The 121,896-nt window shown below is 45.8% G+C and overlaps 5 protein-coding genes across 14 annotated transcripts in view; 3 read left to right on the plus strand and 2 right to left on the minus strand.

Moving 5' to 3' along the window:
* Positions 1–7,187, minus strand: part of LOC109869141 (rho guanine nucleotide exchange factor 25) — a 134,766-nt gene extending 127,579 nt beyond the window's left edge. The window contains exon 1 of one of the 2 annotated variants that reach the window (XM_031803851.1): positions 6,801–7,187. In XM_031803851.1, coding sequence (XP_031659711.1) covers positions 6,801–6,896 — 96 coding nt within the window. In that variant the 5' untranslated portion in view covers positions 6,897–7,187. The remainder of the gene's footprint in view (positions 1–6,800) is intronic. The other variant, XM_020459051.2, reaches the window with a different exon arrangement.
* Positions 7,188–16,585: 9,398 nt separating this feature from the next.
* Positions 16,586–24,921, plus strand: LOC109869672 (photoreceptor ankyrin repeat protein-like). Its single transcript, XM_020459941.2, has 6 exons — positions 16,586–16,875; positions 20,166–20,569; positions 20,953–21,082; positions 21,409–21,549; positions 22,838–23,017; positions 23,349–24,921. Exons 2-6 carry the CDS (start codon positions 20,312–20,314, stop codon positions 24,020–24,022), a joined length of 1,383 nt encoding a protein of 460 aa, XP_020315530.1. The 5' UTR covers positions 16,586–16,875; positions 20,166–20,311; the 3' UTR covers positions 24,023–24,921.
* Positions 24,922–27,277: 2,356 nt separating this feature from the next.
* Positions 27,278–45,547, plus strand: acvrl1 (activin A receptor like type 1). Of its 4 annotated transcripts, XM_031803657.1 has the most exons (12): positions 27,312–27,663; positions 27,779–28,027; positions 37,807–37,879; positions 38,773–38,802; positions 39,709–39,945; positions 40,358–40,554; positions 40,720–40,819; positions 41,086–41,232; positions 41,863–42,138; positions 42,494–42,691; positions 43,661–43,791; positions 44,236–45,547. In XM_031803657.1, exons 3-12 carry the CDS (start codon positions 37,810–37,812, stop codon positions 44,380–44,382), a joined length of 1,533 nt encoding a protein of 510 aa, XP_031659517.1. In that variant the 5' UTR covers positions 27,312–27,663; positions 27,779–28,027; positions 37,807–37,809; the 3' UTR covers positions 44,383–45,547. The 4 variants fall into 4 exon arrangements, with proteins under 4 accessions (XP_020314643.1, XP_020314644.1, XP_031659517.1 ...); XM_020459054.2 differs by having other exon boundaries at positions 27,278–28,027; XM_031803658.1 differs by lacking the exon at positions 38,773–38,802.
* Positions 45,548–47,386: 1,839 nt separating this feature from the next.
* On the plus strand, positions 47,387–76,488 carry LOC109869143 (activin receptor type-1B-like). 2 transcript variants are annotated; one of them, XM_031804427.1, is made up of 10 exons: positions 47,387–47,569; positions 68,512–68,751; positions 69,062–69,215; positions 69,348–69,460; positions 69,709–69,939; positions 70,136–70,303; positions 72,024–72,210; positions 72,392–72,516; positions 72,784–72,914; positions 73,163–76,488. In XM_031804427.1, exons 1-10 carry the CDS (start codon positions 47,509–47,511, stop codon positions 73,286–73,288), a joined length of 1,536 nt encoding a protein of 511 aa, XP_031660287.1. In that variant the 5' UTR covers positions 47,387–47,508; the 3' UTR covers positions 73,289–76,488. The 2 variants fall into 2 exon arrangements, with proteins under 2 accessions (XP_031660287.1, XP_031660288.1); XM_031804428.1 differs by having other exon boundaries at positions 72,054–72,210.
* On the minus strand, positions 76,194–120,389 carry kmt2d (lysine (K)-specific methyltransferase 2D). Of its 5 annotated transcripts, none has more exons than XM_031804426.1 (50): positions 119,744–120,389; positions 116,328–116,404; positions 115,828–115,939; positions 115,213–115,424; positions 114,857–114,972; positions 114,295–114,457; positions 113,955–114,126; positions 113,575–113,689; positions 113,089–113,267; positions 112,581–112,894; positions 111,513–112,378; positions 110,959–111,108; positions 110,621–110,737; positions 110,254–110,373; positions 109,978–110,082; positions 109,546–109,727; positions 109,018–109,182; positions 105,575–105,684; positions 105,418–105,465; positions 105,003–105,191; positions 104,437–104,619; positions 104,019–104,159; positions 103,582–103,712; positions 103,039–103,339; positions 102,659–102,832; positions 102,145–102,453; positions 99,555–99,679; positions 97,575–99,326; positions 97,242–97,409; positions 96,841–96,944; positions 94,969–96,653; positions 94,657–94,868; positions 94,436–94,502; positions 94,020–94,252; positions 90,276–93,419; positions 89,960–90,103; positions 89,516–89,680; positions 89,072–89,153; positions 88,746–88,827; positions 87,335–87,510; positions 87,039–87,163; positions 86,639–86,786; positions 86,277–86,413; positions 83,855–85,220; positions 83,460–83,596; positions 83,086–83,216; positions 80,231–80,537; positions 79,955–80,028; positions 79,767–79,875; positions 76,194–79,592 (listed from the first exon to the last, which is right to left on the minus strand). In XM_031804426.1, exons 2-50 carry the CDS (start codon positions 116,374–116,376, stop codon positions 79,500–79,502), a joined length of 15,489 nt encoding a protein of 5,162 aa, XP_031660286.1. In that variant the 5' UTR covers positions 116,377–116,404; positions 119,744–120,389; the 3' UTR covers positions 76,194–79,499. The 5 variants fall into 5 exon arrangements, with proteins under 5 accessions (XP_031660286.1, XP_020314637.1, XP_020314638.1 ...); XM_020459048.2 differs by having other exon boundaries at positions 86,654–86,786; positions 89,072–89,219; XM_020459049.2 differs by having other exon boundaries at positions 80,231–80,516; positions 89,072–89,219.
* Positions 120,390–121,896: the final 1,507 nt, after the last annotated feature.

The following is a 121,896-nucleotide window of genomic DNA, read 5'->3' on the forward strand; positions in this document are numbered from 1 at the left end:
GTAGATTTATAGGACTATAGTTCAACCCCTATTGTACACTTTTTCCACCTTCCAATATCTTATGGATTTAACTTGAATATGACAACTTTCAGGATGAATCAAACCACTGTATTTTGTATTCATCAATATTTCGTGTGTAAAGGCTCTCCAAACTGTTTTTTAATATATTTTATTCATTCTTACTTTTCTAACCCCAAAAATCGGATTACTTTTCAATCTACCAGTTGGTGCTGAAACGGAAACGAATATGCGTAGATGGCTTTCTGTCATTGATCCCTATATTCTGACCCCGTTCTCTCCATGTAATCTATTGAGTCTGTCAACAAACTTCTAATTAAAGGTACACCATATTTAAAGGGATGGGTTAAGATAAATGTACTGAATTACACTTATTCAGAGCGCGCGAAGTAGCCACACCTGCAGAGCGCGTTATGCGACTGAAAAGGGTACATCTGAATGCCGAATACTGAGAAGTGCATATAAAGGCATGTGTAAGAAGGGCTTAAATTCTTAAATAGGGATCGGGCTCATACAGTATAAACTTGGTACTGGTACCCCATGTATATAGCCAAGTTATTATTGCTCATTAAGTATTTCGTATTACTTTTATTATTACGTGTTATTATTTTTCTATTATTTCTCTATTTTATTTCTCTGCATTGTTTGGAAGTGCACATAAGAACGCATTTCACTGTTTACGAAGCATGTGACGAATAATATTTGATTTGATTTCTTGCAACGTCCCATAAAACGCATCTAGAACAGTAATATTGTACATTCTGAGAACATTCTAGCCACTTTCTAGATAAGTTCCGCTTGACATTAAGGGAATGTTCTGCTAACACTAACAACAAAACAAGCAAAAAAGGTTATAAGGATTTTGCTGGCATAGATAGAACGTTCCCCTAACTAACTGGACACTCAAACAGAAGAACATTACAACATTAGAACATTATGGGTAACATTACAAAAACGTTCTCTCTCCCTGGAATGGTTAGCTGGGTTAGTTGATTCTCAATGCTGGGAACTCTGAACTTCTAATGAGCTTCTGAGCTTTGAATCTTCTGTTTTTATTTATCGTGTCACGACTTCCGCCAAAGTTGGTGCCTCTCCTTGTTTGGGCGGCGTTCGGCGGTCGTCGCCACCGGCTTTCTAGCTGCCACCGATCTATGTTTCTTTTTCCATTTGTTTTGTCTTGATTGTACACACCTGGTTCCCATTACGTTATCATTTATTCCCTATTTAACCCTCTAGTTCCCACATGGTTTTGTGCGTGTTTGTTCTTTGTTTCGTGTTCAAGACTTCTGTGAGATGGTGTGTTTTCCCTTCGTAGAAATGTTGTTGTTTCTTTTTGAGTAAAGTACGTCTTTTACTCAGTTCTGTGTCCTGCGCATGACTCCGTCCTAACCGCTGCACATTGACACATGACAGAAACACGCACCCCGTATGGAGTCAGCACCCAGTCCTCTGTTACCAGTGGAGAAGCGCGTCCAGCAGCACGAGACGATGCTCCAAAATCTTGGCACAGCCATGGATAGCGTGCTGCACACCATGGAGCGATGGGAGAGAGGGAGTTTTCCCACACCCCCATCAACTTCACCCCAACCCACACCACTGTCCACCCCTCCGTCACCTGGACCCAGTGGGATTCTGCTCTCGCTCCCGAGGTCATATGATGGGACAGCTACCGGGTGCCAGGGGTTCCTACTCCAGTTGGAGCTCTACCTGGCGACCGTCCACCCGGCTCCCTCGGGATACCAGAGCGTGTCCGCCCTCATCTCCTGTTTGTCGGGGAAAGCACTTGATTGGGCCAACGCCGAATGGGGAATAGACGCAGCGTTGGTCCGCTATGAGGATTTCACCCTTGGCCTATCATGACCCCACTATTTCGTGGCAACAGAGGGCTCTCAAGGGATGGTCACGTCAGTGCTCAGGGAGGTGTATAGGTGTTTCCATAGGTGCAACTACAGTGGAGAGTCCAAACCAGGTCTCCACCATGCACATCCCCCAGAATATGCCGATTTGGCTCTCGCCTTCTGTAAAAAGAAGGAGACTCAATTACCACCCCATCGACGGGGGGATTGTGCGATAAATCTCCTGGTAGATGCAGCACTTCCCAGGAGTCACGTGTATCCCCTGTCACAGGAGGAGACGGCGGCTATGGAAACATATGTCTCCGAATCTCTGGGACAGGGATACATTCAGCCTTCCACTTCACCTGCCTCCTCGAGTTTCTTTTTTGTGAAGAAGAAGGATGGAGGTTTACGCTCGTGCATTGACTATAGAGGTATAAATCAGATCACGGTGAAGTGAAGTTACCCGCTGCCTCTCATAGCCAATGTGAGTCATTGCACGAGGTGCGCTTCTTCACCAAATTGGATCTCAGGAGCACTTACAACCTGGTGCGTATCCGGGAGGGGGATGAGTGGAAGACTGCATTTAGTACCACCTCTGGGCACTATGAGTACCTCGTCATGCTGTATGGGTTAATGAATGCTCCATCAGTCTTCCAATCCTTTGTAGATTAGATTTTCAGGGACCTGCACGGGCAGGGTGTAGTGGTGTATATAGACGACATTCTAATATACTCCGCTACACACGCCGAGCATGTGTCCCTGGTACGCAAGGTGCTTGGTCGACTGTTGGAGCATGACCTGTACATCAAGGCTGAGAAATGTCTGTTCTTCCAACAGTCCTTCTCCTTCCTAGGGCACCGCCTGTCCACGTCAGGGGTGGAGATGGAGAATGATCGCATTTCAGCCATGAGTAATTGGCCGACTCCAACCACGGTAAAGGATGTGCAGCGGTTCTTAGGGTTTGCCAACTACTACCCGAGGTTTATCCGGGGCTTTGGTCAGGTAGCATCTCCCATTACCTCCTTGCTGAAGGGGGGACTGGTGCGATTGCAGTGGTCAGCTGGGGCGGGCAGGGCTTTTGGTCACCTGAGGGCTCTGTTTACCTGGGCTCCCGTGTTGGCTCATCCTGATCCCTCCTTGGCATTCATAGTAGAGGTGGACGCGTCTGAGGCTGGGATAGGAGCTGTGCTGTCTCAGCGTTCGGGTACGCCACCAAAGCTCCGCCCCTATGCTTTATTTTTGAAGAAGCTCAGCCCGGCGGAGCGAAACTATGATGTGGGGGACCGGGAGCTGTTGGCTGTTTTCAGGGCTCTGAAGATGTGGAGCCATTGGCTTGAGGAGGCTAAACACCCTTTTCTCATTTGGACTGACCACCGCAATATGGAGTACATCTGGGCGGCGAGGAGAATGAACCCTCGCCAGGCAAGGTAGGCCACGTTTTTTGTTTTCACCCTATCCTACAGATCAGGTTCCCAGAATGCTAAGGCAGACGCATTGTCCCGGATGTATGACACAGAGGAGCGGTCCACGGATCCCACTCCCATGCTTCCGGCTTCGTGCCTGGTGGCACCGGTGGTGTGGGAGGTTGACGCGGACATTGAGCGGGCGCTACGTGCGGAGCCCACTCCCACCAAGTGTCCAGTTGGGCGTCTGTACGTTCCGTCTGATGTCCGTGATCGATTGATCTGTTGGGCCCACACGTCTCCTCTGGTCGTCCTGGTATCGGTCGGACAGTGTGGGAAGTACTGGTGGTCACTTTAGCTAAGGACGTGACGGTTTACGTTTCCTCCTGCTCGGTGTTTGCCCAGTGCAAGGAACCCTAGGCACCTGCCCAGAGGGAAATTACAACCCCTACCCGTTCCACAACGGCCGTGGTCACACCTATAGGTGGATTTCGTGATGAATCTTTCTCTGTCACAAGGAAACACCACGATTCTGGTCGTTGTGGATCAGTTTTCTAAGTCCTGCCTTTTCCTTCCTTTGCCCGGTCTCCCTATGGCCCTACTGTGGAGGCCCTGTTTACACACGTCTTCTGGCACTACGGAGTGCCTGAGGATATAGTGACTGATCGGGGTCCCCAGTTCACATCAAGGGTCTGGAGGGCATTCATGGAACTTCTGGGGGTCTCGGTCAGCCTGACCTCAGTGTCTGATCGGGGTCCCCAGTTCACATCGAGGGTCTGGAGGGCATTCATGGAACTTCTGGGGGTCCCGGTCAGCCTGACCTCAGGGTTTCACCCCCAGAGTAATGGGCTCTGCGATCCTATTGCCAGGACCGGCAGGGGGAGTGGGTGGCTTTCATCCCCAGGGCAGAGATGGCCCAAAACTCCCTCCGCCACTCCTCCACTACCCTGTCTCCCTTTCCAGTGTGTACTAGCATATCAGCCGGTCCTGGCACCGTGGCATCAGAGCCAGATTGAGGCACCTGCGGTGGATGAATGGTTTCGGCGCTCGGAGGAAACATGGAACGCTGCCCATGTGCGCCTGCAACGGGCCATCAGGCGACAGAAGGCGAGCGCCGACCTCCACTGCAGTGAGGACCCGGTGTAATGCACCGGGGGATCGGGTCTGGCTCTCAACCTGAAACCTGCCCCTTCGCCTGCCCAGCCGGAAGCTGGGTCCCCGATTTGTGGGGCCATTTAAAGTCCTGAGGAGACGAGGTATGTTATAGGTTACAGCTTCCCCCTGATTACTGTATTAACCCCTCATTCCATGTGTCTCTCCTCAGACCGGTGGTGGCTGGTCCTCTCCAGCAGTCTGAGGTGCGGGAGGTTCCTCCGCCCCCTCTGGACATCGAGGGGGTCCCGGGGTATACTGTACGAGCCATCATGGACTCAAGGCATCGGGCGAGGGGCCTTCAGTACCTCGTGGAGTGGGAGGGGTACGGTCCGGGGGAGAGATGCTGGGTGCCGGTGGAGGACATCCTGGACCCTTCCTTACTGCAGGAATTTCACCGTCTCTACCCGGATCGCCCTGCGCCTCGTCCTCTAGGTCGTCCCCGAGGCCGGTGTCGGCGCGCTACAGGAGCCGCGCATCAGGGGGGGGGGGGGGGGGGGGGGGGGGGGGTACTGTCACGACTTCCACCGAAGTTGGTGCCTCTCTTTGTTCGGGCGGCATTCGACGGTCGTCGTCACCGGCTTTCTAGCTGCCACCGTTTCTTTTTCCATTTGTTTTGTCTTGATTGTACACACCTGGTTCCCATTACGTTATCATTTATTCCCTATTTAACCCTCTAGTTCCCACATGGTTTTGTGCATGTTTGTTCTTTGTTTAGTGTTCGAGACTTCTGTGAGATGGTGTGTTTTCTCTTCGTGGAAATGTTGTTGTTTCTTTTCGAGTAAAGTACGTATTTTACTCAGTTCTGTGTCCTGCGCCTGACTCTGTCCTAACCGCTGCACATTGACACATGACATATCGTGTCTGATACTGCACTGTAACACACCGTTTTGATTTAATTTAGCATCTGACTGGCTTCCATGTAAAGGCCTACAGCAGTTGTGTGTTTATAAAACAGTCATGAGAGAGAGAGGGGAGAGAGGGGGAGGGAGGTAGAGTGGGAGAGAGAAATATAAAGGGGGAGAGGGAAGGAGGGAAAGAGGGAGGGGGAGAGAGAAGGAGCGAGAGAGGGAGGAAGGGAGGGTGAGACGGAGAGGCAGTGAGGGTAAGAGAGAGAGAGACAGAGAGAGAGAGGGAAGCCTTAGTTAGAATCTCATGAGTTTGTTTAAGGGGAGATGTCTTAATCAGTACTACTCCAATTCCTGTGGCTGAGACACATCCAAGATTCCTCCCAACCACTGAAGAGAGACAACCAGGCACACACACACACTCTCACGTATCCTACTTGCTCTCTCTACCTATTACTCTGTCTATCTATGTTAGTCTTCCTGTCTCTCTATCGCTCTTTCTCTCCCTGTCTCTCACTCTTGAACTCTCTCCCACCCTTTCTCTATCACTCCCTCCCTCTTGGTGTATTTCTCTGTCCCTTTCTGTCCTTATTGCCCGTCTGTTTGTGTGACTTGCCTTAAGCAAGAGTTATCCTTAAGAATCAAGCTATCAAAAAATGTGTTAAAGTCCAAATGTAGCTTGGTGTTCCTGTTGAGAATGTTATTGATGTCAATGACTGATCGGATTATAATGGGTTACACACACACACACACACACACACACACACACACACACACACACACACACACACACACACACACACACACACACACACACACACACACACACACACACACACACACACTCACACACTCACACACACACTCACACACACACTCTCTCTCATCTGTGGAACATGTTTGTTAACAGTCCATCTGAGGAGTGTCTGACCTATTGTCTTTAACAGATGAGGGTTAAGGGTCATGCCAATATGCGCACACACGTGCGTGCGCACATACACACATATTCACACACACAATCTCATCTGTGGAATGTGTTTGCATTGTAAACAGTCCATCTGATGTTGTCTGACCTAATCTCTATAACAGACGAGGGTTAAGGGTCATGCCATTAGAGTACTGGAAACTCTGGACACTTCAAAGACGCTAGTATTGCTAAAAATAAAGTCTGCACTATTGTCTCCATTCACACATATGAACAGGGGTTTCATGTTCCTGATATGAAATCAGTTAGGTCATTAACTTTACTGTCTTTGATTAACTTGTATGACCTATTTGGTCATTTTAATCTACAACAGAGATTTCCAAAACCATAAGAAACAAATAACCTGTTATAATTGCACTGGCCTACAACACACGTTTCTGGACTACAACACACGTTTCTGGACTACAACACACGTTTCTGGACTACAATCCATTTCTATTCTAGCTTATCTCTAGGACGCACCAAAGAAGTGCTGAATGTGAAGAGAATATCGCAACCCAATAAAACAACACCAATTAACAACACTGCCACCAACCAAACTTGATACGTCACTCACCCACTGTTGATTGGGCAATGCCAAGGAAGTCAGCATGTCAGCCATAGCACCCAGCATCTGGTCTGTCCGCCCCTGGTTCTTCTGAAGCGCCTTCATTCTTCCCTCAAAAACCTCTCCTTTTCTACTTTGCTCTCTCTCCTTCTTCCTTTCTCACTTTCTCCTCCTGTAGGTCCTCCCTCTGTTTGTTGTTGCCGTTCTTCCTTTCCTCAGTTCACCACGGTTTTTCCTCCTCCTCCTTTCCTCCACAGTCTGTCACTCCTCCTCTCCCTGTTTCTCTCCCCCTCCTCTCCACTGTTCCTTCTCTCTGTCTGTTCCCTCCTTCACCTCTCCTCCTACAAAGCACGGTGCCAGAGTTTAGAGCCGCTGCCTTGTCTCGTCCTGGCCTGGTCTGAGCCACAGGAACTCACACACACACACACACACACGCACACACGCACACACACACACACACACACACACACACACACACACACACACACACACACACACACACACACAGTACACACACACACACACACACACACACACAGTACACACACACACACACAGTACACACACACACAGTACACACACACACACACACAGTACACACACACACCCACAAACACAATAAACACACTCACTCACACACCACACACGCACCTACACACACTGAGCGTGAGTCAGAGTATCTCGCATACCCCTAAACAATTACATTTTGAATAGGAGAACATGTTGTTGTCTGGAGCGTGCCTGGCTGGAACACTCACACACGCACAAAACACACACGCTGCCTGGGACTAAGAGTGTGCCCAGGCTTGCTGGGATGAGCGCAGTCCTGTCCTCACACACACAAACACACATACACACAGGTGGTGGCTCAGAGTGTCTCTTCTTCAGGTCACCTAGTCCCCTCTATACAGGGTTCCCTCTGGATGAAAATACAATCCTTCCCTTTTTTCCCCCTCTATTCAGTAGATCCTTCACTCTCTCCCATTTCCTTTGCCAAATGGATCCCTTCCTCTTTTCCTCTCCCAAGTGGCTTTTTCCTCTGTTCAGTAGATCCCTCTCTCTTTTTCTCTGACTATCCCCCTCTCTTTTATTCTGTCCAGAAAATCTCTCTTTCCCCCTTCCTCCTCTGGTTAATTCAGTGGACAGGGAGTGTACTGTTAGGTCCACGCTGAGATGTGCTGCCCTGGGGCATTCTCTTTTTACCTTCTCTTCCCTTTTTCTTCTTCTCTTTTCTTCTTTTACCTCAACATTCTCCTGCCTTGTTGTCATTGGCTGTCCATGATCACCTCCCCATCCCCAAACCTATCTTCCCCCTTTCCGTCTGTCTCTCCCCTCTCATCATTGCCTTCCTCCACCCCACTTCCTAGAGTCCCCCACTTCCCCTAACTACTTCAATCCCTCGTTTCCTCGAGCTCTCTCCCCTCCCTCTCTTCTCTCAGTTTCTCTACTGCTCCTGACAGTCTAACTCTCTTCGTCCCTATGGCCCTCTCTCTCTCTCTCTTTATCTCTCCCCTTGTCTGAGGGTGTGACACATGGTTTGGGTGAACTATAAAGGGTCAGGACAGGCCCAAATAAGGACTGCAGCACACTGCCCCTCAGTGCAGGATGCCTCCATTTAGATTACGCAGTCACTGATTATACAGTAACAGTGGACTCACTCTGCAGATTGCACGCACACACGCGCGCACGCGCACGCACACGCGCACACACACACACACACACGCACACACACACACACTCAAGTACTTAGTCAACCCCAGATGTGTTCTCAGATAAGTGATTCACAGGCAGGGAGAAGCAGTAGCCTAGCGTTGTTGCTATTCTGCAGTGAGAGATTGGCCTGATAAGTGCTTGGTGATGGTGTATTTACGGTAGATTGAGACCCACCGGGTGTGATGGAAACGGCCTAGTTTCATGTTTTATTAGTGGTATGTGCAGGATACACACAGAACACACCGTCCAACAAAATGCTTACTTGCAGGTTCCTTCTGGACAATGCAACAACAACAAGCTCTTGTCCATGTGCCACAGAGCATTAGTACACATTCCTCTAGTCCTGCACACAGGGGCGTCATGCCCCTCAAACATCTGAGGGGGCACAAAATATGAGGATAGCGTCTTGGTAGATAGTTATGAGGTTGGGAGCTTCATAACATTATCAAGTGGTTAGTAGTATTACAGAGAAGATAAATTAATAATGTTATTTGACAAATCTGGCCCCTGTTCCCCCTATGGGCATGGTGCCTCTGCCTGCACTTGCATCTGGTTGTTGTCATCGCTTGTTGGGACCATAGCCTGTATCCACAAAAGCCCTGTTTATATCCTAGGTGCCGACGTGTCGTTTGTCTTGATCTTGTCCACGTTCTGAGTGTGCCCACATTTTTAGACAGGTGTACATGATTTAAAGACACATTTTGTGATCTGATTGAGATCAGATTTAGGTTAAAGGGGAAAGGTGTTAGGTTGAAGGGGAAATCCACCCCCAAAAAAACAATAGTCCAAAATGTTTTGCGTGTCAGCACTCAGCTTTTCAAGATATTGGACTTTCGAGAAGCAAAGTGTCACTGACCACACCATCAGCCTGGTAGACAAGGTGCTAGACTCCACCTTATATACGTTCAGGTTGGGTGCTGAATCCTCGTATATATAATCCACAGTACATAAATAGGACAGCACTCCGGTGAATAAATGTAAAGGTCCAGTTTTATTGTCGTACGAACATTGGGTATAAGCCCTTCTTCACCGTGCCATGGCAATGGCAATCAATGTCACAAAAAACGATACCACACACAGGTGGTCATAATTATAAATAATCAGTCAGTATTGGCCCAATCAAGAGATCCCAGCAGGGGAAGCTGTGGGGGAAACATGAAAACCAAATCAAAAATATAGAAAAGCACAATACAGATACATTATGACATCATTGCCTAAATGTTTGACCTACATGTTTAAAACCTACAGCAAAAACAAGTGAAATAACATTCCCCATTAAGGCCTGCTGGGGCAAGAGTGCCTAAACAGTCTATCCAATTCTGTGTCTCATCTATCACCTCCTGTGCCAGTCGGTGTTCAGATACTAATACTATAGCGCTTCAGGTACACACACACACACGAACGCACACATCCTAATAACTTGAAGGCTATCCAAATGTATGTCACACCACTGATTCTTCCCTCTTCTCATCTAGCCTGGAGTCAGGAAGTCACACGTTATTCCTTGCAGAACTCCAAACTCACACACACACACACACACATTCCGAGAACTCCAAACACTAGTTCCTCGCCCTTCCACTGCCAGAGCCTACTTGGCATGGACAAATATGGGGCTGATTTCTCTAACAGACTCATTCTTCACTGGTGATGCTGTAGAGCGATAGAACTTTGGGCTTTGCTCTTCAGAACGAGAGGAGGAATTATGAAGGTGGGGTGGAGGAGAAAGGAGAGACGTGGGTGACGAGGGGAGGAATGGGCGAGGAGGAAGAGGCTGTCAACCAGGCACATAGCTGAGAATAATCTAGCAGATCCCTGCAAGAGAGGAGTCTAGCAGAGTTAAGATCGGTGCTGGAAACTGCCAACAGTCTAATATTAGCCATGCACACAGCTGTCTTTAGAACCAGTACTGTGGCTAAACTTAGTTCTCCCATCCCAGGCCCCCTCTTTCTATCCCCAGACCCCTTCCTCTCTATCTCACCAACCTGGAATCAGGGGTAAACGTACCATAGTAAAAGTTAATCCGAGACACACCAATTAGCATGATATGGTACATTTCTTATAGTATGTATTAATTTGAGGATGTCCATCATTCATTTCGTATGATATGTTACGAATTACAATTTGCATAGTATGTTACAAATTGCAATTCGTACCATATGTTATGAATTTGCTAAGTGTATGATATGTTAACGAATTCCAATTTGTTGTTGCTAACTTTAGCTAGTTGGTTAAGGTCAGGGTTAAGGGAATGGTTAGCGAACATGCTAAGTCAAATCAAATTTATTTATATAGCCCTTCGTACATCAGCTGATATCTCAAAGTGCTGTACAGAAACCCAGCCTAAAACCCCAAACAGCAAGCAATGCAGGTGTAGAAGCACGGTGGCTAGGAAAAACTCCCTAGAAAGGCCAAAACCTAGGAAGAAACCTAGAGAGGAACCAGGCTATGTGGGGTGGCCAGTCCTCTTCTGGCTGTGCCGGGTGGAGATTATAACAGAACATGGCCAAGATGTTCAAATGTTCATAAATGACCAGCATGGTCGAATAATAATAAGGCAGAACAGTTGAAACTGGAGCAGCAGCACAGTCAGGTGGAAGTTGAAACTGGAGCAGCAGCATGGCCAGGTGGACTGGGGACAGCAAGGAGTCATCATGTCAGGTAAGTAGTTGCAAAGTAACTAAAAAGTAGTAAGTAGCTGCAAAGTTGCTAATTAGCTAAACTTGTTCTCTATGAGATTCAAACGGCCAGTCTTTTGGTTGCTAGACGTTTGCATTATATGCGAACCCATCCACCCTATTTAGATTTTGACTTAAGTAACCTTCTGTCTTATATAACCATACCAAACGTAACATATGATACAAAATGTTCCGTATTTACATTTACTATGGTACATCTAGTCTACACATTTATATTTTAGTCATTAGGCAGAGTCTCTTATCCAGAGCCACTTACAGTTGGTGCATTATCTTAAGATAGCTAGGTGAGACAACCCCATATCACAGGCAATAACGTAGCTATCAGTTGAGTCAGAGCTAGGGGGGTGGGTCAAGTGCTGGTTAAAAAAAAAAATTGGGGGGGTCGAGCTGAGGAGGAGTATCATTTAATTAAGACTTTTGAAGAGGTAGGGTTTCAGATGCTTTCGGAAGATGGGCAGGGACTCTGGCTTCATGGAGATGCTAGTTCCACCATTGGGATGCCAGGACAGAGAAGAACTTGGACTGGGCTGAGTGGGAGCTGCCCTCCCGTAGGGGTGGGAGGGCCAAGAGACCAGAGGTGGCAGAATGGAGTGCTCGGGCTGAGGTGTAATGTTTGAGCATAGCTTGAAGGTAGGGAGGGGCAGTTCCTCTTGCTGCTCCGTAGGTAAGCAGATATGGTCTTGTAGTGGATGCGAGCTTCGAACTGGAAGCCAGTGGAGTGTGCGGAGGAGCGGGGTGACATGAGAGAACTTGGGAAGGTTGAAAACCAGGCGGGTTGCAGCGGGCTGGATAAGTTGCAGGGGTTTGATGGCACAAGCGGGGAGCCCAGCCAACAGTGAGTTGCAGTAGTACAGATGGAAGAGGACAAGTGCCTGGATTAGGACCTGCACCTCTTCCTGTGTGAGGCAGAGCATGTAGAGCATGAACCTGCAGGAGCGAGTCACTGCTTTGATGTTTGCAGAGAACGACAGGGTGTTGTCCATGGTCACGCCAAGGTTCTTTGCACTGGGGAGTTGTCAACCGTGATGGCGAGGTCTATGAGACCAGGCTGGTCTCCCTCCTACTCTGTGAGTTTGGGCTCATTACTTCATCAAGGTCAAAAGACAGGCAAGTACAAAAACTCGGATTGCTGGATTCAGTACACCATAGAACCTGAAATCAACTTACACACTCACTCTGTCACTCTCACACACCGAGGCACTTCCCCATTTTGTAACCTCAATATTCATTAGGACTCTGGAAAGAATTTGCATCCAGACAAATGAATCAGCATGGAAGGGAACATCAGGAAATGTCTGGTTTGGAAGATGTTTATAAAAATGTCATCCATTGAAAAAATATAAATTGAATTCACATGTTCAACTGGATTTAATCTTCTTCATAGGACAACAAGTAAAATCTCCAATCTTTCAGTTAGTTTCCACTGTGAAAACGTAACACACTCATACCCAATGTCCGCCAGATGCATATGCATTTTGATTTGCCAGATGTCTAGCCCACATTTTCCGTACTTGACACACACGTACATCACTTTGCAACTAGCTAAAAGCTAGCTAGTTGGAGTCTGTGTGTGTACTTCCGTTTGTACCATAGTAAATGCATGCGGTACACATAACATACCGCAGCCTAGTGTGGCACCCCCAACGTAGCGTTGCGGACTGCTCCATTGACAATAAATGACTTCCTCCGTAACTCCAAAGAGTTTGATGCCTCTGGTGGACATGAGCTGTCACCAACTGTTGCGGCCATAGACTACATGGTTGGCGCATGTGGACTATGCTCTGCTGCCCCTGTCTGGTACTGGGTGGAGTTGCAGTCTCATCTTTTGTGATTCAACCTCCCCTTCTAAGAGGTGGAGAAAGGCATGTTGTTTTTCATGACATGGGTCTGTGTTCCCACAGACTGAGCTAGTCGTCTCTTCAACAGTCATTCCTTCTCTTCTCTGGGTTTGCACGAAATGGCGCCTCGTTCTTTATATAGTGCACTTCCCTATTCAGGCCCTGGTCAAAATTCATTCACTTCATAGGGAATAGGGTGCCATTTGCGATGGGATTCAGGTTTTGAATTTCCACTTAGGTGCAAAAGCCAGGCAGATTGCACTGAGGTTCGAGCTCAGATCACTGGATTCAAAGTCTGATAGTGAGGCTTGATGTCTCCTCCGCTCCGCTTCTACCCCCTCGCCCCCGCCCACCCCATCGTTCGCTCTCCCCCGCTCTCATTCCCCCGGTCTCTCTGACCCCTCTCCCTCCCTCCCTTCTCTCTTCTCTGGGGGATGTAGTGACTGACCCTGGGTTCTAAGCTGACATGTGGAATTGTTTGAAGAAGGTCATACCATGGATCATTTACGTATTTGATTTTGAATTTTTAGGACCCCTTTAAAATATTGAATTTGGACGTTACTACTATATCCCATAGAAACGCATTGAATAAGACATTCAGAAATGGCAAAAAAAGACAGTAAAATAACTCATAAGGAATAAGGTTTTGAAGTGTTTGTCCTATATATAGGAGATATAAGAAGGCTCAGGAAATGTGTTTATATATATATATATATATATATATATATATATATATACACTACCGGACAAAAGTCTACCATCAATTGACTCCAGGGGGGTTTAACCGCGGCATGTATCCTAACGGTTTTTGAGTGTTGGGCCAGTTACAGAAAGGTCACTGGTTGGATTCCCCGAGCCGACTAGTTGGAAATTCTGTTAACGTGGCACTAAACCCTAATTGCTACTGAACGTCACTCTCGATAAGAGCGTCTGCTAAATGACAAAAAATGTAAATGATATTTCTCTTCTTGTCTGTCACACCAGCCAGGTCCTACCAAGATTTGAACTCTGATCACTGGGTACAAAATCCAGAGTACTAACCGTGTGATCATGTGGCATCATGTGAATCTCTCTGAATCTCTTTGTGCCTTGAATGACTGGCTGAGATGTTGCAGCCTAGTATTCCAACACACCTCCTACTGTATAAATGCCTACCACTTCTTGTTCTATGGAGCTTGTAGTTTAGTGAATATTACAGCATTTTGTTGTCTTGAAAGTTCATTTCACTGGTACTGCAAAGTTGATCTGACAGAAACGCCTAAGGCAGCTTTTGATAAGCTATGAGACGTCTTCAATGGGCCTAGAGACATTTGATAGGATTGACAGAGATTGGAAGCCCTTAGTGTTTCCAGCAACAGCAACAGCAGTCTGTTGTCTAACGAACTCTTAATGCCAGGCAGGTGCTTCAATCGACGATATCTGACAGATTTTTGACGTTTGTTTTATGTGTATGGCTACAGTGGTTTTCACAAGGGCTCGCTATGATAGGCATAGTTATATAAATGTGGGTGTTCTTGCATTAGTGTTGTCAGTGAGAGGAGGGGCAGAGAGCTCAGAGAGCACAGGTACCTTTGGATGTGGATAATGTCCTTGCCTTAGGCTTGTTTTAAGAGGCTCAGCTCAACGGTACCCTTAAACTGTACACTCAGGGCTATTTTAGTGCTTCTAAGACATGGATGCTTTGAAACACATGTAGCACTGGCACTGGCACATACTGTTTACATACCGTTTTACCCATTATATATGTATATACTGTATTGTAGTCAATGCCATCCGATTCAAGTATTTCTGTACATATACTATTCTATCCTATCTATTCTTCAGATATACTATATATTCTGTCCACATACTGTCCATAATGTCTATACATCCCATCACATATATATATACTCAACAAAAATATAAACACAGCATGTAAAGTGTTGATCCCATGTTTCATGAGATGACATTTTTTTAAATCCCAGAAATGTTGCTTGGCACAAAAGTTTATTTCGCTCATATTTTGTGCACAAACGTGTTTATATCCCAGTTAGTGAGCATTTCTACTTTGCCAAGATAATCCATCCCCCTGACAGGTGTGGCATATAGAGAAGCTGATTAAACAGCATGATAATTACACAGGTGCACCTTGTGCTGGGGGACAATAAAAGGCTACTTTAAAATGTGCAGTTTTGTCACACAACACAATGCCACAGATGTCTCAAGTTTTGAGGGAGCGTGCGATTGGTATGTTGACAGCAGGAAAGTCTACCAGCGCTGTTGCCAGGTAACTGAATGTTCATTTCTCTACCTTAAGCTGCCTCCTACGTGGTCTGCGGTCGTCATAACCGCAGACCACGTGTAACCACGCCAACCCAGGGACCTCCACATCCTGGGGAAAACGAATTCTGATTGGCTGGGCCTGGCCCTCAATTTTTGATACTCCGGACTCTGACATTGCTCGCCCTAATTGTTCTATATTTCTTCATTTCATTATTTTACTTTTAGATTTGTGTGCATTGTTGTGTATTGTTAGATATTACTGCACTGTTGGAGCTAGGAACACAAGCATTTCACTATACCCTTAATAACATCGGCTAAACATGTGTATGCGACCAATGACATTTGATTAGATTTGATTCATTTTGAACTGTATTGGAGCTCTATTGTGCTTCTGCAAACAGCCAGTAAGGGGCAGACTTACTTAGTCAGTAAGCTCTCCGTTAGGCTGGTGCACACCTTGATGACAAATTGCATACTATTGGGACTGAAAACACATTTCTAAGCATCTTCTGTGTATCATTTCAAGTGATTGTAACCTATCGTCCATGTTACCTCATTTTATAGCAGACATCTTTCTGTGAACAATTATGTTGTGTGTGAATGTGGGTATGTGCTCCTCCCTCCCTCTATATGTGCGTGCGTATGTATGTGTGTGTGTGTGTGTGTGTGTGTGTGTGTGTGTGTGTGTGTGTGTGTGTGTGTGTGTGTGTGTGTGTGTGTGTGTGTGCGTGTGTGTGCGCGCACGCGTGCATGTGTGTGTCCTTTGCATGCCATTTTTGGAACAATTAACTGACTAGGCCCCTGGCTCGGAGTAACAGCAGGGTTAGTTTGTTGTCCCTTCAAATGGATTAGACCATTAGAGAGGCTAGCGCTAACAGAAGGAGAAAGATGGAGAATGGCAACGAAAGAGGGAGAAGAATAGGAGGGAGAGAGGGAGGGAGAGAGGGAGAAAGAGAGAGAGAAAGAAAGAGGAGAGACAAAGAGAGAGGGAGAGGGAGATGTAGAATAACTTTTAAAGACAGAGAAAGAGAGCAGACCAGGAAAAGAGATATGCAACATAAGGGTAAAAAACAGGGAGAAAGAAAAGAGAGCAGTCCCTCCTGCTCTGCTCCTTGCTAGCCTGTCAGGAGAACTGCTCCTCCTGCTGTTGTTCCTTGCCTTCTAATCCTCCTGTAAATCTCCTGTAATCGGGATGAGAGCTGAGAGCATGCTGCCTCCCGACTAAATTAGACCAGCAGCTTCAGGCTGCCTGTTGCCTGACTTAGCATTCAGTGTCTATGTAAAGACCTGGAAGGAGGATTGCATGGTGGTGGTGATCCATCGGACAGCCTAGGCTAAGTGGCCAAGCCAAGCAGAGCGAGGCACACCGTGTGATGAGGGAAGGAGGAGGTTAGAGGGGTCTATAACTGGAGAAGCACGAGTCTGATGTCACTGGGACTCCTCCAAGATCCCAGAGGAAGAGAGAAACAGAGGAGGAAGAGGGGATGCTAATGCAGTGTTGACCCAGGAAGAGAGAGAGAGGGAGTAAACAGAGGAACAAGAGGAGAATACCCTATTGGATAGAGACTTTTTATGGTGAGACATGGATGTGTCGTGGATGTGGGTTGGTTTATAACTATGTCAAAGGTCATGGTCCCACTAGTCTGTTTGTTGGGGAGTTTATCAGAGGCAACACTGGTTGTGGATTGTTGTTACCTTTATAACCTATTTTCTCCTTCCACAGTTTGTTGTTCAGATAAACAACAGATCATAGAACTTAATCAAATCATATTTTTCAGTGGAAGTTTTTGGAGAAAGAGAAAGAGAGAGAGAGAGGAAGGGGGCTTGTAGCGATACTGATCTTCATTCTTCTGAGAGGAACGACAGAACAGCAGAGGAATGAAAGCAAAGGCTTGTGGGATTAGAAGAGGTAGAGTGCTCCCCTCTGTGTTTTAACTAGATCCTACTGAAAGGAAGCTTTTAGACTAATGAGTAGACTAAGACCATGTATATTGTTAAAAGCCAACCGCTGCGGGGTAGGAAACAACAAAATACATCTGGTGTTCAGGGGAAATGAAAAGAGAGAGTAGCTTACAGAACAGACTTATAGCAAATGTGTGCTCAGCGATGGTCTTAAAACCTCTTAAGGATCTGACAATTTTTTCAATTTTTGCCTAAAATGACATACCCAAATCTAGCTGCCTGTAACTCAGGCCCTGAAGCAAGGATATGCATATTCTTGGTACCATTTGAAAGGAAACACTTTGTAGTTTGTGAAAATGTGAAAGGAATGTAGGAGAATATTACACAATAGATCTGGTAAAAGATAATACAAAGGAAAAAAAACAACAATCTTTTGTATTTTTTTGTACCATCATCTTTGAAATGCAAGAGATAGGCCATCGTGTTATTCCAGCCCATCTGCAATTTAGATTTTGGCCACTAGATGTCAACAGTGTATGTGTAAAGTTTTAGACTGATCAAATGAACAATTGCATTTATGCTCAAAATTTGTATCAAGACTGCCCAAATGTGCCTAATTGGTATATTAATAACTTTTCATGTTCAAAACTGTGCACTCTCCTCAAACAATAACATGGTATTATTTCACTGTGATAGCTACTGTAAATTGGAGAGTGCAGGTAGATTAACAATAATTTAAGTTTTCTGCCAATATCAGATATGTCTATGTCCTGGGAAATGTTTGTGTTACTTACAACCTCATGCTAATTGCATTAGCCTGCGTTAGCTCAACGTCAGGGGACTCACCGATCCTGAAGAAGTTAAAACCCCCAAGGATTTATTTAAACGGAACTAGATCTGATATCTATGTCCACTGATCTCAGTACAAGATCAATCATCAAGCACCAAGTCTCCCAGTAGGGTGTCCTGATATCTAGGCCTCAAGCCAGTTACCAAACATTATCTTCTCAATGGCGGTTCTAGCTTGTATGGCTCCCTGGACGAACCCCACAACAAACAAGAAGGGGGGGCCCCACAACAAACAAGAAGATGCACCATTCTGCACTAACTGTCATTCTTATTCAGATATTTGGAACAACACAAATAAATAATCATAACATTTACAACTATATAAATATACAAATATATACAAAAATACGACTCATGACTATCAAAAAGAAGTAACAAAGACAAATAGAACAAATTGAAATGTATAAATACACATTTAAAAATAATAAAATTATTACACTATTACCCTAGTGCTAACAAAAAAAAAACACAAATAAAACTAAATTTCACAAATCCTATATCACACAAATACACAAATAGAATAACACACTTAGAAAGTAGAGAACCAGATTATTACACTATTGCACTTCAAATAAGAAACACACAAACTAAATTTCACAACTAATTGCATTATTAATTGCATTAGTACGGTACAAAGTTAGAGGTACTCTGTTTGATAGATTCCCCACGCTCCCCCTACCTCGGGCTTCTAGTGGGGAGACCTGAGGTCAACCTACCCCGCCCCCCTCCCCATCTCGTACTTCTGAGTGGATGACCTTCTCAGGCAGTAGTCTGCCTAGCTCACAAACTAGAATCAGGGTGCCCACTCCGACAAAGTTAACTGACCCACAGTTCCACACGGTGACATGATACCATTGACGTGACATGCAAATGAGCAATAGAAAACCGATTGCGCAAATGTCACCATTCAGAATATATTTGTATATTGTTTTTCATTTTTCATTTATGCATTTATTTCTGTTTAATCTTTTTGTGCGGGCGGGCGGGCGCCCCATGCCGCCCCGGCAAGATGCCGCCCTGGGCGGCTGCCCATGTCGCCTGTGCCTAAATCCGCCGCTGCTGTCAGGTTGCACAGTGCAGAAGGACAAGAGGGCCGACAATTTCTGACTGCCGTAATGGCTCAGATTACATCACCTCCTGTCAGTCACACCTGGCTAGGTCCTCCTCAGGTTCTCCTCAGCCTGATTCACACCATAGGAACTAAGCGAGCCAGCCCTAGTCGAGCTGTACTGGCCTGGATACGTATCCCCCATAGTTGATGGAACCGTGCTGAGAAGGACAATGTGAAAAAGAAAATATCTGAACAAACGCAATTCAGATGAATCAGGCATTAAGGCTCACTTCAGGTAGGGGGTGAGTTGAGGCTCATCCACTTTAGAACCTCACATGGACTTGGACCAATCAATGGACCTGTCCATACACTCACACCATGCTGTCAATGGAAAACGTAAGAGTTACGACTGTGCTGTCTCAGGTCAATGAGAACCTTAAAAGGATGAAAGGGAGCAAGCTATTTAACGGATCAAGATTGATTGAAAGATATGGACGTGAGAGGGTCAACCAACTACAGTATGTAGGCTAATGATTAGAACATGTTTTGTTGTCACATTGGTCATTGATTGTAAGGTAAATACAGCCTTAATGGCTATTCTTCTACAATATATGTCTGCAGACACCAGCTAGACGGTTTATTTGAGTTGTTGTACTGTGAATCAGAGAGGTTTGAGAGACGCTGTATGAGCAGTTGAACAACACTCTGATCCAAAACAGATGATATGTTGGGGAGAGGGAAGACAAGCGTACTATAATAGGTTACGAACAGGACTTTTGCTTCATCACATAATTGAGCGAGCCAGTTGCTACATCACATAATTGAGTGAGCCAGTCGTTTCACAATGTGTAACTGAATTAGAGGTCTCTGTGTGATGCTCGAGTGTGACAGTGATATTGTGTGTGTGTGTGTGTGTGTGTGTGTGTGTGTGTGTGTGTGTGTGTGTGTGTGTGTGTGTGTGTGTGTGTGTGTGTGTGTTCGTGTGTGTGTGTGTGTGTGTGTGTGTGTGTGCTTGTCTGTGACCCTCCAGACAGTCATATTGTTTGTCTGTCCATTCCTCCAGAGATCCTCCAGGATGCGGTCATTATCAGCAGGGCAGAGGCAGGGTCCTTTCCACCTCCACAGGTTCTGATCCCATCCTTCTGGGGGCCGAGGAGGCCTCTTGATTGGGTGTGATCCCCTCGTCTTGGGGCTCCTGGAGGTCTAGCGATGGCTCATGCACTAAATGACCCGCAGCTGGGCGCCGGCCCATCCGAGGACTCGGAACTCTCTCAGAATGAGTCTGAAACGGCCAGCTTGGTGTCTGAGGACTCCATAATGCCAGACTATGAGATGAGGCGGGGTGGAGGAGGCACCACCTCTACACTGTACGAGGCCTGTAACAGGAACGAGGCGCAAACCCTACAGAGGGTCCTGGAGAGGGGGGTTACTAAGGAAGAAGTCATGGAGCTGGACATCAACGGCAGGGTAAGAATACACAAACAAACAGAAACACACACACACACCTTACTCGCCCACACGATCAATAGTAACATAAGAAGTGTAATAGAGAAGTGTAATACTTCTCTCTGGTGTTCCTTGCACTACCCACCACTATCATCGAAACCATATTGGCCCCAGATATTGTAAATTAGAGCAGAGTTTCTCAACCTTTGGTCCTTGGGTCTCTAGCATGATGTGGACCGGTCCCTGAGAGGGTTAGCTGACACTAAGTCAGTTACTCGACTGTTGGTTTTAATGTAAGTGGTCCCACAAGGAGGATGACCAAAAGTATGCCGGTTGCTGGTGCATGAAAGCATACACCTAGATAATGACCACATGTCTTTGTTTCTGCTTTGTCCCCATGTCAGAATGGCCTGATGTTGGCTGTCTCCAGAGGCTACGTGGACATCGTCTACGGTCTACACACGTGTCCACTGATAGACATCAACCACCAGGACAACGAAGGCAGCACGGCAGTGATGATCGCTGCCCAGGCCGGTAAGCACCGCGATATTATGATGGCTAGCTTGGGTGAGCAAGAGTTGGCATGATTATATCATATCATTTCAACCTCTAACATGGCCTATGATTGAGTGGTCAAAAGTACTGCAATCAGGGAAGTATCTGGAAAATAAATCACTTTACCGTTGTCGCAGTGCATTCTGCTGAAGCATAAATGTTGGTTGTACTGGAAATGTTTGTTAAAAGTGTATAATAACATACAAGATCAAGTAAATCTGTGGAGTATCAAGATCCCCGGAGTTTATTTTCTATGTGGTTGTACTGTAACAACAACGTTCCTAATAACCCCCCCCCCCCCCCAGGCTACATATCCATCCTCAACTTCATCCTGAACTACTACCCTAAGGTAGACCTGGAGGTGAGGGACATCAGAGGCTTCACTGCCCTCATCAAGGCAGCCATACAAGGCAGGGAGGACTGTGTGTCTTCCCTCATAATGGCCGGTAAGTGGCTGGAGTCAGTCAAATCAAGAAATTGGAGTTCTTTGAGTTCAGGGTGGGAAAGTCTTCTAAGGGCTATTTTCGTGGGTTTTCCTTTTCCAAGTGGCATAAATCCTCACTGGCAATTTGCGAACATATCTTTTGTCTTGTTCTCGAAACAGTAAATGCACAGGTACTAGGGTGAAATGGGTTGTCAATTTGTCAACGTAGAAACAGAATGACTGTTCTTTTATTCATTATGTTTCTATGGTTATCGTGAAGAAAGAAAAAGCAAGAGCCTGGTCAGAAGTAGTGCACTATATAGGGAATGGGGTGCCATTTCAGACACAGACCAAGTGTATGGTTATGACAGATTTTGATGACACAGACCTAGCTGAGTTAAGGGACAAATCTAAGGATTTCTAAGGATTTTCCTTTCGGATCTTCTTATCTGATCTGGGACTAGCAGTTTTGGGTTACAGACTGGATTAGCTAGCCCTGTGTGGATTTACCAGGACTGATATAGGCGCGACTCTGGAAATATTCCACTCAGTCACACCTGTTACACGTTCCTAAGCCAAAGACAGGTCAAAATGATGTTACCCTATTTACGTAGTGTTCTCCATAAGGAGCGGCGGGTTGGGAGTATTCCTGTGTTAATGTATTACACCGACATGCCTTATAATGTGTTGAATGAATAGTTGAGGACAAGCCTCTGAAAATAGACACTGCTAATAATGACTCCAATGACACATCTAAGAGCTAATTAACCAATTAACCCTAATGGAAACCTTAGGTTCTCCTGCCTCAAAACTGTAGATGCATTCATTTATTCAAGGCCATCATCATGCTGTCTCGTAATTAGTCAAGGCAAACAAATGGTAACAATTTTCATAGTGTGTTTTTTTATTTTTTATCTCCTGTTCTGTATCTCCCTGCACCATTTTGTGTTCCCTTAATGGCCACTTGGTGGGGCAATTATGCTGACTTTGAATACAAGTTACCTTCTGAAAATCTGATCATGCCCAGTTTCCCTCAAGGTTGTATGCATCTACATTTCCCTCCTCTCTGTCTCTCTCTCTCTCTACATTCCCCTCCTCCCTGTCTCTCTCTCTCTCTACATTCCCCTCCTCCCTGTCTCTCTCTCTACATTTCCCTCCTCCCTGTCTCTCTCGCTCTACATTTCCCTCCTCCCTGTCTCTCTCTACATTTCCCTCCTCCCTGTCTCTCTCTCTCTCTACATTTCCCTCCTCCCTGTCTCTCTCTCTCTCTACATTCCCCTCCTCCCTGTCTCTCCCTGACCACTTACCAGGTGCTGATATCAACGTAGTGGACGATGTCAAAGGGAAAAGCATAACAGACTGGGCCCTGAAGACAAGTCGCTTCGAGGTCCTGCAGCGTCTCCGTCGCCTCCAGGCGTGTCCCATCGCCGAACAGTTCTGCGATAGCTACGTGATGGAGTGGCCCGAGCTGAAGGAGCTGGTGGCTAAAGGTTTGAGAGACGAGAACCTGAAGGGTTGCTGGTTCAAATCCCTGCTCCAACTGGGAAAAATATATCGGGGAGGGATGCAAGCCTAAATAGGCTACATCACCTGTTGTTGTGCCTTTGAGCATAACACTTAACCCCTAAACTGCTTCAGGGGTGCTGCTGCATTGCAGCGGACACATGTGTGGAGGCTGTGTGTGTGTCTTGGGTGGGTAGGTATAAAGGAAAAAGACACATTTCAGTGTCTCTGTACTAATGGGATGAAAGCGTCTGCTAAATGGCATGTATTCTTATATTGACAATAAAGTAATCTTCTTCTGTCTCCTATCTTCTAAAGCCATGGCCCCCAAGAACCTGACCCAGCGACTGAAGGACAGCTTGACCTTCAGCTTCCCCAACGACCCTCAGGACAATGGGGTGTTGGACCACATGGTGAGGATGACAACGTCCATCCACAGTCCACTAGTCTCCATGGGCTGCCGGCCACTCTGCCCCACCAGCCCCCCCGAGGTCGGGAAGCGGCGGCTGGCCGTGCCGGAGCTGATGGAAAAGCACAGCAGCAAGGAACTGGAGGAGAGCTCCGTGTGTCATAGTAACGGTGTGAAGTGTTCCTTCACGCCGGCGCCGGCGTCGTCTTCCCTCTTGCTTGCCAACTGCTGCTCAGACACGAAGCGAAGGGGCAGTGTCGTCTCAACGGCTGCAAACGGCGTCCAGAACTTCCTCCCCCATTCCTTGGCGAATCGGAACAGTGTCTTCCCGTACGGCTGCATCCCCACGATCACCTTCACTAAGTCTGCGGAAAAAACACCCAAGAAGGCGAAGAAGACGAAGAGGCACAAGGGCCACCTGGAGCCTCCAGTCTGGAAGTACAAATCGGATAAGCAGGAGAAGAAAAAGGAAAAGGAGAAGTTGGAGGAAGAGAAGGAAGTGCAAGAGAAGGCACTTAAGAAATCTAAAATGAAAGCAGCCAAGGCGGCGGCCAAGGCCAAGGAGCCCGCCAAGGCAAGTTAAACTGCCAGCTGTCTGTTTGTAAACTGCCACAGAGTGAGGGCACAGAACCCTGAGAGAATAGAACGGCCTCTGTGCTGCCATCTCTTACTAACTCCAATCTGTGATGATGTCATATAAGAGGGACGGGGGGACAGCTCCCCTGTGGTGGCCCCTTTCCGGGGCCATCATGGAAGCCCAGTTTCAGCCCTGCAGTGGTGTCTTCAATAACATGGGTGGAAACTAGCATCTGAGCCAGACTAAGACTAATGGATGGACTGTTGTTTTTCCTCTTGATTGGGATACGCTGTACGGACTTCCTGAAATGGCCTGAACATTCCTAGACTTTACTAGTCATTTGTCTATCAAGAGGAATATGCTTTTTATATGTTAACTTATTTTGTCGTTTCATTTTTGGGGAGTCAGTCGTTAGAAAGATCAGTAGAGTTTGTTTGGGCTTCCGCTTTCTTAACATACAGCATGTCTGAAACAACTAACTACTATCGAAACTGTGAAGGAACCAGAGCCATAGCGAAGAAATGTCAAATGTCTATCTGCACTTACTGAAAGAGAGGCAGGACATTACCACGAGTTATTCAAATGATGAATAACTGCTGCCAATTCATAGCATAACAACGACCACAGGAGTTGGCAAGACAGCACAAAGAGATCTGGGACGAGGTGTCATGTACACTCCCTCTCCGGCCTCTAGGTCATCAGGCTGCTGATTAGCCATCACACCTGTCACCGTCGTCTCGCGCACCTGTGCATCATGACACTCACCTGGACTCCATCACCTCCTTGATTATCTTCCCTATATCTGTCACTCCCCTTGGCTCTTTCCTTGGGTGTTATTGACTCTGTTTCATGTTGGTGCGTTGTTTGTGTTACGTGTTATTTGTTTATTAAAACACTCACTCCCTGAACTTGCTTCCCGACTCTCAGCGCACTCGTTACACCGGGCTAGTTAAATCAGGGATAACCTCAGTTTGATGAGGCTCAGGTTCTTAGATAAGCCAGACACTGAGTGACTTTATTATTACGTGGCACAAACTTACTCAGAAGTCTTAGCTATGTTAATAACAGATGCACTGTAGGTACAGTGCAACTGTTTTAAAGGTAAACTCGGGCGAAGTGACGTTGCCACGAGCAGCACAGCGGATATTGAGACCAGTCTGTAGAGCAAACGAGACAAAATTGGGAAAACTAACTAAACAAACAGACAAAATGTTTCTTTGGGGGGGGGAATAAGATCAAAACTAATGCAAGAATTGCAAAATTGACCAAAAACCCCTCATCAACTTTCATGCCAGTAGATCAACATATCCAGTGAACCCAGAGAAACTTTCTCACACTATCTCTGGAGTATTTAGTTTCAGTTCCCTTTTACAGTTGGGGAACTAGTCAATATAAAGTCAACATTGAAACAAGAGTCTTATGGAGGTCAGAGAGAGGCCAGATTAGAACCCGTGACTAAAGACAGAGAGTGCGTCGCAAATGGTACCCAATTCCCTACATAGTGCACAGAAAGTTCATATATATTTCCAGAACTGCTAAAACCTTTCTTGGAAAGGAAGTTCTAGCGTCAGTCTTATGCTCCCACCCCTCGTCTCCACAGCAAATCAAGTGGTTCGACTGCAGTTTAGTCGTTTCTGTAATTCGATTAAGCCTTTCAAATGATTATTTCTCATCTGTTATAATGTGTCCTTGTAGACCATTTATTTCAAAGATTGTTGAATGTCAAAGCAGACTGCCCAGACTTTCCCTCCATTCTATTCAACCCTGTCCCGTGCGATTATTGCACAACAACAAAACAAAGAGTCCCAGCGAAGCCTGGAGAAAACAGAGACACACTGTGCTGCCCATAGACATTGGATGACATATCATTCTCTTTCCATGGTGTTGCCTGGCACTGAAAGAATGCTGAGAACAAACCCGGATCTCAACAGCTCACAGATGAATGTGGGGAAGGAAAAATACATGCTGCTGCTGCTCGAAATAAGGAAAACATTTTTTTGCTCTCTCTCTTCCCTGAGATTGTTGATGTGAGGCCTCCCAGCTGTGTATCTAGCTGCTGTACATAGGCCAAGAGGATCATATTCGGGACCATGAGATGAAGGAATTCACATAACTCAAATGAAGAAGAGATCTCACCCACACATCAGTATTATAAAACATTCCCATAAAGGACTCAAGTCATATTTGGATCATTGTGAGAGATGAACAGTTCAGTATTAGTCTAAATTGATCCACTGGGTCTAGATAGCTATATTTATTGGATTTAGACCCACTGTGAGCGTTGCAGACTTCCTTTTAAAGGATATTTCATGATGACCAAAGCTGGCTAAAATAGTGCAATGTTCTCCTAGAGCTCCGACTGTGCTTCTGAGGAGGATAGCCTAATATAGTAACAAATACAAAAAAGAGTGTTTGTTGCTGTAACACAAGAGCGAAACGAGACCGGATACCAGTTGTAATACCATGAACAGTTAGTGTGTCATCCTCCATTACTCAGTTAGCTCCACAAACGCTGGAGGGTTAGATCCAAGGGGTAAGAGGAGGGGTAGGGAGTGAATTGGGACCGGCCGTCTCAGAGAGGGTGTGTGTCCCAAATGACACCCTATTCCCTATGTAGTGTACTTCATTTGGCTAGAACGCTATGGCTCTGGTCAAAAGTGCACTGCATAGGGAATAAGGTGTCACACTGTCTGTCTCCGGTCCAGTCGCCATGGACGGCTCATAGTCAGATGAGACAGACTGTTAGTGATACAAAGGCAGTGAGCATCACACAAAAAAACAGCACACACACACACAGTGTATGTTAAGGCCTAATAATGAAGTTATGATGTGTGTCCCAAATGACACCCTATTCCCTATGTAGTGTACTTCATTTGGCTAGAACGCTATGGCTCTGGTCAAAAGTGCACTGCATAGGGAATAAGGTGTCACACTGTCTGTCTCCGGTCCAGTCGCCATGGACGGCTCATAGTCAGATGAGACAGACTGTTAGTGATACAAAGGCAGTGAGCATCACACAAAAAAACAGCACACACACACACAGTGTATGTTAAGGCCTAATAATGAAGTTATGATTAAAGTTCAAGTGTAAAAGTGTTGTCTGCTTGATGCCTAATTATGTAGTTATAACATATTTACTACCGTCTATCTCTTAAACTCGCATCACTGAAAGACCCAAAGCCACATCTGCCCTGTAATTGTAGTCTTCGTAAACGCCAGGCTGCAAGGGAAAACCAGAGAAAATAAGAGGTTTGCCAGCAACAGGAAAACTGCTCTGAGAGAGCACATTCCAGCCAGACCCCGTTCGAGACAATGAGGGGTGGGACACAATTTTATTTAAAATCTCTTTAGGCCTAATCTTGCGCTTTAATCAGGAACAGAGCAAAGTTAGGTTGAAGGTTCCTAGGCGGGCTACGTAGGCTACTTTATCGAGATGGAGCCATGGGCTGTTTGTGAACTTATTTCAAAGCGGAAGGCTGACGTCTAGCCTATGTTCCAGCTCGGCTTCGTGTTTTCGGTTTATCAGTCAAAGATTTTAGACCGAGATTTCGCGTCACAGCGCCGCGCTTGAGACGAGACAAATCTGGTAAACTTGGACGGACCATATATCTTAGACCGAAAGGACGGGCGTTCATTTTCCCAGTCAGGTATCTTGGATATTCAGTTTAGAGTCGTTTCATTGTAGCAGAACTGTAAATTATTTGACATAAAGTTGGGAGGAGCGACATATAAAAATACTGACTTTGATTCGCATCGAAACAGGAAAGGATGTGGAGAGATTCTACGATTCAACATCTGGGACTGAGAACTTTCACCGAACTCAAAGGTTGACATATGAATGGAAGACGTATCTAATACATTCATTTTGGTTGTCTTTTAACACTTTAAAGTAGTTTAAAAGACACATTTTGTTTGTAATATGGGACCAACGTGGCGCATGTCTGTGGTGATACATAATTTGGCTTCTTCGTGAAAAGCAAGAAGCTGCGCTTTAAAGGACAAATAAAACGGGTAAAAGTCTTCAAATATATATTTTTTTATGATTTGAGTGTTATGTTGAATATTTAGTACGCTGCACATTTCATCTGACATTTGTGACAGCTGTTGCCTATTCGTTTAACCTTTTGTCTAGGTATGGATAGCTGTTTTAAATCAAATAGGAAGGTAAACGTTATTACAAGTCTGTCATGATTAGAATGTTGTAGGCTATCAAATACGGATGCCTAACTGACATATTTCCCACATTGACCACATCAGAAAAGCGTCAAACCACAGCGGTGCCTATTGGCTAGAACACCTGCACATGTTTCCACTCTAGATTGTCTCCAGTTTAGCGATGGCATTTCACCCCAAGGCACGGTTCAGTTTCCAGAATAGCTGAACATTGCAAAACGTGTCCCTTATATTGAGTCCATTTAAAGCAAAACCCAGAGCCCGTATTCATAAGGTTTTGCTTTTTAGATCATGATAAGTGAGATTCTATGGTCAGAGGCGACATGATGCTAGATCAGGGGCAGTATTTATAAGGTGTCTCAGAGTAGGAGTGCTGATCTAGTATCAGGTCCCCCCCTCATTCATTATGATCTAAACTCAAAACTGTTCCCTACATCACCACTCCTTCTCTGAGATCCTATATAAATATGGGCCCAGTAGATCCTTCCCATCATTACTAGTTTATGAAGTGTTGTATGGGCTATGATGAGACATGATGCTGGCAGGTGTGATTACATAGACCTGTGGGTGGAACACAACACATCAGCCACGGAGGCATGTTTTGTCACTGCAAACTCTTCTCTCACTCAGGTGTGAAGGAACAATCTCTCAACACACCTCAAGCCACCATGGTTCACTACAGCTGCATATCTTCAGTGTTTTAGCGTTTTCACAATGACTATGTGGTTCTAGCAGAAGGCCCTATGATTAAATAGAAACACAAGAACAGAACAGAACTGTATTGCAACTCATGCAAATGCTGTACATCGACTTTTGCATAAGCTGAATCCAATGACTATTGGTGCTTTACACAGAATAAATGAGGCCCTGTAGTGCCGTAGCTCTAAGGTTTGCAAATCCCTTGAAGTATTTTGTTCCCTTAAAAGACATGTCTTTGCCTTTTATGATTGTATCATCATGTTGGTTTAAGCATGGGGGTATAGAGGGAAAGCTGATCCTACCTCACACGTGAGAAGAGAACACACACAATGGGTGCGTCGCAAACTGCACATTATCCCATACATAGAGCACTACTTTTGACCAGAGTCATATGGGCCCTAGTCAAAAGTGGTGCACTAAATAGGGAATAATGTGCCAAATGCAATTTAATTGAAGCATGTAGACAAACGATAAGCCTGGCTTTGTCACGTCTGTCTAATGCAGATACAATCAGACATACCAGACCAGACAAGTCTCTCTCTCATCATAACAAGCTCTGAGTCACAACAATCACAGGATTAAAGCTGTAAAGCCTTTACTAAACAACAGATGCTAAACAATCATGGCTATCTGTGGATAAACAGTGAAAGATGAATAATTATCTGAATGATAAAGATATACAGTACATGGTCAAAAGTATGTATACACCACTCTAAATTAGTGGATTCATCTATTTCACCCGTTGCTTACAGGTGTATAAAAGCACACCGCCATGCAATCTCCATAGACAAACATTGGCAGTAGAATGGCCCATACTGAAGTACTCAGTGACTTTCAATGTGGCACCGTCATAGGATGGCACCTTTCCAACAAGTCAGTTTGTCAAATGTCTGCCCTGCTAGAGCTGCCCCCGGTAAACTGTAAGTGCTGTTATTGTGAAGTGGAAATGTCTAGGAGCAACAACGGCTCAGCTGTGAAGTGGTAGGCCACACAAGCTCACAGAACGGGACCACCAAGTGCTGAAGCGCGTATCGTCTAAAAAATCTTCTGTCCTCGATTGCAACACTCAGTACCAAGTTCCAAACTGCCTCTGGAAGCAACGTCAGCACAATAACTGTTCATCGGGAGCTTCATGAAATGGGTTTCCATGGCCGAACAGCCGCACACAAGCCGAAGATCACCATGTGCAATGCCAAACTTGCTGGCATTGGAAACACGTTCTCTGGCAGTCCGATTGATGAATCTGGGTTTGGCAGATGCCAGGAGAACCCTACCTACCCGAATGCATATTATTAGTGCCAACTGTAAAGTTTGGTGGAGGAGGAAAAATAGTCTGATTCTGTTTTTCGTGGATCGGGCTAGGCCCCTCAGTTCCAGTGAAGGGAAATCTTAACGCTACAGCATACAAAAACATTCTAGATGATTATTTTCTTCCAACTTTGTGGCAACACTTTGGGGTAGGCACTTTCCTGTTTCAGCATGACAATACCCCCATGCACAAAGCGAGGTCCATACAGAAATGGTTTGTCAAGATCAGTGTGAAGAACTTGACTAGCCTGCACAGAGCACTGACCTCAACCCCATCAAACACCTTTGGGATGAATTGGAAGGCCTAATTGGAAGGCTTTATCGCCCCACATCGGTGCCCGACCTCACTAATGCTCTTGTGGATTAATGGAAGCAAAACCCCGCAGCAATGTTCCATTATCTAGTGGAAAACATTCCCAGAAGAGTGATTGGCTGTTATAGTAGCAAAGGGGGGACCAACTCCATATTAATGCCCATGATTTTGAAATGAGATGTTCGTCGATCAGGTGTCCACATACTATTGGCCATGTATTGTAGCTAGATATTGTTATGTCATCTGAGCTATGCAGTCAGTTGTCTTACAAATGACTTGTATATATTGTATATATGCCATTTAGCAGACACTTTTATTCATGCAGAAGAGTAGCAGAGTTGTAGAAGAGTTCCTTCAGTTGCATTAGGCAGATAGAGGCCCATTGCAGGAGGTTGGAGCCAGTTTGCTGTAGCCTCTTCCACTGGTGGCCTCCCAGCTAGCACATTTGGCTCCTTGGAAGTTGTGGGAACGTACGTTTTTGGTTTCCCATTGGCACTGAGAACGAAGCCATAGGTTTCCTGAGCTGTACTATGGTTCCTGAGCTGTACAAAAATGTTCCTGGGAGGTTTTATTGATATCCTGAGAATGGAAATGAAAGGTTATTTGAAGGTAATTAAATAACGTTCTGAGAACATTGTCTAAAAGTTATGAATGTTTTGAACAAAATGTTAAGGTTATTTGGATGTTTTTGAATAACTTCCTTAAAAACATTCACTGAGTGTTTCGACTTCGAATAACACTGCTAGCTTAGGTTAACTGTTTTGAACTCCAAGTACAGATAGGACACATGGCAATTTTTATTCCACACAATATTTTTATTTCACCTTTATTTAACCAGTAGGTCAGTTGAGAACAAGTTCTCGTTTACAACTGCAACCTGGCCAAGATAAATCAAAGCAGTGCGACACTAACAACAACACAGAGTTACACATGGAATAAACAAACGTACAGTCAATAACAATAGAAAAAAGTTCTATATACAGTGTGTGCAAATGGCGTGAGGAGGTAAGGCAATAAATAGGCCATAGTAGCGAAGTAATTACAATTTAGCAAATTAACACTGGAGTGATAGATGTGCGGATGATGATGTGCAAGTAGAATACTGGTGTGCAAAAGAGCAAAAAAGTAAATAAAAACAATATGGGGATGAGGTAAGTAGATTGGATGGGCTATTTTTACAGATGGGCTGTGTACAGCTGCAGCGATGGTTAGCTGCTCAGATAGCTGATGTTTAAAGTTAGTGAGGGAGAGATAAGTCTCCAACTACAGTGATTTTTGCAATTCGTTCCAGTCATTTACAGCAGAGAACTGTAAGGAAAGGTGGTCAAAGGAGGTGTTGGCTTTGGGGATGACCAGTGAAATATACCTCCTGGAGCGCGTGCTATGTGTGGGTGTTGTTATCGTGACCAGTGAGCTGAGATAAGGTGGAGCTTTACCTAGCAAAGACTTATAGATGACCTGAAGCCAATGGGTCTGGCGACGAATATGTAGTAAGGGCCAGCCGACGAGAGCATACAGGTCACAGTGGTGGGTGGTATATGGTGCTTTGGTGACAAAACGGATGGCACTGTGATAGACTGCATCCAGTTTGCTGAGTAGAGTGTTGGAGGCTATTTTGTAAATTACATCGCCGAAGTCGAGGATCGGTAGGATAGTCAGTTTTACTAGGGTATATTTGGCGGCGAGAGTGAAGGAGGCTTTGTTGCAAAATAGGTAGCCATATACAGAATGGTGTCGTCTGCGTAGAGGTGGATCAGGGAATCACCCGCAGCAAGAGCGACATCGTTGATATATACAGAGAAAAGAGTCGGCCCGAGAATTGAACCCTGTGGTACCCCCATAGAGACTGCCAGAGGACCGGACAACAGGCCCTCCGATTTTACACACTGAACTCTATCTGAGAAGTAGTTGGTGAACCAGGCGAGGCAATCGTTTGAGAAACCAAGGCTGTTGAGTCTGCCGATAAGAATACGGTGATTGACAGAGTCGAAAGCCTTGGCCAGGTCGATGAAGACGGCTGCACAGTGCTGTCTTTTATCGATGGCGGTTCTGATATCATTTAATACCTTGAGCGTGGCTGAGGTGCACCCGTGACCAGCTCGGAAACCGGATTGCACAGCGGAGAAGGTATTGTGGGATTCGAAATGGTCAGTGATCTGTTTATTAACTTGGCTTTAGAAAGGCAGGGCAGGATGGATATAGGTCTGTAACAGTTTGGGTCTAGAGTGTCACCCCCTTTGAAGATGGGGATGACCGCGGCAGCTTTCCAATCTTTAGGGATCTCGGACGATACGAAAGAGAGGTTGAACAGACTGGTAATAGGGGTTGCAACAATGGCAGCGGATAATTTTAGAAAGAGAGGGTCCAGATTGTCTAGCCCAGCTGATTTGCACGGGTCCAGGTTTTGCAGCTCTTTCAGAACATCTGCTATCTGGATTTGGGTGAAGCAGAAGCTGGGGAGGCTTGGACAAGTAGCTGCGTGGGGTGCGGATTTGTTGGCCGGGGTTGGGGTAGCCAGGAGGAAAGCATGGCCAGCCGTAGAGAAATGCGTGTTGAAATTCTCGATTAATGTGGATTTATCGGTGCTGACAGTTTTTCCTAGCCTCGGTGCAGTGGGCAGCTGGGAGGAGGTGCTCTTATTCTCCATGGACTTTACAGTGTCCCAAAACGTTTTGGAGTTAGAGCTACAGGATGCAAATGTCTGTTTGAAAATGCTAGCCTTTGCTTTCCTGACTGACTGGGTGTATTGGTTCTTGACTTCCCTGAAAGTTGCATATCGCGGGGACTATTCGATGCTAGTGCAGTCCACCACAGGATGTTTTTGTGCTGGTCGAGGGCAGTCAGGTCTGGAGAGAACCAAGGGCTATATCTGTTCTTAGTTCTACATTTTTTTGAAAGGGGCATGCTTATTTAAGATGGTGAGGAAATTACTTCTGAAGAACGACCAGGCATCCTCTACAGACGGGATGAGGTCAACATCCTTCCAGGATACCCGGGCCAGGTCGACTAGAAAGGCCTGCTCGCAGAAGTGCTTTTGACAGTGATGAGGGGTGGTCGTTTGACAGCGGACCCATAGCGGATGGAGGCAATGAGGCAGTGATTGCTGAGATCCTGGTTGAAAACAGCAGAGGTGTATTTGGAGGGAAATTAACTTGTGGCACGGCATCAGTGAGATTCAAACTAATGGTGTTCTGTTTTCTATCAATGGAATTCGTCCAACTGCGCCACCAGGATGTTAACTCATACAAAGCTGTTCATTTTAGTCTATTTAAACAGACCCCATTTCAAAGGAAACAAGCACTCATTGAGATCAGGTGTAGCCAATTAGTGGGCAAGGCCAACACACCTGAACACACTTAACAAGATAGAGGCTTGAGAGAGCTTTGTTGACGCTAAGAATCGATTGTATATGAATTTAAATAACATTCTTAGAACGTTCTTTGAATTCCCTAATGCTTTCTTGTGGTTTTTGTGGAAAGTTTTCTTAATGTTTTGAGAACATGACTTTAAATAGAACTATTGAGTAAACCTGCAGAAAACGTTGCGCTGAAGTACTGAAATTCCTACAGAAGAACGTTGTTTCATAACGTTCTCAGAACTATTTGAGAACATTCCCAATGTCAAACCTGTTGGAGAAAACGTTCTTGGAACATTACCAAACGTAATTAAATGTAACCATGTTTGAACTTTTAGGAAACGTTCTGTTAATGGAATGAAATACCAAGAAAATAATGTTATTTTGTCAAGTTCTTTAAATGTGCTGAGCATGTTTCAATGCCAAGCAACCCCTGCACCATTCCCAGAATGTTGTGGGAAGGTTGTATGCAAAATAACCATAAGAAAACCAAGCTCTAACCAAGTAGTATTTTTAGAATTATTTACTGGCATCCCCAATTAGCCACTGCCGAGGCAGCGGCTACTCTTCCTGGGTTCCAAACAGGAAACAAAACAACAAATAAAAAACATAAAATACATAATATAATATACATAATAAACATAATACTACATAACACTACATAACACGACACTACATAATACTAAACACTACATAATACTACATAATACTACATTATCTCCTGCCTCTGCCTTACGCTTCAGAAACAGGAGACGGCTCCTGCCCTATGAGCCGTTCCGGCTCGCACAAGACGAGGCTCATGCAAGGCCACCCACCAACATAATACAATAGAAAAAAAATCTAAATGGCTGTGTCTCTCCACAGTCCCCGTTGTGCCGTAAGGCGTTCTTTTATCTGCTTAAAAAGAAATCTGGTTTAATTGCTAGCTTGAGTTACCTGGGGTGGCAGAGAGTTCCATGTAGTCATGGCTCTATTTAATACTGTGCATTTACCAGCCTGTGATCTGGACCTGGGGACTGTGTAGAGACCTCTGGTTGCATGTCTTGTGTTTTACCGATGAGTGTCCGAACTGTGTGCCAACTGCTTGAACAGACAGTTCGGTACCACCAAGCTCTAAGAAACATGGTTCTCAGAACGTTATGTGCTCGCTGGGTTGCCCCCCCCCCCATACCGCAACATAAATGTAATCCAGATGGAATGGGAGATGGGACTGTGAAGTCAAAGCTTTTAAGATGAGAGGAAGAGATGACAATGGCTGTGTTTTCCCACGGGTCGGTGTGACCGCCGTGGTGTTGTGGACAGAGTGGAGACAAACGACAGGGAAACGGAGAAAGGAAGTGGGCTGTGTGTGTGTGTGACTGGTCTGCCTCTGCCTGTCTGCGATGGCTTAGGCAGATTACTCATCTCTACCCAGATCTGATGGGAGATCTGGACGAGAGGGGGAATCAGAGGCAGACAGTATGGTTCGTGCTCCTCCATAGAGAATAGGCCAATTCAATGGGTGGAGCTGTGTTTACAGAATAGTCGCCTTCCTAAGGGCCATATTAAAACACAGCAGATATGTAGACTGCTGCATGATACAGTGACAAATAGCACGTGCCCCCCCCCCCCTTGCTTTACTTTAGACTTTTTCAAAAAATTAAATTCAACGCAAAGCAGCTCTGAGGTTTCAGCTACTAGGCCTTTCTCAAGGGATGCACGGTACAGGAAGTAGTATCGAACCCTCTCCTAGTCAGTGTTTAATAATGCACCGTGATGGAAATGTGGTACGTGGTACAGCCGCTGAGCTGAGAACCCCGATTGTGGTGTCGCGGCCTTGTTCCTCATTGCCAAACCAGAACTCTGTGGTGTTCTCATATCAAGATCGTTGAGTTGAGCCGGAGACACACCATTTGTGCAACAGCAACAAAAAGCCCAGTGGTAAAGATGCCTGTTTAAAGATTTAAGCCAGTTTTGCAAAGTTGTGGCCTGTTTTGTCAGTTTTATCATATGGACAGATTGTTCTTTTGGTATGATGATTCAACAGAACTACGTTGCTTCCACCAAGCAGCCATCAACAAAATAGGAGGATGATTTCACAAACGGTCTGGATGTGTTGTGTTATCATAGACATACACAATAGTGCATTGTGTTTTATTTATACGTCCTTGAGCGGTACCACCGGAGGTTGGGGGCACCTTAATTGAGGAGAACGGGGCTCTTGGTAACGGCCGGAGCGGAACACACGGAATGGTACCAAGTACATCAGACACACGGTTTCCATGTTGTTGATGCCATTCCATGGACTCCGTCATTGTGAGCCGTCCTCCCCGCAGCGGCAGCCTCCTCAACTGAGTGGCACATGAACTGACTCCATCGTTTCCCTGGGGAAAACGCAGGGGCTCCGAATCAACACAGACAGTTGCAACATGTGGCATTTCATTTCAAGCAGTCATTGTTTGTGCAATAGCTGGAGGTCCGTCTGCCAAATATCCTGTGGGCCCTTTTTATTGCTCAGCCGTTTCAGGAACAGAGTTTTCCACTGATATCACGCAGTACATGACTTGTGAACCTGCATGAGTGTCAATTTAATGATGGTAGGTGGTTTCTTATGAAAGGGTGCACTCTACGCTATAGTGTAACACTCTACGCTATAGTGTAACAATCTACGCTATAGTGTAACACTCTACGCTATAGTGTAACACTCTACGCTATAGTGTAACACTCTACGCTATAGTGTAACACTCTACGCTATAGTGTAACACTCTACGCTATAGTGTAATAAGCCTGCCTGGTTCCTCAACAACTGGTTTGACAGAGCAGCAATATTCTTTCTTTGCGACTATGGCAGGGCACAAGCACTACTCCAAAGGATGACCATACACACCAATCAGTAGCCACACACCCCCCTGTTCAGTTCACCAGCTTAAAGTACACACAACACCAAAAGAATGCTGAAACCAACAATGTCCCATTGCGTAGAAACCCATCCTCTACCCTCTCTAGCTTGCGTGACCCACAGCAGCGCAGACCTAAACAATGAGCAGGTACACACACACACACACACACAATGAGCAGGTACACACACACACACACACGCACACACACAATGAGCAGACCTGAGTCTCCTTCCAGGGCGCGGCTTCTCAATGGCAGGAAGCATAGCAATCAATATTTACACTGTGATCCGGGCTGCCATGAAGCTGACAGGCCTGAGTCTGGGCCTGGGTAGCTTGCTACACAGTACACAATCACACATACACGAGCAGAACGCACGCACACACACACACACACAGGGGTTTGACACACAAACACACAGGGCCGGGTAGTGCAGAGTGCTGCCTTTCCCTAAGTCAACCCCCCCTCTTCTATCCAAACCACCACCCACTCCAATTACAGAGCAGGCAGACTGACTGGACCCTGGGCCTGACGCTCTCTCTGTTGTTGTTTCTGACCTCACAACTTCCTCTGCTGACAGACTGGGAGTCAGTGGGAATGACTAGAGCTGTGTGGCTCCAACCTGCAGCTGGGCCTGATGTTGTCATGCTAACGTTAGCCGGAACCCAAATTGTGGACTCCATTGTGTCTCTACCCAAAGTTGTAGGAATGTTTGCTGGGCTGGAGCTGCGTCGATCTTGCGGCAGCTGTTTCCATTTGGTGTTTTCATTTCAGAGATGCCCAGTCAGCTTAGCCACAGCAGCCGGGCCTAGGCTATCATGCTCAGAGAGAGAGAGAGAGTGGGAGGACAGATTGGTAGGAGCCAAGAGAGAGAGAGAGAGAGATCGAGAGAGGAGAGGGCAAATGAGAGGAAACTGCTCAGGAGTTAATGAAACAGTGTGAGAGAGAGAGAGAGAGAGACAGAGAGGGAGAGAGGGAGAGAGAGAACTGTCTGTCCCGTATCTTGCATCGAGTGCCTAAAGCATAATTGATGCAGCTCTAATCGTCGTCTTGTCTCTCTGACAGAGAATGGGGGGTGCTGCCATGGTCACAGTGCTGCTGGCTGGGATGTGCCTGTGGACCTCCACAGCTCATGCAGGTAGGTCAACAAAGAATGTGTGCGTGTGTGTGTGGCTGTGTGTGTCCTTTGAGTGTGCTAGCTTACGTAATCACCCGTGTGTGTGCTCGTTGTAATATCTTTGTGTTTGTGTATCTGCGCTGGTGTGTATCTGAGTGTGAGTGAGCTTGTTGTTGCTGCTGCTGGGGAATCAGCTAGGTGCAGATGCATGTGTAGATGAGAAGTGCTCGTTGTCGTACGGTAGTGAAACAATAGAGCAGAGGAAGTCTGCGTCTTCCTGCCGTGCCTGTGCGAGTGCTGCTGCTGCTGCGACCCCTGACCTGCAGGCCTCGGGGAGAAAAAAGAGAGACAACCCTTCAGTCCCTCAGTGACCACTTCCTCACCTCTCTGGTCTCCACTGAGGCCTCTAGACTCTACCCAGCCCAAGGCAGGCCCACCAGACCTGCTCTTTCTCACCTCTCTGGTCTCCACTGAGGCCTCTAGACTCTACCCAGCCCAAGGCAGGCCCACCAGTCCTGTTCTTCCTCACCTCTCTGGTCTCCACTGAGGCCTCTAGACTCTACCCAGCTCAAGGCAGGCCCACCAGTCCTGTTCTTCCTCACCTCTCTGGTCTCCACTGAGGCCTCTAGACTCTACCCAGCCCAAGGCAGGTCCACCAGTCCTGCTCTTTCTCACCTCTCTGGTCTCCACTGAGGCCTCTAGACTCTACCCAGCCCAAGGCAGGCCCACCAGACCTGTTCTTCCTCACCTCTCTGGTCTCCACTGAGGCCTCTAGACTCTACCCAGCCCAAGGCAGGCCCACCAGACCTGTTCTTCCTCACCTCTCTGGTCTCCACTGAGGCCTCTAGACTCTACCCAGCCCAAGGCAGGCCCACCAGACCTGTTCTTCCTCATGCCTCTTTTGTATTTTGCAGATCAGTCATCTGTGGGATCGCCGTCCGGGGGTAAGTTTGTTTCTGTGTTATAATGTGAACCACAGTTGCTCGTCACTAGTCCTCGGTATCACACTCCCGGGGGAAACAAAGTTGGCAACAACAAAAAATGGCACTAGAGTTTACACCGACAGAACCACTGGCAAAACAGCGGTGCTGTGATGGAGGAAGGCCCGATCGATTGAGATTGTTGTGTGTCGCATCGAATCCAAGTAAATGTGTCACGGCACAGGATGCAACAGGTGCAAACAATCCCGGTGAACGGTTGCTCACGAAAGCTCTTCCTCAACAATGCAGTGTTCAACGTCAGAGGGTCGAATTAGATTAGTCCAGAATAGGATCTTAAAAATAGAAAAAAAGAAGCACGGAAAGCAAAAGCTAGGTCAGATAAGAATGAACACAAGCGAGAAGTAAAACGCAAGCTACTGTATACACAAGACCAGCACCATATCAATGTGCAGGGGTACGGTGGAAGTTAAGGGAATATGTATCTGTAGCCGGGGGATAAAACGTCACTGGGAAGCAGGATATATATAAAAAATGTAGATTGATAAATAGTAGATTATGTGGTGAGAGTGTGTGTGCATGATATGTGTGTGTGTGTGTGTGTAGGTGTGTGCGAGTGTATGTGGCGTCAGACTGTGTGTGAGAGCGATGATGTAAGTGCGTGTGCGTACAGACCCGAGCGTGTGCATGTAGTCTGTGCAGAGGGTCCGTGGATGAGGGTGAGCAGCTGTCGGTTTACCTGTTCAACACTCTAATTGGCGATACAAGCTATGACTTGACGCTCCGGTAGCGTTTGCCAGACAGTAGTGTGTGTGTGTGTGTGTGTGTGTGTGTGTGTGTGTGTGTGTGTGTGTGTGTGTGTGTGTATATACGCACGCAGCTCACACACTCGCCGGTTCCCTCTCCCCCCAGGCCCTGACGGCGTCACCGACCTGCTGTGTACGTGTGAGAACAAGAAGGGGACGTGTAGGAACGGCACCTGTAGAGGTGCCTACTGCTTCTACACCAAGGTGCATGGCAGAGAGGAGAGGGGCTGCTTCCACAAGGACCACTACAAGGAGCAGTGTTACACCAGCTTCCAGGGACTGTACGTCCACTGCTGCACCAAGAACCTCTGTAACGTCAACAGCACCGCTCCCCCAGACCCAGGTCAGAACACTGCGGCTCCGGCTGGAACGTCCTCTCAAACAGTCTAGAACCCCTTGTCATATCTGGGCCTTAAGGTTCCATGTTTTTATTTAATTTTTTATCCTTCCCCTCTATAATCAGGTAAGGATTCAGACCTCAGTCATACAGGCTTCTAATGGGAACTCGGTGTCTGGTGCCCCCTGGTGGCTGACAGGGGTAATGCCATGATAATAAGATGATAAGATGCTGTGTGTCATATGACCAACTTAATTTTTTTATAGAAAATAAACGTTTCTGGAGCAACATCGTCTCTATCGTATCTGGTTGGAGGTCCTGACCAGTTTGAACAGCACTGTGGGTAGCTTAAATCGAAGTCTGTCATTGTACTGCTACTCACTCTTGCCTGTATGCCCGTGTGTCCATTGTCCATTAGTTGAGCCTACGAGGGAGGAGGACAGTGTGATTCTGCTGGTGGCAGTCCCTCTGCTGGTGTTGCTGATCCTGTCCGTGGCTGTGTGTGGCCTGGTGCTGTGGCTACGCTCCAGACGACAGCACCACAGGCTGGGCTACAGAGAGGACCGTGACGTCTCCATGCTCAAGGTGCCCAGTGGGACAGACCCTACCTACGGGGTAAGAATGGGACTTCGTTTAATCGGCATGCACAGGAGGAAATGATGTCATAGAATCACTAGCAAGATCCCAGGCGCTTTGGCAATAATATGTTTATTTATGTACTACATGAAAACCAGTGGCGGGCGGCTGTGATCCTTGACCTGTGTGACTCTCTCTGTGTAGGAAATCTTCGATGAGTTCTGTACCTCAGGCAGTGGGACTGGCCTGCCATACCTGGTGCAGAGGACCATGGCTCGGCAGATCTCTCTGGTCGAGTGTGTCGGTGAGGCATCCCCCTCACTTAATTCCCTGCCTCCTTTTCTATCAGCCTCGCTCTCTCTGCCCGTCTCTCATTCGTCCATAGCTGCAGCGCTATACAGACCCCGTGAACTCACTTGCCAGGGTGAGCTGAAAAAGACAGGGTAGCCTCAAGCGCTACTAGTCTACTAGACACAGTGGCGTGAGGCGAGGCCATACTAATCCACCTCCATGGCTGCTGTTATGTCTGAGATGTCTCTGCGTCTCTGTCCCCTGTCCTTCTATCCCCAGGTAAGGGCCGGTATGGAGAGGTGTGGAGGGGCACCTGGATGGGAGAGAGTGTTGCCGTGAAGATCTTCTCCTCCAGAGATGAGCAGTCCTGGTTCCGAGAGACCGAGATCTACAACACTGTACAGCTCAGACACGACAACATCCTGGGTGAGCCGGCGATAACCTGGAACCTGTGTGGTGCAACGAGACAAACTCATATACAAACACATCGCCTCCCGATGCTATGGTTTTGGTCTGGACTAATTGCTTGCACTAAACCGGCGCGTACTGATACCTGTGTCACGTGTCAATGAATGTATTTCTTTCTATGTTGTGGCTGGAGAAATGCACTGCGACAACCCAGTGCGCACGTATCGAGAGTTTAGTGCAGGGACCATCAACTAGATTCAGCCGCGGGCCGATTTGATTTTTTTCTTGAGCAGATGGTCAGGGGGGGGGGGGGGGGGGCGGAACATAATTCCAAATCATTTTTTGGCCGTAAGAAGCCCAAACAGACATAATATTTGACTAAGACAATCATTTGAAATCGTGCATCCGTTTGTATACGATCACGTCTCTCCATTACGGACGGTAATACGCAGGAACAGATTTATACAACTAAAATAACTTGGAGACGATTTCCTGATGTTTTTACAGTCTTTTATGTCCAAACCATGAAAAACAAAGTATAATAAAACAACCCAGCTGGTGAACCCTGGTCTACTGTATCCTTCAATTCCTACCAACGCCAACGCGGGATCTCATGCTGCGTTGTCATCTCCCCCCCCCCCCCCCCAGGCTTCATAGCATCTGACATGACTTCTAAGAACTCCAGCACCCAGCTGTGGCTGATCACCCACTTCCACGAGCTGGGTAGTCTCTACGACTTCCTCCAGTACAGCAGCCTGGACCCCGAGGGCTGCCTAAGGATGTGCCTGTCTGTAGCCTGCGGCCTGGTCCACTTCCACACTGAGATACTCAGCTGCCAGGGCAAGCCTGCCATCGCCCACCGAGACCTGAAGAGCCGGAACATCCTGGTCAAGAGGAATGGACAGTGCTGCATCGCCGACCTGGGTGAGAGGAGGAGGTGGGAGGGGAGGAAAGGGCTGGAGGGGAGAGGGCTGGAGGGGAGCAAGACCAGAGCTAGGCTGCTAGGAATGGACCCGAGAAAGGAGGGCATTCCATTCTATTCTATGAATTGCTGCTGCCTGTTTATGATACGCCTGGAGAGACCACGTAGACAGCATTCCCTAACCTTTTCCTGTGTTCGTGGGTTGTGTTCAGTGTGGCACACTGTAGGGAAGAAGGGGGGGAAATGTGTTCGGAAGATCGGTGTTGTTGTTATACGAATTCAGGTACGACCTCCCCTGTTTCACTCAGTTGAGAAATGTTTTCTCCCTTACTGAACATGGCCCTGTTGTGTCTCCAGGCCTGGCTGTGATGCATTCTCAGACCAGCGATTACCTGGACGTGGGGAACAACCCCAGGGTGGGTACCAAACGCTACATGGCCCCAGAGGTTCTGGATGAGACCATCCGCATGGACATCTTTGAGTCGTACAAGCAGACAGACATCTGGTCCCTGGGCCTGGTTCTCTGGGAGATTTCTAGACGGACCATGGTCAACGGTAACCACACACGCACACGCGCATGATTGAACAAGTAAATACTTTCAAAGTATACCATCTACTGGAGCAAATGGTATTGAGAATACATGTCACACTGTCTTAGTACTACTCTCAATACTATTGTAGAGTGTAGGAGGGGATGAGCCCATGTCTCTCATCACTACAACGTTGTTCTTTCTGGGAGTCTGTGTGTGTTTCTGTCTCTATCCTCTCTCATGATTAGCCCTCTAGTAATTATAAACACTCTTATCTAGTGTCAGCACTCTCCCGCCTCACATAGTCCAGATACTCTCTCACAGCACGCACGCACGCACGCACGCACGCACACACAAAACCAGACCTCCCAGAACAATACACTCTCTGTCTAGGGATTCAGTATTTCTCAGTTCTGTTTTTAGTCCAACATATATATAGCCCAACAGTCCTACTCTCAACTTCAGCGTACTGTTTCAGTCCCTGTGCGAAGTGAAATATGTATACAATCCAAATCTAATATAGTCTGAGAGAAGATTCAATCCTAGTCCGAGAGAAGATTCAACCCTAGTCTGAGAGAAGATTCAACCCTAGTCCGAGAGAAGATTCAATCCTAGTCCGAGAGAAGATTCAATCCTAGTCTGAGAGAAGATTCAATCCTAGTCTGAGAGAAGATTCAAACCTAGTCCGAGAGAAGATTCAATCCTAGTCTGAGAGAAGATTCATTCCTAGTCTGAGAGAAGATAAGCGTGACTTATCTTTGATGTCGTCTTCTCCGGTTCTGTTTTCTCCATCTTGAAATCTTGGAACGTTATTTCAATGTCACCTTAGTGTCACGATGTCTCGTTTTCCCACCAAACACTCCCCACCTCCATCACCATTTGCATAAAATGGTATGTTGGCTGACCTTTGACTTGGAATGAAGACACAGTCATACTGGTGCTGACTGTACAGTATCTGTAACATGTATTCATTGTGTGTGATTGTGTGTTCCAGGGATAGTGGAGGAGTACCGGCCGCCCTTCTTTGACATGGTGCCCTCTGACCCCAGCTTTGAGGAGATGAAGAAGGTGGTGTGTGTAGACCAGCAGAGACCCAGTCTGCACAACAGGCTGCACTCGCACCCGGTGAGAAACACACACACACAAGCATTTGTTTGGGGTGACTTGTAAAGCTCTGCAGTTCTTGTCTTATGGTATCTCTCTCCCTCCCTCTCTCCCCCTCTCCCTCCCTCTCTCTCTCCCCCCCCCCTCTCTCTCTCTCTCCCTCTCTCCCTCCCTCTCTCTCTCTCTCTCTCCCTCTCTCTCTCCCTCTCTCTCTCTCTCTCTGTCTCTCTCTCCCTCCCTGTCTCCCCGCTCTCCCTCCCTCCCTCTCTCTCTCTCCCTCTTTCCCTCCCCCTCTCTCCCTCTCTCTCCCTCTCTCTCCCTCTCTCTCCCTCCCTCTCTCTCTCTCTCTCTCTCTCTCTCTCTCTCTCTCTCCCTCCCTCTCTCTCCCTCTCTCCCTCTCTCTCTCTCTCTCTCTCTCTGTCTCTCTCTCTCTCTATATGTCTCTCTCTATATGTCTGTGTACAGATCCTGGCTTCCATTGCCAAGGTAATGAAGGAGTGTTGGTTCCAGAGCCCCCCAGCCCGACTCACAGCTCTCCGTGTCAGAAAGACTCTCTCCAAGCTGGACCAGGACCATGGCTACCCCACAGAGAAACTCAAAATGGACCTGTAGGCCTCGACACCGGACTGCAAGCAGGACGTCTAGACCTCAACATAAGACTACGACCAGCACACCAAAAGTAGGGCTTATAGTCTTATATAGAGACGATCTATATCCTCTCCTACTACTTAAGACTCTGTGTCCCATATATCTAGTGCTTCTTCCTAAAAGGCTGTCGCCTGGATCATGTAATCTGGAATGCAATCGAAAAATGTCATGTATTTGCTTTGGCCTATTTATCTGTTGAGATCTGGAATGGGAAGCATAGCAACCGACACGTTTGGACTTGGATCATTCTATGGACAGAACCATTTGCCGGTAACTGCCTGATTACTCCTGTTGAAAGAGTTCACCGACTTCCGGTCTTCCATAGAGCATGGACACTGTCTTCCATAGAGCACGGAAACTGTCTTCCATAGAGCACGGACACTGTCTTCCATAGAGCACGGACACTGTCTTCCATAGAGCACGGACACTGTCTTCCATAGAGCACGGACACTGTCTTCCATAGAGCGTTGACACTGTCTTCCATAGAGCACGGACACTGTCTTCCATAGAGCGTGGACACTGTCTTCCATAGAGCGTGGACACTGTCTTCCATGGAGCATGGACACTGTCTTCCATAGAGCATGGACATTGTCCTCTCCTTAGGGGCCCACCGGATTGAGAGATCTTCAGAGTTTGGTGGATGTGATGTCCTTGTGGGAATGGGTGTCTCACCGTTGGATCAGTGAGGCCTTGTGGACATAGCGTGATCATTTCAAGCGGCCGTTTAATGCCTTGCTGGTTTCTTAATTGTTTTGATGCACTATACAGGATCTATACGTATTGATTTATTTTGCATTTCCTGAAAACCTTTTCAGCTGACCATATACAGTGCCCTTGTAATGCTCCCATTACTACAATGTGTTACTCATGATGATATTGTAAGCACAGAGATAATAAATCAGTTCTATCTACTCTTAACAATAGGATGTTTCTTTCACCCGATTTACTGTTAAAAGCTGTTTTAAAGTTAAAGTACTTCTATATTTTACGATGTTCATTATATACATGCGTTTGTTTTTAATCTGAAATTATATCTGCAAATACTTTCAGCACAGAATTACCATCATTACCATCACTACCGTTCAACAATATTGAAAAGGGAAATAAATAAAAACCATCACGTTGTTTACAGGGTGTTTCATTTGTCTTTGGATGCATATTTGTAATCCTACTCAAATTGGTTCAAATGTGTTCCCATGCTGCTCACCTCACTCTGAAATGTCATCTGAATTAGGCTACTAAAAGCTGTTACGCTGGTAGGGAAAAAGAACCTGCAGTTGTATAATTGTCCACCAGGGGGTACCAGACACTAAATTGTTCACACCACTGAATGATCCTTTTGGTTCAATGGAGTAATCTTCAGCTATATATTTGTTTTTTAGCGTAGGCCAATACAATCAACAACTATTATCAAAATGTGCATTTTTGCATATTCACTTTGACTTCCATTTTTATTTAAAAAATAAATAAATTTGGATGTTAACTTGAAGTCAGTTGGCATTGTGAATGACAGGTTTTATAAGCAGTCTGTTCTGTGCCAGCGCAGGATGCCACTCCCCGAGGAGCTATCAGCAGATAGTTCAGACCTGTGAATCACAATTCAGGAAAATAATACAGAGGTTTATGATCATATTTCATCCAGACTTATATTTACTCTCATGTAAATACATATCATACAGCACTTTTTCAGACAAACGGAAAAATCGAATGGGAATTTTTATGGGACAAACTCCTGCTTATGCACAAACAGATACATTCACAGACAGAGGCCTGCATACACACAGACATATAGTACATGCACACATTCATGCCTCATGCACTCAACCAGTGTGTGTGTGCATACGTGTATCTGTTTGTGTTTAGTTAGAGAGGTATTTCTTTCCCAGCTATTGTCTTTTTTGACAGTTACAAAATTGCCCGAATGTGGTGTTGGTGAGGTGTGAAAGAGACGGGTCTAATTCGGCCACCATGTGTTTTCACTATGCCTGGAGGCTCTCTATTTGTTTCTACAAAGTGAATCAGTGTCTATTCCTGCCAATCAACGTGAGCTTATAACACTGTGTGTAAGTGTGGACAGAAATGGACTCCAGTCGGTCTGTCCCTTCATCTACAATGTCAGTGCCTCTGTTACTGTATCTGTCTGGCTGGTGTTGACCAAACTCCAGAGAGATAATACTCCCTCCATGCCCCGGTCAGTCTGGCCATGAAGAGCTGGTTATTTTTAACACTAGAAGAGGGTTGTTTAAGTATCAGAGACTGTGGGGGGGGGGGGGCTCTTGTGTCTTCTCTGTCCCTACTCCGTGTATTCCTATCCAGCCGCTGTGGGACAAATTCCTAATCGCTTGGCTGGCTTTGATAGGAGGATTCAACCAGCAGACAAGTGTTGTGTGAGTGCACTGAAGAAATAAACAGATACATTGCGACAGCTCAATAATTGATATAAGGCCGCTGTCTAAAGAGACTCCCGGTAAGCAGACACTATTAGACTTAAGGACAGGAGCAGAGAGCATAGTACAAGCAAAGGGCCAGGTGATAACAGCAGAGAGAGATCGAGCTATATATAGCAGTTTGCCAAATGCATCCTGGATGGACCTGACCACGTCATTTAGGAGAGTGAGTGGAGGTATGTCTCACTTAGATTAAATCATTTTCCACTGAATACTCTCATAGGTCATTGCCCTAAATTGAAATGTAAACGTAAGTGCCCTGATAGACCTACAATCTATGACAACCAGTGCAGTCAGGTCATTTATCTCCCCGAATGAATAAATTGTAGGCTAATAGAAATTATTTTAAAAAGCAATGCCTAAAAATCATTGCAGTCCGAATATGAAACGTTGTCTGCAGCACAAACAACTCAATCAAGTCTAGAGTTGGATCGGGTCTTCTACCCCAACAAAGGGTCTTGAAACGGGTCTTTGGCTTAACCACAGAAAGCCCTCCCCTTTAAAAATCGACGCCCCGCCCTTTAATTCCGCCGCCTGTAGCACTTCAACAGGCTGGCAGCGGCTGTATGGTGTGTGGTTATGTTTAGGTCTGGCCGTGGTGTTGACAATACCACCCTCCGAATGCGATGGGAATGCTGAAGGAATGGCTTTAAAACGATTTGTTCTCACGTTACTGGCCCTGTCTGGGTTAGCCATCGGCGACGGTAAGTGAAATAGCTACATGTGCCATCTTTTGATTTTGACCTCGCGTTTTTTTGTTTGTTTGTTTAATAACAGGAGGGTGGCTTGCCTAGCTCTGGCATCGCCTGTCGATCATCATGGCGTTGCCTGTCTGGGATTTGTTCAACCACGGCTAGCTAGCTAACAAATCACATTTGACACATTGTGGCTAGCGCTGCTTGCTGAACTCGTTGAGGAACAGTGCCGGAGGTATACGGGCCAGTGTGTTTGTCAGCCGGCAGCTCACATGCTCGTGTTACGTCAAGTAAATAGAAAATGTGATTTATTAACGTGTCGAACAAAAACCTCCTTCCGTCTGGCGCGAGGTAACGTTAGCTGGCTAGCTAATTTGTTAGCCAGGTGTGCACAAAAAAGGCCAGTAACGTTAGTGTTTTTGTCGATAGCTTGTGCATTTCAATATCGCTTTATTTGTGTGTCCAGTTGGGTATACTACAGAGCAGGGTCAATGAGTTAGCCAGTTAACTGGCCTACATATTCTGATTTGAGGGGGAAATCTTGAAGTGGGCATGGTCTGATTCCGGGTTTCCCAAACTCGGTCCTGCGGCCTCCCTTGGATACACGTTTTTGCCCTAGAACTACACAGCTTTTTCAAATCAAAGCTTGATGATGAATTGGTTATTTGTATCAGCTGTATGACATTAGTGTTAGAGCAAAAACCGAAATGTGCACCCAAGGGAGGCCCCAGGACCGAGTTTGGGGGAAAACCTGGTCCAATTGACTCAACAACTCAAAACGTTCCTAATGAACCAGAAAATCAATCGTGTGTTTTTTTTTTTTTTACTGACTAACTCATTGATCCTGCTTTGTAGTGTACCCCTCTGGAAGGAGGCCACACGTTGATGTTGGTTATCTGTGTGTGGCTGTGTTATGCTTTAGTGTTTACAAAACAACCAAGTGGCGATTAGAGTAACGTTAGCTGTGGTGGGGGTGTATCTTTAGCTCTTCCACGGAAGACAAGGTGAAAGACTACATTTACAGACTTTTAGATCTTTGATTTTTCTACATCCTATTATCAATACCGAAGTAATTTAGCTAGCCAATATCTTTCAACCAAGAGAACTGGATAGAAAAAAATTGACTTAAATCCAGGTGTGATACTTTTTTTACATAAATTTTTTTAAACCACAAGTAAACATGTTGTGAAGCTAATAAATGTATTTGTCACATTCTTTGTAAACCACAGGTTTAGACTAACTGTGAAATACTTACTTATGGGTCCTTTTCAAACAATGCAGAGTAAAAGATAAAATAGAAATCGTGACGCAAGGAATAAATGCAGTGAATAAGGTCTCCGCATAAGTGTCTCTGTTACAGGAGTAGTTAAAAGACCACTGTGCACTATCCAAGTGGAAGCAGGCCAGGGTGTGACAACAGCCACCCATTCTAAGTATGCAGCTGACGCCCTCAGTTCGGGGCGTTCCTGCATGTGGGCACTCCTTGCTAGCTAGCGTGAGCGACACCGGGGGACCGTGTCCTTCGTTCCCGCCTGTTGAACACTTTGCCCTCACAGGCGGGGGCGAAGGACACTGTCTAGCTTGCTAGTTATCGACTGTGTCGACCTCCTACTGCTGTATACCGGAGAAAAAAGTGCCCGGAAGGCAGGGGCGAAGGACACTGTCTACCGGTCGTCCTGCCTCCCGCTGGCACAGCAGGCGGGAGGCTAGGCCGACACTGTACTAGCTAGTTTGATAGTTAGCTAGCACACAGTGTCACACTTGCCTGGCTAAGCTAGCACACGGTGTCCTTCACTCCTACTTGCCCTCGCCATCATTAACAGAACTGTGGGAGAACAGTGCCCAATAGACAGAGGTGAAGGACGCTGCCTACCAGTGTATGGCTAGCTAGCTACCGTTGTTGCCCCTGCCCCTTCTTCTGTGGGGTTTATCGTTAGCTGGCATCCAATGTTATTGTGCATTAATTCCACCTTTACTGTACTGGAGCGCCCCTGCTTCCCGCAACATAAACATTTACCAACTGAAGTATAAAGAGGGGCTCCATGCAGGAGCGCTCTAAATTGCGGGCCGCAGTTGCACCCTTCTCATCCATTCAGCCGGCCCAGACAGAAGTTAAAGTTTAAATCTGGGTTCTTTGTGACGGAAATGTGGCGAATGGGGGTCTTTTCAGACTCCTGCATGGGCCCCACCCCCACCCCACTGTCTTCTCAGAGCAGCTGTTGACCAGATCCAAAATGGTGGTCCTCTGTGGCTCAGTTGGTAGGGCAAGGTGTCAGTATAGTGTGTGTGTTTCCCTGGATCACCCATACATAAGTTCCTTTGTATGAAAGTCTGCTAAATGCCATACTATGATAAATTAATACATCTGGATTGGAATTTGGCATATGGTGTACCTAGTCTGTAGCTACTAGCTAGACCTGTTTGTGCCTGTGTACTGGGTTATTTGTTAACTTTTTGAAAGGGTAAAGTATGTTCAACTAAACTGCTGGAAGGGGCTGGTGTTTCTTTATTTAGATTGAAAATCATTGCACGTTATTCCACTTGGGGCATTTAAATGGAATAGTGGTGGGAGTGTCTGGCCAGCTCCCAGTAATTTCTCTCCCTGTGTGATCTATTCTCTATTCCCTTGTTGCAACTTGCCACTCACAGAAACCTAAAACAATGACTGAGAAAGTTAACCCTATCTGCCAATGTCAATAACCTCAAGTCTGCTGCCACCCATTAGTTATGTTAAGTGACTCATTCCTCTTCCAAGAATCAGGGCTACATTCCTCCCTCATCCGGCCGGGTTCAGATAAGGACATGATCCACGTTGATTTGTCACCTTTCTGTCACTAGTCACATCTTTTAGGTAAAAAAAAAAGACTGTGTTGAAGTGAGATGGCGGGAGGGTTAAATGGACGGGCTCAGGGATTGAACCCTGGTATCACCACTAAACCAAACTCCAGAACTGGTCTTGTTTTTAAAGGTAGCTTTATGGGAACATATGACTGGGATGCACCGGAGTTGACCATTTGACTGGGGTAGTCAATGTAGAGCTCAAGGACTAGTAAGTTCTCTAGTACCAGTGAGAGTGGCGGTTTCTCTGGCTCAGGGTTTCAGGTTGTGTCCAGCTGGGCTGCTGTGTGAAGAGGGGCTGATGCTGCGCAGCCTGGAGCCAGAAGTTCACACCACACAATGGGTTATGCTGTAACGAAGCTCAAACTAAAACCTGACAAACCCAAAGTTAGCGCAGGCCACCTAGTAGAAAGTTGGCCGAAGACCTCCGCTTAACTCTGGACCCTGACTCCAGCTCCCCTCTAATCAGGACTGCTTTAGACCTGGGACACCAGGTGTGTGCATTGACTTATCAAGTTGGACAGAAAGCCAGCAGGCTCCGGACCTGGTAGGAGAGTTGAATACCCCTGTACCAGATAACCCGCCAGTCATAGTCATCTGTTCTGTGACAGTACGTCTTTACTCACAGGGTTGCCATGGCTCACAGGTTGCCGGTTTCCTTTCCCGTTGAAGACATTTGGCCTGACCAATCATTAGCCTCGTCGTTATGAAGTTGACATGCTTTTGTGACTTAACTAGGTGCCAGAATAAAATGGATGTGCAATGTGATATATACACTGTCTGAGCCACAGATACACTGCCGTGAGGCAGGGCGCGTCTCTCCCGCTTTCTCTCTGGCCCCTCTGTCTCTCTCCCCTCTTACACCCTTTGCTTTCTCTCGTCTCCTGTGTTTCTCAATCTCTCTACACCCCCTCCCCCTCACATACTATGCCCATAGTGGACCTGACTGACCCATCGCAGACTTATCTTCTCAATGTTATGTCGTGTCACTTATAGTTCCTTCAGAAAGTATTCATACCCCTTGACTTATTCCACATTGTGTTATAACCTGAATTCAAAATGGATTAAATGGAAGTTTTCTACACACGATACCCCATAATGACAAAGCTATCTTTTGCAAATTGACAGAAAATAAAATGCAGACCTACCTCATTTACATAAGTATTCACACCCCTTTGCTGTGACACTCCAAATTGAGCTCAGGTGCATCCTATTTCCTTTGATCATACTTGATGTCACTACAACTTGATTGGAGTCCACCTGTGGCCAACTCAATTGTTTGGACATAATTTAGAAAGACTCAAGGTCCCACTGTTGACAGTGCATCAGTGGAGGCTGGTGGGATTAGCTATAGGAGGACGGGCTCATTGTAATGCCTCGAATGGAACAAAGTCAAATGGGATTTCCAATGCATTTCTCCTTTGCCAAGATGATGCCACACCTGTCAGGTGGATGGATATCAAGAAGCTGATTAAACAGCATGATCATTGCACAGGTGCGCCTTGTGCTGGGGACAATAAGTAGGCTCCTAAAATTTGCTGTTTTGTCACACCACAATGCCACAACTTGAGACAACTATGAAGGAGCATGCAATTGGGATGCTGACTGCAGGAATGTCCACCAGACCTGTTGCCAGAGAATTGAATGTTCATTTCTCTACCATAACTCGCGTCGGTCCTTTTAGATAATTTTGCCGTACGTCCAACCTGCCTCGCAATCGCAGACCATGTGCAACCACGCCAGCCCTGGACCTCCACATCCAGCTTCTTCACCTGCGGGATCATCTGAGACCAGCCACCAGGACAGCTGATGAAACTGAGGTGTATTTGTCTAATAAAACACTTCTGTGGGGGGAAAACTAAGTTGGTGGGCCTGCCCAGGTCATGTGAAATCCATAGATTAATGAATTAATTTGAATTTACTGATTTCCTTATGAACTTTAACTCAGTAAAATCTTTCAAATGTTCAATTTTATTTTTGTTTACTATAGTTACATTTTCTAAACAAGTTTTCACTTTGTCATTATGGGGTATTGTGTTAGACAGTAAAAAAACTATTTTTTAAATTCGGGCTAGAACACGACGATCACTTTAACTCTACCTACATGTATATATTACCTCGTCTAGCCGGTGACTATGTACCGGTACCCCCTGTGTATATAGCCTCGCTATTGTTATTTTACTGCTGCTCTTTAATTTATTTGTTACATTTAATAAAATGTACTTAACCAACAATGCCTTTAAGAAAAAAGTGTTAAGGGCTTGTACGTAAGCGTTTCACTGTGAGGTGTACACCTGTTGTATTCGGTGAGTGTGACATACAATTTGATTATGTCAAGGGGTATGAATTCTTTCTGAAGGCACTGCATGTGTCCTACTGCCCACTGTGCCAGTAACTTATAGGGCTACACAGCTAGTCTGGCTTCTGTTTCAGGGTTCGCTTGAGGGGCTTTGAAAATCAAGTACTGGAAAATCTGAAAATAATTTCCAGGCAGACTTTTTTTTTCTTTTTCTCTCTCGTTTCGTGATGTGGTTGCCACCCACACTGCCAGGCAGGTACAGAACTGACTGATTAGGTGTCGGCAAACGTCATATCGGTAGCTAAAATGCCAGGTTAATGTAGATTCAAACCTGTCTTTTGTGCGTATGGAACATTTCTAGGATCTTTTATTTCAGTTCCTGAAACACTGGAACCAGCCAACCCACAAGGTGCAAAAATGTGTCAGACTTTGGCATTGCGAGCATGGGTGAAAGGCAACACTTCATCCTGCGCTGGCGCCAGTTCTACATAATGATTTGTTTTCTATGCAACGCCCTCTAACCCCTATTTCGATATATCCAATTGGTAGTTAGTTTTGTTCCATCGATGCAACTCCTGTACGGACTCGGGAGAGGCGGATGTCGAGAGCATTGTTGTGAACCCGGAATCCAGCTGCATCAATGTTTCGGAGGAAACGCCGTACAACTGGCGACAGTGTTGGCGTGCATGCGCCCCGCCCACCACAGGAGTCGCTAGAGTGCGATTGACAAGGACATCCATGCCGGCCAACTCCTCCCTAACCCGGACAACGCTAGGCCAATTCTGGGTTGCCTCATGGGTCTCACTGTCACGGCCGGCTGCAACACAGCCCGGGTTCGAACTGGGATCTGTAGTGATGCCTCAACCACGGCAGTGCTTTAGACCGCCGTGCCATTCGGGAGGCCCTCCAGAGCATTTTAACAATCGCATCATTCATGGAGCGCCTGCTATATTCCGGTTTATCAGGCAGCAACTGTGATGCTGCCGTTCTGGTGGACGTTCACGTGCTGTTTTCCTCACAGTGCCCTTCCCCTGACTGAAGCTGCCAGTCGGAAGCAAGACGCTTTTTCGTAGCTATTAAGTAGTAGACGTCCAATTTTAAAAACGGTCACTAAGCTGGAAATGTGTGTTCACCATAAGGCATATCCCAAAATTCTGCTCATCACTACTCAAATTACAAAATCAACAGCACGAACACATGTATGTGTTATTGAGTAGGACTTGTAAGGTAGTGATGAATACTAAGATTTTTATTTTTTTTTTACAACATTTTTATGATATTGTGGCTGTTGGCGACTAGAAACAATTGCATAAATTGAACTGTTACAAACTGGTGGTCCTTAAATAAATATTAGTACTTTGAAAAAGTATTTGAAAAGCCTTGAATTTGACTTTCCACTGTCTGTACGAACCCTTTCCCTTGTTGCAGAACGAAGTGTTGTGGTTTAATGGGCACAATTTCCTTCTAGTATTATGTACCTCTTGTAACCACTGGAAACTAGACCGGACCACTGCTGTCATTATCTCTCCTTGCCTCATGTAATCACAGAGAACATTAGTTTAGTACAGCCAATAAGAGATCTCCTTTTCCTTGGCTGAACTGTAAACAGAATAGGATTTGGCGTGCTGCTGAACTAGCCATTTGGGTGCTGCTGTGTGTGTGCGAGCTGTGTGAAAGCTGTTTCATGTCCTAATGATGTTATGGAAATGAAAGGGAGCACATAGTCAGATTCCAACATGTGCATGCCTGTCTACCAGATCAGAGCCAAGGGAATGTACAGGAACTGAGCTGCCTGGAGTCACTGGGTTCAGGATAGGTTTGCATATAGGACAGTTTTTCTCCTTTTACGTCGTGTCTGTGTTTAACGTGTGGTGTGACTTAAGATATGGTCTGGGGCTTCCTATATGTTCATCTATGTGCATATGAGGTAGTTAAATTCCTGGTTTTTACGTGTGTGTACTTTGTCTCAAGTTCTGTTGTGGGTCTATTAGTCCGTGTCGGGCTGAGTGAGAGTAGCTTTCCTCCCTTAATCACCAGGCTAATAACCTCATATTTTGGTTCTGTGTGTTGTGAATGTTCTAGCCTGCGTCCACTAGGGGTGAGTAGCTTAACGACCCGGGCGCCTCTAATGACCTCCATCCCAGAGAGCCCTGGAGGCTGAGAGGCCTAATCGCAGCCACAGACTGTCTGGCCTCTCTCTCACTGACCTGTGGACATGATCACTTAAATACAAATTCAGAAATATGATTCGGTGGTCATTAGCCTTATGTGTTATTGCGGTATCTGTGTCACAGTGCAGTGGACTCTTATAGAGGAGCTGAACATGATACCCACCTTCCACTGCACTGCCGTTAGTCTCCAATCAGTACACATTTCAGAGAACAACGCCTTGAATAGTGTAGCTGCACTTATACTCACGTAGATAGACATACAGAGGGTTAGGCAGGTACTAGTGGGCTATGCTGTTTAGAATTGTATGTAATCTGACCCTGTGATGATGGAGACCAATGTAATTCCTCTTTCCTCCCAGTATCGATAAAGGCTGAAGTGTGTGTGTGTGTTTTCTGTCTGGTGGCGTCTGCTTGTCTTGATCAGCCCTCTGTCTGGTAGCTAACTGGATCTAATTTCAGATAGTGCAGTTTGGGTAATGGTGCTCACACGCATTCTGTCTGCTCTGTGCTGTTTAGCCCCCAGAATTCTTTGCTGCTGTGTAACAGTTTTGTCCCATGCCAAACAGGCTTAGGCTAAACATTTTCCACTGACATCATACTCATTCTTGAGGTGTACTGTTGTAACTGACTGATTCACCATATGCACATGAACACAAGCACTGTGAGTGTCAGCGTCTGACTGGCACACCAACACAGTCACTGCAACCATGTTTGTGTTAAACCCATTTCTGTGGTTTTGGAGTCCGTCTCCCACAAAGCTCTCTCCTGAACCACACCTGAGTTCTAACACTTTCAAATCTTTCAAATACTTTTAGCGTTTGCTTGAGGTAGTGGGGTTTGCAGTTTTTCTACTATTCTATTGGTCCATTGTACTAGGCAAGCTCAACCATGCCCAGCTTAACTATTTGGAATAATTTCTAATCATATTTTTAACCCAGGTCTGTCCTGAGCTCAGTTCAAATGAAGCAAGCATTGGTTATGGCAACAATGTTTTATTCATCCCTCCCTTCACTGTTTGCGTCCCAAATGACACCCTGTTCCCTATGAAGTGCAACAGTTTTTTTACCAGAGCCCTTTTTGGCACTTTATAGGCTACATCCTAAATGGAACCCTATTCCCTATGTCTGCCCTTTCCTGCCATTTGGAATGATAGGGTCTTAACACTTTGCTGTTAAACGGCTCCATCCAACCTGTATTCAGTCTAGACTGGGTTTTAATGATTGAATGTCACAGCTGGTCACTCTAGCTAGCTGCAGACCCCTCACAGACGGGGGGGGGGGGGGGTCTGCATAAACCCCCCCTTATCTGTGCTCTTCCCCTCTGCCTGTCCCCTGTCTCTGCCCACAGAAGATGAGATTTTCAGCAATTCCTCATAAGACACTGAAAGTTTGCAGACATTTTATTTTAAAAAATATTTTTTTTTAAAATGTAACCAACATACTTTGAAGGACTTTGACAAAATATTTGATCTATTCTATCCCCAGAGCACAAGGTCTGGTGAGTGGTGCACTACTCCACCTCCTCTCCATGCTTCCCTGCTCTTTGTTTAGCACAGGGCCCGTCCAATCCCTCCTCGTTTCCCTGTAATCTCAGCACAAAGGACCAGTGTAGGGACACCAATTATGTGCAGAGTTCACACCAACCAGCTCAACCCCCACAGTGGAGCTGACTGTCCCTCCCCTGGGAAGCCTACTCTCTGAAAAGAGTCAATTCTGTTTGAAAACTTTTGAAAGGAAATTAAATCATGAGCAAAAATGTTCTGAGTTCTCTGCTCTGTTTATCTTCTGACACATTTAGAAGTCTTGTGTTTATATATTAGGCACACTGATGGGTTGTGGTATTCTGTCTACTATGTGTAGGGCCATGTAAAATATGTTTTAGTTTAAAAAAAAAAATATTACCTGAATCTGTTTTTTAGTTTTACCCCAAATTCCATTTCTGTTTTTCCTGGGTTTCAATGTAATTATTTTTACTCAAAAGCAAAAAAAAAATTTTAAGCAAAATGTAATGTTCTAAGTCCACAACAATGCTTAAACCAAGACTACTTTTGAGGTCTGGGAAAAAATACAAGAAATAGATTTTTGGTTGTAGTTATCCTTTAATGCAAATGCACATTATCCTTTAATGTTTGGTTAGCAATGTTGCTGATTTGAAATTTGCACAACAATATTTGCATGTGACGCTAGCTAGCTATGAACCTTAATCTACCTAAACTTCAAAACTTTGATCAACGGCACCATTTGTGTTGACTAAATTAAACTGTCCTTTTCCCACCGAAGGATGTAAAGACACACACACAGTAACATTGTACCTTTCGCATGTAATATGCTACAAATTGGATTATGGTTTCTTTTAACATTAGAATTGTCATATATTCTAGCTAATGGCTCACGTTCTATGAGATACATTTCGCAATCCACCACCTCCATGCCATTGACCTTCTGATTTTGTCTCTGCATTGTAAAATAATTCTCAGCAAATAAACGAGGTAGAATTCCAACGCTCCCCACGCCCCATTATTTACATTCTTTAAATGTTTAATTAGCTGACACTTTTTGGGGGGGGCTCCTTATTTTCATGTACTGTACCTAGAATACAAATGGTTGGATTTGCACTAAGCGATTTCCTCCAAGAACCAAATGTGAAACTGGCATATGTTTAGCTCGTGTGTGTATATACATTTAAAATTGGTAACACGTGGCTAGCTCAACAATATGCAAACAAGGTGAGTTTAGCTATTCTCTGCTTCAGACGTACAATGACCTGGTGACGCATGCCATTATCGTCTGCAAAAGGGGTTCACCTGGCTGATATCCTGAGACGGTGACAATCAAGCCGATTTGGAGAGCTCACAACTGGACAAATGCAGTGCCTTCAAAGTATTCACACCTAGACTTTTTCCACGTTTTGTTGTTACAGCACAAAATTTAAAATGGATTCAATTGAAATTCTGCCACTGTCTGCAATGTCAAAGTGGAATTGTATTTTTACAAATGAATAAAAAATAAAACTGAAATGCCATTAAAACCTCTTACGTCGACCCGAGACGCAATCGTCTCATCTAGCCATCAGCAAATGCAAATGCGCTACGCCAAATGCTAATAGCACTTGTTAAAACTCAAACGTTCATTAAAAGACAAATGCAGGGTAGTGAATTAAAACTACACTCGTTGTGAATCTAGCCAACAAGTCAGATTATTAAAATGCTTTTCGGCGAAAAGCATGGGATGCTATTATCTGATAGCATGCAACACCCCGAAATACCTGAATGCGACGTAAACAAAAGATTTTGCGTAGCCGGCGCTACACCAATAGCAGAAATAAAATATAAAACTTTCATTACCTTTTGACGAGCTTCTTTGTTGGCACTCCTATATGTCCCATAAACATCACTATTGGGTCTTTTTTGGGGGGGATTAAATAGGTCCATATATACCCAAAATAGCCATATATGGAAACTGTGATTCAGAAAACGCTACGTAATTTTTTTATTTATTAAAGTCGACTAAACTTTCACAAAACACTTCGAAATACTTTTGTAATCCAACTTTAGGTATCAGTAAACGTTAATAATCCATCAAATTGATCACGGGGCGATGTGTATTCAATAGCGCCACGATTTCAAATCATCTTCCCAAATCTCTCTTCCAAACCTTCCTGTCGGAGACCGGATGGAAAGTGACTAAAACAAAGTCACCGCAAATGACGAGACTGGCGACATCGTGTGGAAGCTGTAGAAATTGCAATCTCGGCCCCATTTAATTTAGTTTCCATTCAACAATACATGCAAGTGGCGCATTGATACTTTTTTTTCAGTGACCAGATTTTCTTGCGCTTTTCGATGAAACACACGCTCTGTTATAGTCGCAGCCATGATTTAACCAGTTTTAGAAACGTCAGTGTTTTCTATCCACACATACTAATCATATGCATATACTATATTCCTGTCATGAGTAGCAGGACGCCGAAATGTTGCGCGATTTTTAACAGAATGTTCGAAAAAGTAGGGGGTCGACGTAAGTTAAAAAGAGGTTGAAAACATGAAAAGCCTAAATACGTTCACAGGTAAACATTTAGCTTTAAGTGAAATATTAAGTTGCATAGCCCCCAAGTCGAGCAGTGAATTTCAACCACACAGATCGGGGAGGTTTTCCAATGCCTCAAACGGAATAATGAGCAGACATTGAATGGTGAATACAATGTGTTGGATTCGACCCAAACACAATGCGTCACCGAGTACGACTTTTCATATTTTCCAGCATGGTGGTGGTTGCATCATGTTATGGGTATGCTTGTCATCGGCAAGGACTAGGGAGTTTTTTGAGATAAAAAATACCATCTGTTGAAGATACAGTATCTCTTCTCATTCCTGTTGGCCAGTCATCATAAGGCTAGGGAGTCTGTAGCATAGCAACCCATATTTTCTCCCTGCCTTAAAGGCTTGTCCCCTCTTGAATGGATATTTTCCCTGTTTTAAACTTCTGTAAACTGTTTGTCTTTGTATGGGACAGTCATCACATCGGGTTATAAACCACAGTTTCTGGTTAGGGTAGGTGTTAATAGTCAGTGGGTACAGCATCTCCAATGCACTTTCTTTTAAACTCACTCAGTCAGCGTATAGATCAATGGTGTTCTCTGAGGCTGACCGGAACATATCCCAGTCCGCGTGATCAAAACAATCTTGAAGCGTGGATTCCGATTCGTCAGACCAGCGTTGAACGGTTCTAGTCACTGGTACATCCTGTTTGAGTTTCTGCCTATAAGACTGTAGGAGCAAGATGGCGTTGTGGTTGGATTTGCCGAAGGGAGGGCTTTGTAAGCATTGCGGAAGTTAGCGTAGCAGTGATCGAGTGTGTTAACCCCACAAGTCTCCAATCAATATGCTGATAGAATTTAGGTAGCCTTGTTCTCAAATTTGCTTTTAAAATCCCCAGCTACAATAAATGCAGCCTCAGGATGTATGGTTTAGAGTCCAGTGACGTTGCCTGAGGGCCGTGGTGTCTGCTTGAGGGGGAATGTACACGATTTGATTAAAAACTTGGCAGTAGTCTGGTCCCGGGTCCTTCTCCCAGCCTTATTTAAACTATTTCGCTAAACTATGCTCCAGAATAGGATGTGGCACTGGGTTGTTTTTCTCTTTCTCTCTCTATCAAAGCCTGTTGCTTCATCTCTGTGTAATCTGCAGGAAATTCCGTGTCTGTGATTGCGTGTGAACTGCAGTGAACTTGGACATGCGCCACTAGGAGTTACTGGCACTTCCCCCGTCTGTCCCTAGCTCCAAGAGCAGTCCACATGCTGTTGCTGACGAGAGTGACTGAATTACAAGAAACTGCACACGCTGCTGCTGACATGAAATGGCAAGACGTCGACTCATTCCACTTCCACTTTCCTCAAAACGCTGTTCCAACAACGCGCGCGCACACACACAGTGCATTCGGAAAGTATTCAGACCCCTTTACTACTTTTTTGTTAAGTTACAGCCTTATTCTAAAATGGATTAATTTGTCCCCCCCCCCCCTCCAATCTACACACAATACCCCATAATGACAAAGCGAAAACAGGTTTTTAAAAACAGAAATATCACATTTACAAGTGTTCAGTACATTGTTAAAGCAACTTTGGCAGCGATTACTGCCATGAGTCTTCTTGGTTGTGACACTACAAGTTTGACACAAGTATTTGGGGAGTTTCTGCCATTCTGCTCTGCAGATCCTCTCAAAATGATCCTTTCTGGCAAATTTCAAGCAGGCTGTCGTGCCTTTTACTGAGGAATGGCTTCCATCTGGCCACTCTACCATAAAGGCCTGATTAGAGTGCTGCAGAGATGGTTGTCCTTCTGGAAAGTTCTCCCATCTCCAAGGAGCTCTGTCAGTGACCATCAGGTTCTTGGTCACCTCCTTGACTATGGCCCTTCTCCCTGATTGCTCAGTTTGGCCAGGCATCTTCCAATCATGTAGAAACATCTCAAGGAGGATCAACAGAAACCCGATGCAACTGCGCTCAATTTAGTGTCATAGCAAAGGGTCTGAATACTTGTGCAATATGATGGATGATGCCGCCAGAGAGAATGGCTGCCATTTTATTGGCTCTTAACCAACCGTGCTATTTTTTTATTCTCATTGTTTAACTTAATTTGTACATAATGTCACTGCTACCGTCTCTTATGACCGAAAAGAGCTTCTGGACATCAGAACAATCATTACTCACCTCAAATTGGACAATTAATTTTTATTTTAACCTTTCTAGGGCAGGCGTTCCGCTAGCGGAACCCCTTGACAACATTCCGCTGAAAAGGCAGTGCGTGAAATTCAAAAATATTTTTTTGAAATATTTAACTTTCACACATTAACCTCTTGCGACTCTAGGGGCATTATTTTTAAAAATATTTTTGTATATATATTTTTTAAACAGGAAAAGATGCTTGAATATGCATATAATTGACAGCTTTCGATAGAAAACACTAACGTTTCCAAAACTGTAAAGATGTTGTCTGTGAGTATGACAGAACTGATGTTGCAAGCGAAAGCCTGAGAGAAATCCAATCCGGAAGTACCCCAGGTTTTGAAAGCGCTGCGTTCCAATGACTCCCTATTTGGCTGTGAATGTACCATCAACGAGCTTACGCTTTCTACGTATATTCCCCAAGGTAATATTTATGGAAAAAATGAACTTTGGCTATCTACCTGGGAGTCTCGTGAGTGAAAACATCCGAAGTTATTCAAAGGTAAACGATTTAATTTGATTGCTTTTCTGATTTCCGTGACAAGGTTGCCTGCTGCTAGCAAGGCATAATGCTATGCTAGGCTATTATAAACTTACACAAATGCTTGTCTAGCGTTGACTGTAAAGCATATTTTGAAAGTCTGAGATGAGTGATTAACAGAAGGCTAAGCTGTCTCAATATATTTTATTTGTGATTTTCATGAATAGGAATATTTTCTAGGGATATTTATGTCCGCTGCGTTATGCTAATTAGTTTCAGGCGACGATTACGCTCCCGCATGCAGGTTTGGGAGTCACTAGAGGTTAACAAGTCCAATACAGCAAATTAAAGAAACCTTTTGTTAATCTACCCATGTCCGATTTTCAAACATGCTTTACAGCGAAAGCACCACATATGATTGTTAGGTCATAGCCAAGTCAAAAAAACACAGCCATTTTTCCAGCCAAAGATGGGAGTCGCAGAAATATAGATCAAATTGATCTGACACTCATAGGACATCATCTTACACAGTACATGTATGTTTTGTTTGATAATGTGCATATTTATATGCAAAAATCTGTTTACATTCACGTGTTACGTGCAGTAATGTTTTGATTCCAAAACATCTGGTGATTTTGCAGAAATACTCATAATAAACATTTGATAAAAGATACAAGTGTTATTCACAGAATTAAAGAGACTTCTCCTTTAATGCAACAGCTGTGTCAGATTTTTTTTTAACTTTACAGAAAAGGCATAATCTGAGCGGTGCTCAGCCCAACCCAGCCAGAGAAATATCCGCCATTTTGGAGTCAACAGAAGTTAGAAATAACACCACAAATATTCACTTCTGATCTTCATCAGAAGGCAATCCCAGTTTGACAATAAGTGACTGATTTGTTCAATAAAGTCAATTTATGTCCAAATAGCCACTTGTTGTTAGCGTGTTCAGCCCAATAACCCATCTTCATGAGGTGCAGGCACTTCGTCCAGACAACTCAAAGTTCCGTTACATCGTTTGACATGTTTCTAAAGGACTGTATGGAATCAATCTTTAGGGTGTTTTTTAACATAAAACAATGTTTCAACCGGAGAATTCTTATGTCTGAAGAAAAGCACTGGAACTCTGTCGGAGGCGCGCGTCATGAGACCATGGCACTATGCCAGACCACTGACTCAAACTGGTCTCATGAGCCCCTCCTTTTTATAGTAGAATCCTCATTCAAGTTTTAAAGACTGAAGACATCTAGTGGAAGCCGTAGGAAGTGCTACTTTATCCATATCACACTGTATTCGGTAGGCCAAGCTTTGAAACTAAAATCCAAGCAGGAAGTGGGACATCTGAGGTTCTCAGGTTTTCGCCTGCCATATGAGTTCTGTTATACTCAGACATCATTCAAACAGTTTTAGACATTTTCAGTGTTTTCGATCAAATACTAATAATAATATGCATATATTAGTATCTGGGACAGAGTAGGAGGCAGTTCACTCTAAGCACGCTATTCATCCAAAAGTGAAAATGCTGCCCCCTATCCCAAAAGAGTTAATGAGTCGAACGGGAAGGATATACTTCAAACAGGCCCTCATCCCTGCCATTAGCGGAAAGAGATCGGGGTTCCTTGTGAGGATCAGGTGATGGGTGGCTAATCTGCCTTTGCCATCCGTACTGTTAGCCAACGTTCAATCGCTGGAAAATTTAAATGGGACGAACTGAAAGCACGTTTATCCAACCAATGAGACGTTCACTTTAATTATCTTGTGTTTCACCAACGACGACATTAATAACATACAGCTGGCGGGTTATACGCTATCGGCAGGATGGAACGGCAGCCCCCCCCCCCCCCCGTGTCTTACCAGAGGCTATGTATAGTAGTAAACAGCTGGTACATGATGTATAAGGAAGTCTCAATGTTTTGCTCGCATGATGTAGAGTATCTCATGATAAGCTGTTGACCACACTATCTACAGTCTTTTTTTGTAGCTGTCTCCATACCACCACTGACTGATGCTGGCACGAAAACCGGACTCGATGAGCTGTATACCGCCATAAGCAAACAGGAAACGCTCATCTAGATGTGGCACTCCTAGTGGCCTGGGACTTCAATGCAGGGAAACTTTTTTAAATCAGTTTTACCTAATTTCTATCAGCATGTTAAATGTGCAACCAGAGGGGCAAATTAAACTCTAGACCACCTTTTACTCCACACACAGAGATGCGTACAAAGCTCTCCCTCGTCCTCCATTTGGCAAATCTGACCATAATTCTCTCCTCCTGCTTACAAGTAAACACTTTAAGCAGGAAGCATCAGTGACTCGGGTTATGAAAAAGTGGTCAGATGAAGGCGATGCTAAACTACAAGACTGTTTTGCTAGCACCGACTGGAATATGTTCCGGGATTCTTCCAATGGCATTGAGTGCACATCAGTCACTGGCTTCATCAATAAGGGGATTGACGTCGTCCCCAGAGTGACTGTACGTGTATACCCCAACCAGAAGCCATGGATTACATGCAACATTCTCACTGAGCTAAAGGGTAGAGCTTGCTGCTTTCAAGGAGCTGGACTCTAACCCGGAACCATCAAACAGGAAAAGCATCAATACAGGACTAAGATCAATTTGTACTATGTCGGATGTGGCAGGGCTTGCAAGCCATTAGACTACAAAGGGACGCACAGCCGAGAGCTGCCTGGTGACACAAGCCTACCAGAAAAGTTGAAAAACTTCTATGCTCGCTTCGAGGCAGGTAACACTGAATATGCATGAGGGCATCAGCTGTTCTGGACAACTATGTGATCATGTTCTCCGCGGCCGATGCGAGTAAGACCTTTTTTTAAACGGGTGAATATTTTCACTTGGCCGCAGGGCCAGACGGATTACCAGGACGTGTACTCCGAGCATGCGCTGACCAACTGGTAAGTGTCTTCACTGACATTTTCAACCTCTCCCTGATTGAGTCTGGAATACATGTTTCATGTTTCAAGAAGACTACCATAGTCACACTGATCCTCAACACGGGGGCCCCTCCTGTAGTCTCTGTTCACTCATGACTGCACGGCCAGGCACGACTCCAACACCATTAAGTTTGCCGATGACACAAGTGTTAGGCCTGATCAACGATGAGACAGCCACTAGGGAGGTGGTCAGAGATCTCATCGTGTGGTGCAAGGACAACCTCTCCCTTAACGTGATCAAGACAGAGGATTGTGGACTACAGGAGAAGGAGGACCGAGCACGCCCCCATTCTCATCGACGGTGCAGGTTGAGAGTTTCAAGTTCCTTGGTGTCCACATCACCAACAAACTAACATGGTCCAATCACACCAAGACAGTTGTGAAGAGGGCACGACAAAACCTATTCCCCTTCGGGAGACTGAACAGCTAATCAAATGGCTACCCAGACTATTTGCATTGCCCCCCCCCCCCCCCCTCTTCTAAACTGCTGCTACTCTGTTTATTAAAGTGACTATACATAGATAATGTACATATTACTTCAATTACCTTGACTGGCAATTTTTTTTATACATTTGCTAATCCATTTTTTTAATCCATTTTTTTTAATCCATTTTTTTGCTTTGTCATTGAGGGAAAATATATTTAGTCCATTTTACAATAAGGAAAAAGTCAAGGGGTCTGAATACTTCCCAGAATGCACTGTACATGCAGACACGCAGGCGCACATTACACACAGCAGTTCAACTGTGGGTATGGCTCCCAGTCACACATTATGATGGCGCAATAGGTGGTTGGGGGGGGTGTGTGTGAGTAAACTTAAGGGAAGTGGGTTGAGTAAGACTGAGTGGGTGGGAAAGTGTTACTAACCCGACAATATTTGGATCCTAAGGAGAGTGGTGAAACTACAGCAGCAGGAGTAGCTCAGGAAGAAAGTGGTGTTTCTTCCTGAGAACAGAAACTGTTCTGTTCTGATTGAGGATGGATATTTTTGCAGGAGACCTGCTGCTGTTGAAACTCCAGAGATTAACCTACAGAAGAAGGTTGAGCTTGTGCTAAGTGTCTTGGCTTACCAGTGAGACAGAGACTAGTGCTCATTGTTGATGATCCAGCAAACTTCACAAATTCCAGGCCAATCTCAATTTTGCCAGCCATCTAAATTTTTAAAGCATATACCGGATGAATCTAATATCTTAACAAGGAAAGTCAGTTTTATGAACTTCAGTATGGTTTCAGAAATCTCACCCTTCCTACATGGCTGTTAGTTACTTAATTGGTGAAATACATACGGCAAATGATTGCGAAGATCATTAGATTTTTTTTTTCTTTCTTAAAAGCTTTTGATACTGTTGATCATAATAGTTTGAATAAAAATGTGAAACTGAGGAGTATTTGTCTGTAATAAAGCCCTTGTGGGGGAAAACTCATTCTGATTGGCTGTCAGAATGAGTTTTTCCCCACAAGGGCTTTATTACAGACAAATACTCCAGTTTCATCAGCTGTCCGGGGGGCTGGTGAAGAAGCCAGATGTGGAGGTTCTGGGCTGGAGTGGTTACACGTGGTCTGCGCTTGTGAGGCCGGTTGGACATATACTGCCAAATGTTCTAAAATGACGGAGGCGGCTTATGTTAGAGAAATTAACATTCAATTCTCTGGCAACAGCTCTGGTGGACATTCCTGCAGGCAACATGTCAATTGAGCTCTCCTTCAAAACTTGAGACATCTGTGGCATTGTGTTGTGAAAACACTGCACATTTTAGTGGCCTTCTATTGTCCCCAGCACAAGGTGCACCTGTGTAATGATCATGCTGTTTTATTCAGTTTCTTGATAATCCATCCACCTGACAGGTGTGGCATATCTTGTCAAAGGAGAAATGCTCACTAACAGGGATATAATCAAATTTGCGCGTATGGAACATTTCTGGGATCTTTTTATTTCGGCTCATGAAACAACAGGACATACACACTTGACTAGTTGTTTTGTATAGATTTAATTTACCTCAGTTCATTAACATTATCTAATTTCTCAGTGTTTTAAAATGAACATTGTCACTGACTTATTATTTGGTCCAAAGAAAATAGAATCCAGATTATATAGGGGTCCATATTGATGATATACCTGTAGATCATGCCTGTACGCTTTCTTGGTGTTCTGATTTGATGGTCAATTGTCATGGAACCAATAACTTCTAAGATCACCAAAAATATGAGGATAACTGGGCAAGATGTAGATATCTCCTGAACAGAAGTGCTGCGCTCTCTATTACACGATGATCGTCCCATTCATCAGTTACTGTAACATTATATGGGCCAGCACATACCATACCACTATCAATCTCCCTGCAGAAACGCTCTGTATGAAGAATATCATCTGACTACCTCAGACCGTTCAACACCTCCTTAAAATAAATAAGAGGACTCCTGAATATTGATCAAATGTAAGTTGCTCAATGTGTTTGCGGTACTTTTAATCACTTATTATCCTCTTGAATTCCCTAACTGTGGCTACGCCGCCCATGTTCAGGAGCGACCAATTCTCAATTCCGAATGACCTATTAAAGCCCCATGATCTGGAACGCGGTCCTGTCTGATTTTGCTAAGCTATCCTTGTCATTTTGTTTTAAAAAATTGTTAGAGGCACATTGTCCATCACAGTTATACACTCCCAGTAGCTTGACTTTCTGTTTAGATTTTCTATTCCTTTCTCTTTTGCGTCTAGTTTTAATTTGATTGTTTGTCCACACTGCTAAATTGGTGTGATTTTATGACCATTTGAGGAGGGGGGGGTGTTACTTGAAAAAGTTATTTTGGGCTTTACCCCTCCTGCACATACTGTTTATTTATTTTATTTTTTAAATTACAGTTACAAACTGTTTCTGTTTGAGCAAATAAACTAACCGGGCGGAAGGAGAGGGCTCAAGGGCTGCTTGGAAAACCCCCCAGAATAGGGAGAGGATTAGCAGAAGGCTTCAGAGTAAATCCCTTTTTATTTAATTTTTTTAATCCAGAGGGTGTTGAGGTCTGACAAGGCTTGGCCCTTTTAGAAGTGTCTTTTAGGTGGCAGCAGACCTGAATTCACTCTGTCCCTCTGTTTGAATTTGTTGCCAATTTTGTTCTAGTCTTGCTTTCAATTTCCTCTGAAGCAAGAGTGATTTAGTTTTGAGTGGCCCAGCTATTGTAGACTTGTTAAAACAGGCCCCTATCAAACTGTCTGTGCTGCGGGCTTTAAATCAAAGCTATGATCCTGACAGTGTTTTGGGGACCGAGTGGCGCAGTGGTCTAAGGCACTGCATTGCAGTGCTAGTGGTGTCACTACAGACCTGGGTTCAATCCCGGGCTGTATCACAACCGGCTGTGATCGGGAGTCCCATAGGGGTGGTGCACAATTGGCCCAGCGTCGTCCAGGTCAGGAGAGGGTTTGGCCAGGGTACGTCGTCATTCTAAATAAGAATATGTTCATAACTGACTTGCCTAGTTAAATAATGTGTTCTCTTGCTTTCTTTGAGTAGCAGAATGCTGCATTGGGGATTTGACTGTTGGGTTTTGGTATGTCTGTCCCAGCATCCCAGGACAGTCTCCTCTCCATGGAGTATTTGGCTTCCTCTGCTTTAGAGAAACTGGTTTCTGTCCTGGTCTCTGTCTGCTGCTAAACCAGTCTACACACTCCACTGGCTGTATTGTTGCGTCTCTTCCGAACGGGACTCTATCCTGGCTAGTCCGGTAGATGGAATGTACTTTGAGTCTGGTATTGTTGGTTTAGACGCCCTCTGCTGGACATGTGAGTAATGCAGTGACTCACAATTTTAGTCCGGACTATAAGAGAACTTTCATTGCTCATCAAGTGTTCTTCATCGCATTCTGTTCTGGGAAGTTCTCTCCAACTCATTCCACCACATGCCTGTTATCTCGGTCTCTGATTCAAGCGCCCATAGAATAGTCCTGATGCCTAACTAGTACTCATTCTAACCTTGTGCCTCCCTTTTTCCCTCAGCCCTGCGGTGTAACTGCACCAACTGTGTGAAGTCTGGTTACGAGTGTGAGACTGACGGGGCCTGCATGGCCTCCACCTCCTTCATCCAGGGGCATGAGCAACATGTAAGGATCTGTATCGCCAGAGACAGCCTTGTGCCCCCTGGCCAACCTTTCTACTGTCTCAGTGCTGAGGGACTGCTCAACACACACTGCTGCTACACTGACTACTGCAACCGCGTCGACCTCAAGGTTCCCTCGCGTGAGTAAAGCCGAAGTCACACCCGTGTGTGTGTGTCGCATAAGTAAAGCTTCCTCGTCTCCTTTTTTTCATCTGCACTGATTTGAAAGAACAGGGCTGGTGAAGCCCCCCCCCCCCCCCCCCCCCCCCCCCCCGAAGTAGCAACCATTCCGTGTCTACCCCTCCAATGTTTTCATATCAGTGCACATAAGAGAGAGGAGATGGAGGAAGCCACTTCGTACTATTGAGATGCACCCTTTTGTTTTATTTGACTGGGAAAGATGGTAATACCACTGCCAACACCCTGTTCTCAATTTCTCCCTCGCTCCAGTCCCTGTGAAACCAGGGGAGCTGGGCTGGGTGGGCTCTGGAGGCCCCTGGGGGCCAGTGGAGCTGGTGGCTGTGATTGCAGGGCCGGTCTTCCTGCTGTGCATGCTGCTACTGGTGGGCTTATTCCTCTTCCAGCATCACCAGAGGACCTACAGGTGAGTCTCTGGTCCCAGGTAGTACCATCTGAGTACGCCCTACAGATGGGACGGCAGGGCTGTGGTGTATTTGGAGAGGAGGGGTGAGAAGATGCAATTTTAGTTTCTGACAGCTGATCTTCTTTTCTACAGCCACAGACAGCGGCTTGAGGTGGAGGACCCCTCCTGTGAACACCTCTACCTGGCCAAGGACAAGACCCTGCAGGATCTCATCTATGACATGTCCACCTCCGGGTCTGGTTCTGGTGAGTAGACTGAGCCTACACTGCTGGAAGTAAAGGTTCTATACACAGAACCGCCCTGAACTCTACCCTCGCCTGCGAACAGAGGTCCTATTACACTGTGGATTCATTCAATGTTTAGAATACTCTTTAGCCACGTCTGTATGTAACACAATAGATGCATATGTGTACACATACAAGTTTAGTACAAGTTATTGTTTAGGCGAAAGCCCAATGGTATCAGTGGTCCTTCTTTCTGCTTCCTCCTGCAGGCCTTCCCCTGTTCGTGCAGCGTACGGTGGCCAGGACCATCGTTCTGCAGGACATCATAGGGAAGGGCCGCTTCGGGGAGGTGTGGCGGGGGAAGTGGCGTGGGGGAGACGTGGCGGTGAAGATCTTCTCATCCAGAGAGGAGCGCTCGTGGTTCAGAGAGGCTGAGATCTACCAGACCATCATGCTGCGACACGAGAACATCCTGGGATTCATCGCCGCCGACAATAAAGGTGAGCGTTCCGTCGCTGTTCTACTACAGCACCACACGGAGAACCGTGTACACACACACCACTTACAACACAGACATATCCCTGGTGTTATGTAGGTGAATTTCATCAACGTGCCGTTGTTGACTCAACAGTTTAATAATTTTTTATTAACAGTAGAATTATCCTCCATCTTTCTCTGCGTTTCTCTTTCTCTCAGATAACGGCACATGGACCCAGTTGTGGCTGGTCTCAGACTACCACGAGTACGGTTCTCTGTTTGACTACCTGAACTACTATTCTGTGACTATAGAGGGCATGATCAAACTGGCACTGTCTGCCGCCAGCGGCCTGGCTCACCTGCATATGGAGATACTGGGCACGCAGGGTAAGCACAGCGGCGAGATGAATAAGGACCATACCGTGCATTCGGAAAGTATTCAGACCCCCTTCACTATTTCCACATTCTGTTATGTTACAGCCTTATTCTAAAAAGGATTATTGTTTTTACCCTCATCAATCTACACACAATACCCTATAATGACAAAGCGAAAATGGGTTTTTAGATATGTTTGCTAATTTATTAAAGAGAAACCTGAAATGCCTTATTTACAGAGGTATTCAGATCCTCTGCTATGAGACTCAAAATTCAGCTCAGGTGCATCTTGTTTCCATTGATCATCCTTGATGTGTCTACAACTTGATTGGAGTCCACCTGTGGTAAATTCAATTGATTGGACATGATTTGGAAAGGCACAACCTGTCTATATAAGGTCCCACAGTTAACCGTACATGTCAGAGCAAAAACCAAGCCATGAGGTCGAAGGAATTGTCAGTAGATCTCAGAGACAGAATTGTGTTAAGGCACAGATCTGGGGAAGAGTACCAAAACATTCCTGCAGTATTGAATGTGGCCTCCATTCTTAAATGGAAGAAGTTTGGAACCACCAAGACTCTTCTTAGAGCTGGCCAAACTGAGCAATCGGGGGAGAAGGGCCTTGATCAGGGAGGTGACCAAGAACCCGATGGTCACTCTGACAGAGCTCCAGAGTTCTTCTGTGGAGATGGTTGTCCTTCTGGAAGGTTCTCCCATCTCTGCAGGACTCCACCAATCAGGCCTTTATGGTAGTGGCCAGATGGAAACCAGATGGAGATGTTTTTCAGTGGCAGGGACTGGGAGACTAGTCAGGATTGAGGGAAAGATGAACGGAGCAAAGTACAAAGATCCTTGATGAAAATCTGCTCAGGACCTCAGATGAGGGAGAAGGTTACATTCCAACAGGACAATGACCCTAAGCACACAGCCAAGACAACACAGGATTGGCTTCGGGACAAATCTCAATGTCCTTGAGTGGCCCAGCCAGAGCCTGGACTTGAACCCGATCTAACATCTCTGGAGAGACCTGAAAATAGCTCTGCAGCGACACTCCCCATCCAACCTGACAGAGCTTGAGAAGATCTGCAGAGAAGAATGGGAGAAACTCCCCAAATACAGGTGTGCCAAGCTTGTAGCGTCATACCCAAGAAGACTTGAGGCTGTAATCGCTGCCAAAGGTGCTTCAACAAAGTACTAAGTGAACGGTCTGAATACTTGTGTAAATGTGATATTTCAGTTTTTGAAAACATTTCTAAAAAATTGTTTTACTTTGTCATTATGGGATATTGTGTGTAGATTGATGGGGGGGGGGGGCTATTTATTCCATTTTATAATAAGGCTGTAACAAAATGTGGGAAAAGTGAAGGTCTGAATACTTTCCAAATCCACTGTATGTGTAAACAGACATTCCTAATTAGCCTGGTAGCCACGGTGTTCTACAACACAACAGGATCACCAAGTTAGCCAGTTAACTTTTGTTCCCATCACTTTACACCTCTCACACGGCCATTGTTAGCACTCATTGCCCTGCCTATAAATTAGATTATTTTTTTTATAGGATCCCCATTAGCTGATTCCATGATGACAGCTAATCTTCCTGGGGTCTGACACACAACTAAAGACATTACAGACAAATGACTTTACAGCTAATATATATTACAAACGATGACCTGGTTCAAATGTTAACCTGGTTTAAACATTGTCGTGTGCTCCTGTGCTCCTTCCATTCCAGTCTTCCAACTCAGTGTTTCCTCCTCTCTAGGTAAGCCTGGTATCGCCCACCGTGATCTGAAGTCTAAGAACATTTTGGTGAAGAAGAATGGCATGTGTGCCATCGCTGACCTGGGGCTGGCAGTACGCCACGAGTCCATCACTGATACTATAGACATCGCCCCTAACCAGCGTGTTGGCACCAAGAGGTACTGACCCGACTAGCTGCCATGTCTATTCATTTAATTCAGGACAACATTGTAAGAATGTGGAATATTTTTGTTCAATTCATCTCCTGAATTTGGTGTATTTGATACTGTATCTCAGTGATATACTGGTACACAAAACATCCTTTCCTTTAGTGGAAACCTGTTTGTCTCTGTCTCCCAGGTATATGGCTCCAGAGGTCCTGGAAGAGACCATCAACATGAAACACTTTGACTCGTTTAAGTGTGCTGATATCTACGCCCTGGGGCTGGTGTACTGGGAGATAGCGCGCCGCTGCAACACTGGAAGTAAGACACGGACTGGGTACCTTGCAGATGGTCCAATCTCACAATGCCTGGGGAAGTGCTTCAGCTCATTTTGGCCACACGAGTAGTTACTTAGGCTACATGGGGATTTGTAAATGAGTGATTCTGTGCAGTCTGACTGCAATGTAGTTTCATTGAAACACACCTTCACTTGTCAAGAACCACATTACTATGAGAACAATCTTCTTAGACGTGAGCATGTGACTGACCAGGCTCTCCCTCTGTTCTCCCTCTGTCCCCCCCCCCCAGGTATCCACGAGGATTACCAGCTGCCCTACTTTGACCTGGTACCCTCTGACCCCTCCATAGATGAGATGAGGAAGGTGGTGTGTGACCAGAGGCTGAGGCCTAACGTGCCCAACTGGTGGCAGAGCTACGAGGTAATGAGAGAGGGAGAACAAATACGTACAAAAAAAACTCTGACTTTCTGGACAGAAGCATTGCATTTATTTTCTAAGTTATTAGTGATTGACTGCATTTGAAATGTAAACAATTGTTTTTGCAGTTTTATTGTACTTTTAAAATTCTTTATTCACATAAGGCAATTGATTTGACATTTCCTTTTCACCCTGTGGGACTAGGTAAAGTTGGTTGACTGACTCTAACCTCCCCCTCTCTCATCTTCCAGTCTCTGCGTGTGATGGGTAAGATCATGAGGGAGTGCTGGTACTCTAACGGAGCGGCCCGGCTCACGGCTCTACGTATCAAGAAGACTCTCTCTCAGCTCAGTGTTGAGGAGGACATCAAGATGTAAGATAAGAGTGGGACGGACAGGCGGCAGAGCCACGTAGCTCGCTGGAGACGCACAACGATAGACACAGGCTGTATATCAAATGGCGCCCTATTCCCTATCTAGTGCACTACTTTTTGACCAGGGCTCATGGAAAATAACACGGAAAGGACTGAGACTAAATCCTGCCAGTTTTAAAGCCACACTCCCAAGTTGTGACAAGGCCTACCCCGCCTTATTAGCCATAACTACTGAGAATCTCCTCTGCTGCTCCTCTCTTCTCCCTCCTTCACCTGGTTATCCCAACCTCCTCTCCTTCACCCACTCTTATGGGCCACCACACTACAACATGATACTACCATTATTATCCCCACCAACCTCCCTGTTCAGTTTTACTTTGTGCTCCGAGGCAGTAAATATTACTATTGTACAGTGACAGGAATTTAGTTTGTAATATTTTGTACCATCTTTTTATTTTTTTATTTTTTTTGCCACAAGACTAGCTATGTCCTGAAAACTCATATTCATAATGTGGTTTCAAAAAATTGCTTTTGGGAGAATGTGGGAGAGTAGCAGATGACTCGCTTGTCGTCACCCAACTATCTGTACAGGATGAAATCAACCATATTAGGCAGGAAAGTCACTTCTATGGACATGTCACAATATACACTGAACAAAAATATAATGCAACATGTAAAATGTTGGTCCCATATTTCTTAGGCTGAAATGAAAGATCCCAGAAATGATCCATACTAATTTGTCTACATCCCTGTTAGTGAGCATTTCTCCTTTGCCAAGATAATCCATCCACTTGACAGATGTGGCATATCAAGAAGCTGATTAAACAGCATGATAATTACAGGTGCACCTTGTGATGGGGATAATGAAAGGCCACTAAAATGTGTAGTTTTGTCACAACACAATGCCACAGATGTCTCAAGTTTTGAAGCAGTGTGCAATTGACATGCTGACTGCAGGAATGTCCACCTGAGCAGTTGCCAGAGAATTGATGTTCTCTACCATACGCCACCTCCCATGTTGTTTTTAGAGAATTTGGCAGTAGGTCCAACTGGCATCACAATCACAGACCACATGTCACCACGCCAGCCCAGGCCCTTTACACTCACCTGTGGGAGTGTCTGAGATTAGCCACCCGGACAGCTGATGAAACTGGGTTTGCACAACCTGAATTTCTGCACAAATGGTCTGGCAAACTCATCTGCGTGCTTGTCTTCACCAGAGTCTTGACCTCACTACAGTTCGACATCGTAACAGACTTCACGCCCAAAAAGTGTTCTTTTCGCAGATAAATCCCGTTTTCATCTGTACTGGGCAGATGTCTTTGTGTACGGCGTCATGTGGGCGAGCGGTTTGCTGATGTCAACGTTGTGAACAGAGAACCCCATGGTGGGGATATGGTATGGGCAAGCATAAGCTAGGCACAACGAACACAATTGCATTTTATTTGTCAATTTGAATGCACAGACATACCGTGATGAGATCCCTCGGCCCATTGTCGTACAATTCATCCACCACCATCGCGTTTCAGCACGGTAATGAGCAGCCCCATGTCGGAAGGATCTGTACACAGCGGAAAATGTCCCAGTTCTTCCATGTCCTGCATACTCACCAGACATGTCACCCATTGAACATGTTTGGGATGCTCGACGTGTACAACAGCGTGTTCCTGTTTCCGCCAATACCCAGCCATTGGAGGAGTGGGACTTACGATCAACAGCCTGATCAACTCTGTGAAGAAGCACAGTGTGTGCTTCAGTATGTGCAGTATGTCAGTATGTGCCTCATACTGACTGATTTTCTGATCCACTCCCCTACTTAAACATTTTTTTAATGGTATCTGTGAACAACAGATGCATATCTGTATTCCCGGTCATGTGAAATCCATAGATTAGGGCCTAATGAATCTATTTAAATTGACTGATGTCCAAACTCAGTAAAATGGTTGCATGTTTATTTTTCTTCAGTGTACATCAGCAGAGTAGACTCACAGCTGTTCCTGTACAGCTTTCAGAAGCCTGGAATACCTTGTAGTTGATTGGACAACATTTCACATTTAGTCATTTAAGACTTGTCAAGCATTAAAACAGATGGGTTGCATTCTGCTACTTGAATGTGACTCCTACACGTATCACATTTTGAGATTTGGTCCAGTTTTGAAATGTGGCAGGGATCTTTTTTTTGGAATGGTTTTATTAGATATTTTTGACGACTACAGAGATTTGATGTGATTTAAGAAGCCAGTCAAAGATGTAGCCAATTTTTTTATTTTTAATTCAGTCCAACATGTAGGTAGGGGTAAGGAGCCTTTTGGAATTAGACTTAAGCGCTCCAGTACTGCTTACCGTGCGGTAGCAGAGAACAGTATGAATAGGGTGACTGGTATCTATAAGAGGCATAAACGATGGTAATGAGAACTGTTTTACTATAGACACTACTGATGAAGACATTGTGATTTGTATACAAAACATAGGCATCTCTCTCTGTATTGTGGTCATTTTTCTTTAGTGACATCTTCAATGGTACTTTCAGCTGGTTTCTTGGAGATGCAGAAGTCAAAGAGAGCTCAGGAAAACATGATTTATTCTTGGCTTTTCTTGGATTGTAGGTATTGATTTTCCCTTTTACACTGGGCTAGTTGATATTGTGATGTAACTATGAGCTCATCTCACCATTTTGTGTATTTATTTTTGATTGAACAGGGCAAGAAGAATAGGCTTTGATCTGTTAACACTGGAACTGGGCTCTCTGAAAAAGGATACAATGTGTTCTGATGGTATGCAGAACAAGGGGGCTGTCTCAACACTGGGACCTCTGTCTTTACTGAGGTAAAAGATATAGAATGCAGAGGGGGGAAAAAAAAAAATTCATTTGGATTTGGGGCATGTATACCCCAGTAAATGTATGTTGTTGCTGCTACTGTAACATTGGCAAGGATATGACAGATGGAGTATTTGGGGATCAATCTATCCTGGTATTTCATGAGGGCTTTGAGGAAGAGATGGTTGTCATGAGAACCAAATGTCAAATATTCCTATCCATGTTTTAGCATGGGATTTTTTGTTTTTTGTTATACCATCAACTGTCCTATTCATACTGTACACCTCTATTTCAAACACCATGTTAAATTACTATTTTCAGGACTAGTTAGAAAATGTGTACATATGGTAGGTGATATACATTAAAATACAAGTTTTGTATTAGTCTGTCTGAGTATCACTTTAGCATGCAAGTCTCAACTCGCATGTTTTATTTAAATGAAAATAAGATTCCAAATTATATTTAAAAATGCATTTTATTTTTCTTTAAAAGAAATAAAAGCAGAGACAAATGGATGGGGGAAGGGGGGGCTGTATAGAAAACCTCTGTCGTTCTATGTACAATTCAAAATTATATCCATACAAAACATGCCACATACAATAAAAATTATTCATATTCCCTTAAAGTAGCTCAGCTGTACAGATGTAAAACATTTTTAAAAAGTTAGGTAAAAAAAGTTCAACTTTTAGCAAGCTCTTTATTTAATTTATGATATGCAGAAAACTTAAATTAGATATTCAAACATGATAGAAGGTAGGAAGAAGTTACTTAGGCTAAAATCCAGTGAGCGGCAAAATGTCTAATGGTCTTCAAATAAACAGGACAAGAAAAAAAATAGCACTGACTCATACTTTACCAATATCTACCACTTAGAGAAGTACTATTGAGTGCAATTTATTCTCAGGTAAGTACTGGGTTAACTTTGAATATTTAGTCATAACATACATCAGACAGAGTAGCCTGTTTTCACAAGGTATACCAACACATTCACTTCTATAGGGAAGATGAAACACCAATCATATTTAACTAATATCCTAGCCAGGGAGAAGTTAAAGATTTTCCGTATACTAATGATCAAATTGTGACCAATCAAGGGAGAGAGGTTTTGGTAAAATTGACTAGTAGCATAAATTAAAAGTAAATGAACAAATACATGAACAATTTGACATAAATACACAAATGTTATGCACCCTTCAAGTGATTTCTCATTGTTGTAATAATCTTGACAACTTTCCATTATGCATCTACAACATTCTTTCACTCTTGGCTTCTCATCCAAGTCAAGACCTGACATCTTCACATACCTATTTTAACAAACTGTCTTTGAAAGCATATAGCAAAAAATGCTAATAGAAAACAGGTAAATGCAAAAACACTCCATTTTACATATATTTATATATATACACACACACACAGCATAATCTTTGATAAAATGATATCCAGTGGTTGATTTCTTTCATCAATTTTATTTCTCTACAATTTTAGATTTTTATTGATTAAAAAGGGGTTGGATAAAGAGTTTGTTGCCCCCCTATAGAATATATATACAGTTTGTACACTTTTGCATTTTTCTTACGTGAGGTTTTAGGTCAGGGTAGAGGGGACATCACCATGGAGACTTCAGAACTCTCCCCTTTGAAGATCTACTTTGTTATTAATTTCATTTAAAAAAAGAAAAATGCCCTTTTTTTTTGTTTTTTGACAAGTCTTCCCCTGCCCTTGATTAAAGACTCCAGTATAGAAAAGACCTTACTACCACTAGAAAACCACAACACAGGGATCTTTAGAAACACACCTAGCTGTGGTGTGGTTAGACAGGCAGGGCCAGGCAGAGAAAGACTCACTACAGTAAAAAAGTTTACAACAGTCCACTACATGATATAGAGAGGAAGATGCTAGATTCATGGTTGACGTCATTCGAGAAAAGAAAATATAGAAAATGTAGATGGGATTTCAAGGACTAAAAGGTGGAACACAAACGGGATAGTAGTCTTGCATTATTACCCGCAAGCTTTCTGCTTAACGTGTGACCAGAAGGAATAAAGCAGCAAGCGTACGTTACACTTCTCGCACTCATTAGTTGAACTTGATCGTCTTGCCAAAGACGACTTATTAAATTAGCGCAGTGATCCTGCTTCGCTTTACGCGTTGACGCACCAATCCCTCGCTCGGTCCTCCAGAACGCAAGGTTAGATGTTACTGTGCATTCAGTCAACTAAAAAGCATGATATCTAAATGTGTTATAAATATGCAGAGAAGGGCAACAACAACATGAAATCCAGGATGATCAGGAGTCATCTCGTGATACCTGTTAAGCTTGTGATTGATCTTAATGGGATATCTTTTAAAAAAATGATCATATAATTAATTCCGTCTGTATAGATAATTAATGAGGAGTAATATTGTTGGCTCATTATTGTAAAATCAGCATAGAATAGATAGAGCAAACCGGCTGCTAGTTAAGTTTCCCTGCTTGTCCGAGAAGGCTATATTATTAGCCTAATGAAAACATTCCCACCGACCCCTTTCTTCCCCCTTTTCCACAGTAGCAGTTTTTACACAAAGTAAGCAGTCACTCCCACTAGATCAATGAGGTAGACTGGGGGTCCAACTAACCCACCTTTTATAAACTCCTTTAGTCAGTCAGGCCAATAAAACCTTTATGTCTGGTGCCTCTAGAGGTCAACTTTTATTGTATCAGACATCTTTCTACTCCCGTCTCCATCAGCGATACATAGTTCTTCTATACAGACTCAGAGCCACTGTCTTCAGGATTGTCTAGCTAGCCAATAATATCCACGTTGGGGAGTCAATCTCCACCAATGACAACGGGAGAGTGTCTTTTCCTTAAGGGTTAGGTTAGGAAGAGGGGGAGTGCGGGGGGAGAAGAAAAGGATAGGTAAGACCCTAAAAAAAAATGCATTCGTTTGTTCTTAGTACTTAAAATGGCTTCTTTCTTCAAAGCTCTAGGTGAGATCTGTCCTAAGAGAGTATTGATATCACATAGAATCAGAACATTTGGTAGGTTTAGAGGATTGTATTCCAGCCATAGTTGTTGAAGGGGGGAGCGGTAGGTAGGTAGAGGAAAGAGTTGCTTTTGGCAGAGGACACAGTTCATCCACAAAGAGATTGTCCCACCATTCGGCTGGATGTCAATAGAGGTGGGTTTGTTTGTGTTTAGAATCAGTAATGCTATTCAAACCTTTGGCTACAGGTGTGAATGCAAACGTCTTCGTCTTATTGATTTGGAGGTTAGATTTCCCTCCTCGTTCGTCAGCTTATGAACTGGGTAAGTAGTTCTAAAGACTATAGGCTTTGGCGCAGCAGGAGTGTTCTGTTCTGGCACCCAGGAGAAGGGACTCCCCCCTCTCTCTCTACTCTGTTTTTCCCTGTTCGTTTAGTTCATCCACTTTCGGCAATTCCAGGCCCCGCAGTGGCAAGGGATCTTGTGCTGATCGTCCTCAAAGTCAAACTGATAGTCGTACGTCAGCTAGGAGAAGAGACAGAGAGGGTCAACAACAACACTGTGCTGTAATATCACTATTACATCAACAGTAGTCACACTGCTTTACTGTAACACAACCAAGACCCCCAAAGAGACAGTTTAGGGCTTTTAAATTGGTGAAGGAAGCTGTATATTGACCAGGGTTCTCTGTGGTCTCACCTCTTCTCCCTTGGGGATCCGGCGACTGGAGATAATGATGATCTTGTCCTCTTTGTCAAACGTCACCACCTCGGCAACACAGTTGGGGGCACAGGAGTGGTTGACATAGCTGAAGAGGAAAACAGGAGGGTGAGACCGGGACAAACACAATAGGGGGAAAAAAGAGAAAGTACACTTCCAACACCTACCGAGCTGGGCCGCCAGTCAGAGTGGCATCGATCACATGCTCGTTGTTGGTGCGGAACATGTAGATCCCACGGTTCTAGAAGAAAACAAGCATGAAGAGAGGTCATTCTAAAACACTCCAATCCACTGACACTTTGACTATGAACAAATATTACAACCTATATCGGTCTTTTCACCCTTTGGTTAAGTTTTTGTGTAAAATCTACAATTCAAATCACAGTTATGCCTGGAGGGGAACTAAACAGACAAAAGACTGTTACTACTCGAGAGCCACCCACCTGTTCCTCGTAGATCTTCTCACGGCGGTTGGCCACCTCGTTGCGGATGATGGTTCCTATATACTCAATGACCATGGTGTGTTTGTCCAGGTCCTTGGCAGCGTATAGCCCCAGGCCCTGGATCTGGGACCGGGCCAGGTAGACGTTGTTCTTCCACTCGGTCTTCAGGCGCCGGTACTGGGAGGACTTGGAGTGGACAAACTGCTTGCTGTAGGGGGTGTTAATCTCGCCGGTGAAGGTGCTCTGGTAGGCCTTGGACATGGACGTACTGTTCAGGGTGTGAGGCCTAAGAGAGAGAGACACAGAACTAGATCAGAGTCAGTCTGCACAGTCATCATGTCATTCAGTTTAGAAATGTTTCAGTGTCACTCCTCATTAGAACATTCGATGAAACACTTTTTTTAAACTTCTTTTTTTAGGACATTTAGGTCAACAGTGAGGGAGAGCGCCCTCATTATTGTGTATAATGTATGGAACACACTTTTTGACCAATCAGAATGGGCCCGAACTAACAACTTTATAAACAACTACTAACAGACCACACAGCTAGTTTCTCTACACCACTTATCTATTTCAAATGGGTTGCTGGTGTCTGAGTAAAATACATATTTTAGGATGTTTATTTTTTGGGTGGTGGATAAAAACTACTCCAGTCTGAACTTACACTACTAAAGCCAGATAAAATGTGTGTAGAAATGATAATGAACATTTTGGAAAAAACAATTTCTTCAATTATCTAGAATTTTCTATATAGAGCTATTAGCAGCAGATTTGGTTGATGTTGTGGTCTCAAACCAGTCAGCTAACTAAAATGTGTCATCAAGAATACAGGCCAAATGGATTATTGTCAATGGAAAAGGTGGGAATGTTGTTCTCTTGTCACATACAGTGCCTTGCGAAAGTATTCGGCCCCCTTGAACTTTGCGACATTTCAGGCTTCAAACATAAAGATATAAAACTGTATTTTTTTGTGAAGAATCAACAACAAGTGGGACACAATCATGAAGTGGAACGACATTTATTGGATATTTCAAACTTTTTAACAAATCAAAAACTGAAAAATTGGGCGCGCAAAATTATTCAGCCCCCTTAAGTTAATAGTTTGTAATCGCAGCAAAAGGTGGCGCTACAGCTGTAAGTCGCTTGGGGTATGTCTCTATCAGTTTTGCACACCGAGAGACTGATATTTTTTCCCATTCCTCCTTGCAAAACAGCTCGAGCTCAGTGAGGTTGGATGGAGAGCATTTGTGAACAGCAGTTTTCAGTTCTTTCCACAGATTCTCGATTGGATTCAGGTCTGCACTTTGACTTGGCCATTCTAACACCTGGATATGTTTATTTTTGAACCATTCCATTGTAGATTTTGCTTTATGTTTTGGATCATTGTCTTGTTGGAAGACAAATCTCCGTCCCAGTCTCAGGTCTTTTGCAGACTCCATCAGGTTTTCTTCCAGAATGGTCCTGTATTTGGCTCCATCCATCTTCCCATCAATTTTAACCATCTTCCCTGTCCCTGCTGAAGAAAAGCAGGCCCAAACCATGATGCTGCCACCACCATGTTTGACAGTGGGGATGGTGTGTTCAGGGTGATGCGCTGTGTTGCTTTTACGCCAAACATAACGTTTTGCATTGTTGCCAAAAAGTTCAATTTTGGTTTCATCTGACCAGAGCACCTTCTTCCACATGTTTGGTGTGTCTCCCAGGTGGCTTGTGGCAAACTTTAAACAACACTTTTTATGGATATCTTTAAGAAATGGCTTTCTTCTTGCCACTCTTCCATAAAGGCCAGATTTGTGCAATATACGACTGATTGTTTTCCTATGGACAGAGTCTCCCACCTCAGCTGTAGATCTCTGCAGTTCATCCGGAGTGATCATGGGCCTCTTGGCTGCATCTCTGATCAGTCTTCTCCTTGTATGAGCTGAAAGTTTAGAGGGACGACCAGGTCTTGGTAGATTTGCAGTGATCTGATACTCCTTCAATTTCAATATTATCGCTTGCACAGTGCTCCTTGGGATGTTTAAAGCTTGGGAAATCTTTTTGTATCCAAATCCGGCTTTAAACTTCTTCACAACAGTATCTCGGACCTGCCTGGTGTGTTCCTTGTTCTTCCTGATGCTCTCTGCGCTTTTAACGGACCTCTGAGACTATCACAGTGCAGGTGCATTTATACGGAGACTTGATTACACACAGGTGGATTGTATTTATCATCATTAGTCATTTAGGTCAACATTGGATCATTCAGAGATCCTCACTGAACTTCTGGAGAGAGTTTGCTGCACTGAAAGTAAAGGGGCTGAATAATTCTGCACGCCCAATTTTTCAGTTTTTGATTTGTTAAAAAAGTTTGAAATATCCAATAAATGTCGTTCCACTTCATGATTGTGTCCCACTTGTTGATTCTTCACACAAAAATACAGTTTTATATCTTTATGTTTGAAGCCTGAAATGTGGCAAAAGGTCGCAAAGTTCAAGGGGGCCGAATACTTTCGCAAGGCACTGTATATTGCTTCATTTACTATCAATATAGCATTCAAAGAAGTTGCTGCTTCCCAGTTGACCATTTTGTCCCCAAAGAATTGAAATGCAATTATTGAGTTGCGACTGAGACAATCTGGTCTTATTTGGGTGCCGAGTGCAAAACCAGCTGACAACCACTGCTTATCGATATCTAGATCACCTATATCTTCTATACTAGTACACTATTTATTACTATTTTCTATAACTATAAATCTATTTGGAAGACTATACTGCAGTCTTGCCGTGTGTGAGAATCTTGATCAGACTAAAGTTAATCGCTACAGCATATTATCATATCTATGTCATCTACATGGAGGACTATACTGCAGTCTTACCTCTTGCAATGTGTGAGGATCTTGGGCTCGGAGCGGGCGCAGCCGGTGGGGTTGATCATGAGCGGCAGCTCCATCAGAGGGTGGCGACCGTATCGGAACACATAGTCCTGGCAGCTCTCCACTCCAGGCAACTAATAACGTAACACACAGGATGTTAGTGAAGTCAAGGATGAAAAAGCATGATCCAAACCTCCGATGGCACCCTATTCCCTCTGCGGTGCACTCCTTTTAACCAGAGCTGTAGTGCAAAGTAGGGCACCGAATGGGCAATAGTGTGTGTTATTGGAGACACAGGACTTGGTGTCATGGAAGCAATGAGAGCAGAGGAGGGAAAAGCCAAATGGCGATTCTGATTTCGGGAAAGGACTTCTTACCGACTCAGTGATGCGCAGAACGGCGTGGACCGTGAGGCCGTACATGTCCTCTCCCTTCACATGGTCAGTGAAAAGCTTCAGCATGGCAGACTCTTCTCTCAGCTTAGCTACAGACTTAACCACTCTGTCCCAAATACCTAGAGGGAAGGCAGAAAAACACAGGACATGGTCACAGACCAGATTAGTAAATTGCAGCGATGGAGTCAATTCCATTTTAATTACGGACATGGCTGTGTTGCAATGGTGCAATGATGCAATTACCCCAAAAAATGGCAACTCAATTCAAAATCAATGGCAATTTAGACAAATTAACCCAAACTGTGGTCAGTTCTGTGATTGGACATTTCAACAGAGGCAGCCTGAGCAGGCTCTGGGTGTGGGGACAGAGAACGTACCTTCTGGGCTGGTGTCGCGGTAGTGCAGGTCCTCCTGTCCATGCTCCAGCACCCGTACCTCGAACAGCGGCCTTCCCTCCGTCTCGCTGATACGACAACGATACCGACACCGGCGGTTAGGCACCCGCGTGCTCCAGTAGATCCTGGTAGCCTCGTAGCCCACGGGGAAGATGGCGGTCGGGGAGTGGAAGGCTTGCATCTGAGACGGCAGCAGCTGGCCCACGGCGTGGAAGATGAGGCCACCTACGCGGAACAGGTGGATGCGGTCGCCGCGTTGTAAGATGCTGGCGATCTGCTTGACCTCGTCTCTCTCGATGTAGACCCGGCGGAACACGGAGAAGCCCGTCAGCTCCTCCTCGCTGGGCCCTTTCAGTTTGTGTTGGGTGCACAGCATGGTCTTGTCCCTGAAGAACATGCAGCGGGCCTGGATGCCGCAGGCGAAGTGGTAGACGTTGGGGCAGCGCAGGCGGTTGCAGCTGTTGGTGGCGCCCGTCTTCTGGCAGCAGGCACAGCGGGTGCGGAGCCCGCGCCTCAACGCCATTTCGACGTTCATCAGCGCGCCTCCCTGCGTCTCGTACACCTCCGTGCTCCACAGGGCGCAGTTGAGATGAACCCACAGGTCCACGTCGATGTTGAGGAGCCTGGCGGGGCCGTCCGTGGCGCCGTCGCCCTCCTCGTGGCAGAAGCAGCACTTGCGTTTGTCCCGGGGCAGCTTGTCAGGTCTCAGGGTGATGCGGAGACGCTCCATGAGCTCGGAGACCCCGCGGCTGCTCTCCTTCTTGGAGCCTCCTTTACGGATGGTGATGACGATCTGGAGACGCTTCCAGCGGAGGCCCTTCCACTTCTTCACCTTGGGCCGGACCACCATCTCCTCAGGGTCGGGGGAGAGGGGCCTGCTGCGGTGCTTCACCTTGGGGGAGGTGGGGGTGTCCTGGGGATGGGGGGCTGGCTGGTCAGCCGTCGTGGCATCATAGTCCGCCTGAGCAGCAGGAGCCTCAGCAGAGTCAAGAACAGGAGCCTTAGTGTCAGCACCAGAGGCGGGGACAAGGACAGGGTCAGGAGGGGGAAGGATGGCCTCCTCAGCCTCAGTCTCCGTTTTGATCTGAACAGTGGCAGGCTCCGTTTTGACCTGAACGGTGGTCTGAGCAGGGCTGGAGGGAACTTGAAAGGGAAAGGCTAGCTGAGAGGGAAAGGCTGGCTGTGTGGGAGGCTCAGGTTCACTAGGAGGAGCAGGAGCAGGAGGAGGAGAGGGAGAGGAGGGCGGGGAATCCTGGACAGGGATGACGGGGAGATGGCGGACATCCAGGTCAGACACGTTGGTGGTGTAACAGTGCTGAACCGGTTTGTCCTCCTGTTCGGGGAACTCCTGAGAGAGAAATTAACATGTTGAAGAATCTCCTGACATTTGACAAAAAAAGGCCATGTGCAAAGGTCTGTAGCTAACCTGTATATGTATATGATTTATATAGCTCCATTTCCAGACACTCAAAGCAATCTGTGTGTGGAAATTAAGTATGTCTATGGTGTACACTATATGTAGGCACCTTGAGCCATAAGGGAGATTAGGCATCTACCACCATCAGATTACAAGGGGACGGCCATGATCTATGACATAGCCAATGGATATATAGCACAACTTTGGATTTCACCCCCCCCCATATCTCAAATCAAAAGGTTTTGACCGTTTGGAAGTTTTTAAGTCAGCTTCTTTTTCCTCTTCCTGCTTTGGCTGGTCCGTGCACCTTGCACAAGTGATTCCTTGTTATGAAATTATCAACGTTACCCTGTAACCTTATCTAAAAATGACCACATATACTGACTTAGCTATTGCTTATAGTAGAACCTGAAACATTCCAAATAAAAAGACACTGTAAGCCCGGTTCAGCAGCTGTAGCCAGATGAGACTTGTGTCTCCGCTAGCTTACTTTTATTCCGGTAAAACACACATTTTCAACAACTCATAGATAATAACCTAGCAAATGACATAGGTTGTCACTCAACGAATAAAGCCTAATGTCACGCAAGCCATTTTAGCACTTGAACGCTGAAGGTGCAGCGCAGATCAGGAACAGGCTGAAGCTGGGCACAGTGCACAAATTGACTAGGCTACGGATGTCCCAGCATGCAAAATGACTTGCAGATCGATCTATGACTGCAAACACAGTTACATGCTTAGTTTGACATTGAAGGGCGACGTATCAGTTGTCACAAAATATGAGGTATTTTCAGAAGGTAGAAAGTAATGAGCAATTTTTTTTTATTGACGATTCGTAATGTTTTCAATCTAAATGTATTTTGACTGATGCATGCTACATTCGGATTGGTTTGGGGTCAGGCCTGTCTATTGGAGGAATATCAGAAAAGGAACTTTCTGATTAATAAGGGATATTCACATCCCTGAAAGAGAGAGAATGTGGCCTACCTGTTTGATGAGTGAGAGGATGTCCACCTGTTTCTTCAGAGTGCAGCCTGGCAGAGAAACATCAAACTGTCTGAGCCACTCTGCGTCCTGGCTGGCTGAACTACCATCTATACCACCAGCCTTCACACACAGAGCACCTGAAGGGAGAGTTTGCTAATTAGATGATTGGTTTCTTCAATATATCTGACCATTTTCTTTCCTGTTTCGCGAATTATTTTATCTAGCTAAGAATTTAAGATGGAAGGGGGGGGGGGGGGGGGTCAATCTTCCCTAAATCTTAAGTTTCTGGTTAAATCCCTATTTAGTAGGTAGCTACATTCTATTTGGGACTTGACTGTGAGGAGAAATGTAATAGAAATCACCTGGCGGTCCAGTACCTGGTTGTTCGGGGCTTTTCCCTGGTCCTGAGGCTCCTGCTCTGCTCGGGCTGGGAGAGAAAGCCACCTCATAGGAACCAGGCATCCGCATGTGGAGGAGCTGAGCCACAGCCACCATTACATGGTTCAGATTCTGGAGAAGTACCAACCCACCCATCCATCAAGATCATAACTAGCCAAATTGTTGTCGTTTTTTTTCACAACAGACAGTTCATGGTTTAGTTCAGATAGGAGGTAGCCTGGTCCTGTATCGGTTTCAACCCATATCTGTATAGACAGCACAAACTGATCTGGGACCAGGCAAGATAGGAGATGGGTTGAAGTGAAAATGATAGGGGGTCAGAAAAGGGGTGTAGAGGGACGGAAGAGGATTAAGCTCAGTAACCTTGGCTGCAGCGGAGGTCAGTGTGAAGGTCACAGCCACCTCGTTGCTCTTGGCTTTGTCCCAGGGGTTGGTTGTAGACGCCAACTTGTCGGCCGCTGCTTCAAACGGCTTGTTCTCTGGGAACACTGGACACGGAAGAAAATATATATATGACGTGGACTGGCAAGTCCAATTATTTGTTTTGTGCTTGCATTTTGAAATATTTTAGCAATGCTCTTAGACACTCAAGAGCAACTTACAATAAGTGCATTGTCAATAATATATTATGACATCAGAAGCTTGTGTCGTGGACCTACCTGGGATGGCAGTGCGGGGGATGAGTGGTATGATAGGGGATATGGTTCTCTCCATCTCCTCCTCTTTGGGTTCTCGGAGGCGAGGGAAGCGTGGCGCCTCGTCGCCTAGGTCACTCTCAGGAGAGGACGCTGGGACGATACTGTCGGGAGCGTCGCTGTCCTCGTCACTCTCCATCCTGAAAGATATAAGTAAGGTAACGTTCGCAATCAACTACTCATTATTATCGGAGTAGTTCTTTCAGTATAGAGAGCAAAACATATGCTCTCCATCCTGGAAAACACGGTCGGTCAAGGCCACACTGTGTATGGGACGGGCGGATACTATACACGCCAGAGGCAGCTACTCTTGAGAGAAAGAGAATGGTTCTCCTCAAACTATTGAGGAAAAGCTCAAAACAGTAACAACAATGTGATCCCAAGGCGGGAAGAGAGGAAAAAAGTGGCCACCTACAAGCGCTAGTCATACAAATGTAAACGCCATCATCCCATTTGGCAGTGCCTGTCTTTACTGCATCATATCAATGTAAAGAAGCTAGCTAAGATAGCCAGACGTTCGCTAGCCAGACGTTCGCTAGCCAGACGTTCGCTAGCCAGACGCCAGCTAGCTAGGCTAGTGGAGGCTATTTTACTGCGCTCCCCATCCTCGTCCACAACAACGTCATTAAGTCAAAAGTCGATTTTTATTAAATGAAGGATTTCAAACGCCATGGTATATCCTTGTGTGTAGCAACGTCACAGATCATTTTATTTAACTGAGACAACGCCCTGTTTTAACAATGAAAAGGCTATGAATTTCTTTCAACAAATGAAATGAATGCTCACGCAAGTATTTCGAATACGAACGTCCGTTTGACTGACTGTGCCCATCCCTAACATAGGATTAGGAAAGGTGACATATCATACCACCAGGGCCTAAAATGAACACCCCGCCACCCGCCAGATGTGGGTCAATTTTGGCATTGGCGGGTAAAGGGGTCAGGGCTCTCCAAGGTGTCAGCATTTCACTCGCATTTGTGAATACAAATAGGTCAAGTATGACCACATACAAAGCTAAATAAGTGCTGCATTGGCTGTTTCTTGTTTGATAGCTGGCAAATTCATCACATAAAAGTCAAAGACCTACGAATCCTATAGCCTATCCCACCTCGCGCTGCAACACTGTTTGGCTGGCATAAAAGTTGGTCTAATTTACTTGAAACAAAAGTCTACTAAAGTGAGACTTTGTCCTTGTGTTTCGGTTCACAAGCTAGGTTGTTTGATCAATGTTTGAGTTTCAACTGTCAGGGAAGAGAAGATGACAGGGCTACTATTCAGACTCAATGTCACAGGCACAAACATGACAGCCACATTACCACGGTAACCTCCCGCCCTTAAAAAGGACAGGTGAACATTTAGGCCCTGCATATCATACCTGATGTCCTCGTTCTGGTTGTGAGGAGGGGTGGGGAGCGCTGCAAGGATATCCATACTCTTCACCTCCTCAGTGACAGAATCTGCAGACACATTGTAGCGAGAGATGCCATTAACAGACTGTTCAGCTGCTCATCAAATCTGATTGCACAAAACTCTTACATTCAAGCCGGATAGGAACAAGGACCATGAAATTACTGTGGGGTTTTGGATGACAAAACATACAGGCTTGGAAGTGAGACGAAGTGAGTCTTTATTTAAAAGAACGACCTTAAAAACAGAAAATAGCTTTATTTCCATGTATTTTTTATAAAAACCTTGTCTTACCCAAAGTGTCCTCTGTAGTCTCTGTCTCCTTCTGTACCTCAGTCAGCTCCTCCACAGCAGTCGTCCCATTGAGCATCTTGTGCTGTACCGAGGGGGGTGGTGTGGGGGGCAGGGAGGACGGGGGTGTTGGTGGATTACTGAGGTTACTCTAAGGGTACAGGGTGCCGTGGTTAAACAGTGGACAGTGGGATAATTGAGAGCAATAAAAGTGATTGTTGTTATAGAATAACGATAATCATTTAAACTTCTATAGCACTTTTCATAACAGAAAGAAAGCGCTTCAAAAGCTACAAATATGAAAATCTTGTTAAAACTACTGGGAGGGTGAATACACATAAATAAAAGACGAGAACATAGACACACTGTTACTCCTGCATCAAGAACAATATGCAGCTGGAAATCTGGACCACCACAGTAAGTCTACGCTGTACACAAGACAGTTACCTTGGTGAGAAGCTGAGAATAGTAGTCCGGGATGTTGTCCAGTACTGCATTTCCAAATGAGCCCTTGAGCTGGGCCTTGCCGTCGGCTGGGCTGCTGCCGAAGGGGGCGAACAGGTCCAGACTGGCAGTGATGGAGGGCTCCATCAGGGGAAGGAGAGAAAGGCCCTGGATGAAAATAATGAGAACATTGACGTTTTTGTCACAAAAAAACAAAACAAAGACAAATTAGCTATTACTGTAAAAAGTGGCATCCTACCAAATATGCGCTGCATTTGTGAAAGCGTTTTTTTAAATTTAATTTTATTTATTTATTTTTAAATCAAAGTTAGCAAATAATACAGCATACACAAATCAACACCCTTTCGTTCAATTAAAATGTCCCACTACGTTTCGGTGAGAAAAGGTCTGGTATTCATTCACCAAGCCTCGGAGGTCATCTCTTACCTGTTTCAGTTGTTTCATCAGGGCTTCAGTGCTCTTCCCAACCTCCTCTTTCTTCTTCTTACGGGACTGGGGAGCTCGTTCTCCAGGCTTGTTGGTGCGCTTTACCTTGGCAACAGGAGCCCTCTTTGTGATGGACTGCAGATCCTGTGATGAGGACCAACAAAAGCAATGAAGCAAGGAATTGCACCATCCCCACCATTTGAGAGGACTAGTACCATCAAAATATGACAATCTACGTATATTTCTATGACTAGTACCTACTTACTACCTTGCAAAAATGAGAACAGTCATAACGGATAGGATATAGTTGACTCACCTCCATGTTGCGTGGAGTCCCCTGTAGTTTCTGCTCCAGCATGGCCAGCTTGCTGTTGATGTGTCCGTTGATCTCGTTGTGGATGCCGTCAGATGGCCTCTGAGCTGCCAGCTGCAGGTTCTTGGTCCTCAGGAGCTTCTGCAGCAACTGTTGTCCTGTCTCAGTCCTGGGGATTTGGGCTGCGGGGTCCCCTCCTGGTCCAGGACCAGTGTTACCAAACCCTCCAACCGGCTCCCCAGTCACCTCCCTCTTGATGGCCCCGGAGTGAGGACCACCACCACCTTCTCCATCACAAGTCACCTCTCTGGGCTCCTGTTTGATGTTCTGTAGGGTAATTTTACACAGAGCACCCTCTCTGGAGCCTGGTGGAGATTGAGGACCACCCTGGCTCTCTGAGCCCTGTTGTGGATGCTGCTGGCCCTGCTGTCCACTCTCACCCTTCTGAGGCGAAGGCCCGTTCGGAGGGACTTGGCTATGGGTTGGGTCGCCACTTCCCGCCTTAAGCCCAGGGTAGTCCAGGGGACTCTTGGATGCTCCAGGTGACCTGAGAGGAGACGCCTTGATCTGACTGTAAGGACTACCTTTCCCAGCTGCCCCGTCAGTTACAGATGGAGAGGCAACGTGGGTGGAGTGCGGCGTTCCTGGGGTAGCTGGGCTCATGCCTGCTTCCTGTTTCTGCACTGAGGATCCTCCAGGGGAGCCTGCGTGGGAGGGAGATCCCTGGAAGCGTTGTTGAGCCATGTGGATCTGTGGTTGTTGCTGGTGTTGCATGACTTGGTTGGGTTGACGCATTCCCATCGCCTGTGCCATGGAGTGGCGCTGTGTGTCACCAGGGGAGTTGGCCAACGGTTGGCGGGGAGACATGGGCCTTATGAGGCGGCCCTGGGGGGGCCCACCACGTATCTGCCCCATGGGGGAGCAAGCCATGGGTACCTGGCCTCTCATCATCTGGTGTTGCTGGGCCTGTTGTTGCTGTATCATCATCTGCTGCTGTTGGACACTCAGTGCGTACTGAGGCGAGGCTCCTGGCTGCTGCTGTTGGACTACAGGTCCTGTGATCCCTTGCTGCTGCATCTGAGGAGTCACCACGCCCGGTGGTTGGCCGGGGCCCATCATTCCTGGTTGTTGCGGGGAGCCCACTCCCCCTGGTTTCCCAAGAGCTCCTCCATAGTGCATCTGCTGCTGCTGGGCTTCCAGACCGCCAGGCATCCTCTGGACCTGTCCCACCTGCTGCCCCGGTCCTAGTGGCCCCTGGGGCCTCATCTGGCCTGGCTGTCCTTGACCCACCTGGAGCCTCAGCATCTGGCCCTGTTGTTGTTGCTGCTGCTGCTGCTGTTGGAGCTGGCGCTGTTGGATCATGGCCTGGATGTGCTGTATCTGCTGGTTGGGGGTGAGGTGTCGGAGCTGGGGGTTCTGGGCTATGATAGTCTGGATGTTGACTGGGGTGCGTATCTGACCAGGTGGACCCCCAGGCCTCTGGCCAGGCATCATGCCCTGCTGCTGGGCTCTAAGCATGCCCATCATGGCCTGCTGCTTCTGCTGCTGGGCCATGAGGGCCTGTTGCTGGGGACTAGGGTGGCCTGGCATACCAGGGACGGGCTGAGGCTGACCAGGGTGGTTCTGTTGACCCATCACATTTTGCATCTGGCCCATATTGTCATGTTGTTGTCTAATGGGGTCTTGGGCTTGCTGCATAAGATTCTGTTGTTGTTGTTGTTGTTGTTGTTGTTGTTGTTGTTGTTGCTGCTGCTGCTGCTGTTGTTGTGCCATGTAACACATCTGCTGCCCTTCCTGCTTGACGGTAACCAAACCAGACTTTGAGGGATCAGCATTGAGGGAACTCTGTCGCTGTAGAGAGAGTTGCTGTTGAAGCTGCTGTTGCTGCTGTGATTGCTGCTGTTGTACTTGGGGGTGCATGCCAGCCTGTTGGTAACCTGCTTGCTGTTGATGTCCAGCTTGAGCATTTTGAGGAGGTTGTTGTGGTGCCTGTTGCTGCTGCTGGGCCATGTATTGCTGCTGTTGTCCCACTGCCGCCTGTTGCTCTCCAGAAGCCCCTGGTTGGGTCATCTGGCCAGGGGTTAAAGGTCCAGGTCCACCCTGCTGTGGAGGTGTCCTGGAGCTAGGACTAAGGATTCCACTCTCCCCCTGCTGCAGCCCCTCAGTTGGTTGCGGGGTGACCCGTGTGCTCCCCCCTGCTGAAGCGGGAGAAGATCCCATCTGACCTGGGGTAGCAGGTTGAGAGAGTCCTCCCTGGGAGTCGTGAGACTGGTTGGGTTGGCTGATGAAGCCCTGTGGTGGTGGTTGCCTGAGCTGTTGCTGTGCCACTTGCTGCTGCTGTAGCTTCTGTTGCGCCAACATGCGCTGGGCCAGGATTTGTTGTTGTTGAGGTGTGAGCTGGGCCTGGCCGGGTCCTCTGAGTCCATGGTGCTGAGGGGGTCCCACTACTCCCTGCTGGCCCATTAGGACCTGAGGCCTCTGTTGCTGCTGTATGCCTGGCTGGGCCCCCATCATGCCTGGCTGAGCAACCATCATGCCTGGAGGCTGGTTCATAGGCTGCCCTCCCATCAGGGTCTGAGCTGGCTGGGCCACAGCCTGCCCTGGTACCATACCCTGGGGCACCATGGCCTGGTTGGGCATAATTCCCTGTTGGAGGTTTGGTTGTTGTTGACTAATCAGAGAGTTACCCATGACGCTTGGCTGTGGCAACATACCTGGTTGGACACCTGGATGTGGCATGGGCTGCTGGCCTTGCATCATCACCTGTTGTTGCTGCTGCTGTTGTAGTTTCTGGATCATCTGCATCCTGTGTTGTCTCTCCTGGAGAAGTCTTTGGTCTGCCCCTTGGACTCCTCCTGGACCCTGGGGGAAGAACCCTGCAGGAGGACCACCAGGAGGACCAGGGGATCTGACTCCCAGAGCTCCAGGGTGCTGGCCTCCTCCTAGGAAAGGCTGCCCCTGTGGGGGAATTCTGACAGGCATACCTCCTTGCTGACCCATCATCATCTGCCCGGGCATCTTGGAGAGCAAGTGGGTCCCCTGGGTGGAGGGCCCTGGGGCCAGGAGACTAGAGCCCTGCTGGTGCTGCTGCTGCTTGCTCCTGTACTCTGCAATCAGGTTGGTGTGTTCCTTCTGCTGCTTTCGCACCTGAAATGCAACAAGAGATGTGTTAACAGGAGCCAATATTAAAGTAACTGTCCAGTGTTTCCAGATTTCTATAAAATATGACTTAGAATTAGAAATATGGGTGAAATAGTTTTCCTTCCAAAAATGGATAATTATGTTAAAGGAAAATATCACAATTCTGCAAATTCATATTTATTATCTACAGCACCACCCCAACCCAACCTCAACATATGTGAAAACAGTGCAAGTTGAAAAATGTTGACGTTCCCCTTTAAAAAGCAGCTTTTCTGTGTAGGAAAGGCATGGGCGTACCAACAACAGAATGTGTGAGTGTATACTGGTCACTAAAAATATGTATATGAGTAGACCGCTGATTGGCCAGCTCATCTTACTCGGGAGGATGACATCATCCTCCATGAGGAAATAGCAACAGTTTAAGTCTGGGGTGGGGTTTTCACGTGTTTTTTCTCTGCAATATAAGCTTTGGGCACAAATACACGACGAGTCAACAACACTATTTGTTTATGAGTTAACAGACAGTTACTTTAAGACAGGAAAGCATGATGATGGGTGGGTGGGTGGGTGGATGGATGGGGTAAAGATTCAGACAGTCTTCCCCACCTGGTCCAGTTGTTTCTGGATCTTGCCCTGCTCCTCTGTGACCAATTTGAGTTTCTCTGCGTCAGCCTCTGCGAAATCACGGCCTGCCTTTTTGGCAGTGCGCTGCTTGGCACACAGAGCCTTGCGGGACTTGCGGTGAGCTCCGATCTGCTCCTCCAGGAACTTGAGCTGCATCTGCAGCAGCTGCTGGGTGTGCAGGAGCCACTCTTCATACTGATGCTGCTCTGCATCATCTGGTAGGTAGAACAGGGGGATGATTCGTTGACCAATTCAAATCAGGTGTGCTAATATTGGAATACATCAAATATGCGCAATGGCTGGGGGTAACTCAAATGGAGGTTTGGGAAAACACTGGAATACATCAACTAACAAATATATGTAAGTATTATAACGCTGGAACAATTTGTAGAACTTACTGATGATCCCTTGTACAAACTGGGGAGGGTTGGGTCTCGATTGTGTTGGGTCACTGCATTCTCCTTCCTAAAAATAAAAGAAGTTGTCAAAATACCTAAATCAGATAAACAGATTGTGATTGTGTTTTGAGGATCCCACAGCAAATGATCGGCTTTACAGGATGAATATTATGAACACATTATATTGTCCTGGTTATGTTTGGACAAGTGAGACACCGTACCTTAGATGGGCCAGATGCGAGTTGACCCTGTGGATCTCCTGTTCCCGGTGCCGACGCTAGTCTCTGGGCCAACAGAGAGACCTGTTGTCTGTTGATTCCAGAGGGTACCCCCATTGGGTCCTGTGCCAACACTCTCTTGATGCCCTTCAGTGCCACCATCTTTGCCTTGGCGATGGGATCCATGACGTCGTCAGTCACAAACTTGTCTAGATCTGTGACGGAGCAAGCAGAAACACCGGGGAAAATGTATTAAAGGAAAACGTCATGATTCAAACAAGGATTCAGGAATCATGCAAGAACTCATTTATTTACCTTTATCAGGGAAGAAGTTATCAGCCAGAGTTGACTGTTTAATCTGTTGTTGTTGCTGTTGCTGTGGGTTGAGTCCTGGGTGAATTCCCCCAGGATGCCCCATCCTCATCATGCCTTGTTGCTGAGCCATGGCAGCCATGTGCTGTGGCGTCATCCCAGGTTGTCCCATGATCCTTTGCTGCTGCAGGAGGTGTGGAGGGCGTGGCACCATACCTGGCTGTCCCATCATACTCTGGGGTTGGGGGCGGTGGTGCTGGGTCAGCATGATATGTCCAGGACCCCCCTGGTGGTTGGGGTGGCCTCCCATGTGAGCCCTCATTGCCCCCTGGTGGAGGGAGCTGAGCTGCTGCTGTTGCTGCTGTTTCTGGAGCTCCTTCTTCTCGTGCTCCAGCAGGTCCTGGATCAGCAAGGGAAGCTCGCTGGCTTCCAGAGAGCTCTCGACTTTGTCTAGATCCACGGCTGGGGAGTGCTGTCCCCCTCCATCGGGCAGCCCTAAAGGGTCCTCCCCCAGAGAGGATAAGGAGTCAGCCTGACCAGGAAGAGGGTATGGGAGCCCCCCTAACCGCACAGAGCTCAGAGAGGCACCCTGGTTCTCTGATTGAGTGGAGGATTTGTTTGTTTGAAGGAGCATGGAGACTGCTTCTCCCATCTCATCCTTCACCACCGCTTGGCCTGGCTCCAGCTTGATCCTGGAGGTGTCGGCAGACTCCGAGGAGGGATGGGGTGTTGTGGACAACGTGGAGCCCCCCGTGTTTGAGATGGGGTTTTCCTCCACTTTTGGTTTCTGTTCCACTTTGATGTCCTGAGCTCCAGAGGTACCTGGTGTTTCACCCTCTGCTTCCACCAACCGCAGCTGGTCCGAGAACACATCCTTGGGGTCCCCTTGGTCCAGCTCAGGGTCCGTATAAGCCAGCAGGTCAAACTCGTCACTGTTGAGTAAGTCGTCTAGGTGTGGATCTGTGGTTTCCAGGTTGTCAAGGTTACCCAGGTCGTCGTCACCCTTATCAGGGTCTAGATCTAGAGCCAGGTCATCCTCATCTTCCATTCCTCCATCCCCGGGGGCATTCCCTAGCCTTTTGGGGGCAAACGGATCCTCCAGGTCGGGCTCGGGGAGATCAACATTAGGGTCCCCTGAAGCTCCAGCCTGGGACTCTGTGGAGTCCTGGGAAGGCTGGTGCTGCTGCTGCCCAGAGTGAGAACTGGGAGCGTTAGCGGTCTGGGAAGTGCCTGTGTGGGGCTGGAGATGGGGTTGCTGCTGTGAGGGGCCAGTGCTCTGCTGTGGCAGTAATAGGCTCATACCACCCTGCTGTTGCCCCAGCCGTGAGTCTCTAACCCCCTCTGTCTGAGAGTCCATACCCTGAGGCATTGGATGATGAATAAACTGTCCGGGGGCCATTTCCTGCTGCTGGGGGATATATAGACGTGGCCGTTGCTGGGGCCCACGTTGGAGAAACTGGGTCCCCAGGGGCAGCCTCTGAGAGTTGTGCCTCAGCTCAATGAACTGTGGTGGGGGTCCTCCGGGGTCCATGCCGGGCTGCATGTTGAGGGGGGAGTTGAGGTTGTGCCTGGGGCCCACACCCTCTATGCCAGGCTGGGGGAACCGACGGGGACCCGGGCTCTGCTGCCACTGGCCAGGGAACGGAGGTCGACCATACATGCCCTGGGGGTTGGGGGGCCCTGGTTGTCTACAAAAGACAAATACAGACAAAATGTCAAAACGTACCGGAAGCTAGTGAGAAAGCGATGTGCACAAAAAGGTTATCTTGGCTGAAATCATTCCTGATGGCATTTCTTTTAATGTACAGCAGCTGTGAGTGCATTTAAGAAAGAGAAAACACAGACGGAAGAGAAAGGAGAGATTTGAGTGTATACCTGAGCTGGTTGGGGTCCATCATGGCAGGGGTTCCTGGGGGTGGCAGGCGGCCACCATCCATCTTCCCTGCCAATGTTGCCTGGGCACCAGCAGCAGCACGGTCCTATTGGGACAAACAACAAGGGCCTACTATTCAATTCAATTACAACTTTATCAATCCAGTCAAGGGCAATTCAAATAAAATACTAAGAAACCGCTGAGAATCACCAGCCAAACGGAGACATTACCACGGTCATATTCAGTAGGGCAAAACGTAGAAAACATTTTTGAAATGGAAAACAAAAATGTGTTCTTATTGTACAGGTTTAAGTAGTACCTCCCCAGTTCGACTCAGATTCAAAACATTTTGAGCCTGACCCAAGTTGATGTCGGACATGTTGTTCGACATATTATAGCGTACCTGTGGGTAGGGTGGTGGAGCACGGCGGGCTTTGTCTTGCTGATAGGCTGCCATGTCACCTCCAGGCCAACAGGGGGCAGCACTGCTGGCTGCTGCAGCCTCTTTCTCTTGCCGGATTGAGTTTCGCTGCATCTGCTGTCGGATCAACAACTCCCTCAGTTTCTGTCGCTATCAGAGGAAGAAGAAGAAACACCAGTCAGGGGTTATATCAGGCCTAAGAATGACAATAAGGGACAATTATTTATCCTGTGATGTTGAAGGACTCTTAAAAGATTAGCCCCATAGTCATAGTAGAATAAATGAGATCCTAGTTAAAGCAAATAGAACATATACCTGTCTCTGCTTCTCCAGCTCAGAGGGGCTGAGGTCCAGTAGTGAAGGATCCTGAACCGTTGACATGTCAGGCATCTCCTGGGCGCCTGACATAGTCCCCTGGGTTTGAGGTGCATCCGGGGGTTGGGGGGCTGTGGGGTCCTGCTGGGGGGGCATCCTGGAGTGGAAGTTGGAACCCATGATCTGAGTCTGGGGCTGTTGCTGCTGCTGGAGCTGCTGTTGTTGTTGCTGCTGCTGCTGAAGCTGCTGTTGTTGTTGCTGCTGTTGTTGTTGCTGCTGTTGTTGTTGCTGCTGCTGCTGCTGCTGCTGCTGAAGCTGCTGTTGTTGGAGGAGTTGTTGCTGTTGCTGCTGGGCCATCTGATAGGCCATGTTGGGGCCCCGGCTGAACCCAGGCGGCCCAGAGGGCTTCCCAGAGAGAGGGTCCCCGACAGGGGTGGAGGACGGGGGGAGTGAAGGAGACTGGTTGGGGTGAGGTGAGCCTCTATAGCTTGGGGTGCCCTCTGGAACAGCGGAGGTGGGCCGGGGGGGCTTGTGCAAAGCAGAAAAGGGGTCCCTGGACTGGGGGCGCGAGGGCGGCTGGGAGTAGGGGTCAGGCGACTGGAAGCGCGAGTTGGATGCCGGGGACTGGACAGAGAATGCATCGTTGGAGAGGGCTCCAGGAGTGAGGGGAGACTGGGAGCTGCCTTGGGACTGGGGGCTGGAGGGGACCCTGGGGCAGGACTCCTGTTGGGCCTGGGGATGCCTCTGGGGGAGGGGGGAGCAGCTATCCCCAGACTGGGGTCTGGGGGTGAGAGGAGGCTGGGCATAGGGGTCCTGAAACGGGGTAGAGGGGGACTGGCGGTAGCCCTCAGAGTGGTGGTTGGGTGAGGCTCCAGGGTGGAGTACCACCCCGCTGTCCCCTTGGTGCATCCGGGGCGTCATGGGAGCCTTGAACAAGCCATCCCCAGAGTCCAGCATCCCTGCAGGGGAGCCTGTGTTACTCAGGTCCTGGCGTCCCGTGGAGGAGGAGCGGGGAGAGGGTCCCCCACTCATATCAGCCCTGTACTGTCCCATCCCGGCAGGTGAGGACACATGGGAGGGGGAGGAACCGTATTCTGGACGCCCCATCCCCTGCTGCTGGCCTCGAAACGGGTCTCCATAGTGGGTGGTGTGGGGCGGGGAGAAGAGAGGGGAGTCCCCAGGCCCTCCACCCCTGGACCGAGGGCTTTCTGGGGGGCCTAGGTGCTCCTGAGAGCCCTGCTGTGACTGGTGACACTGAATCTGTTGTTGTGGCCTGAAAAATGGGTCCACCTGCTGGGCCCGCCGGGGGGTCCCTGGGTGCATGTCGAAGGGGCCGAGGCTGGCCGGCCGTCCCTGAAGAGGGCCCTGCGGGACAGGATGGAGATAACCTGAGGAAGAGGCCTGGCCCTGCATGGGGCTGGAGGCGGCCTGGTGGGAGGAGTATGGGGTGGAGGGGTGGGAGTGGTGAGAGGGGTGGGGGGACTGGGGAGGCTGCTTGGCAAAGGGATCTGTCCTCATATCTGCCGATGCCGAGCTTGGGGTCTTGAGAGGACCGTCGGGGAAGAAAACCGAAGAGGAACCCGAGTCAGGGTGGAAGGGGAAGGGGCTCTCTGCCGAGCTGGGCTGGGAGGGGTTGGAGACAGAACCTGAGGGTGGCGGGATCTGGAGGTGCAGGCTTGGACGTTCCCCTTTGACCCGAACACTACCATCATCCTCTGTCTTGATGGGCCGACACACCTGGCTCTCTGCCTGCTGTATAAGAGAAGAGACAGTTAAGAAAGGCAAGGAGACTGTATGTAGACATCCTTACAGTGACAAACGTATGCTTTGGGCTGGTTTCCTGGACCCAGATTAAGTCTTGAAGTGCATTAAAAGCATTGTCCTTGGAAATTCCAAAAATATTTTTTTAGTCCAGGCGTGGGCTTGATCTGGATCAAGGAAGCTGGCCCTATGAATCAATTATCTGGCCTAAACTCCCACCTTCTGTGCCTTGTTGATCCGCTGAGCTGCTCTGTTGTCTTTGGCCTTTTGCAGAAAAGGAACCTTGTCTGCAGCTGAAACCTTCCTCCAGATCTTCATGATCTGTTTACAGCGACTGGACCAGTCTGTCAGAGAGAAGAGAGAGGATCACAACTTACATTATATACAGTATCAATCAAAAGTTTGGACACACCTACTCATTCAAGGGCGTTTATTTATTTTTTAAATTTTCTACGTTGTAGAATAAAACTATGAAATAACACATATGGAATCATGTAGTAACCAAAAGTGTTTAACAAATCTTTTTTTGAGATTCTTCAAAGTAGCCACCCTTTGCCTTGATGACAGCTTTGCACACTCTTGGCATTCTTGGCATTGTTTGGCCCTGTGTCCTCGGATGGGGTCAAAGTGTCTCCTGACCCCTCCTGTCAGGTGAGTGAGTTCAAGTTATTTTGGGGGTGGGAGCTGAGGACCAGAATTAACAGCACACAAACTCAAACCCCTCCATCCATTATATCCTTCCTGTTTGGCCCTGTCCGGGGGTGTCCTCGGATGGGGCCACAGTGTCTCCTGACCCCTCCTGTCTCAGCCTCCAGTATTTATGCTGCAGTAGTTTGTGTCGGGGGCTAGGGTCAGTTTGTTATATCTGGAGTACTTCTCCTGTCCTATTCGGTGTCCTGTGTGAATCTAAGTGTGCGTTCTCTAATTGTCTCCTTCTCTCTTTCTTTCTCTCTCTCGTAGGACCTGAGCCCTAGGACCATGCCCCAGGACTACCTGACATGATGACTCCTTGCTGTCCCCAGTCCACCTGGCCGTGCTGCTGCTCCAGTTTCAACTGTTCTGCCTTATTATTATTATTATGACCATAGTGGTCATTTATGAACATTTGAACATCTTGGCCATGTTCTGTTATAATCTCCACCCGGCACAGCCAGAAGAGGACTGGCCACCCCACATAGCCTGGTTCCTCTCTAGGTTTCTTCCTAGGTTTTGGCCTTTCTAGGGAGTTTTTCCTAGCCACCGTGATTCTACACCTGCATTGCTTGCTGTTTGGGGTTTTAGGCTGGGTTTCTGTACAGCACTTTGAGATATCAGCTGATGTACGAAGGGCTATATAAATACATTTGATTTGATTATCTCAACCGGCTTCATGAGGTGCTTCTACACCTGCATTGGAATGCATTTCAATTAACAGGTCTGCCTTGTTAAAAGTTCATCTGTGGAATTTCTTTCCTTCTTAATGCGTTTGAGCCAAATCAGTTGTGTTGACATGGTAGGGGTGGTATACAGACGATAGCCCTATTTGCTAAAAGACCAAGTCCATATTATGGCAAGAACAGCTCAAACAAGCAAATAGAAACAACAGTCCATTAAGACATGAAGGTCAGTCAATACAGAACATTTCAAGAAGATTCTTCAAGTGCAGTCGCAAAAGCCATCAAGCACGGGAAAGGAAGGCCCAGAGTTACCTCTGCTGCATAGGATAAGTTCATTAGAGTTACCAACATCAGAAATTGCAGGCCAAATAAATGTTTCACAGAGTTCAAGTAACAGACACATCTCAATAGCAACTGTTCAGAGGAGACTGTGTGAATCAGGCCTTTATGGTCAAATTGCTGCAAAGAAACCAATACTAAAGGACACCAATAATAAGAAGAGACTTGCTTGGGCCAAGAAACATGAGCAATGGACATTAGAGATCGGTGGAAAGTCCAAATGTGAGATTTTTTTTATTCCAACCGCTGTGTCTTTATGAGACGCAGAGGTGAACAGATGGTCTCCGTATGTGTGGTTACCACCATGAAGCATGGACGAAGTGGTGTGATGGTGCTTTGCTGGTGATACGGTCTGTGATTTATTTAGAATTCAAGGCACACTTAACCAGCATGGCTACCACAGCATTCAGCAGCGATACGCTATCCTACTGGTTTGCACTTAGTGGGACTATTATTTGTTTTTCAACAGCACAATGACCCAACACACCTCCAGGATGTGTAAGGGCTATTTGACCAAGAAGGAGAGTGATGGATCAGATAACCTGGCCTCCACAATCACCTGACCACAACCCAATTGAGATGGTTTGAGATGAGTTGCACCGCAGAGTGAAGGAAAAGCAGCCAACAAGTGCTCAGCATATGTGGGAAGTCCTTCAAGACTATTGTAAAAGCATTCCTCATGAAGCTGGTTGAGAGAATGCCAAGAGTGTGCAAAGCTGTCATCAAGGCAAAGGGTGGCTACTTTGAAGAATCTAAAATATATTTTGATTTTTTTGTAACACTTTTTTGGTTATTACATGATTCCATCTGCCTTCTTTCCTCGTTTTGATGTCGTCACTATTATTCTTCACTGTAGAAAATAGTAAAACATTAAGAAAAAACGTTGAATGAGTAGGTGTGTCCAAACTTTTGACTGGTACTGTATATTCCGGTAAACTGCTGTCAAAACATTTGATATTTGGTTCATTTTCATAGATAATTTTTTTTTCTTTTTTCATTAGAACTTTGGAAGCACCATCTCATCCAGAGCAAACCTCCTAAAAATGAGAAAAGGCCACATTCATTTGAACTAAGATCTCCCTCCATCCACTCACCTGGGTAGTCCCGTCTGAGAGTGGGGAAGTTTGTGTTTGCGTAGAGTACAGGGGAGATGGTGGACATCTCTCTTAGCTCCTCGTCCTTCTCCCAGCGCTGGAGGCTGCGCTGGTTATAGGACAGCCCGTCTCCATCTGCCTCGCCGGGGGTAGGGGGAGTGGAGGGTGTAGCAGGGGTGGAGGGGGTTGCCCATGGGCTCTCCTCTCCCCCGTCTGGACTGAAAAGACCTGCCCGGTCCCGCATGTCGAAGAACGGAGACTGAGAGAGTCCAGGGAAGGACTCCATCACACCAGCTGAGGGCAGTGACCCTGAAAGGGATCAGCTTGTATGAGTGACATGTCCTGCTTTACCATGAGCCTAACAGTTCCTTAACGACAACAAACTATTGCTCCATATATCATCACGCGGTTCACATTTTCTACTCCTTTCTCTTAGTGAGATGTCTTAAGTTCAACGTCACACTCATTTCCACATTTATACTTCCTATGAAAAGTGAGCTTTCTAGGCCTGTACCAGTGAGGAGGCTCCTCTGTGGCAGACCACTGCGGTTCATCTCCCCCTTGACTCCCTCCAGGATGGGCATCATGCTGCTCTGTAGCGACCCTCCTAAAGAGGCCCCCTCTGACGTTCCCAGGACCTTCCTGAAGAACTGCTCAGAGTCCTGACTCTCCATGCCCTGAGGAAGACCTGGGAGAGAGACCGAGCGGGAGGCATGTTAGACTAGTGGGGAAAAGCATCCGTCAAGACCAAACTGGTAGCATATGGCAAAACTAAACACCCGCAACTCCAACACACAGATCTCTCACCCAAAGAAAATAAGCTCCTGCACACTAGGCTTGTCAAGTATCCCTTTTATATTCCGCAACATTTCAGCATCACCGTGATCGCTTTACCTTCATTCTTCTCCGTCTCGGAGCCTTGAGGGTCCGTCGAACTCGGTTCTTTAACGGACGAAGACGACCCTGTTCCCTCGCCCTGAGCCTGGGATCCTTCACCCCCCTCCTGCTTCAGGTGCATCCCAGACCCCATCGCTCGCTCCCTGGCCTCCGTTGCGTCAGGTGCGGTGGGTCTGTCCCCAGGTGCATGGGGCAGTGGAGGTCGGAGGAGACCCACGGCACTATGATGCCTCGGTCCTGGAGGAACCAGGAGAGCCTTCTTACTCAGGTCCATCAGTTGTTTACCAAAGAACGCCTCCTGCACAGAGAGATAGATAACTCTGATGTTAGGGAGTTGGTCTCTAGACACTTACGGGCTAGTTTCCCCAGACACAGATTTAAGTCTAGCCTTGGACTGAGAAGTAACTTCAAATGGAGAATCTCAATTGAGCATGCTTTGTATTCCACTGCGCTTAATTTGTCTGGGAAACAGGTTCCTCTAGGTTGCTAACTGAAGTCTTTAGAATAGCCCATGGTGAGAGGTGGTGAGAGAGAATGTACCTGCAGGTAAGCTGGGAACATGTCCTCCAGTTTGCTCTTCTTCCTGCCTCGTCGTTTCTTGGCCTGCTCCCCCTCTCCCTCAGCTGGCTTAGTCTCCGGGGCGCCATCTATAGGTGTGTCTGGGTGGGGCCCTGTCAACAAACAGCACGTGTCATTTCAGATGTTCAGAATCCACATTTTGAAAGCAGGAGTTGGAATTATATTAAAACATTTTGTTTTGGGTTGCAAATAAAAACATTCAACGACACAATGTACATTTGAAACCCGGAACATGAGACAAGAAAGCACATGAAAAATAACTTATTTCCGCAGCGGTCGTGTAAGGTTTATTATATATTTTTTTACAAAACGTCGCAGAATTTGACCTCTCTCCAAACAGATGAGAGTATTTCAGTGATTGACCAGTACAATGGCGGAAGGTGGCTGTTGTAACTTGCCTTCCTCTAGGGCTAGTTTCTCTCCCGTCCGTCCATCTGTAGTAATTGTCCCGTCTCCAGCCAGATGAGACAGATGGGGGAACAGACCTTTCTTCATCCGCGTGTGACACTTCCTCTGGCGCACCATGAAGCCACCGATCCCTGCGGGAAATATAAACGTTTATTTGAATGTGACCGTCACAGAGCGGTGACAAATGATATGATGTCACTACAGGGGTCTGTTGGATCGACCTGGGTTCTAATAGTATCCATTTTCTTTCAAATACTTACCGTGTTTGATTGAGACTGTCTGGTGTGCCAGACCTGCACTTTTAGGACTATTCTTTTAGTCCCATTGTACCAGGCAAGCGAGGCTAAAGCGTCGCAAAATAAACAAATAGTATTTCAACCAATATGTCTAGTTAGAGTGCCCTCTGACCTGGTCTGTAGGGTTTCCTCTTCCTCTTCTTCCCCTCGTCAGTCTCCTCTACTCCTCCTTTGAGGAGGCCCTCCTCCATCCCCTCACAACCTCCTTCTGCTCCCAGCTCTCTGTCTGGGCTCCCTGGAGGCTCCTGTTTTACACCAGGGGCTCCGGTCTCACATTCCATGGGCTCCCCACAGCCTGGAACAACAAGAGAGCGAGAAATTCATGGTCAATGCAGAGGAAGTGACAGACCAAAGTGGGTGCACAAATACATGCATGACGTAAGGAATCACCTCTTGAAGAACAATACATGTCAAATCAATAAATCAAGGTCCAAGATGACCTTTCAAAGCATATAAAAAATTACAACTTTTTTTTTAAATAAATGTAAAACTTTTGGTAGAAGGTGTTTAAAACACACATCTAGGATCAGTTTGCAACCCCAAATCTGAACCTGAAACCCATTAGGGGATAAAGGCAAATCTGACCTTCGATCAGTGTCAAGGCACAGAGCTATTTCATCCTCCTCCTATAGAAACCCCGGTCACTTAGAGAATCAGAACAGCAGAAAGTCCACCCACCTTTTCCCTCGTCCCCGTCTCCCTCGCCGTCTCGTAGCTCAATGCCGTCATGCCCTCCGTCGCCACACAGCATATCCAGGCGGGAACGCCGCTGACGTCTCTTGTGTAGGGGAGACATAGAAATGCTACGCAGCAGGGACATGCCCGTCTCGGTCAGCCACACTCCCTCCAACCGGTAGAACTGACGTTCTGGGTGGGACAGGGAGGAGCGAGGGTTGAGGACTGATAAAACTACACAAACATTTGACGAGTGAGAGCTATTTCTACTAAACAAACAACAATTACTTGGATACATACAAATAAAACATGTGCCGATTGTTAAAACTACAAGAGGTCGGTGTAAGGCACCTTGGGAGGTGAAAAAAAAAATCATGTGTCATCACATATAAACAGTTCAAAAGAGAAAAAAACCAACCTGGTTCTTTTATCTTCATGGCTGACATGTAGGTCGTATCCACTGTTACTGCAGACAATCCGAGGGGGAGGTGTGAGAATTACAGAACACATTTCATGTCGTCACCGTTTTCACTTTCTTCTAATCAAATGCACTGGTTTGAAGTTGATAGGCTTACCTATGGGTTTGGGGACGTAGGGAGTGCAGGAGGTGCAGGCAAAGCCCTCATCAGAAGCTTGCTCCACCTCGTCCTCAGTGTACAGACTCTCACAAACCGCGTGCACCCATCTACATGGAGAGAAACACATGATAAAAGAGATACCGCTCTTTCTGGACAAAGCATTAACATGGTACAACCAAAACAGTAGAACGGGGGTCCCTAAAGGATATGTCTTGGGTCCTCTTCTCTTTAGCCTAATATACATACAGTGGGCGCAAAAAAGTATTTAGTCAGCCACCAATTAAGCAAGTTCTCCCACTTAAAAAGATGAGAGAGGCCTGTAATTTTCATCATAGGTACACTTCAACTATGACAGACAAAATGAGAAGAAAATACATCCTGAAAATTACATTTATTTGCAAATTATTATTATCTAAATAAATCAGCCATGACCACAGAAACAAAATTGTAGACCTCCACAAGTCTGGATCATCCTTGGGAGCAATCTCCAAATGCCTGAAGGTACCATGTTCATCTGTACAAACAATAGTATGCAAGTATAAACACCATGGGACCATGCAGTCGTCATACCGCTCTTGAAGGAGACGCGTTCTGTCTCCTAGAGATGAACGTACTTTGGTGAAAAGTGCAAATCAATCCCAGAACAAGAGCAAAGGACCTTGTGAAGATGCTGGAGGAAACCGGTACAAAAGTATCTATATCCACAGTAAAACGAGTCCTATATAGACATAACCTGAAAGGCCGCTCAGCAAGGAAGAAGCCACTGCTCCAAAACCGCCATTAAAAAGCCAGACTACGGTTCGCAACTGCACATGTTGACAAAGATCGTACTTTTTGTCCTCTGGTCTGATGATACAAATATAGAACTGTTTGGCCATAATGACCATGATTATATTTGGAGGAAGAAGGGGGAGGCTTGCAAGCCGAAGAACACCATCCCAACCGTGAAGCACGGGGGTGGCAGCATCATGATGTTGGAGGGACTGGAGCACGTCACAAAATAGATGGCATCATGAGGGGGGAAAATTATGTGGATATATTGAAGCAACATCTCGAGACATCAGTCAGGAAGTTAAAGCTTGGTTGCAAATGGGTCTTCCAAATGGACAATGACCCCAAGAATACTTCCAAAGTTGTGGCAAAATAGCTTAAGGACAACAAAGTCACGGTATTGGAGTGGCCATCACAAAGCCCTGACCTCATCCCATAGAAAATTTGTGGGCAGAACTGAAAAAGTGTGTGCGAGCAAGGAGGCTTACAAACCTGACTCAGTTACACCAGCTTTGTCTGGCGGAATGGGCCAAAATTCACCCAGCTTATTGTGGGAAGCGTTTGGAAGGCCACCCGAAATGTTTAACCCAAGTTAAACAATTTAAAGGCAATGCTTCCAAAAACTAATTGAGTGTATGTAAACTTCTGACCCACTGGGAATGTGATGAAATAAATCTATTATTCTCTCTACTATTATTCTGACATTTCACATTCTCAAAATAAAGTGGTGAACCTAACTGACCTAAGACAGGGAATTCACTCGAATTAAATGTCAGGAATTGTGAAAAACTGAGTTTAAATGTATTTGGCTAAGGTATATGTAAACTTCCGACTTCAATTGTACATACATACATACATACATACAGTTGAAGTCGGAGGTTTACATACACCTTATAAGTGAAATAATCTGTCTAAACAATTGTTGAAAAAATTACTTAGGACACCTACTTTGTGCATGACACAGACTTGCCAAAACTATAGTTTGTTAACAAGAAATTTGTGGAGTGGTTGAAAAACGAGTTTTAATGACTCCTACCTAAGTGCATGTAAACTTCCGACTTCAACTGTACATACATACATACATACATACACACAGTATCAGTCAAAAGTATCAGTCAAAAGACTAATTCAAGGGTTTTTATTTGAGCTATTTTCTACATTGTAGAATAATGGTGAACACATCAAAACTATGAAATAACACACATGGACTCATGTAGTAACCAAAAAAAAAGTGTTAAACAAATTTATTTGAGATTCTTCAAAGTAGCCACCTTTCGCCTTGACAGCTTTGCACTCTCTTGGCATTCTCTCAACCAGCTTCATGAAGTAGTCACCTGGAATGCATTACAATTAACAGGTGTGCCTTGTTAAAAGTTAATTTGTTGAATTTCTTTCCTTCTTCATGCGTTTCAGCAAACCAATTGTGTTGTGACAAGGTAGGGGTGGTATACAGAAGATAGCCCTATGTGGTAAAAGACCAGGTCAATAGTATAGCAAGAACAGCTCAAATAAACAAAAGAAAATCGCCAGTCCATCATCACTTTAAGACATGAAGGTCAATCAATTTGGAAAATTTCAAGAACTTTCTTCAAGAGCAGTTGCAAAAGCCGTCAAACACTAATGATGAAACTAGATCTCATGATGACCGCCACAGGAAAGGAAGACCAATAGTTACCTCTGCTGCAGAGGATAGGTTCATTAGAGTTACCAGCCTCAGAAATTGCAGGCCAAATAAATGTTTCACAGAGTTCAAGTAACAGACACATCTCAATATCAACTGTTCTGAGGAGACTGCGTGAATCAGGCCTTCATGGTCAAATTGCTGCAAAGAAACCAATACTAAAGGACACCAATAATAAGAAGAGACTTCCTTGGGCCAAGAAACACAAGCAATGGACATTAGACTGTTGGAAATCTGTCCTTTGGTCTGAGATTTTTGGTTCCAACCGCCGTCTTTGTGGGGCGTAGATGATCTCTGCATGTGTGGTTCCCACAGTGAAGCATGGAGGATGATTTAATTTGAATTCAAGGCAACCTTAACCAGCATGGCTACCACAGCATTCTGCAGCGATATGTCATCCCATCTGGTTTGCGCTTAGAGGGACTATCATTTGTTTTTCAACAGGATAATGATCCAACACACCTACAGGCTGTGTAAGGGCTATTTGACCAAGAAGGAGAGTGATGAACTGCTGCATCAGATCACCCGACCTCAACCCAATTGAGATGGTTTGGAATAAGTTGGACCGTAGAGTGAAGCAAAAGCAGCCAACAAGTGCTCAACATGTGGGAACTCCTTCAAGACTGTTGGAAAAGCATTCCAGGTGAAGCTGGTTGAGAGAATGCCAAGCGTGTGCAAAGCTGTTATTAAGGCAAAGGGGTGGCTACTTTGAAGAATCTCAAATAAAAAAATATATTTTGATTTATTTAACAATTTTATGGTTACTAAATGATTCCATGTGTTATTTCATAGTTTTGATGTCCTCACTATTATTCCACAATGTAGAAAATAGTAAAAATAGACCCTGGAGTGAGTAGTAAAAATAAACCCTGGAGTGAGTAGGTGCCCAAACTTCTGACTGGTAATGTATATTTATATATATCATTATCTCAACAACCTTCCAGAAATCTCTATGTATGTTTGTGTAGTTGTAATGAGTGGTACCCACCTGTCACAGTGTTGGCACTGCAGCAGCAGCTCTTCCTCCATGAAGTTCTCCCTGCAGACAGGGCAGGTGACCAGGCTGGCACAGGGGCCACAGTGGGTGTAGTTGTTCTGCCACTCACAGTGGAACCCCGGGCTGCTGGCACCACACTGCATACAGCTCACACACCTACACAAGGAACAGACAACAGGGACAATTAGCAATCAGGTTCAAGTACAGTATCTGACAGGTGAATGTTCAAAATGGTGGTGTAATTCTTGTTGCTGGTACTGTTCGTGAAAATGTTTAAGTTCAGATGTAACCGAGAAACGGAAAGTAAAAAGATAGACATCTGAGCTTTTAAAGTTAGGCTTCAGGACTTTTTTGTTGTCGTGTGCATACTATGCAGATTCTGGTACACGTGAATTTACATTTGAACCTTATTCAGACCCAAAAGCATGACTGAACAGGCTATCCCAGTGAAAGAGTTGCTGTCGTTGCTTCTTTATGGGTATATTTGAAGAGAGAGAAAGAGCTGGGATTCATGTTTACCATTTGCATTTCCATCCCCCCTTGGGTACAGTGTGTAAGGGCGGGTCCAGGCAGTAGGTGTGGTAGCTGACGTCACAGTCGTCACACAGCAGCAGGCGGGCCGGGTCCGAGGCTTTGCCGCACACCTCACACACGATACATTCCAGACAACGCCAGCCCTTACGCAGCATCATCTTAGTCATCTGCAGGAGGAAGGAGAAGGGGGGGGATACAGTGTATTTTTTTTAAAATACAAACAAACAGTTAACGTTTGATTTCTGAAAATGGCATCAAGATGAAGCCAGAGGCTTGTGTGTTGTAACTCTTGAACCTTTGTTTTCATTTCTTTACAGTGGCCTATTGCAAAGCATCTGCGAAAGGCTCGCTACGTAATATTATTAGGAAGACTAGCTGTATGAAGATGTTATAAAGAATGAAGAAGTTGCTGCTTACTTTGCTGTTCACACAGTACGGATGGTAACACTGTGCACACTGAGCACATGCCAGCAGCTGCCCCTCCACACCCTTCCCAAAACTGCCACACACCACACACATGTCCTGATAGAGAGAGAAAGAGGGAGGGAGGAGAGGTGACAAGAGAGAAGGGAAAAACACAGGCAGCTTGGGTTACAGTGAAGATGCTTAAAAATGTCTAAGATTGTCTGACATGGTACATGCCAAAGGGGAACTGGAAAAATATCCAAATGAAAAGCATGAGACCAGAATTACCTGAAGCAGGACGAATTTATCGGTGTTGGAGAAGAGCACCACCGTGTTCTGCATAGCCTCATCTTCCTCCCCCTCCTCCTCCTCCTTACTCAGTCCAGTGTCTGCTGCTGTCATGCTCAGCTAGGATCAGCAATAACACATAGAGCCAATCACATTCTGATATCAAGTTACAATCAAGTGATCTGTATCGAATGAACTTTAGACAAGAGATCAAGTTCCAAACATTCTAGAGTTCCGTGACTGCCGCTGTGGTTTGTGTCTATGGTAAGGTTCAATGTCGACATTTGATGACATAACGAAGTGAGTGAGTGAGCTAGTGAATAAATGACATTTGAATGTTTCGGTGTCGTCGATGGGTTTTACTCACCAGGAAGGCGTCGATGCAGGAGGCCATGGCTTTGAGGCGGTTCCTTCCGCCACGGCCCCTGCCACCGCCACCACCGCGAGGGCGCCGCTTCCCCGGGAAACTGCTGCTGCCCCGCCCCTGAAAAGACCAACACCAACCGTGTCAGTACCTCATCAACTGATGAATAAGACCACTGCATACTGGCCAACATATAACACAGAACATTTGGCAGAGACAGTTTTGTAACCTCAACGTCATTGTGAAATGGGCCTGTCGTAACAACAAAAGCCCTATGACAGAGTTAGACTTTTGAATGAGTGTTGATTGTCTATGGACACCAACTTGTTACTGGACCGCACCTGTTTGACCCGGGAGCGCCCCGGAGAGCCTCTCCTCTTCTTCTCCCCGTCTGGTTTGAGGGGGTCAAAGGGCAGCGAGTCGTCCGTCTCAGTGAGCAGGGAGTCGGAACGCGAGCGGCCGGTGGGCATCAGGCTAAGCTCCATGGACAGCTGTCAAATGAAAATAGAGCTTTATTCAAAGTGCATTTAAAATGCAACACACTAAACAGTAAAACAACCAACTGAAAGTAAAAGCAAACGAGAAGCAGTAAAGGGGATGAAAATAGAAACATAAAACTCCATGAATGTCTAAAACAATAAAATCACTGATTAAAAGGGCACTCTGCAGTTGCTACATCCATTTTTTTTGACTGGAAGGTCAGTCCTTGTATCCATAGCCCTGTCCATGAATTTGAGAGGTTACATTTCTCCAACCCCTCAGCTTTTTACCGAAACAGTAGCAGGGTGACACTTTGTTATTGTTTCACCTGCAGATTTCCCTTTTTAAAAGGCCAAGCTAAAAAGGTGAGGCTTTAAACGTGATTTCTAAACGTCACTGTGTCTGCTCCCATTACCTGTGCGTCAGGCTCCGCCTCAGCCTCGTTCTCGGCCGGGGAGCCAAGGAAGCCAGAGCTGCTCTCGTCCCCGGGACTCTGGTGGCTCTGGTTGGACATCTCATCTAGGAGGAGTTGATCAGGCTTCGTCTCCTCCTGCTCCTCCGTGGGGTCCTGGGGCTCCTGCTTGATCTTGACCCTTCTGTGATGACTATGATGACCCTCTCCGTCTGCCTCCTTCCCCTGCTGCTCCTCCTCTTCTTCTACAAACTCCTCCTCCTCCTCAGAGTGAGTCCCCCTGTCCTCCATGTCCACAGTAGAAGGAGCAGCCTCCTGTGTGTCGGCCTGTGAAGCAGGAGGAATGGGAGACCCTGAGCGTTCCTCCTTTAGCCCGGCCTCATCTGTGTCCATGGAAACATGCTCCGCCTCTTGCATGGAAATGGGAGGGGTCGGTGACTCTGGCGAGTCCCGAATGGTTGGCTTGGTGGTAGAGAAGCTCTCACCCCTTATCTTCTCCTCCTGTGTGGCCTGCTGCTCTGTTGAGGGCTTGACCTCCTCCCTCTCCTTCTCCTTTCTGTGATCAGGGCCGACCTGCACTACTGGTGCTGGTTCTGGTGACTGTGGCGGTTGCTGTTCTGGTGACTCCGGAGACTCAAGGATAGGGACATAGCTGACCTGGGGATGTGGCATCTGGTTGGAAGCATCCTCTGTTATCTCTTCCGCAACAGCCACAGGTAAACTAGGAGCCTCCTGTTGTTCGGTTGTTTGACATTCTTCTATAACCTCAGCCTGGACCATGGGCTGTTCTGCAGGGACTTCCTCCATTTCCAGCTGAGGCCCCGCCTCCATGGTGCTCTCATTCGTTTCTACCACGTTAGCCTCCGTCCCTGTTGAAAAGAAAGTCAGCTTCACCATTCCCATCATGCACTCTGTGTACTACCATTTATCGCACGTCACAAAAAAATCGGATGGCTTAGGTAAGAACGCGGGTAGCGTTTGTCATGCTGCTCTTTCAGAGACGGCGCCAACTGTTAACTCTTCCCTTTTTATCAAGTATAACGACAACAAAAAACAGGCAAGTCAACCTACCCAGCTCCATGGGCACCTCCTCGTCCGTCTTGGTCTCCGCCTGTTCTATCGTCACCTCCTCAGACACGTCCGTCTGCCTTTCCACCGGAACTTCAGCTGCTGCGTCCGTCTGGATCGTCATCTCGGCAACGGTGTCCGTCCGTCCTTCTATCGTCACCTCCGACCCCGTCTCTGTGGGCTGCATCTCCATTGTGTCCGTCTGTCCGTCAGTCTGTGTGACAGGGGCTGGCGCAGGCTCTCGGTCTCGGCAGAGCGAACAGGTGCACTTTTCCTCAGGTGGCTCCGACGTAGAGGAGCACTCACTGTGCACCCACCTAGGTCGATGACAGAGGAATGCTCAAGAATGAATGAACAAAGGTGGGACAAATTCGACATAAAAAGTTAACAAATGACTGCGATTGTTCTTTAGGCTGAGGGTAACTGTAAAATACTGTTAACAACTCGATGAGGAAGGCGTTCTAAATCGTTTCCATTGACTTATTGAGTCCTTCTGAGGCGGTAGACATACCTGTTGCAGGTGATACAACGCGGCAGCGTGACGGGTGGTTCCGAGGCTTTGCCGCAGACGCCACACGTAGAACTGCGGGTACGTTGGCAGCTCTCACACACGGCATAGTTGTCAAACCACTGGGCCGAGCCGGGCTGCGTCAGACCATTAGCACCACAGTCCGTACACACCCGACACCTCTGAGATGGGGGATACACAGTGGGAAAGTACAGAGGTTATTCACACAGGAAACACACAGTGATTATTTTCCTGATACGTTCACCTAAAAAAGGTTATATTCTCGCATATTCATACTTTAATTGACAGAATTGTCATTAAAAAGCCTCCAAATAAACAGATGAATAACTTTAACCATTTACAGTAATATGTGTTTATTGACAACACATGGGTTAGGATTTCAATTATAGGGCAGCAGGATCCTCCTTTCCTAACAGAGGAGACTACGGCAGGAGTAGCAATATCAGCTCCGGTTCAGCACACTCTTACTCTGCACTTCCATGTGTCGGAGGGAAGAGAGACCATGGCTGGCTGGAGACAGAAGGTGTGGTAGCCCTTATCGCAGGCATCACATACTAACATCACGGAGTCTTCCCCTGGTTGCCTGGAAAATTAGAGAGAACTTGATTTGATTCAGTAAACAGCTGTATGCATCAGCAACAGCCCAGAGTGTTTTCCTGAAAAAGTCCCATGATCAGGGAAACCCCTGCCCCTACTAATTGGGAGCATGTGGGTAGATGGTTCCACAGTTTCCCAGAGGGCACATCAATCCATTGAACAAAACAAAAAAAGTATGTTTATATGTAAAAAGAGAGTGATTTTTCCATTTAAAAAATGGATGACCCATTGGGCAGCAAGGAGACACTCACCTGCATGTCTGGCACACTTTACACTCTGGGCACTGCCACCCTGATCTCTGTATGGGTGTGGCGCTGATCTCCAGACAGGCGGCGTGGTAGTGCTGCCCACAGCCCGTACAGAACAGTAGGTCCAGCAGCTCCCCGGCAGAGTCACAGACAGCGCAGCGCGCCTCCTCACCCGCTGGAGGGCAGACAAACAAACCATAGTTAGCCAACCAAACGATCGAGTGACCACACATACATACACCAACCAAACGATTGAGTGACCCACTCACTCACACACACACACACAGCATAACCTAATGATCGAGTTGGGGCTTTGGACCTCAACATTGGGAGGTGTCCTTACCCATCTCCTCAGCCTTGTCTATGTGCTCTGGACAGAGGAGAGCCAGGAGCTTCATGGACTGAAAGGAGCCGCTGGCAGCAGAGCAGGGGAAGTGGTAGAACCGTGAGCAGCCCTCAGCATGGCAGCGGATGGTAGCACCCAGACGCTTGCAATATTCACACAGCTAAACAGAAGGTTGAAAGACAAGGTTATGGGCGAGACACTAGAGGGAAGAATTTGAGCTACAACAAAGAAATGTGAATATAGAACCACAGCATTCAAATGAATTGTACTTCATAATACTATTGAGAGAGTGCAGGTTTTCCTTTCCTAAGAATTTCTGAAAACCATTACTGAATGTGCCTGCGGGTTTAATGGAAGGTACATTCTATCTTACATTCACTAAGCTGAACCCAGAACAGCCCAGAACCATGCACAGCTTTGCATCAGTGTTCAGTTGTGTTCTTCTTTAAAACTCCTGGTCAGCAACAATTGTTAACGTTATATATATAAAATGTTATACAGAGTCCTGGAATCTATAAAAGCATTTGTCATTTGTGTAATCTACGAGTGGTCAACTTACCCGCTGTGTCCCTGAGATGACGGCCTTGTCCACATTCTCCAGCTCCTCCTCAGCCTCCTCCGCCTGCTTCACTCCATCGGACCACAGTGCACACCAGTGATGCACCCAGCAACCCCCTGCTCAACACATTAAAAATCAGATACTACACCTGTATGGTCTCTGGCTTCTGTTCTGATCAATAATTGGAATTTCTGTCAAATGCTTTATAATATGGGTTTGGGGATAGACTTACTATTTAAACTGCACTGTGTGTACAAGCTCCCCAGTGGGTAACATATTAGTAATACACCCCTGACCAAGAAAACAGTTTCCGTAAAACAAAATAAAAATGTGTTGTGATGAGTGTGGAGTCCCACCTGTGTCCTCCAACTGTGCTGCCAGACAGGATGCGTCGGAGTTGGAGAATCCGATGGAAGACAGGTCATCGCTCCCAGGCCCTGGCAGTGATGAAGCTGCAGGCTCTAGGGCCGGCCGGGAGGAAGATGGCCCAAAATGTCGGAGTTCCCGTTGTCCGTGCAAGCTGCGCTCCACGCAGTTACAGAGAGCACAGGCCCTCACGCTGCTCTCCCTGTGCAGACAGACAGTGTCAGACAGATAACATGCAGGTAAGGGGATCCAAAAAAGGAATAATGTGCAGGTCAACAATAAGCAAAATTACTATAGCACTCACTTCAAACATCAATACTATTACATTCCATATTATACTTCAACATTAACAATTTAAATCCCGCAAAGCTTATTTGGGAGTAAACCTCTGATTTCACATCTCCCATGTAATGCTGGGCAGTGCACTACAGCCCTCATGATCTGACAATTTTCATCAACTCTTAGCAGACCAATGGGAGTCTGCTCTAAAAATCTTTGTAGAGAATGTCATCTGGGTGTGTGACTGGTATTGGAATGTGCCAATAAATGTCATTTGAAACGTCAAAGAAAAAGAAAATGGCCAAAACATCTAAAAATGGACTTACACGTGTGTGTTGGAAGTGGCGGCAGCAGTGTCCGACGTGTCCTCTGCAGCAGAAGGGGCCTCTGACTCCCCCTCTGAGGGGACTGGTTGCTCTGCAGGGGCGCTTTCATCAGCTGGTTGAGGAATCAACATAACATTAGTCCACATGGTTTTTTTTATCAATGGATATTTGCTTTTTAAAGTAAGTGGCATTCTAATAAACTTTGCTAAAGAAGATTCCTATACAGGCTACTGTATGGAAATCCATTCCAAAAAAATGTGTAACAACAATTTAATTCTGATATATCTATTGATTAATGTTCTAATAAAATCAAATCTGCTCAATAACACCTACATTGTAGAACCTAGATGAGCATTTCTTGGAGAATAGTTGCAGAGGAAGTAATGAAACTGACATTATACATTTGTGAGTCCTTGAAATAAAACAAATGTGTGTAGTTGAAAATGATTCAAATTATCAACAACTACTGTTTTCTGACCACAGCACGTATATCATTGTACCTGTCGGTTCAGAGACATTTTCTTCGCAGTTTGATTTCGGATTGTCCATCCCCTCTGCTGATCTCCTTGACAGAGACCTGAAACATAAACAAACAATAAAGTCACCGAATTATATTAGAGGCAAGCCACGTTATCATATACCAAAATAAACAATAACATTACATATGTACATGATTTACTACATATTCGTACGCGGGACAAACCAACAACTACCGGTTGTCACAGTTATGTTATCGGACTTCCAATCGCAAAATCATGCGAGGCTCAATTCCCTTTTGTGCAGGGCAGAAGCCCGATATTTCACATTGTTGCAGTAGCTATACTAGCTAGACTATTAAATAGACAGCCGACGTCAGCTAGCTGTTTTGGCTATCTCATAACCTCAGACGACTGACAAGAGAGACGTCTAAATATAACTAGTTAACGTTCGTAGGAAGATAACTAATTCAATACAAACCTTTAGTTATTTGCATTGGGATACTAAATGCATCATTTTGATACACGCCATCGATTGACCGCGATCCAATCTATCGGAATGAATATGGCTGTTTGTGTGCTCAAAGATAGTTGAAACCGCCAGCTACGTCGTTAAATGATAGCCTTCTTGCTAACCAAGTAGCTAGCTGGCTACCCGGGATTCGCAAACTATTTGCGTGAAAATATCGTGTCGGCGACTAGCTAAATATATTAGAAATGTTTGAAGACATTTCAATCTTTGTTTTGCCAGCAATACATAATCCAAACCCGCACAAGTCATGTATGAAAAAGAACAAAATATAGGAACTTAAATGTTGTTTTCTTTAAATAAAACAACCCTAAACCGAGATACACAAAGAAAATACAACTTCCGTGTACATGACTTCCTGTTGCAACAGTGTCAATTTCGTGCTGAAGCCATACCACTGTGCAACAGAGTTCCGCTAAAATTATACGGACTAAAGGTACAGTGAAAATATATGACATTGTTGAGTAATCGATTTGTTAACCGTGTAGACTACATTTTCCAAGATGTAGCATTATGACATATTTAGTGAAGGTTGAAGCCACAAAACTGTGCCACCTGCAGTAATGGCTGCAGCCCAAATTAACCCAACAACAGTTAGTTTGTCTTCTGTAGTTGTGCCTTTGTTTATTGAAAAAGAAAAGATATCAAACAATCACATAACGCTCAGGGCAAAAGTGCATGTGCCAATTGAATCTCAGCAAGGAAACAGTCAGTGATTGTATTTTATATAAAAAGTATGGATTTAAAAAAAGGCAAGCAACAACAGAGGACAAACAGGTACATGGTTAGTGTTTTTACAATGTACATTTATTGATCTTGGGCGAATCAATGTAGTCAGAGCTGAATTTCACAAAGCCTGGTCCCTGCTCCACTCCTTTGGTGGAGTTCATCAGAAACTTCCTTCAACATTGGAGATTAGTCAGCTAATTGGACAGGAGTTAGCCTTGTGGTTAGAGTGTTGGACTAGTAACCGAAAGGTTGCAAGATCGAATCCCCGAGCTGACAAGGTAAAAATCTGTCCCACTGTTCCTAGGCTGTCATTGTAAATAAGAATTTGTGCTTAACCGACCTGCCTAGTTAAATAAATGAGATCCATGTCCTAACCTTTACTACTGTGAAACATGAACAACTTATCAAATGTACCTCGCCTCCACATAATTTATGTAATGTACAATTAATTGTATGCAGTGATGTGTGGCTTTCGAGTCATAGGAGGTTGGTGGCACCCTAATTGGGGAGGACGTGCTCATAGTAATGGCTGGAATAGTATAGAACTCAAACTGATGGTTTCCAGATATTATGAGCCGTCCTCTCTTCAGCAGCCTCCTGTGTTTGGCGTATCCCATTCATCAATTTGTTTTACTAAATTGGGTCTACTGTAAGAAAAACTCACAAATCCCCGTGTTAGGGCTATACCTGTGTTTATTACAGCAAGCCACAGTATTGCTCATTCCAGTGCAGCTGGTTGTGTTCAGAATCAGATCAAAATTTGCACATCTTCTTGCCATGAAAATTAGCAAGATGGCTACAATTTGCACATCAACATGAAGTAGGCACATAACTTGCCAAGTATCTCAACTCCATGATGATTTCATCCACTGAGTTAGTTGAGCGTGCGCTATGCAGTTGATACTTCAAAACGTACATCTTAAACCCTTACTGTGTACCTATGTCCTCTGTTGCACGCCATTGTTAGCAGAAATCCATACATTGTAATAAAACAATCAAATACAACTACTGACAAAATGTCGGTGGTTGTATTTGATCAAGGTTTTATTAAAAAGTATGGATTTCAGCTAACAAAGAAAGCCACGCAACAGGGGTAAAGGTTTAACAATGTACATTTAAGTATCGACTACATAGCAAATCGAAGGAGTCAGAGGTTCATTTCAAAACCTAGTCTGGGGGCAACTCCGCGGATGAAATCATCGTGTAGTTGAGGTAACGAATTACTTGGCAAGCACATAGCCAGTATCTCAAACTGTATAATTGGAGTAACGCATAATGTGTTTGCGGGACTGGTCCATTTCCCTAAGCGACTGTTAGTGGTCTACTGCTACCTACTATACAGTATAGGCTACAAGAAGACGTATATTGTATTGTGACTTTTGTAAAGGGTGGCCATGTAACTAGTTAGCCATTTTGTAACCAAGCCAATAACTAGCTAGAATCTATCAGTGATCACTATGATTACTGTAAACACAGACAGAACTGAAAGCCACCGACAACCACACAGCTAAATTAGTTGATTACCTATTCCGTTTACAGCTTATTTCAGTCACTTATTAACGTTTAGAACGAAACTCGTGTAGCACACCGAGCTAACTAACGTTACTAGTAGCAAGTTAACCAGCTAACCTTAGCTTGTCTGAATGGACCCTGATTTATGACCTAGTTAGCTATTGCCAAACAATGACCCTGCCTAACGTTAGTTAACCAAGAATAACACACTTGAGTCCACTTGATAGGCAACTACAAGCTAAAATCAACAATGCATGTGTCCAAAATAGCAACCCTAACGGTTGTTTGAATTAACCGTTGGGTCAACTAACTAAGCTACATGATTGATGAACATAGCTGCTAACTAGGAAACAAGATAACTAACGTTTCGAGTTGACTAGCTACGCAGTTGAAATAATAAGGGTGGCCAACAGTTAACTAAACATAGCTAGCTATGTTTAGTTATCTTGCTAAGCATGTAACGTTAGCTAACTTACGCTAGCAGAGAGTACATTCAAGTCGTTTGCTAACTAGTCGATGTAGCGGTAGTTATAGTTAGCTAATTTAGTCAGTGTAGCTAACGCGTTAGCGATTGGCCATCCTTAATCAACTAGTTAGCTCATGTTAGCATTAAAGGTCAGGGAAATTGATTCGTCAAATAGCTGTTATGTTACTCAACCAAACAACTCACCTTACAATGTGATGGTTGTGTCTTCATACATCATATTACAATCCATTTTGCAGCAGGCTACACAGTTAAATAGTTGATGCTGGTCTCATTTTACTTAGCGGGCTAGCTAAAGCTACCCGGCTGGAGAAGGAGGTGAGTGGGGGAAGTGCACAGCGTGTGGCACGGCAGGCTGGATAACTAGCTTAGCTAGCCAGCCAGCCACGGTCGGAGCTGGAGAGGCAGAGTTGATACAGTTGCTAAGACGCTATGAAAATAATTCAACTAAAAGCAACGGTCGACAATTCTGCAATTGTAATCCTCCGGAAAAATGCACAATGAATATCGATGTTCCGAAACATAGGTGGAGAATGTTCAGTAGTTGATGCTAACTAAATTAGGTAACTGGCTAACGACACTAGCTTCTCAGCAGCTTGCTGGTCCGGAGATTACAGTACATTTGCATCCGTTATTCGATCCAAAATTAGGCAATATCTCGATTTATTAGCTTGCTAAACTTTCAGGCAATATTTGAAACAATGTTTAAGACACTTGATGCCTTGAACGTTAGCTAGCTAGCTACTCTTGTCCGGATCACTTTCACTTAGACTTCATTGAACAAATCCACACGAGTGTGCTCCGTCAAGTGGCTAGCTAAATTAGCAGCTAGCAAGCTAATAACAACAACGTCAAACATCTCAAGTCTGGAAGGGAGGACATTTGCATGCGCAACTCCAAATTGCTGGCTGTATAGCTAGCTAGGTTAGCTCAAAGCCAACAATATATCTAACTTTTTCAGGAATATAATATTTTAGTGGATAGTTTATCCTAATTTTACAAAAGAAGTCGGTGTGTGGCAGATTAGTAATGTGTTTAAAGGGATGGAAATTTTGGAAGCCATTATTTTTACACCATAATGTCAGATCATCTGACTGAGACCAATGTCAATTACTACACACGAAGCAAAACTGTGAAAACAATAATGGAATGTGATTGCTTTGGATATGTTGTAGAGTTGAGGAAGATAGCTCATTGTCTGAAAGGTTATTGTATTCCACACATGCTATAATTGCCTCTTTCTCTCACTGATACTCAGATTAAATCCTACTTCTCCAGGTAGGCTTCTTGCCTTGAATGACCCCTTCACTCCTCCCAGAGTCCCAGTATGCTACTGTCCTGATAGCACTGGCCTATAACGGTCTGCATCTCCATGGTGATTCCTGTACCCTGGCCATGCACTACCATGCCATTGTCCATGAACATGGCAACAATGTTCTGCAGATCTAGCATGTTATTCAGAGGAATCAATCAACCTAATTCTGCCCCATTCACTTAGTTCCAAGTATGAATGATCAAGTGCTCTCTCACTGGTCTACACCACTGCAACTCCCTCTTGGCTATAATTTACCTGCTTGGACCAATAAGTGTCTTCAGCCCATACAGAATGCTTATTCTGGCCATTTGGTCCTTCCTCTACTGAGTTCTAGGTAGATAGGCATCACTGATTAATCTTTTCTGAATGTGTGCATCAAATTCAAGGCCCTGATTCTCACAATCACACATACACTGAATGCAACAAACACATCTCAACATTCACTCCTGAGTCCTGATACAGGGCACGGGAACGTGTTCATGTCCCACAGCCGTTCACCATACTGAGTTTTACCCTGATCATTTGTTATTGAAAATGTCTGTTCGTTTTGTTAATGAATATGCCTAAATCACTGCACAGCAGGCTGTCCAACGTTCTATTGAAAGACCTGCTATTCTCTCAGATCAGACTAACAGTTTGCCTGTGAACTAACTAACCATGGAATGGTTAGTTGGTTGTGCTGGTTTGGTTTTCATAACTAAAAAGCTGTTTTAAAATAGGCTGGTGGCCCTGACTGGATTACCAAACTCCTATTCGGCTTTAGCAGGATTGGATTGGATTTTGGAAGGCCGGGACTGGTTGGGATTCTGTGATAATCTGTGACACTGTGCTGTGATTGGTCAACAATGGTAAAAGGTGGGAGGTATTATATTATTGGGCTTCTCCCATTGGTCTGATTTGATCTGTCTGTGCATCCCATCTGCCCCTTCTATCTCTGCAAGGATAATCCCCTGGATAGAATACCTCCACAGCTGTCTACTACCCAACGCTAACCAGAACAATGATATTCAGCTTGTTCCTTTTT

This window comes from Oncorhynchus kisutch, linkage group LG24 (genome assembly GCF_002021735.2).
Source record: "Oncorhynchus kisutch isolate 150728-3 linkage group LG24, Okis_V2, whole genome shotgun sequence".
NCBI lineage: Eukaryota > Metazoa > Chordata > Actinopteri > Salmoniformes > Salmonidae > Oncorhynchus > Oncorhynchus kisutch.

Coding starts and splice junctions, on each gene's coding strand:
- LOC109869672 (XM_020459941.2), top strand. CDS start 20,312: ATGGCTCATGCACTAAATGACCCGCAGCTGGGCGCCGGCCCATCCGAG. Junction 21,550..22,837: donor GTCTTCCCTCATAATGGCCG/GTAAGTGGCTGG, acceptor ACCACTTACCAG/GTGCTGATATCAACGTAGTG. Junction 23,018..23,348: donor GAAGGAGCTGGTGGCTAAAG/GTTTGAGAGACG, acceptor TATCTTCTAAAG/CCATGGCCCCCAAGAACCTG.
- kmt2d (XM_031804424.1), bottom strand. CDS start 116,376: ATGGACAATCCGAAATCAAACTGCGAAGAAAATGTCTCTGAACCGACA. Junction 93,420..94,019: donor TCCAGAAACAACTGGACCAG/GTGGGGAAGACT, acceptor GTTGCATTTCAG/GTGCGAAAGCAGCAGAAGGA. Junction 89,220..89,515: donor ATTCTCAGCTTCTCACCAAG/GTAACTGTCTTG, acceptor CTGTACCCTTAG/AGTAACCTCAGTAATCCACC.
- LOC109869143 (XM_031804427.1), top strand. CDS start 47,509: ATGGCTTTAAAACGATTTGTTCTCACGTTACTGGCCCTGTCTGGGTTA. Junction 47,570..68,511: donor TGGGTTAGCCATCGGCGACG/GTAAGTGAAATA, acceptor TTTTTCCCTCAG/CCCTGCGGTGTAACTGCACC. Junction 69,940..70,135: donor CATCGCCGCCGACAATAAAG/GTGAGCGTTCCG, acceptor TCTTTCTCTCAG/ATAACGGCACATGGACCCAG.
- acvrl1 (XM_020459054.2), top strand. CDS start 37,810: ATGGGGGGTGCTGCCATGGTCACAGTGCTGCTGGCTGGGATGTGCCTG. Junction 38,803..39,708: donor TGTGGGATCGCCGTCCGGGG/GTAAGTTTGTTT, acceptor CTCTCCCCCCAG/GCCCTGACGGCGTCACCGAC. Junction 43,792..44,235: donor ACAGGCTGCACTCGCACCCG/GTGAGAAACACA, acceptor GTCTGTGTACAG/ATCCTGGCTTCCATTGCCAA.